Source organism: Gopherus flavomarginatus, chromosome 4 (genome assembly GCF_025201925.1).
Source record: "Gopherus flavomarginatus isolate rGopFla2 chromosome 4, rGopFla2.mat.asm, whole genome shotgun sequence".
Lineage (NCBI taxonomy): Eukaryota > Metazoa > Chordata > Testudines > Testudinidae > Gopherus > Gopherus flavomarginatus.
The window spans coordinates 42,172,983-42,317,161 of NC_066620.1; the positions used below are offsets into that span (position 1 = coordinate 42,172,983).

Genomic DNA, 144,179 nt, shown 5'->3' on the forward strand with positions numbered 1-144,179 from the left:
ACCCAGACTATATTCTGCAGTCACCATCACAAGTTTCTATAGGTAAACACAGTTGGCTCTTACCATTACCTTGCTTTGGGCAAAATATGTGTTCACATCCCAGAGTCCATTTTTCTATAAATGAGTCTTTTTAAAGCTACTGTGTTTTCCTCTTGTGTTTGTACTTCCTTCTCCTCTTTCAGTCCATTTTCCCCTCTGTCATTTTCTTGATATATCTTTTCAGTGGATTTCTTCTCAGACTCCTGTGTGGTGCTCTCTTCCACCATCACCAGGCTATTCCTATCTTTCCTTATTAATTCCTCCCATCTACCTACACCATCTGCAGCATCCCTTTACTCATCTCAGCCTTCACTCAGGCTCCTATCCCTCTATTAATGCTTTTAGCCCCAATGAAATGCACACTGCTTCCTCACCACTCTTATGTCCTTTTGCCCCAGTCACTCTCCTCCCACTGCCCATGTCCCCCATGGATAATGCTGTAGTCATGTTAGGGCACTACCAGCAAGAAGAGACTCCAGACGTTTGCCTGCATCTCCATACACTGTTCCTGTCCTCTGCACAGAGGCTTTTCCTCTTCCTTCCCCATTGATTACCCTCTCCTAGTCTAACAATGCTATAGAACGAAGTAATAGCGTGGAGAGCAACTTGGCCCTTTGACAGCACAATTTAGGGGGAGTTTCCACTAATGCCAACAGTTCCGGATCTGATCTGTGCACAGAATGCAGTCTGTAGGGCTGTTATTCTGACACCGTCCACCAGCACTGAAGTCACAAACTGCTATGAAATCATGTAATGATTTCATTTAGATTCCATCCATATCACTCACTTTAAGTGGCACCAAATGATACGTGTAACTTGAGAGATGAGCAGGCGGGGATGGCACGCACAGAAACCCATCTATCCCTCCAGTTATTAACTTGGCCTTCTATCTAACCACTGGAATGCATGCCTATTGTTTTCTACCGTGTGGAAAACACAAAATAAGTGTTTGGCACAATGGCAAGTGACTATTATTTTTAGGAAGTCTGGAACCACTGTCTCCTCCCCCTCCACTTCGTGTTTGTGTGTGATCATAGCTCCATCTGTTGGAAAACAACAGAAAGCATGGCCTGACTGGAAATATCAGAGGGGTAGCCGTGTTAGTCTGGATCTGTAAAAGCAGCAAAGAATCCTGTGGCACCTTATAGACTAACAGACTTTTCCAAAAAGTCTGTTAGTCTATAAGGTGCCACAGGATTCTTTGCTGCTGACTGGAAATAGTGCTTCATTGTATAAGCCATTACGCAGAGGCCTCTGCATAAAGTGTAAGATTCGTGATATTGGATACTACGGCTTCAGGACAGCCAAAGGGTCACAGACAGCAGTTTAATCTGAAATTTGTAGGGGATTTGTTAATTTTTTACAATACCCAATATTGCTAGACACGATTAAATTTAAAGACAATAAAAACCTGTTGAAATCTAAGCACTTCCCAAGGTGTTCGCAACCCAAACATTTCCAGCTTGTACAAAAAGGATGAGAAACAGGCAATTGACTAGAAATAAGATTACTAAGGGCCTGTTCTGCCGACACTTGAGAAGGAAAGGCAGGGAAGTTTCTTTACTCTTCTTCCATCCCACGCCCTCCACTTCAGTGGGACTCCTTAGGCAAGTCACTCATGGGTTAAACACACAAATAGCTAAAGGCAGTTAGTCCCATTTGAGTCTTCTAAAGAAAAAAAAAAGAAAAAAGTGGTGGGGGCAGGGACGAGGACAGGACTCTAGTGATGCTTAAGCCTTGTTCGGGCTCTGGTCAGGGTGAATTTCACTCACGTGCAAAAGCGTTTACTCGACTGGACAAAGGTTATCATTCCCAAGACAAGTGCAAGCCAGAGTGTAAGACACCCAGCAGAGATAGTTTAGGGTATCAGATTTTCAAACTTCATTTTAAAATATAAAAGAGTACTGATCATTTAACTGCCTTGCAAAATTTTAGCACTGAAATAATCAGAAGCATATTGGATTACATATTGCTAGTTTCATTTCAAACACTGAAAAAGCCTGATTCAAGACTCAAAATAGACTGATATAAAGAAGTTACATTGTTTCTCATCCGCTTTTAATATTTTCAGTGGAGGGAGGGAGGAAGGAATAGCCCTTCCAGCTTGTGGGGGATCCTCTCAGGGGAAAAACAAAACAAAACACACACACACACACACACAACCTTAGATACACAGGGAAATGCATTTTATCTATTCACAACTACAGGATTCCCCTTACTTATCCTCTCCTATTCCCTAACATCTGGGGAGTTGTCTTCTGTCCAGCCACATTTGCTCTCCCTAGCTAGGCAGGAGAGGTAGCCAACTATTGCAAGACTCCCCATAAGTATCAAGAGTTGATGTTTTTCCTTAAACACTGAAGTCCTGTGACTACACCCAAATCTCAGCTTTTGATTTAAAAACAAAAAAAATTCTAGCCCTCATGGTTATGGAGATGCGCCTTCAGGGTTGACCCTGTCCAGCTTAAGAAGCAGAAGTCAAATTAACAGGATCTATTATTTTTATATATAAAATTTTTAGAACCCAATTCATGACTGAGCACTTTGGCAAGTGCCCAGTATGGCCAGCCCTGCATTTTCTCTCCTTTCCCCACATTTCCCTCCATTTGCATTCTCTCTGCTATAACACTGCCCTGACCCCTTCTTCCTCAACCCTAAGTCTGCATCCTACCCCCCAATATTCTTCTAAATTTGTAGTTTCCCTGTCACATGCCCCCCACAGTCCAATTTTCAGCACCTCCATCTATTCCTTCCCCTGTCCAGGGGACCACTATCTTCCCCAAGAGCAGTATGGCTTCAGCCCCTGTGGTTTCAGTCTTATTGGCAGTAACAGGAGAGGCCATTTTAGATGACAAGATGTCACAAAACTCATTGTAGAGGTTGAGATCCCCTTAAGAACAGCCAAACAGGAAGAGTTTCAAAGCAATTGGAAGAGCCAGCAACTCCTGATGTCTTCAGAAAACTTCACTTTTAAATGTTGAAGATGACAAACTTGTCAGGCGCTCTCTCAACAGCTTTGGTATTTGCTGTATCAGTCTAGAATTACATAAAGAAGATCAGGTTTAATTACATGTTTCTTCATTATTGCAGGTCAAAGCTTGAAAGAGTGCCCCCAAAGGCTCAAAACCCAGAAGGCAAATAAATTGGAGTTTATATTTTAGTTTCTGGATTTTGGGGGCCTGACCTATGATTGGAGTACTTGGGGCGTGTTATTTAAACTGACCCAGTCCATCTCTCCTAAGCACTCAAAGCCTTACATCAGGTCACCTTTGACAACAGTGCCAGTCTTCACCACAGCAGAAGTTGGGGTTTGTTTGGAGGAGGGGAGGTTGGATTATTTAGCCACTCATTGAGAAAGGTTTCTGATTAAGGCATCTAAGAGTAAAGCCCTCCCCCCACTCTCCAAAGAATCCTGCGCTAGAAAGATGCCTCAGTACAACTGTGCTAATTGAATTACGTGGTTTACAAAGCAATGTTAATCACTGACTTGTATTTCAATTTAAAGCAAATATAATGTCCGTCTCCAAAACTCATGATACTTATGTAAAAGAATTGACTGGAGCAGTAGTTATCTAGTATGGGTAGTTGGCAAGATTCATATCCGAGAGACGTTATTGCATAGTGGTCCATGCCTTTATGAGTGATCAAATACATTTCACTAGTCCAACCTATCCAGAGCTACTTTTGACCACTACTCGAGAGTTAGAATTAATGCAACATATGTCTAGCTGCCTTACACCATTTCTTTAAGTGCTTGATACCTGTTCACTGAACGTCAGGGTGTTTCTTGAAACAGGAGCTGAATCTCAACACAGCTCAGTCTGCACCAGGGTTATGTTGGTATAACGGTCACTTGGGGTGTGGGTTTCACAACCCTAAGTGATGTCGTTATACCCATGTGCGTTTGTAACGTAGTCCTGGCCTTAGACACCTAACATTTCAGGAACTTAAGTGTGAACATTTTGGCCAGCCTGTTTTTAAATTAGTTATGTTTCTTCATGCAGCTCTATTGCGCAACAAGCTTAAAATTGCTTTTGAAAAAAACTCTCTTCCTCCCCCGCCCCCCCACCCCCTTATATGGAACTTTTCAGCAAATAATCCCAGAGTGCTTTGGAAGGGTGAGTTTAGACTGTGAGCTCTTTGTTGTGTCTGTACAGCACTTTGCACACATGGGGCCTTGGTCCATGACTAGGGTTCCTAGGCCCTACAGTAATACAAATATTACTGAAGTGATACCCAAAACTCTCAACTGAATGTTGGGCTGCCTGGATTTAAGAGTTTATCCCATTTTTTCTCATTTTACAGAGAAGAAAACAGAACCACGGGGACATTTTCCTCCAGGTCATAAAAATAGTACAATGCTATAGCCAGAAATAGAATCCATTCCAGGCTTGCACTCCTCATGTGCTAATCTGTCAAGCCCATTTCTGCTGCATTGTTTTCCTCTTTTTATTATTGCACTAAAATATTTCCCACACCTGTAACAGGACAGCAGTTTCCCACCTATGAACCCTTAAAGATACTGACGTTCCCAAAGTCTACAAAATAAGAGATTCATATTTACTGTAGAAAGAGTTGCAAATGTAAGTAATCAATGACAAGAACTAGAGGTAAGATTTTTCAAGCATGCTCAAGTGACTTAAGGAGCACAAATTCTGACTTTCAGTAAATCTTGTGCACTCAGGTCACTGTTACTAGTCCCAGCCTAACTCATTTGCAAAAGTCTTCTCTGATCTGCCTTTTTCAGAGTACTTTAATCACTACCAACAATAATCTTCCTCATAGAAATTAATTGACTTCATCTTACACTTTCATAGAAAATGGAGGTGACGATGCACTTATTTGTCATTTCCTCTTCCTTTGAGCTAGGGAAAGTTGAGAGCCTATTAATCCATTTAGAGAATATTGATTGATTGCTACTAATGTTTTGCATGTTACATTAAAATCACATAAGAATTCATGTTCAAGTCTTCTTAGGCCAAGCTGACAGTACATATGCAAGACTTAGCATCTGTTTTCTGGGGGAGGGTTATGGTAGGGATAACACTATCATTTAAATCAAGTCATACACACGTATACCTCAGAGCTGAGCTTTTACTTTATCAACACAAAATGACTGACACCTGTGTCAACAGAAATAGTAATTGGCATAGATATAAATAGAATACAAGTTTGTTTTGTTCCCAGTCTCTTGAAGCTAGCCAGACAAAGCAAGAAGCATATGCCACACCCTTAACAAGAATAGTGCAGCTGTCATAGTAGTGTGTGCTGCCGATATTCCTCCCATAAACTTCAACTACAGCATAGCCTGTCTGTATACAGAGGGGTGCTATATAGCCCCAAGACTCTCTCTGCACTGGTGATTTAGCAGCAGGTTAAGGATTTGCACCAGCGCAACTATACTAGTGCTATACAAACAAAGTGACAGTGCAAACAAAGCCTGGTTTGCATTAAAAGTCGATATCAGCACAGTTATAGCACACCAGGGTGTGAAAAAGCCACACTCTGGAGCACAGTAGCTATGCTGCCTTAACCCTTGGTGTAGGCACAGTTAGCTACCATCACTGAAGTAGGTGACATTCTTATAGCAACAGAAAGCCCTCTTCTGTCATTGTAAAATGCATCTATAGCATAAAGTTATGCTGGCATAACCACAGCACCAGAGCTGGGCCACTGCAGTCCCCATAAATTAGAGAGACCTTAAATGTGAGAGTCAGGTTAAGCCCAGCCCCACTGTTCCTCTTCTCCCACATACTTCACTCTTGACGCACACATTTTTCCATCACATGCTATTGAACAAGGCTCACCATCCCCTTTGCTACCTCACCACAAGCCCCAAAAAACTCCTTACCTTAATTAGTCTTCTGGGGGGTAGTGCAGTGTTTTACTGGCCCAAAATTCCTACACTCATTAAGAGGCATTAGTAGAGAGACCTGCACTGCTACCTAGTGAAAGAAGCACTCAGTGGAGACAAAACAAAACAAAACTCACAGTGCTCTACCATTATGCTGCTTCTCTGCTATTTACATTTTTTAAACCCAGCTAAACCATAGACTGCTTTTTTCACTACCTTGCACCTCCTCTAGTCATTTACACCTGTGCAAAGTGAGTATAAACCCACTACCACTCTGCACAGGTGCAAATGACTGCACAAGATGAAAAGCAATGGCCAGGCAGGGTTTTAAACAGCCCTGCTCACAACAGAATATAGTCAAAAATCTATTCAAATTATTAATTAAATCTGTAGTAATTTTATTCACTTTATTTTGTGAGTATACATTTATACATCAGTGTGGATTAATGACCTATTGCATCACCAGTAATTGCTATGATTTAGCATTATTTCCATTATAAATCCTCCTATCCTGCAAATCTGCATACATATGCTTAATTTCCTTACCATAAATAGTCCTACCACTATGTTGACACTTGCATAAGTGTTTGCAAGACTGGGGCCTTAGGTTTCATCCATAAAGTCAGCTCTGCCACAAGAATGACATGATGCAACAATGCTGAGTAGCCTTGTTCAGATGCAAAACAAATATAATTTCAGCATCTCAGAAACAGAATTAGCCTTTGTCTACACTGCAGCCTATGTCAGCAACAGTTATGTCAATATTCCACATAAGCATTTGTGCACGCAGCGCTATGTCGGTGGGAGAGCTTCAGACTAACACAGCTACCCCTCTAATATATACATTAAATCATATGAATGTCTTTAAAAATGGTTTCCCACAAAGATCATATATGCATCTGTTCCCAGGAAAATGTATGAATTACATCATTCCAAAAACTAGTTTGGATGAATCAATAAAGGCAGAAGCATACATGAAATATACACAGACACATACAAAAATCACCTGCACGTATGTATACACACATATAATACATAGAAAAGTGTGTGTATCTCTATAGCTACACACATAAAATTGTATATATATAATTGTATATAAATATATTCAGAGAGAAAAGCAGTTGTATCATGCCATCTGTTTATACTTGTTTATTATATAATGCAGTATACAGATTAATGCTATTATGCAGTGTTACACACACAGAAAATGGCTGCACAATTTAGCCGTGGCCTGACTCAGCTATAATTCCTAGTGCAAGCAGTAGTCGAAAGCTGCTTTAACACCAAACACGAAAAATCTGCCGTGCGTGTCCCAAAAGAACATGTGCTCCAGGTGAGGCTCGAACTCACAACCTCGGCATCGCTCTGCTCTGTACTGCTATATAAGTACCGCGCGCTAACCGATTGCGCCACTGGAGCCCTGACACCATGTCTTTCCGAACGCTTTATCAATGGTGCACCCGGGGGCGGGGAGCGGCGTGAGCCGTCACCCTCTGGCTCCGAAGCGCGAGCCGCCGCGCGGACACTAATGGGAGGAGAAGAGGCGGGCACGGTCCTGTGCTGGGGGCAACGCCTGGCGGCTCAGCCAAGCAATGGGCTCGGTGCAGCACCGCGTCGGTTACCCCCGGTGCTCCACTGCAAAGGGGCTGGTGCACTGGGGAGACGCTGCCAGGCTGGTGCAGCGCGGTGCTCGGCTAGGGGCGGTGCCCCGCTGCCCCCTTTAGCCGCGGGGAGCCGGCACCTGGCAGCTCTGCACCCCGCTGCAGCGCCCCCAGCTAAGCTCCCGTGTCGCGCGGGGCCTAGCGTGGTGCCGAGCAGCGAGCCCGCCGTGACATAGTTCCGGCTCCACCGTGGAACGAGCCGGGACCTAGAGCCCGCTAGTGGCCCCGCTCGCCGGGGCAGCTCGCTGTGCTCTGCAGCGCCCCGTTCCCTTCAGCTGTTTCCCCATCGGATGGTCGCTGCCGCCAGCCTGCAGCCCCTTCCGTTCCACTGATGGCTGCTCTTGCACACCAGGCTTTGGGGGACTTTCTTTTCCTGAGAGGAAAGCAGCTGAAATTTCCAACCTCTCTGTCCCAGCTAGGGTGACCAGACAGCAAATGTGAAAAATCAGGGTGGGTGTAATAGGAGCCTATATAAGAAAAAGACCCCAAATTGAGACTGTCCCTCTAAAATTGCAACATCTGGTCTCCCTACTCCCAGCAGCAGCCTGTTAGGGCAGGAGCTAAAAATATCCCAGGCCCAAAAAGCCAGAATCACTTTTTATACTTTGGGGGGGAGGTTCCCTCACCCCCTTCTTCACCTTAAACAACTTTGCAAACTTGTGTCCTGGTGCAAGTAGGCACTGTAAGTTAGGCATTACTTCTGAGGACTGTGTCCTGGACGTGTCCTTTCCATAGCCTTGCTGTTTGCTTGGATGGTTGGTTGTGGATTTTTTTTGCATGGGGAGGGGTATTTTAGGGGGGGCTGTTGGTTGTTTTTTTAACTTTATTTTCTCTTTGCACAGTCTTTTAATAGAAGGGACTAAGCACCTGTTACTGCTCCCATTAACTAGAATAGAGAAGAATTGGACTCTGAACAAATAATTTCTTTGCTACATATGCAAATAAAATATTTCATTGCTGGTTTATGGTTTATTGGCCCAACATTTGGGCAGCATTGAAGTGGACATTATTCTCCTTAATCCTGAATTTAGTTTTTCTTACCAAAACAAATGATGAAACATAGTAAATTAACCACACAGTCCAGAGCAACCTTATTTAAAAAAAACAAAACAAACCTCGAAACCAAAGATAGTAGTTCTCTCCATAATCACTTCCTGGTTCGCTCTGCCTATTACAGTCCTGAAAGCATGCATTACACTGAGAATTGGAAGAATCTTGTAGTATGAGGCACTCCTAGAGCAAGTTAACATTTTTAGTGAATTCAGTGCTAATGAGATTTGTGAGATATACAGGTACAGCAGCAGGACAAGTTTGTCCATATCTCACAGGTTCATCATCTACACCAAGCATTTGAGGAAATTCTCCCATTATTGCTCTGTCACTGGGATGAAGTAGCCTTTGGCATTTTTATCACTGTGTTGTGTCATCTAAACTTCCTCAGAGACTCTAATTTGTCTACACTAGCATATCCACCATTGTTAGAATTGCCAAAGCTACACTCCAGTAGGTGTAAGAATATATGTGTGTAGACAAAGTCTCAGAGGGCGAGAAAGCAACCCAGTCATCTCATTCATTGGATTCTCTGCAAAAATTGTCATTTATGAAGAAGTCACTGTTGCTGGGTGAACCTTCCAACTCCCCAAAGGCAGCTTTAATTTATGCTTCTCTTGTTTGTGGGGTGAGGAAAGGCAGACGATGAGAAGGATACGATTAACTAGTTCATAATGTCCATTTACACCCCATGCCATTTCATGTTCCTTTTCTGTCCCCCATAAACTTTTGTGTGACTAGAAATAATGAGATACTTCATCTTTTTGGAAAAAAAAAACATTTTCAAATAACTTCCAAGACAGACGCTCAGAAGTTACTGGAGTTGTATAAAATAAGAAAATATGTAAAAGCCTAATCCTGCCCACCTTCAAGTCAATGACAAACTTCACATTGTTGTTTGCAGTATTGCTGTTGCCATGTTAGCCCCAGGATATGAGAGAGACAAGATGGGTGAATATCTGTTATTGGACCCATTTGGTGAAAAAACCAGTCTTTTGAGCTACAAAGAGCTCTTCTTGACTACAGTTGGAGCTGGAGTAGGCTCTTAAATCACGCTTCCAGAATACATGCCAATAGTTTAAAGCCCATAGGGCTAAATTCTACCCACTGTTACACCTGTGCTACTCCAGTACCCTTAGTCTTTGAGAAAGTAGTTGATATATGAAAGGAACAACCAACAAAAACAAAAATACCCAAAGCAGAGTTTTTACCCCCCAAAAGGGCCAGAAACACTGTGAAGTCCATTAGGTACTTCACTGCTGCTAATGATTTTATGGGGAAGGCACTCAAATATGTGGCAATGATGGGTGGCAGAATAAAATTGTAAGCTAAATAACTATTTCCTTCTGAGCATCTCCTGTTGACTGAGACTAAGGACAGGTCTACACTAGGGATGTAAGAGTTTAACTGATAAGCTTGATGTTTGTCGGTTTCTGTTAACAGTTAAACTCCACTCAGGGTCCTGGCTGCCACCCCACACCCAGGGTCCCGACTGCTGCCCTGCGCCCAGAGTCCCATCTGCCACCCCGCTTGCTCCAAATCCCTCCCAGCTGCCAGCCCCCATGCCCAGGGCTCTGCTGCCTCCTGGCATCCCTGCACACCAGGCAACCTGGCTGTCACGCCATGCTGGAGCTCTGCTGCTGCCCAGTATCCCGGTTCCATGGCCGAAGTCCCTCCTGGTTGCCAGCCGCATGGCTGGGGTCTGTCCCGGCTGCCAGGGTCCATCCCAGTTGTTGGCCCCATGCCCAGGGTCCCGGCTGCCATCTGTTGCTGCCTGGCATCCTGGCGTGCCCAGAGTTCCTCCAGGATGTCTACTCTTTCACCCTTACCCCCTTCTCTCCCCTCCTCCCTCCTTCCACTCCCAGAGAAACAGTCAATACCAGCAAAAGCACAGTTTTTCCAGTATAACTGCATCTACAGCAGGGGCTTTGCCAGTACAGTTGTGCTGATCAGTGATTATACTATTCACAGTGTTGACACAGAGTTGTGTCCTGGACCAAATGTTTGTGAAGCATCTAGACTAGACCTTACACATATGGTACTACTACTTATCAAGTTAATTGGCAATCAATTAACTCAAACTAAAGCAGGCCCACAAACTCTAGTCCAGACATACCCATCAGGGAGTCCTGGCTTGGAGTTATGTTGGACACAGGAAAAATGGCACTTCTTGTCAGGATGGGTTAGGTACTGTGACGTTCCCAGTTCTTAGCAGGCAGGGCCTGCTCTAGGTTTTTTGCCGCCCCAAGCAACGCCAAAGCAAAAAAAAACAACCCAAGAGTGCCACCCCTGGAATTGTGCCACCCCTAGCATGTGCTTGGTTTGCTGGTGCCTAGAGCCTGTTAATAGGTGTGTAAAGCAGCATCTTAACTGTGCATTTCCTGGTTTTCCTAAGTTTGTGATTTGTTTTTTCTTGTAATGCTAACATTCATTTCAGGGATATGTGGAGAGACCTTAACTGAACATTTCCTGATTTCTAATGTTTGATTGGGGGTTGAAAAATCCCACCATTCCAGGAGCTGACAGAAAGCACTGTTGTGCAACAACAGCCTTAAGTCCTTCCCAATGAAGATTTTTGAAAGTGAATTTCCTCTGTTTTCTATAAACATTTGAATGAGTAAGGTTGTTGAGGCTTCTGATAACTCTCACAAAAAGATGGGTATATTCTCTTGTAGCTAGGGTGTCCTGGCTCGGTGAAAGAAAAGTGGACTAGTGTGATTAGAACAATGGCTACAGAAAGCATAGCCAAAATCATAGTGTGACAATGTATCCCATAATGCTTTATGGGAATATGACATAACTGGAATACGTTTTATGCTACATGTGCCATGTAACATATCTCTGTAAAGGTTATGGTCTACTGAATCTATTCATCTTGTTTGTACATATATCATTTTTGTACTTGAAGTTATGAACATTGGTTGTATACTTGCTTGATTTCTAAGTAAGCTTTGTAAGGCATTTGGTCAGCTTCTTTAGAAAGGAATTTGCAAAGTTAAGTGCCCAATCAAGAAGCATTTAAGGAACAATGGATCTTGGAATGCTCCAATCCACATAAGAAGTCTACTTGAGGACATTTAAGCTAACATGTGAACAATGGCTGCTACCTGTAGTTCTGAGTCATGCATGGAAGTATGGCTTGCCCATATGACTCTAAAACTCCATCTTGGAGCTAGACTTCGCATAGGAGAGAGGAGAGAGTCTCCACCCACAAGAGAAAGTCTATTTAAACCCGTGGGAGACTCCTCCCTTTTGTCTTCAGCTGGCTAAAGAGATATCCTTGGGGGTGGAGAGGCATCTGAAAGAAACTGGAACAAAAGATAATAACCACAGGGGGTTTGAGTGATTGCTGGACCCAGACTAGAAGGAGACTAGTCTGTAAAAGTAAGCTTACTGGTAAGGTTTTTATCTGTACTCGGTTGTATTACTGTATTAGACTTAGGTGTGTTTTGTTTCATTTTACTTGGTAATTCACTTAGTTCTGTCTGTTACTACTTGGAATCAATTAAATCCTACTTTCTGTATTTAATAAAAACCACTTTTTACTTATTAATTAACCCAGAGTATGTATTAATACCTGGGGGGCGGGAGGGAACAGCTGCACATATCTCTCGAACAGTGTCATAGAGGGTGAACAATTTATGAGTTTACCCTGTATAAACATTATACAGGATAAAATGGATTTATTTGGGTTTAGACCCCACTGCGAGTTGGGCAGCTGAGTGTTAAAAATAAGAACTCTTCTGTAAGCTGCTTTCAGTCAAGCCTACAGCTGGGTCTGGGTTTGCAGCAGGCTAGCGAGTCTGGCTCAAACCAGGCAGGGCAATGAAGTTCTAAGCTGCCAGGACAGGAAAGCAGGAGTAGAAGTAGTCTTGGCACATCAGTTGGCAGCTCCCAAGGGGGTTTCTGTGATCTAACCCTCACACAGATCTAGCCTATTTATTTTGAAAAGATATGTGGCTAATTGAAAGAGATTTGTCTCTCTCACATTAGAGACCTAGGTTCTGATTCCAGCTGTGCTGGAAGTGACCTTGTGCAACCTCTCAGTTTTCGTATCTGAAAGTGGAAGGAATGATAGTTGCCTGCCCTCAAGGAGAGAGATTAGATTTTGGCCAGTAATAAGGTTATAAAGTACACAAAAACCTTGTCACAAAAGATATTACTGTAAAAATGCTGGCCTATTTCCTAGCCCAGTGCACCTTCCCTGAGTTAAAGTGTAGTTTGAATGGAAGATCTGTCTCTTTCTCATCGTACAGCATGTCAGCAGTTTGCAGCAGAACAAATACAACTTTAGATAATGTTTTCATCCCTCAGCCAGAAGGCTGAGTTTTACTATTTCAAATGCTCAACCTTCTTTTTTTGGTCCCATGCATGACACCTCTCTAGGGGCATTCCAGCAACAGACATTTCATGAGAAAAATTAGTCAACTTTAAAAAAAAAAAAAAGTGAAAGTTTTACCAGTATAAATAAACTGGTAGTGTACCAGTATAACTCCTTGTGCAGACACTCTTATTTTGGGTGGCCTTTTTTTTGTTTGTTTTGTTTTGGTATAGACTAAACCACTTAAAGAGACATAAGCTAAACTGGAAAAATACACTCTTATACTGGAATAAGAGTGTCCACACATGGAGTTATTCTGGTGTAACTGTATTGGTTTAAAGTCACACCTTAGTTTAAATCAATATAGCTTTCCTGCGTAGACAAGCCCTAAGGAACACCTGGATCAAATTACCTCAGATTTGCACTTTACCCTTGAATATATCAATTTTCAAGCCAATCTGGCCACATATGTGTGTTTCAGTGAAGATGTAAAATTCAGCTTTAAGCAGATACCATGTTGCCACCCTTTAATTCATATACATATTATATAAAATATTAGGATGACTAAGCTATGACAAGTAACAAGTCCTTGTAAATTTTGTACTGTTATTTTTGTCATCAATGCAAAAATATTTTTTTAAAATTGGTAAAAAAACACATCTATATGTTTGTTTCTTTATAAAAAGTCAGTGGGAAATCCCCCAGGAACTGAGAGTGAAAACAGAACAGAAACTACACCAGATGTTCAGAGAATGACAAATAGATCTGAACTTACTAATGAGACCACAGCAATGCCGAATAATTCACAACCAGTTTATCACGTCTTGTTTGCCCAACAAGCTGATAACAGACTGCACTCCCCCATAAGAATTTCATGATAGTCCAGTCACAGCCCCACGTTCTGTCATCAAATTTACGCAGAATCATAAACAGAAGATGATAAATTCAGAAGTGAGTCTACAGGGAGGCTAAAATGCTAAGGACCCATGTACTGCTGCCACTGGTGGAGCTTGCATCAGCATTAGCAACTGTGGGAATTTTTTGTAAAAAGAACTCTAATGTACACATAACATAGTGAAGTCCACTAGGTCTGCCCATCTAGGGAAGGACATTCCTGCTTTAAGAGAGGATGTTTTGCAAGTACGACTGCTCCCACTTTTCACAGTTCTCCTTTAAGGGTTATATTTTCAAAGGCCTCAGCCCAGCCTCCATTCAGGGCCGGCTCTAGGTTTTTTGCCTCCCCAAGCAAAAAAATTTTTGGCTGCCCCCCGTCCTAGCCGTGGGCTCCTCCCAGCACCCACCTGCTGCCCCAGCACTGGGCTTCCCGCTCCCCAACACATCCCCTGCCGCCCCAGCACTGGGCTTCCCCCTCCCCCCACCTCCCTGCCGTTCCAGCCCTGGGCTCCCCCCTTCTCTCCCCCCAGTGCCCCACACACACACCTCCTGCCGCCCCAGCCCTGGGCTCTTCCCCCCTCCACACCTGCACCCTCCTTCCGCCACAGCCCTGGATCACTGGTAACTCGCTCTCAGGGTGCATCATTCAGCAGGAATTTTGGATGTGCACAGAACACAGACAGGATTGGTTCCCATATAGTTATAGAACTGCAGTGAAGTGGAACAATTTTCAGCTTGTGTGATTGGAGGATATCTGGATGCATATTATAAGTCTGTCCTCCATAAATGAGGAAAAGTTGAGGTGCCTTTATTATTCTTTTGTTCCACTTTCTTTCCATGGGGAATTTGCCAATGCAATATCACTGTCTTCCTTTTAAACAAACAAAAGGCAATGGCTGATGAAAATAGGAATTCCAGTCCTAAAAACCACTGGGAAGCATTTCTTGCTCAATTTTATCCTACTTTTTCTACAGCAAATTACAGTGGATCAGTATATTTGATTTGGGAGAAATGAAGCAACAGCTGCCCAAACTGATCTTGAGCACTCCTGAATTTTGAGGTGTTCAAATCTGGAAGACAGGTGCTGGGTGTGTGTGTGTGTGTGGGGGGGAAGCTGTGGGTTCCGCGGGGGAGCAGAGCAGCATGTATGCAGCAGTGTGTCTGGTGCTGCGCAGAGCTAGATACGCTGGTCTGAGTGGCACAGTAAGGGGGCTGGGGGGGGGGGGGTTGGAGAAGGGATAGGGGGTTCCAAGGGGCAGTCAAGGGACAGGGAGCGTTGGATAGGGCGGAGGTTCGGGGGGGGGCAGTCAGGGGACAGGCAGCGGTTGGATAGGCATGGGAGTCCTAGGGGTTTATCAGGGGACAGGTAGGGGGTGGGGTCCTAGGAGGGAAGTTGGGGGGGGTCTCAGGAGGGGGCAGTTGGGAACAAGGAGAAGGGAGGCTTAGATAGGGGGTGGGGTCCCAAGGGGCAATTAGGGTCGGGGTCGTGGGAAGGGGCAATCAGGGGACAAGGAGCAGGGGGGTTGGATGGGTGGGATTTCTGTGGCGAGCAGTCGGAGGGAGTGGATGGTGGCAGGGTGGGGCTTCCCTCCCCGTGGAGTGTCCTGTTTTTTGAATGTTAAAATATGGTTTCCCTACCATTCACAGTGCAACTCTCCACTCACAGCACGCTGCCGCCTGAGGTCCCCCTCCTTCCTTTCCAGTTGGTAGTGGCCAAGGAAATGCTGGGAAATGTAGTTCTTTCCCTGCTCCAGGGCTGGCTCTATAGGCAGGGAGCTAACCAAGGAACTACAGCTCCCAGAGACCCCTGCTGGTTCTCAGCTCTCATGCTGGATCTCTGCCACCCCTGCAAATGGTGTGCCCCAAGTTTGCTGGTGCCTAGAGCTGCCCTGCCTCCTTTTGTTCACATGGAATTGTACCTACACACAGTTCAGCACACTGATACACAAAAAAAAAAGCCCTTGTACTCAGTGTGAACTCTGTTTACATGCACAAATGGAATTTGTAGGCAGGATTCAATTGACTTCAATAGAGTTACTCCAGATTTACACTGATATACCCCAATCAGAATCTGCCTAGTCATATATATAAATTCTAGTAAATATACAAGTTAATGATAGTGCCCAAGACAAATACCTGTATTACTGACTTTGAATAATTCAGCAATAGATATCACCTTCTGAAAATTTGACCCTAAGAAAAAATTACCCCCATTTTGCTTAGTCATGCACCATCTGAGAGTTCAAAAATGTACATCCTCATTCCTGATGTTTTAGGTTTCAAAGGCGATACTGCAGTATGTAGCAATGCCTTCTGCTGGGAGGATTCAAAACTGATCTACAGTATCAGGGCCCTGTACTGTTAACAGTTAATGGGGATTCTCCTTCAGCTCTGTGCTTTGGTAGGTGGAGGTTCCTAACATTTTGAGTTGACATAGTAGCAACTGTGTAGTTCCCAGGGAGCTGTGGATTTCTTACAATACTAACCTGTTGACATCTAACCTAAATTCTCTACTTGCACTTGTGACAAATTATAAGAACTAAATGTCATGAACAAATCAGTGCATTATTCCACTCTTAAGTGCTTTGGGGGAAAAAAACCCTCTCTCTCTTGTGTGTGTATATATCTATATCTATATATATGGGAGACAGAGACAGAGTCAGGCCAGATGGCTACAGAAGAGTGATCTTATTGGGAACCAGGAAGTGGGCGGGTGCAAGCCCGCCCACTGCTAAATGACATCCTCCCATTCTAAGGAGAGTATTCACAGAACCTGGAAACCAAATGATTCTGGGAGACAACTAATGAGATAACAGGGATGGGAGAGAGATCAAAGGGTCAAAAGAAGGGAACCTGACAAGGACACTGAGCAGAGAACCCTGGACAGCGCCCACTGCTCCTCAAAGGCGTCAAGGGAGCCAGCAGATGCCTTCCAGAGGAACTGCGCCCAGATGCGTTAGCGGACGGAGGATTGGAAATAGACCCCACAGTCACAGGAGACCCCGTCGGCCAACCTCCTCTCCCCGGTTTTATAGATGGCCATTTTGGCCAGGGCTAGGAGGAGGTTGACCAGGAGGTCCTGTGACTTTGTGGGGCCGTGGATGGGGAGTGGATAGATAAGAAAGTGAGGGGAAAAGTGCAACCAAAAATGTAACAGGATACCGAAGAGGAGCCGGAATAGGGGCTACAACCTGGCACACTCCAAGTAAACATGCGCCAGGGTCTCCCATATGCCACAGAAGGGGCAGGTGTCCGGGACGGGGGTGAACTGCACCAAGTACATGCCCGTGCTCACGGCCCCATGAAGAAGCCACCAACTGATATCCCCGGCAGGCCTCGGGACCAGGGTGGAGTATAGGCTGGCCCACCAGGGTGCCTCACCCTCTAGAGGTGGCAGGAGGTCCCACTACTTTGTGTCGGGGCGGGACGTGAGGGTGAGGAAGTGAAGGGTGTGGAGCACAAGAATGTATAGATGTTTCCTTGACACGCTCTGGAAACAAACCAGCTGCAAGTCGTACAGCTGGCTCATGGTGAAGGGATGGGGGGGCTGGTTGAGTCCATGGGGCAGGGCCCGATGACAAGGTCCTGAGGGCCTGGGGTGGAGGGTGGGCAGGGCATGCCCTCTTGCAGGACCTGGTCAAGGTAGGCCCGAGCAGTGGGCAGCAAAGTGGCCCTCACTTCCTGAAGTACGTGCTGGGGAGTATGAGGCCTGGAGAGCCCCATGCGCTGAGCGTCAGGGGATCCAGCCAGTCTCCCCGGTCATAGTCCAGGAGGTCTCCAACTCTGGTGACTTCTGCCAGGACCAACCTCTGGCACACCGCAGGAGACTCCGCCACTGCACACAGAGCTAGGGATTGTGTAGCAGGGGCTCCACAAGGAGATCAGCCCCTACGGTGGCCGCCACAGACCTGGTCGCTAAGAACAGTTTCCAGGTCCGGAGGAAGTCTTGGTAGAAGACTGGCAGCCCGGAGAGGTCTCGTGGAATATCTCTCGGATGGAGATAAAGGAGCTGCCGGTCGTATCGGAGTCCTTGGAAGCAGCGCAGGAAGGCGTGCATCAGCACTTTCCACACCGGACTACCTGCACCATAAAGGAGCCTCTGCAGGGCCTGGAGGTGGAAAACATGGACCTGAGTGCATAGGCACTTCAGGCCCTGCCCTCCTTCCTCCACGGGCAGGTGGAGGACCCCTGCAGAGACCCAGTGCAGTCCTGGCCAAAAGAACTCCAGAATCGCCACCCAAAGGTTGGCCAGGAAGCCTGGGGCCGGGACCATGATATTGAGCCGGTACCAGAGCATGGACAGGACTAACTGATTGAGCACCAGTGTCCTCCCTCAGAGGCAGAGGCACCGGAGTAGTCCTGTCCATTTCCAGAGCCACTCCATCACCCTGCCCTCTAAACCGTACCAGTTCTCCGGCAGAGACGGATGCGTGGCAGAAAGGTAAATGCCAAGATAGAGCAGCCAAGATAGAGATGGCCTGAAGTGCAGGTGGGAGGGAGCTCACCTGCTACCCGTCCCTGACCACCAAGCCAGAGCTCTTGACCCAGTTGTCTCAGGCGGAGGAGGCTGCCAAGTAGACAGCTTGGCAAGCCTCCACCTGCACCAAGTCACTCAGGTCCTGGACCAGGAGGAACATGCCATTGGCGTACGCTGACAGGACCAGCCACAGCTCCAGCTCTCACAGCACCAACCCTGTCAGCCTCTGACAGAGGAGACAGAGGAAGGGCTCTATTGCCAGAGCAGATAGCTGGTCCGCGAGGGGGCACCCCTGCCGTACTCCCTGCCCGAACCTGACCGGTTCGGTCAGGGTCCAGTTGAGCCCGACCAGACACTCTGCAGAAGCATACAGCACCTGGAGAAAGCCCACAACCTGGGGTCCGAAGCCAAACGCTCGCAGAGATACCTGTGGTCCATCCTGTCGAATGCCTTCTCCTGATCCAGAGACAGGAGGGCAAATGACAGACCATCCTTACACCCAAGCTCCAGGAGGTCCCGAACCAGATACAAGTTATCAAATATGGGGCGGCCCAGGACACTGTAGGTCTGGGTGGACCACATCCACCAGCAGGGACCTTAGCCGCAGCAAGATGGCCTTTGCTATGAGTTTGTAGTCCATGCTGAGGAGCGAGACAGGATGCCAATTCCGTAAGTCATGGAGGTCCCCCTTCTTTGGCAATAAGGCGAGCCTCGCCTGCACAAAAGAGGGAGGACCCTGCTCTGCAAGGACTCGGCCCATACGGTGACTAGGTCTGGGCTGAGGACATCCCAGAACATGCGGTAGAAATCCATGGTCAGCCTGTCCATGCCCGGAGATTTATTGGTGGGCATGTGGCGGAGGGCTTCTGAGAACTCGGCCAGAGTGAGAGGCAGCTCTAGCCAGTCTCGGTCACCCATATTGACAATTGAGAGTCTGTCCCAGAGCACTTTGCAAGTGTTAGGATCGGTCAGATCCAGGGAGAAAAGGCCTATATAGAAGGCCCTGGCCCTCCCACACATCTCTGCTGGATCCGTGAGGGGGGCCGCGTCCTCTGCCAGGAGGCAGGTGATGTTCTTCTTGGCCCCCGTCTTTTCCTCCAGGGCATAGAAGTGGGAGCCGCGATCCATCTCCCAAAGGAGGCAGATGCAGGATCAAACAAAGGCACCCCACGCCCGGTGGTCCTTGAGGGCCTGCAGCTCCTCCCACTTCTCCCGGCACACTCCACAGAGGGATGGATCCTTGGGGCTGGTGGCCAGACACTTCTCCAGCTCTAAGACCTCCCGTTTCAACTGCTCTATCACCGCATCCCTCTGTCAGCTGGGGCCCCAGGTGTAGTCACAGCAGAAGAGCCGGGCGCGCACTTTCCCCATGTCTCACCACCACTGCACCAAGGGAAAGGCGTGTCTCTCCCTTCACCAGGCCAGCCGGAACTCCCGGAAGGACACCACAAAGCCTATATCCTCCAACAAACCGTTGTTGAAATGCCAATAGACCAGCCTTGGCCTCTCCTCACAGAAAAAGACTGTCACAGTGGCTAGATGGTGATCAGAAAACAGGGTCTGTCGGATGCTGGAGGAGTGGACCCATGAAAGGTGGAAGCGTGACAGATATATGCAGTCCAACCGATGGGCCTACACCTGGACAAAGGTGAACATCGAGACAACGTCCGAGTGGTGGTCATGCTAGACGTCCACCAGGGAATGATGGTCGGTGATCTCCTGGAGGACATCTGCGGTGGCTGGGCACTGCTTGGTCCCCCCAGCACCTGCGGAGCCCCATCCTACAGCCTCGGGTATTCAATGTTGCGAAGTGGATGGGTGCCATGAGGAGGGCTGGGGGGGAATCCTCACCAGCAGGGACGCTCACAGCCCCTATTGGGCCGCGCAGCAAACTCTGACCTACCCCATAAGTGAGCAAGGAGTCACAGAAGCCGCGGACCTGCTGGTAGGCTGTTGCAGCCTGCTTCTCAGTCCTCTTATCCTCCCCTATAAGGGTCCTCACAGCCCAGAGGATTTGATGGAAATCCCCCCCTCCAATCACTGGAGAGCAAGCTGCACCTTATTGCAGGAGCCACGGACATCTTCTAGAAACTCTCGCAACTCCTCTCACAGTGTATGGGGGGGGTCCGCTGGACTTTGGCTTGCCTCCAGTGGGGCCCCTGTCAAAGCCCCATGGCCTACCAAGATGGGCAGGCAGGGAGTGTGTCATGGTATAATTCCCCACTCTGAACCTTAGTGTCCAAAAGCTGGGGTACCAGCATGAATTCCTCTAAACTCAATTACCAGCTTAGAACCTGTAGTGCTGCCACCAACCAGGAATTCCAGTGCCTGGTACACTCTGGTCCCCCCAAAACCTTGCCCGGGAACCCCCAAGACCCAGACCCTCTGGATCTTAACACAAGAAAAGTAAACCCTTTCCCTCACCGTTGCCTCTCCCAGGCTTCCCCTCCTTGGGTTACCCTGGAAGATCACTGTGATTCAAACTCCTTGAATCTTAAACAGAGAGGAAAATGCACCTTCCCCCCTCCTTCTCTCTCCCCTCCCAGACTCTCCTTGAGAGAGAAAGTAATCCTAACACAGAGAAAAATTAACCTTTCTCTCCCCCTTCCCTCCTTTCTCCCCACCAATTCCCTGGTGGATCCAGACCCAGTCCCCTGGGGTCTCACCAGAATAAAAAAACAATCAGGTTCTTAAACAAGAAAAGCTTTTAATTAAAGAAAAAAAAAAACAGTAAAAATTATCTTTGTAAATTTAAAATGGAATAGGTACAGAGTCTTTCAGCTATAGACACTGGGAATACCCTCCCAGCCTAAGTATACAAGTACAAATTAAAATCTTTTCAGCAAAATACCAATTTGAACTCCTTTCAGCCAAATACACATTTGCAAATAAAGAAAACAACCATAAGCCTAACTCGCTTTATCTACCTAGTACTCGCTATTCTAAACTTATAAGAGCCTGTATTGGAGAGACTGGAGAGAAACCTGGTTGCACGTCTGATCCCTCTGAGCCTCCAGAGTGAACAACAACCAAAAACTAACAGCGCACACAAAAACTTCCCTCCCTCAAGATTTGAAAGTATCCTGTCCTCTGATTGGTCCTCTGGTCAGGTGACAGCCAGGCTCACTGTTCTTGTTAACCCTTTCCAGGCAAAAGAGATATGAAGCACTTTTGTTCTATTAACTCTTACTTATCTGTTTATCACAGGGTGGACCCCTAACATGGCACCCAATGGGTGGCACCACATGGCCCGCCTCAGACCCCAGGTCAATGAGGGGGCAGCAGAGGGAAGACAGTAGCCCCTAGTGGGTCAGGACAAGGGAACACAAAGGCTGCTCCCTGGGGGTCATCCTCCGGGAAGGGAAAGACGACAGAGACAGCCCCTGAGGTGGCAATAACATCACAGGAGCTGGAGGGGACAGGGACGAGGTTGGCTTCAGGGGCAGGGCCAAATTCAGAAGTAGGTGCAGGATTGGAGTCAGGAGCAGGGTCAGAGAAAGGGGCGCTAGTGGAACTGGAAACTCCAGTGGCCAGGCTACTGGGCAGTGGGACCCCACAGTTGGGCTCAGGAGTCTGTAGGGTGGGAGGGAGCCCTCCGTGATGCCAGGCTCATGCTCTAAGGTAGGGATGCCATGGCCATACCACCTAGGTCGGGTATCAGCGATGTGACCCCCCACTTGGGAAGGAGGTCGATTGCCCCGCAGCTACAAGGGAATCCTCTGGTGACTCGGGTTCCAGCTGCCTGGCATTGGCTGTCGCCTCAAGAGGCTCGGTGGCCGCTGGCGGGGTGCCATCTCCAGCCGAGTTAGTGGAAGAGTCCAGGGGCTCCTCGGACGTGGGAGCAGAAGCAGCGGTTTGGGGGACAGAGCACAGGAAAACGGGGGCTGGGGTGAGGTCGCCTAGATCGAGGCCTGCTGGCAGAGGGTCATCCTCCCCCTGGGTGACTGGGGTCGACCCAGGGCTTTGATCTCCTCATAGATGGAAGGGAGATCGCCTTCCCCCATCCAGAGGTTCTCCCCGCCAGCACCCAAAGCGCCGCTCGCCTTGGGGTTCACAGGGGCTTCAGATGGTAAGGGGGCAGGAGGGGCTCCATCAGGGGCCTCCAGGGGAAGAATCTCCAGTGGAGGGCCGGTGCTTCTCTCCGGTGCTGCCACGTCTTTCCCAGCTGGCACTGGTGGATGGAATACATCCATGGGCAAGGCAGAAGGCTTAGCATTGGTGCCCTTCTTCCTGGTCTTTCAGGGGCCTCCGCATCGGATGGAAGGAGCGGAGCTCGAGCCTTTCGCTTGCCCTGCTTCCCCTGCACTAGGGCCCAACCTTCCATGGTATCATCTGGGGGCTGGCTAGCAGGGGTCAGGTGGGGGGCAGGGGTGATGACTCAGGGAGGTAACATTGGGCAGCATGAGGGAGGAAAGAGTCCCCCTGGGGCGGGCCCTCTCCCATGCCCGGTGGTACCCCTGCTGCACCCACCTCCACAGGACCCGCCAGATTGCAAGCAACGGAGGCCGGGTCTCTCCTGCTCATCTGGGCACGCTGGGGGAGGTAGCCCTTGGGCCCGAGCATGAGCAGTGGTGGTTTGAGAAGGAGGAAGGGCAGCTCTGGGTGCTGGGTAGCCAGGGGTGCCGGCAATGACAAATCCAGCGCCCTGTCAAGGCTCGGGGTTCCCGGACACACCTCCATGCTGGGCCAAGGGGCAGGCCCTCCATACGTGCCCCATCGCCCAGCCGAGGTAGCACCAGGCATCCCCTGTTGAATAATGCACCCAGTCGCGGGCCCCCTGGTAGGGGACCAGGAAGGACCCCTCGAGCGCCTGTCCGTCACGCGCCACCTGCTGACAAAATGAGAGGATGTGACAGATGGCGGGGTCTTTGCAGCCCAGCGGGACAGGGCTAACAATGGAGATGGGTTTCCCTAGGGTAGAGAGGGCGGGCAGCAGGGCAGCATTGGGGAGGAAAGGAGGTTAGGACCACACAGACACTCAGGTCCTCTAGCGGCTCCAGGGGGAGGAACACCCCCCAACCACCAGGCCCTTCTCCATCACCTCCTGGGTGGCGGCCTCCGATGTGAGGAAGACGACGACCTTGCCGTATATTTTGGAGGCTGCTACGATGGCCGTGGGCCCCACCACCCTCTCCAACACCCACATGTAGGTTTCTATGTGGGGCGAGGCAGGCACCAGGAGGCAACGGACGCTGTGCTTCCTGGTCAAGGTGGCGAAGGGGCCCTGGATGCTATAGATCAGGGGTCGGCAACCTTTCAGAAGTGGTATGCCGAGTCTTCATTTATTCACTCTGATTCAAGGTTTTGCATGCCAGTAATACATTTTAATCATTTTAGAAGGTCTCTTTATATAAAGTCTATAATATATAACTAAACTATTGTTGTATGTAAAGTAAATAAGGTTTTTAAAAAGTTTAAGAAACTTCATTTAAAATTAAATTAAAATGCAGAACCCTCAGACCAGGAGCCAGGACCCAGGCAGTGTGAGTGCCACTGAAAATCAGTTTGTGTGCCACTGTAGTAGAGCCGTGCCAGGGCTCGACCCTCCTTGAGGGGGAAGGGGAGCCACACCGGCTCACCTCACTCCTTCTGCCTCAGGCCCATCCCTTGCTGCGGGGTTGAGCACGAGAGGACAGTATATAAGTACGCCCCGACCCTTGGGCGGAGCGGGGCAGCACACAGTCTATACTCAGGCCTTTCAGCAGGGGCTGAGCAACAAGAGAGCGGAGACGGCCTCCTCAGGCCAGGGGAGGGGGAGTCTGCCACCCTTGGAGGGGTGGCAGGGGAACGCAGGCCCTCCCACTCCACTGCGTTCCAGCCCGGGGCCCTAGCAGCGGTTAACGCTGCTGACGGTCAGTGGGGAATCCTGACCAAAACACATTGCCATTGGCTCAGGGGAGCCTGCAGCCTGACTGGGGTTGGCTGCCCCCGGGCCACTTCCAACCTCCCCCTCACTGGGTACCTGCCCTCTGCCAGCATTGTCCAGGGCATCCCAGACCATGGGTTCCTCAGGGTGTCCACCGTCAGGAGGTCCAGTCCACTCCTCGGGGTACTGGGCGTCGGGAGGTCCAGGCAGCTCCTCCAGGCCGAGCATCGGACCGCTCAGTTGGCTCCTCTGAGTGCTGGCCCCAGGGCAGTTCAGGCCAGTACCCCTCCAGGTACCGGGTAGGCCAGGCCCAGTGGGAGCTCAGGCCCTAGCGTCTGCTCTCTCTGGCCACCTCCCCCTAACTGAGCCCTGGGGCCGGACTTTTGTACTTCCTGTCCTGCCCCTTGACTTCCGGGGGGGCGGGGACAGGCGGCGGGGGCTTCGCCGGCCGCGCCCTTGGAGCGCGGGGGAGTGGGGCCCCCTCGCTACAGCCACCTTTGGCACCCGTGCCATAGGTTGCCTACCCCTGCTATAGATGGTAGCAGAGGTGGTGGTCGGAAGAGATGACATAGCAGCAGGCAGGGGGACTGCAGCCACCTGGACGTATGCCCTGGAGGCTGGGGGAGGGAGCAACCAGGGCCGGCTTTTGGCTGATTCCCCGGAACAGGGCCTCACGCCTAAGAGGGCCCCGCTCTGGGGGTCTTCAGCAGCATTTCGGTAGTGGGGGGGGTCCTTCAGTGCCACGGAAGGCCTGGAGCGGACCCCCCACTGCCAAAGTGCCGCTGAAGCCCCAGACTGCCACCAGGTATTCAAATCAGGCCCCGCAGGTCATGAAGCCGGCCAGGAGCAACATGGAGGGACACCATGGCTGGTGGCAGAGCCATGGCAGTGGGGGCAGCCCCTGCCATAGAGGGCCTGGTCTTTTAGGCAGGGCCCTTACCCTTCTTTTTGCTCTTCCCGTCAGCTGGGGGGGGCTCCCCCAGAGTTGGAGGGGGTGAGGGACATGGCAGCAATGGAGATCACCCGGTACCCACTGCTGTTGGCACCCCAGCAGGGGCGGTAGCAGGTGGTTCGGCAGCTGGGGTTGAGGTGGAAGCCTAAGCAGTCGATGGGGGGGGCACGTGGAGGAGGGGCAGTGGGGTCTGCCTGAGGGGTCCCACCTGCCTTGTCCCCTGCCATAATGAGAACAGGGAGAGGATAAACACCAGAGGGAAGAGGGGAAAGGGGGCAACCACTCCTCCCTGCTAGGCTGTAGGCAGGGGAGGAGGGTGCCAGATGGGGAGGGCTGAATGGGGAGGAGCTATCAGGACATGCTGTGTGGGGGGATCAGTCACCAACTCAGGATGGAATTCTGGCTCCTCTAGTTGCAGTAGGGGAATGGGGGAATAAAACAGCATGAAGGGGGTGTTGGTGTCACTAAGCATAACCCTACGTAACTCGGGAAGGTGGAAGGCCACAAGAGTATGGAGCCTTCCTGGTTAAAGAATGCTGCAGCCGGACAGAAGAGGGAGGGGAAACGGAGGATTGCTAGTCAGTGAGAAAAGTTCTCATGGATATAAAGGAACAGACTGCTTGTTTTAGGTGTGCTTGATCTGAGTCAATCTCCCTGCACCGCTTTGAGATCTCAAATAAACTTGGTTTGCTTCTCCACCCTGGTGTGTTTATTGGCGTGGCACACCAGGCGACGGAACCCCCGGCTGTTGCTTGGCCTCAGGCAGTTATCTGCCGGCAACAGTTCTTGGCGCCCAACGTGGGGCATTGAGGCTAAAATTAGCCTTGCCTGGATCCCTTCTGGTGGTCGACGGATTGCGGCGACGACCGACGCCCAGCGCGCACCGGTGACTTCACCGGGGGCCTCAGCGGAGACGCAGTTCGACTGACCCCAGAGGGCACAACGGTGCAACGCGCTCGAGTAGTGAAGAAGCAGTTGAGGGCGACGGTAAGGAACCGGTCCCTTGGATAAGGTAGAAAAAGTCCAGTGGTCTGGATTTTTGCCTGTTATGACCTGGGGACGCCCAGTGTCACCCTAGGATATGGGGCAGGGACAGAGTACAGGCAGGGCACGGTGTACACCCTTAAAATGCATTCTAGCGAATTGGAAAGTGCTTGGATCAAATCCACTAACTAAAAGCAAACTAAAAAGTTCTGTATAGTAGACTGGCCTCAATATCAACTAGAGGACCAGAAAGGTGGCCACCGGAAGGATCACTTAATTAGAACATAATCCTCCAATTACTCCTGTTTTGTCAGTAAATGGGTAGCTTCTAAAGCTGTTTGTATGAAGAGCTCTTGTAAAAATACCCCACTGTAGCTCCAGTTCTTCCCTCTGTCTGGCAAAGTGCAAGGATCCAAAAAGCAGGTTAGGGATAGTGCAGGGACAAAAAAGGGACCTGTCTAGAAAGGGGAGACCCTATGTCCTAGTGCACTCTCTCCCTGTTGTAGCTAAAAAGCAAGATCAGATGCAAAATGGTACCTGAGGCCAGTGTAAGTGACTGTTACCGGAAGACGCCCAGAGTACCCTGTGAAGCAAAAGCTCGTGACCAGAACTACTCTAATGCAAGCCCGGTAACTAGTGGATCTTTAGGAGGTCCGACCCATGGTGGGCTGACTTGGCCTGGCATCATCCAGTGAGGAAGCTGCCTGGGTCTAGGAGTGTGTGTACCCATCTTCCCTTCCCCTTTCCTTTCCGTGTGGGCTACTAACAGTCTAATCATCTCTCTGGATGCAATCAGAGTAAGCGGCGCCATCTCCCAGAGACTAGCTGACGCTCTTTGCTGAAGGGAGGTGTAGGAGGGTCGTGGCCATTCTTGTTAGCCTCTCCTGTGTGAGTACCCTGTAGGGAAAAATCCTTAGTTTATGAGCCGCTTGCGCAGAAAGGGCACCCTCCCTGTGTGTGTAAGTGGAAAATGGGGGGGGGGTAGTCTAAACATTCCCCCCATTTTCCACTAGGGTACCCCAGCATATTACATGTACGTACATTATGGTTCAACAACCTGCAGGTATTTAAAAAAATGAAATATTTACATGCATGAAAATCCATCTAAACAATGCCCACTAAAAGGTACTTCAATCTAAATAAAATCATACATCTAAGAGAAGCGTTTAATCACCAAAAAGCCCTGACACAGGGTAAGCAAATTTGTCTATTAAAAAAAAAAACGGGTTAATTTAAAAATCATCTTGGCCCAGGGATGGAAGGGGGGAATTGCTCTGCGTTCAAGGTCCAAAATCAAAGCAAACTATGCTAAGTACAAAAAAAAACTGCTTTCGGCCCCAGCTGGCTGTGAAAAAAAAAATATAAACAAAGGTGAACCAAAGGCAATACAAGTTACAGAACTAAAATTACATTTGCAAAGCTTAACTGTCCAGTAAAATCCAACAGTGTGCCTTTGTGACCCCGGAGCCGGTGTGGCTTGGTAACACTAAAAAAGCCGCAGGCAGCTAACCTGGACTGGAATCTCTGAAAAAGACGCTGCAGAAGATTCCAGGGTGCAAGAGAACAGTCCTCCAAAAAGCGAAAGCATGTTAAAAATTCTGGACAAGCTGTATACAGAATAATCTCCAGTCCACCTCTCCCCCCTTCTCTAAACATTATACACAGAAGTGGCCAGTCTGGACGTATGTGTGTGGGTATGAAAGGGACTTGGGGCATTAATGTTTTCCTGAGTGATGAGGGAGCGTTCCCAACACTCTCCGTTGTTGTTTTATTATTTTATTAATAAAGCTTTAAAATACAGTTATATGGTGTGTTTTCTTTATCTTCCCCCAATGATCCTGTAGTGTCAGCCTAATCACCTGACACAAGGAATAAATTGGTAACAAAAATTTGTCACAATTTGGTGAGCAATTAAGAAGGGGGGAGCCCTGCAGAATTTACACCATCTATTTGTTTTACCCTTGTTATTTTGTGTTTGCTTTGCTTGGTACTGTTGGTGTTATATGTTAAAAACTGCATAAGTAAAAGTAAGTCCTAATAGAATAAAAAAACGCTATGTGGTTCTGGTTCTGTTCTGTTTAACCGGTTACTGTTGTTTTCCTGCTCTGTTTATTTGGGCGTTAGGAGTGTGGGCGAAACTAAACCTCTCGTTCGTAATTCCTCGAAGTGAAAGCCATGCATGCAAGGAAGCTCTAAGGTCAAATTAAAATCCTTCTGTCCCATCCCCTGTAGCGGTCAGTGTATAAAAGTGAAAAAGTCTGGCTTAAACTGTAATTCCCTCTGCTCTCTGTGTAATTCTCTTTTCTGTTTAAGTGTCAAACAAATAAATAAGTCTCTGGGTAAACCCTCTAAAAATAGTCCTTTAAATTATATGTTAAGTAAATGGCCTTTGCCCAACGGGCCATGTGTTTTTGTCCAGGTGGCAAGCCTCATGAAAAAGGACTCGGGTAGTCTTGTAAGTAAAAATGTTTAAGGGAAGAAACCAGGAGGGGTGGGGGCTAAATAAAAAGCCCACCCTCCTAGCTAAACTGGTAGTGGAACAAGTTGGTGCCCATGGAAGGGACGGTTCAGCAAGAAAAGCAGAATCGGGCCCAGGCAGGCAGGCAACAGAGAGAGAGAGAGAAAAATTAAAAAGCAGGTTGAAAAACTTTAAGGGTGTAGTGGAAGGAAGAAGTCAGTAAGTGTAAGCATGGAAATTTCAAATACCCAGGACTTACTTAAAATGGTAATTTAAGTTGATAAAAGTGGCTGTTGGAAAACAAGCAAGTAATTTAAGGAAGAGTAAAAAGTTAACTCTGTAGTTGCTAAACAAAACAGCAGTTAAACTTTGTAAAAATGCTAAAAAGAAAAAGAAGTTTTTGGTGTCTGTAAAATGTTTGTAAATAAATTCAGGCAAAAAAGTTATTGAATTGCAATCATTTGGTTTGGCTATAAACAATTTAGTTAAATTAGCTAAAAAATGTATACAGTGTTATGTAATTCAAAACCTGGGCTGCCTATAAAACAAATACAAAAAACTATGGGGTAATTCCTCTGTTTTGCCTGAAGCCAACAAGAGTATTTGTATATTTCAAGCAATGATTGTCTGCCCAGAAGGGGTGGGTAAACCTCTCTTTTTTTTGTCTTTCAAATAATCAAAAAAAACTAATGCCAGCTAAACAGCATTCAACGTACCATGCATTTACTGGCACAATAGAAATCATGTTTTGTGTTCTATGTTCTGTCCTGTGGTGTTTGTCTTGTGGCCAAAATTTTTGTGTTTAATATTTTTATAAAATAGTCTAGTTTAAAATCAAACAAAAAGGTTAAATTAAAATGCCACTAATAAAATGTGTTAAGTTTCTTTTCTCACAGGTAAAAAAGCGCTACCCAAAAACCCTAGCAGCCCTGCCACTCTTTAAAACCAAAAGATGAAATTAATGTAAAGGTCCACCGACAAAAGTCTGCTCTTGCTCCACCCTGAAAAGGCCCTTAAGTCCCGGTAACTACCAACATCGCTGTAAAATGTCAAAAACTGACTGCATGAACCCAAAATTCTCACTGCAAAAAAACCCCTCCACATCGGGAAAATTCTCCTACTAATGATTAGCCTATTTCACCTTCTAGCTCCACCGTGCCTTCTAAACAGTAGGAAAAAAGTACAAAAATGCTGCACCACGACTGTTTTGCAAAAAAAAAAAAAAAAAAACACTCGCTCCACTAAAATTGCCAAAGTCCAAAAATTCCTAACTAAAAAAAACATTAAAAACTAACCCTGGTAAAAAAACAAAAAATTATACACTGGTAAAAGAACATTTGTGGAACCCATGTTTAAAAATGTGGTATTAATTAAATTTTGGGGTTTATTCTACAGGCTGCGCCCTGTGTTTTAAATAAATCCTTCAGCATATATATCTCTCTCTAATTAAATTTTAAATAACAAGTACCCAAAAAGTTTGTTCTGCTACTAAAAATTTTACCCGTATTAAAACCATTCCAGTAACTAATAATGTATGCTATTAAAAAAAATGCCTTTTAACAGTACCTAAAAATAGTTAAATAACAGGTGTATTATAGTACTACACCAAAAAAAATGGTATTAAATATAACTAAGGCTAAAAAGGCATTGCAGTAAAATCTAGTATGTTTAAAAATTCGCGATTTCCTAAATAACCAGCTAATGGCCATTCAAAGTAATCTTAAGTACCAAACTTGGCCCACTGCCCTTACAGACGCATCAGGAATACCATCTAATCTGTAATCATAAAGACATACTTGGACACTTCCTGGGTGGAAGTGTGGCTTCCCAGGGCTGGGTGTGCGCCCTTATAGGGAATAAATGCTGTACTTATGTCCCAAAAAGCGCACAGGATATTAGCAAGCACATCCTGTCAGCCAACAGGCTTTTAAACAGTAAAAGGCCCAGAAAAAAAACCCTACTCTTTCTGATTCCCTCTGGGGCTGGTTACTCTACCTGAAAGAACTAGAAAAAGGTATTGTTCACCTCCTGCTCACTGGTGTGGTGTTGTGTATCGTTACTCTTCTCTTGCTTGCTTGCTGTAAAGCACTCCAGCTCCCTAGAGCTTAATCACATGTTATCCTTTAAATGTAAAAACACTCAGCCAAAAGTTTGTTAAGTATTCTCAAAGGAGGGAGTTGTTGGTGTCACTAAGCATAACCCTACGTAACTCGGGAAGGTGGAAGGCCACAAGAGTATGGAGCCTTCCTGGTTAAAGAATGCTGCAGCCGGACAGAAGAGGGAGGGGAAACGGGGGATTGCTAGTCAGTAAGAAAAGTTCTCATGGATATAAAGGAACAGACAGCTTGTTTTAGGTGTGCTTGATCTGAGTCAATCTCCCTGCACCGCTTTGAGATCTCAAATAAACTTGGTTTGCTTCTCCACCCTGGTGTGTTTATTGGCGCGGCACACCAGGCAACGACCCCCCCCCCCCCCGCTGTTGCTTGGCCTCAGGCAGTTATCTGCCGGCAACAGGGGTGCAGTGAAACAGGGAGAAACTCAAACAGGGGAGGGGCACAAGCACACAGGAGGGGGCATGGGCACATGAGGGGAGGGGCGAATCAGGGCAAGGGGGAGGGGAACAACCAGGCTAGGAGTGGGGCAGAGGAACCCAGGGGCTAGCTTCAGGGCTGGGGCAGGGCAAACATACAAAAGCTGCAGACAGAAACGGGCAGGACAGACAAATTGAAGCTAGCGAGGGGAGCTGAGACAAAGGGGAGAAGCAAAAGGCAGTAAGGGGCAAATAGCAAGGAGCAAAGCTGGGGGCTTGCTAGGGGAGGGGGGTTAGTCCAAGGGGAGGTACATGCACCTGCACAAAGAGTCAATATAGGTTGACTGCTGCTTTTGGCCCAAAAGGTGGTGAAAGGGTGACACAAGCCAGGTGAGCAGCCAAGTCCCAGAGGCAGGAGCTGAGGCAGATGGTGAGTCAGGGCCGTCCGGGGGTGGGGGTGGGGGCAAGAGAGGCAATTTGCCCCAGGCCCCGGGCTCCGCAGGGGCCCCCACTAGAGTTTTTTGGGGCCCCTGGAGCAGGGTCCTTCACTCAATCCGGGGGGCCCGGAAAACTCTTGCAGGGCCAGGCCCTGGAGCTTCTTCTGCTCCCGGTCTTCGCCGGCGGGAGGTCCTTCCGCTTTGGGGCAGAAGGACCCCCGCCAGCAAATTACAGCCAAAGCGGGACCTGCCACCGAAGTGCAACCCAGTCTTCAGCGGTAATTCGGCGGCAGGGGGCCCTTCCATTCCGGGACCCGCCACTGAAGTGCCCCGAAGACCCATGGCGGGGGCCCTCCCGCCACTGAATTACCACCGAAGAGCGGGCTGCACTTCGGCGGCGGATCCCGCTTCGCTGGTAATTCGCCAGCGGGAGGCCCCCGCCGCAGGTCTTCGGGTCACTTCAGAGGTGGGTCCCGGAATGGAAGGGCCCCCAGCCACCGAACAGGGCCGGCTCTAGATATTTCGCCATGCGAGGGACGCCCTGCTGCTTGCCGGTCCCGCAGCTCCGGTGGAACTCCCGCAGGGGTGCCTGCGGATGCTCCACCGGAACCGTGGGACCAGCAGACCCTCTGCAGGCACACCTGCGGGAGGTTCACCGGAGCTGCCTGCTGCCGACGGCCCCAGGCCCCCGGAATCCTCTGGGCGGCCCTGTGGTGAGTAGCCAGTGAGGGTGCTGGAGGGGGCAGCAATGGTGGTGGGGAGTTGAGAGGAGGGACACAGATGGACCAGCGGGCAGGCTCCATACCACACCCCCTGTGTCCGCACAAACGCAGTCTAGACCCCCACCACAAGAGCACAGTTCAAAAGTTACTCAGTCCTTGAGGGCCCCTCCGCAGTGGTCTGTAGAGTTGCTACGTGCTCCTTCACTGGTAGATGGTCTTCTCCTCCCTGAGGCTCCAGAAGCTCCTAGGCAGCAAACACAGCAGCAGCTCTAGGCGGCAGTCTGGTAGCCGGCAGGAAGGACCCCTCTCCGGTGGTGGTGCCCACAGCAGCAGAACAGCTGGGGTTGGGGTCCCTCACTCCCCTCCTCTGGAAAGCAGGCCAGCAGCCCCCCCGAGGCTACAGCAGGAGCAGCAACAGAGGGTTGGAGTGGTGGTGTCCACCAGTCAGCAAGCAAGCAAGTAGCAGAGAAGGGATGTGTGTGTGTGGCTCAGCCAAGGGAACAGCTGAAGCAGTGACAGAGAGAGCCTAGCAGCAGCCACCCCTCCCTCTTTCCTCTCTCCAGGCCAGAGGGCAGCAGGAGAGTGATCAAGGGGAGAGACAGTAGCCAACCTTTTCCTGGGTAAGGTAACAGGGGTGGTTACAGAACTTGCTGGAACCAATTAAGGCAGGCTAATTAGGACACCAGGAGCCAATTAAGAAGCTCCTAGAATCAATTAGGACAGGCTGGCTAATCAAGGTACCTGGGTTTAAAAAGGACCTCACCTCAATCAGTGAGGTATATGTGCAAGGAACTGGGAGCAAGAGGTACTACTGGCTGAGAGTGAATAGTTGTACTGCTGAAGGGCTGAGGAGTACAAGCATTATCAGATACTAGGAGGAAGGTCTTGTGGTGAGGCTAAAGAAGGTGTTGGGAGAAGGCCATGGGGAAGTAGCTGAGGTAGTTGTAGCTGTCACATAGCTGTAATCTACAGGGCCCTGGGCTGGAACTTGGAGTAAAGGGTGGGCCTGGGTTTCCCTCCTAAACTCTCAACTCCTGATCCAACACAGGAGGAGTTGACCTGGACTGTGGGTCCCACCAGATGGGAAAGTCTCGGGTCTGTTTCCCTGACCCATTAGCAGGGGCAGCTCCAGGCCCCAGCACACCAAGTGCATGCTTGGGGCGGCATGCTGCGGGGGGTGCACTGCGGGTTGCCGGGAGGGTGACAGGTGGCTCCAGTGGACCTCTGGTCCCGCGGCTCTGGTGGTCCACCAAAGCCACTTGCTGCCCTCCCGGTGACCGGCAGAGCACCCTCCGCGGCATGCTGCCCTGCTTGGGGCAGTGAAATGTTTAGAGCTGCCCCTGCCCACTAGGTGGATTAGCAGAGACTGCAGGGATTATTCTTCCTTTTTCCCCATGCTAACCAGTGATGAGGTTAGCTGAGTGAACAGCAGAATTGAGCCATAAAAGTGGCCAAACTGAAGGCTGCTGTGTATCTCGGAGGTGAGCAAATCTGCCAATAAGTGCAGGCCTCACCAGGGCAGAGGAGGAACTTTGTTTCCATAGATATATATCTTTATGCAGCCCTCCTTCTGCCTTTCTTCTGTCTGACTGTATTCTAAACAATCAACTAGTTAGTATATTGTTTTCATGATAATGCTATTTACTGGCATTTAACCTGTACTTTCAACAATACAATGAATAAAAATTGAATGATTGTCTTCTTTCTAGCCCTGCTAAAACATACATATACACAATTTATATATTTAAATAGAGCTAAGCAAAGATCTAGATGTCTTTGAAATGTATGAGTTGATTATTGGCTAAGCTATTAGAATATTGTTTGCTCTACAAAATAACCTTTGGCTGATCGAACGAAGTAGTTCCCTTTGTCACCCAAGCCTGAAGAACTCTATCTTATCAACCAATCACCAGAGCTTTGTGGTGGGAGTAACATACCGAGAGTGCATGCTGCATACGTCTGTGCTAACTCATTAGCTTCCTCAAAAGTCTCATACCAGTGAACCATGGAGCTGCTTGTAAATGTAAGAAAATGGATAGAAGAAAACAAAGCTGCTTTTTTGCCCCCAGTGTGCAATAAGCTTATGTAAGTAAATGAAGATCTCGTTTTACCTTTCAAATTCTCAGGGATAAAAGGAAACTGCTGTAAATTTCATGCAAATGGCAAAAATTAATAAGTATGGATAAAATTGTTCTTCAAGTCTGGCCACAGACTCTTTTTGAAAGACAAAGCGTTTGAAAACTGTTCAGTGATTTAAAATAGATGGACTGCTGTGTTAAGCATGCTGCAATCTATGGCCCTGACCCAAAATTCATTGAATTCTACAGCAGTCTTTCTACTGACTTCAATGGGCTTTGGGTTAGGCTTTATGAGAGGGAAAAATCTCATGCGGTAATTTCATAATTCATGAGTGTGATCCTAACAAATTGCCACTACTTTCCCCCATACTTTGTGTTTCCAGACTTGGTGGTGAAAGCCATCCCAGCCATATGAGAGGGGCCACTCCAGCTCCAGAAGGGAGGGAAGACTCCATTATTACAATCAAAGAATAGCAGAAGGAGTAATCCATGAGAGAAGAGGGCAGGGAAGAAGAGGGATGATTACCATAGCTGGAGGCTTTGCAAGCTGCTCTGGCCTATTCAGTTTCCTATCTGTGTCTACGCTAGCACTTTTGTCAGTATAATTTGTCACTCAGGAGTGTGAAAAAACACCTCTCGGAGCGACATAAGTTTCACTGACAAAAGCACCAGTGTGGACGCTTGCAGTGTGGCTGTGCCAGGGTCCAGAATTTGGCACCTTCTTCCAATCACAGTAATTTCTTTTGTCAGTGGAATAAGGCATAATGTGTTTTCTTCAAAACCTACAGTACATGAATAAGAAAAAAAGGGCTTCCTTGAGAAGAGTTTCTATTTCCTAACCCTCTTCATGATATTTTTATATTATAATTCAGTTTTCACATTATATTATGTTCCTTTTATTTTCTGTGATATGTTTTAATCAAAAGGAAATTGTAAAAGAACAAAACTTCCAGGAACCACTTTTTTTTCCTAACCCCAAAGGATTCCCTGTAATTGAAAGTTGAATAGCCAGTTCTGACAGTTAAGGAATGTTAATGCTTTTCATGACTGTGTGTAAATGCTTGCTTTTCTGAATAACTATTCCAAATTTCTGTACAGATTTCACTAAGGATCGCTATGCACGTTCCCCCATCTATTAAAAGTACCATACTATGTTCTATTGTAGACAGAAAGAAAGACAAAATGCTAGGCCTGAGTAGATCTCATTGAATGAAAGAGCACAAAGTGTCTTCTGTTTGTGATTTCTTAGTTTAAATATTTCAGAATGAATTCTGCTATACTTTTGCAAGGTGTCTTCACTTCTAAGCTTAACGATAGCAGCTGGGCTGTGTTGAAGTATTTTGAATACACCTCTATCTTAATATAATACTGTCCTCAGGAGCCAAAAAAATCTTACTGTGTTGTAGGTGAAATCGTGTTATATTGAACTTGATTTGATCAACTGGAGCGCACAGCCAGCCCCACCCCCCGGAGAGCTGCTTTACCGTACTTTGCTGCGTGGTGGATGAAGCTTCCTCTTGTGGAGGCTCTGTCTAGCCCCCTGACCTGCCTCTTCTGGCCAAGGCCATGCCCCTGTTCGCTGCTCTCAGCCCCCCCACCCGTGGCCCTGGCTGGTATGGGGTGGGTGGGTCTGAGAACTTGGTTGGGGCCACCGGATTGCAGGGGGGTTGAGACCCAGCCAGGGTCAAGCTCTCAGTCCTGGCTACCTACCCCCATTCTGCCCCTACCCCACCTCTTCTCCCCTGAGGCGCTGTCCCCTGCTCACTCCTTCCCCACCTCCACTGCAGCCCTAAGACTAGAAAAGCTCTGTGCCCCCTCCTTGGCCCCAGGGGTATTACCTGAGTTCATGGTGGGGAGAGATTTTTCCCAGGGGCCCACAAATCCGCCACTGCCCCTCACCCTTTGGTGTAAGATTTGGAGAGGCTTAGCCTCCCCCAGCCTCAATTACGCACTGCCCATGCCCACCCAACGCTAACTTATAGCCCAGGGATTAGGTCCCTCTTCTAAAAAGTGCGAGTATTGGGTTCAACTCCCTGATCCAAATTAGGCAGTGAAGGAATTTGAACCTGCATCTTATACATCCTGTGCCAGGCTCTGACCATTTAAATATAAGGGTTGCTCCAGCTGTACTTTTGATTTGATCTGCTGGAGTGCACAGGAATGCAAATATGCCTACCTGATCAGGCTCTGCAGTTGAAATAGGCTAAATGCCACCAGGGCTTAACCAGCTCAGTGGCATCTGGACTTAGGTGGCTTTGCAGAAATGTAGGTGGAATTTAAGGACAAGACTAGCTCCTCCGTGCCCTTTAAATCAATGGTGCTTTGCAATGAAATGAAACACAGTGAAACCTCACTATAACACGATGTTTGGGGTCCAAAAAATTTCATCGTGATAAATGTGGGGTCACGGTATAGCGGGGTTTCAAGCCAGTCAGTTTAAATCAGTGGTCCCCAATGTGGTGTATTGATGTGCGCTGCCTAGTGCCCAGCAGGGGAGAGAAGCTGCGGCCCCACATCTGCCGGGGACAGAGAACTCCGAGGCTGCGGGCGCCTGTGCTCTCTGTCCCTGGCAGGTGCGGGGCCACGGCTTCTCTTGAAGCCAGAGAGAAGCTGCGGCCCTGCGCCTGCCGGGGACAGAGAGCATCGGTGCCCGCAGCCTCAGAGTTCTCTGTCCCCAGCAGGCACGGAGCCATGGCTTCTCTCTCCTGCTGGACACTAGGCAGGGGCACATCAATGTCCCAACGGGCGCCATGGCTTTGGGGACCACTCGTATTAGGCCTTAATGGGGAGCCAACTTATGATCGCATTATATGTGATTTCGCGTTATGGCGGGGCATGTTATTGCGAAGTTTGACTGTACCTTGATTTCTATAAAGATTAACAACCCTCAGAATTCAGTCATGATGCTCTCACATGCTAACAATATTCTTCCACCTTTTATTTTATAGCCCAGCCCATGCTTTGAATCTTAATATTTCACGAGTTGTCAGCTATACTACTTACAGCTCTGTCACCACTACAGTCCTTTGTGCCCTGCAACAAGCACAATGTCACTATAAGTTCACCAGTGCAAAAAAAATAAATACCTTGGAAATGAACATTAAATCTGCATGATGCAAGTGCTTATGATTTTGGATCCTTATTTTGTGATGCTGCCATAAGCTGAGTATTATAGAGTGTACAGCCTCCTGATGTGGAAATAGTTGATTTGAATATTGTAATTTTATCATTTAATTTGTGTAGCTTTTATTTAAACAAAGGTAGTTTATTGTTATTTAGCACTGTTGTATATTAGGGCCCTATGTTTCATATCACCAAAATGCTCCTTGCAGTAAACAAAACAAAGGTGGCAAAAACAAAACTACAAAACAAAACATACATGTTCAACATCTCAGAAACTCTCCCAGCATGACTCTGTTGAAGATGGCCAAGTGTATAGGCATTGTTACAACACATTAAGCACTGAGGCCCAGATTCAGTGTGAAGATATTGCTTCTCTATTTCTGTTAGCTCTGCATCCCCCTGCTCTCATCCCGGAGTTGAATTCCATGGTAGTGTTGCTCCATTGCTACTGGACTACCAAGGATTTCCCAGCATCCCCTTCAATAGGGGTCTCTGTTGTGTAAGATACTATCTGGGAAAGGTAATACCTCTGACTGCTGACCTGAGGGAAGGGTGAGATCCACACACAGGGGGTCCCTTCTGCACATGGAACTTGGAGGTACAGTCTGGCCTGACGTGAGCTGCCTGAAGGCTAATTTTGGCATTCGGAGTAGTAGAACTGAGAGGAAAAGTGCTCATCAGAATTCACAAGTATGGCAGAATTAGACAGAGAGCCTGATTCTCCTCTCGCTTCCTCCACTTTAAAATCAGGGGCAACTTTGGTGAACTCATTCCTGTGACACCATTGTAGGAGTGGTGTAAGTGAGAGAGGATTCAGGCCCAACATTCTTAACATCAATAGCTTTCAGTAACTTTACTAGCTGTGAAGCATTACATTTTACTTACAAACGTCTAGTCTTATCAGATGATATTCCAATGATAATAATACTTAGCTCTCAGAAAGCACTTTTCATCTTTAGATCTCCAAGTGTGTCACAAAACCCAGGTCTCTTGAGGGCCTATTCACTGGGCCCTATTGCCTAAACTATTTAATAAATTAGAAGTAGTTTACAGCCAATAACTAAATCCTCAGATGAAATATAGAAATGCAAAATATTCTTGCTGATCTCTTTAACTATTTTTTCCAGGCACTGTCAGAAGCTGAATGTGATGTTTGTTGGAGGACCAAACCAAAGGAAGGATTATCATATTGAAGAAGGAGAAGAGGTAACATATAGGACATTTGTTTTACTGCTTTTATAGATCTCTAATATTAAGAAATTTAACTACTGTATAAGTGACACCTGCAAATTGGTAACGTCCTGCTTAATTCTATTAAACTGATCAGATGTCGGCAGAGAAAATTGACAGAACAAGCAGTTCCATCAAAATACTTTATGAAATTGGGTCCATTTCATCAGAATTTCGTTTAGAAAAAGAATGGAAAAAAAGTTCTAACAATGTCAGAATGTCCCATTGCAATATTTTCAGAATGAAACTTTTTGGTCTTTCATGTTTTAAATTATGTTTTGTTTTGAATTTTGTGTTATATATTATAATATAATATAATATATTAACACTTTTAAAAATATCAAAATCAAAATGAAACATTTTGATCAACCTAAATGGAATTTGCCCCTCAATTTTCCTTTGTGGAGAATTTAAAATTTTTGGTTTGTATTCCGATTCAGAATGGGGAAAAAAAATCAACATCTGGAAATCTTTCATGAAATGGAATTTCCATCCTTCACACAACTCTGGTATCTATGTAATTGGGTTCTGCCTTCTACTGACAGAAAGCATCCTTTGCACCTTGAGTAGCCATTTGCCCATGTGTGGAGTGCAAAGAGACCAAATCAAATCAAAATGGCAACATCTTACACCCAAATTTACACGGTTGTAAGCCTGGGATTTTCAACTACACACAAATGAGCTAGATACAGAACTTCCATTACATTTCAATGGAATTTGACCACCTAGTTCCCGTAGTGTAATGAAACATTGAAAATGACAGCCTGAATGACTTCAAGGCAGTACAGAATTAGGTGTAGCATTTTTTTAAAGACTCTGGGAATTTATATACTTGCTATGGAAACAATTAATATAATCATATCTTAGGTGATTTTATATTGTAATAGTAATATAGCTTAATTGTACCTGAGGTGAAAAGCAGCTGTTATATATTTATAAACAAATACTGCTTGGGAAACTGAGTGCATTTTTGTCTATAAGAAATAAGATCCTAGTGAAAGAGATAATCGCAACTATAAGATGTCAGGTTACAAAACATTTGAAGGAACCTCCAATCACTATTCTGATGTAATACTACATTATTATTACGTATTATTGATAGGGTTGGGTGAAGCTAAAGGAGTTAAGGTTTGGCAAAGCACTGGAGCCATTGTGGTGGACATAAGCACTGGAACTAGGGTTGCTACCACACCCCCTGGCTTGAAGTGATTTCCATCATATACAGTGTTTACAGTTTGGTTCAATGACTGTTGGTACCCCTACTATACAAATTGTTCCAGCATCCCTGGTCATGGGGTTGCAAAATTAAAACTAATGATCGCAGACCACCCAAACAGGTGAAAACTAGGGGTGTGCAGTGAGAAGAGGTGGGATATTTCTGTACTGAAGCAGGTTATCTTGGGGTATTTGGGTAACCCATTCCATGATGTAATCTACTTCTCTTGTGGAGTGTCTTTGTTTAGTGATGTGTGTTCAGGTCTATATCCTGGACTTCCTCCTCAGAGCATATTCTGTGGTATCTGAGTGCTAGCTTTAGATAACAGATTTCTGGGTGTGTTTGGAGGGGTTACTGGATCTATGAAGGTAGGTGTGGTGATCCATTTGTTTCTTGTATATAGTTGTCTGTAGCATTCCGTTGTTGAAGTTGATCCTGGTGTCCAGGAAGTTGATGCTAGTGTGGGAGTGTTCCAAAAAGTTTAATGGACAGATGGTGGTTGTTGAAGCTGTGGTGGAAATTCATACCCCTTGTTGTCACCTACCACCCCACACTGGAACCCATACGAGGTATCATCCAACAACTATAACCTGTACTCAATGGGGACCCCATCCTGAAAGAAATCTTTCTTGAACCCCCTCTTCTGGCCTTCAAACAACCACCCAACCTCCCCAAGCTCACTGTGAGAAGCAAGCTCCCCATAGACCAGGACACACCAACTCAAAGCGGCACCAGACCATGCCAGAACAACAAATGCAAAACCTGCAGACATGTCTCCACTACTACAGTGATCAACACCACCCACAACACACCTTTCAAGATCCATGGGTCCTGTGATCAACACCACCCACAACACACCTTTCAAGATCCATGGGTCCTGCACATGCCTATCACAACATGTGGTGTAACTCATCTCGCGCACTAACACCCAAATAACAGCTATGTGGGTAAAAGCAGACAATCGCTATGCTCTTGAATGAACTCACACAGGAAATGATAAAAAACAAAACCACCACATCACCTGTGGGTGAACACTTTTCACGAAGTGATCACTCCATATCTGACCTATCAGTCCTCATCCTCAAAGGAAACCCGCACGAAAAATGACCCTGAGCTTAAATTAATAACTTTGCTAGACACTAAAAGTCATGGACAGAACAGAGACACTGGATTTTTGGCTTATTACAACAATCTATAACCCACTAATAACCCTCTCCCTCCCTTGCATTTCCCCCTATGACTAGAGGGGTGTTAATGGTCCACTTTACTTGAATGGTCCCTGGAAATATGTGTTATCTACTTATGCTAAACACTTTGTTCACCTTGTATTTAGCTGTGACACTCTGAGCCCTGGTTTACACCACAGAGTTAGGTTGATGTAAGCTGCCTTGCATCAACCTACCTCTTAAAGCATCTACACTAAAATGTTGCTCCCGACAATGTAATTCACTCTACACCAGGGGTCGGCAGCCTTTCAGAAGTGATGTGCTGAGTTTTCCTTTATTCACTCTAATTTAAGGTTTCATACATTTTAGCATTTTTAGGTCTCTTTCTATAAGTCTATAATATGTAACTAAACTATTGTTGTATGTAAAATAAATAAGGGTTTTAAAATGTTTAAAAAGCTTCATTTAAAATTAAATTAAAATGCAGAGCCCCCCCAGACCGGTGGCCAGGACCCGGGCACTGTGAGTGCTACTGAAAATCAGCTTGTGTGCTGACTTTGGCACATGTGCCATAGGTTGCCTACCCCTGCCCTGTGCCGACTTAATAACTCCACCTCTGTGAGAGGTGCAGTGCTTAGGTCGATGTATTTTGTTTGAAGCAGTGTCAATGTAGACACTGCATTGCTTACATCAACTGTTGCTGGCTTTCTGAAGTCATCCCACTGTACCCCGCACTGACAGTTCAATTGGTGCAAGTGCTCCTGGTGAGGATGTGTAATGCCAGCATAAGCAGCAGTGTGGACACGCAAAAGCAATTTAATTACTGAGTTGGCTGTATGTCAATGTAACTTCGGATGACATAATTTTGTAGTGTAGACATACCCTAAGTTTCCCTGCCCTGAAGAGCTCTGCGTAAGCTCGAAATCTTGTCTCTCACCAAGAGAAGGTGGTCCAATAAAAGATACTACCTCACCCACCTTGTCTCTTGTTTTCTGTTTTTGTTATGAAGCTGGAAAGAAAGAAAGAAACAAAACTGAACACTAGTTGTCACTCTAAGCCCATCTTTCCTGTCTTCATATCCATCTGTCTGTATTCTCAAGCTGCATATGATGGACTTGGCTTTTACAAATTGCTGAAATAGAAATGACAGGAGTTAATTAATTTCTGCCAGGAAATTCAAGAGGACAACAAATAAAGCTGAGAAAGGCAGTAAGAGGTTTAGCCTTTTCATGCATGAACTGCTCTCTGTTTCCAACCTTTCCAGTCTTAATGCTGAATCCCATCTGTTTGCACTGAATGCACTTTTCAAGTTCCGAGACTAGTTACCTGGAAAGATTCCTATGGTAATTAACATGAAGCTCCTTGAAAAACAGCAAATATTTTTTAATTCCCTAACTGTACACATTATGACAACACAGATAAAAAGCAATCAAATCTCTTTTACAGCAGCTGCCTATTAAATATGGTTTCAGACTACATCTACAAATCAGTACTATGGAATTCTGAATCTCTGCTACCTGCTTTATTCTATATCACTACTTGTGTCCATGCTTCCTGGGCCTAGGGCCCCAGGAGATAGTGAAGATGACAAGCTCTCTCCCTTGTCTCCCCAAGTGAAACAAGGTCTAGCCAAAAAATGCAGCGGTACTGCACAGAGCAGTAGGCTCTCTGCAAAGCCTCAGCCCCTCTCGGTTTTGGAACTGAAGTGCCACCTATTTCCTTTTGAAGAGCCAATCAAACCTTTGTCCCCATGAGGTGAGAGATTGTGCAGCTGGGCAAAACTGCAGTGGCAGAAGGCATCCATCACCGCCTCAACAGTGACTCAGTATCAAGAGTACTGCTCTTTATTGTACTCTAATGACTTTTTAATATCTGGTGATATCACCTACATTTGGACTGCGATGGATGAGGGTGGAGCAGAGTTAAGGAGAGGAGGTAAGTCTTGGATACTCCAGAAAGCTCAAGGGAACTAGGCCAAAACCAAACTGCCACTCTCACGCGGTTATTGATTACTTTTCAGAAATGCTTTGCACCTGCAGCTCTCAATAGAGACATTGGGTATTCAACACTTCTGCAGTATAAAGCCATATGGTCAAGATAAAAGGCCACTTCTGAATTCATGATAACCCTGGGAGGGGGGGAAGTAATAGGTAAGGATTAATAAGAAAGCAGGGAAGTTTTGCAATAACAGGAATGGGAGAGTGTCAGATAGTAAATAAGAAAGAGCTCAAATAAAAAACAGAGGGGTGGGGGAAGAAGATGTGTAACCCAAATTAAATAAGAGTATAAAAATTAGAAGACATTAAACAACCCAAGCCTACCCTTGTTTCTGTCTCTTCTCTTGCCTGTACATTCTAGACCAGGGGTAGGCAACCTATGGCACGGGTGCTGGAGGCGGCACACAAACCGATTTTCAGTGGCACTCACACTGCCCGGGTCCTGGCCACTGGTCTGGGGCGGCTCTGCATTTTAATTTAATTTTAAATGAAGCTTCCTAAACATTTTAAAACCCTTATTTACTTTATATACAACAATAGTTTAGTTATATATTATAGACTTGTAGAAAGAGACCTTCTTAAAATGTATTACTGGCACACGAAACCTTAAATTAGAGTGAATAAATGAAGACTCGGCACAGCACTTCTGAAAGGTTGCCGATCCCTGTTCTAGACCATATGTTCTTTAAAGCAGGGATCTGTCTGGGGCCCATAGCAGTTTGGGGGACACAATATAATTGATAAAAAATGAAAAGAAAAGCTAACACAGTAAACACAATAGCCTGATTTCCTTTGTCTCCTGCATGTTACTGAGACTGGACATCAGATTCTCTTTCAAAACAGACAAAGAGGCAGATGCTATGTTCCAAGGCTAGGCACAAAATAGATGCTCTGTCCACACACTCACTGCAACCACACCCACCTACTAGAACCAGACTGCTTACACTGCCAAAGGATTTTCTGTGGCTGTCTAGGAAGGGTTGTATTTGCCCCAAAGTAGGGAGAGATTCTACCAGCACATGGATGACAGTGTTTCAGCAAAGGACAATAGTCCTATATTTATTACTAGCTATTCCTATGACTGTTGAAATGGAAGGGTCATGGGCTGTAATCAGGGCCGGCTCTAGGTTTTTTGCCACCCCAAACAAAAAAAAATTTGGCTGCCCCCACCCCAGCCCTAGGCTCTTCCCCCCCCCCACCCGCACCCCCTGCCGCCCCAGCCCTGGGCTCTCCCCCCGCAACCCCCTGCCGCCCCAGCCCTGGGCTCTCCCCCCGCAACCCCCTGCCATCCCAGCCCTGGGCTCTCCCCTCCACACACCCTATGCTGCCCCAGCTCTTGGCTCTCCCCCTCCACCCGCATCCCCTGCCAACGCAGTCCTGGGCTCTCCTCTCCTCCCCCCCCACCTACCTGCACCTTCCTTCCGCCCCAGCCCTGGATCACTGGTAACTTCCTCCCAGGGCAGGTCATTCAGCAGGAATTTTGGATGTGCACAGAACACAGACAGGATTGGTTCCCATATGGTTACAGAGCTGCAGTAAAGTGGAACAATTTTCAGCTTGTGTGATTGGAGGATATCTGGATGCATATTATAAGACTGTCCTCCATAAATGAGGAAAAGTTGAGGTACCTTTATTATTCTTTTGTTCCACTCTTTGTTTCTATGGGGAATTTGCTAATTCAATATCGCTGTCTTCCTTTTAAACAAATAAAATTTTTTTAAAAAAGGCAATGGCTGTTGAAAATAGCAATTCCAGTCCTAAAAACCACTGGGAAGCATTTCTTGTTCAATTTTACCCTACTTTTTCTACAGCAAGTTACAGTGGATCAGTATATTTGATTTGGGGGAAATGAAGTAACAGCTGCCCAACTTGAGCTTGAGCACTCCTGAATTTTGAGGTGTTCAAATCTGGAAGGCAGGTGCTAGATTCCCTTTCTGAATATTAGCTAAATCTCGAAGGGAAAAGTCAATTTCTGCTTTCATGGCTCAGAAGTGGAAATCCTCCTAAGTGTCTGGTACTGTATCTAAAGGTGCTCAGGTCCAGAGCCTCCCCTCCCTTACTTTTCAATTAAAATTATAGTGGGATCCACATACCTCCCTTGCTGGGCCTCAGATAGAGAGGGGCACTGTCCATTTGGTCCACCCAATTCCTTCTTTGGGGGTTGCAAGGTGAGATCACACCAGTATCCCTAATCCAGTCTGGGGATGTCTTCTGAAGGGGATATCTGGGCCAAAGCCTTCTACTCCTTGGGCACACTTGTTCCCCATTCACAGTGCCATGCCACCCAGCTCTAGCAGTGAGCTCTCCATTCACAGCAAGCTGCAGCATGAGGTTTCAGCTACCATGCTCCCTCCCCCTCCCTTTCCTGTTGATTGTGGCCAAGGGAATGCTTGGAAATGTAGTTCTTTCCCTGCTCCAGGGATGGCTCTATAGGCAGGGAGCTAGCCAAGGAACTATAGCTCCCAGGTCCCCCTGTTGGTTCTCAGCTCCCAGGCTTGATCCCTGCCAGCTGCCGCCCCTGCAAATAGGCTGTCCCAAGCAGCTGCTTGCTTTGCTGGTGCCTAGAGCTGCCCCTGGCTGTAACTCAATGAGCCATTAAACAGATGACAGTTGTCTTGATAAAGTTCAGAAGCTATAATTAGCACAGTAATGAACTGGATAATTACTTCCACATGTGCACCTCAAAATATCAAATGATTTTAGGTGAATGAAAAGTTCATATTTTTTTCTTGAAAACCATTTCAAAGAATAAACCCAACTTGCTGTGAAAAGCATTGTTATAATATAGTTGCAGAAATATTTGAATTGGGTAAAATGGAAAAAAACCAAAGAAATCCACACCAACACCACAAACCACTATTTGCAAAACAACTCTTAACAACACAGCAATGAATTCAGAGATAAGGTTCCTCGGTATTCCATTAGAGCCCTGTACCATATAATTCAAAGGGCTTTTTCCCATTGACTTGAATGGGAGCAGGTTCACAAGCAATCAAACATTCAATACAGGAAAGATTCCATGATTACTCCTGGTCACAACAGGGTGAAATTCAGCCCTGTGCTGAAGGCCAGCACAAGCTCTATGCACCCACAAAATAGGGCTGAAGAGGCACACAAGCCTTGAGCTGGCCCTCTGCATAGGGTTGCCAGGAGTCTGGTTTCCAACCGGAATGCCCAGTCGAAAAGACCCTGGCGGCTCTGGTCAGTACTGCTGACTGGGACGTTAAAAGTCCAGTTGGCGGCGCAGCTGGGCTAAGGCAGGCTCTCTGCTTGCTCTGGCTCTGTGCAGCTCCCTGGAAGCGGCTAGTACGTCCGGCCCTTAAGCGCAGGAGCAATCAGGGAAGCTCTGCATGCTGCTCCTGCCCCCAGCACCAGCTCCGCAGCTCCCATTGGCTGGAAACTGCTGCCAATGGGAGCTGTGGGGGTGATGCCTGCAGGTGCTGGCAGCATGCACCATGCAGAGCCGCCTAGCTGCTTCTCCACCTAGGAGCCAGACATGCTGGCTGCTTCCAGGAGCAGTGCGGAGCCAGGACATGCAGGGAGCCTGCCTTAGCCCTGCTGCACCACTGACTAGGAGCCGCCTGAGGTGAGCACTGCCCGGCCGGAACCCACACCTTGAACCCCCTGCCCCAGGTTGGAACCCCCTCCAGCACCCTAACTCCCTCCCAGAGCCTGTACCCTGCACCTCCTCCCACACCACAGCCCCCTGCCCAAGGTCAGAACTCTCTTCCCACCCCAAACTCCCTCCCAGAGCCCACACCCCATACCCCAATCCCCTACCTCTGCCTTGAGTCCCCTTCCAGAGCCCTCACTACATAAACCCTACCCCAGCCCTGACCCCCCACATCAAACTATGTCCACAATATGATGAATCCAGAGATATTACTGAATATTTCATCACCTTTGAGAGACTGTGCACCCTCCATGCAATCCCTGAAGATCAAAAGATGACCACACTGACTGGCAGAGCTCTGGATATATTCAATAAGATGCCTATTGATGATGCTTCAAACTATGGTAAATTTAAGGAACTGGTTTTGAAACAGTTTCAGATTATACCTGAAACCTACAGGGTTAAATTCAGGAGTCTTAAGAGGGGATCTGGATTGAGTAATGTGGCTTATGTAAATGAAATGAGAAATTTGGTAGATAAGCGGGTGAGGGGGGAAAGGCATTACAAGCTTTGAAGGAATGTGTGATTTGGTTACTCAGGAACAATTCCTGAATATGTGCCATGATGATGTAAAACAGTATTTGTGGGACAAAAAGGTAAATACAGTGGGTGAATTAGCTGGGTTTGCAGACTCTTATGAGCAAGCACAAGCTGCAATTAAACATAAACCACTGGCAGAGGGGTACAGGATTGGGCGAAAACAAACTCACCTTTTTAACCCTGGAAAAAAGGAGGCTGGGCATTCACTTCCCCGTTCCCCTGTTACTTGTCCCAAATTTCCTGTACAAGCAGAGGAGCCAAAGAGGTATCATTGTAAGTCCACTGAGCACCTGAGGAAAAAGTGTTCCTTACCGAATGGAAACAGGCAGCAAGTAACATATGAAGCTGCTACTTCTCAGAGCCAGGCTGCAGCCTCTTTCCACACAGGATTTGTAAAGCTTGCTTCTGCACAACCAAGCAGTGAGCATATGCATGCCGTTAAACTGAATTCTACGTTACACATTGAGTTGAGAGATACAGGGGCTGAAATTTCCGTGGTCAGGAGGGACCTGATCCAGGAGAAGGATGTGTTGCCAAGGAAAATGGCAGAATTAGAACTGGTGGGAGGTTACAAAGTCCTTGCACCTTTAGCTAAAGTACACATGCAAACTAGTCATTTGCAGGCTGAGCTGACTGTTGCAACAGTGGCCCACAATTTTCCACCTTTTCTACTAGGGAATGATTTCTTTAATGTGGCAGAATCTGTCCCAGGGTTGGTTAGCAGTGAGAAGGAATCTTGTGCTAAAAGCCCCGGAAGGGAGGGTGAAGTCACATGGACTGCTGGGGGAATAGGAGGGTGTCTCCTAGGGTACATCTTCACTACCCGCCGTATCGGCAGGTAGCAATCGATTGCTCGGGAATCGATATATCGCGTCTCATCTAGACGCAATATATCGATCCCCGAATGCGCTTATATCGATTCCGTAACTCCACCAACCCGAACGGAGTTGCGGAATCGACAGGGGGAGCCGTGGACATCGATCCCGCGCTGTGAGGATGGTGAGTAATTCGATCTTAGATACTTCGACTTCAGCTACGTTATTCACATAGCTGAAGTTGCGTATCTAAGATCGATTTTCCCCCCATAGTGTAGACCAGCCCTTAGATTCTTAGGAGCAGCAAAGAATGCAGCTTTGGGGGCAGGGATGGTTGTAGCCAGTTCCTGTAGCCCCGGGGTTCAAGGCAAGTTCCAAAGGGAGGGACTGGACGAAGCCAGTTCCTGTCCTGTGATCATCTGTCCCGGGGAGGGGAATGTACCACCTTGTAGTGTGGGGGCCACTCCAGCTGCTGACTGCCAAGAAGTTGCAGGTCAGCAGGGGGCAAGGCCTGCCTGGGGGTGCACATAGACATGTGTTCTGAAGATGGAAGTTGGGGTCCTGGTCACCACTGCGGTGGGAACAGACCCCAAGGACTCGGTAGCTGGAAGCACGCCCAACCTGAGTGAAAAGGCGGGAATTTTGCTGGCCAGTAAAGGGTCTGCCATAGCTGGTAGTTGTGAGCCCACAGCTGGACCAGAGTCACCTTCCCTTTTGGGGGACACAGGAGTATCTGACCCAGAGGGGAGCACAGAGAGGGAAGCCCAGATGGAAGATGAGTGGAGGCAGAGTCCATCCACCCTTTGGAGGGAGGATCTTTCCCAGAGGAGGGTGAAGAATCTGTATTTAAAATGCCAGACCCCTCTCCTGTGGATCAGGGTTTAAGGGAAAACTGGGGGTCAGATCTAGTGGAAGGGGGTACCACCCCCCAGCTAACAGAAAGAGGGGTATCCAAGGGGATCTTACCAATCCAAAGCACCCCATTGAAAGATGATGTTCTTGCTATGCTTGTAAGAGATAAAATTGTCTCTTCGAGGCAGGAGGAAAAAAATCTCTGCATAGGTGAAGCTTCACAAGGGAGTGGGGTCCAGCCCAGAGAAATTCCAGAGGGAGGGGCCCAGTGCAGGCATGATTGTAGGACACTGTTGCCTTGCCAGAGCCTCAAACACATGTGTGAATTAAAAGCCTTCTCCAAAAAGGCTGAAGAATCTGCATCAGAGTGCCTACCAGGGGACACAAAGAAATGGGAAAAAGAGTAGACACTAAACAAGCTAAATTGTGTGAACAAAGCCTGTCCACTATAGGTTTGCTGTTAATCTTGTGTCTTTTTTCTTAATTCATATATGGGTTAAAACAAAGGAGTTAATGCTAGTGGTCAACGCTTTAAAGGTGTGGGACATACCTGATTTGTGGAAGAAATTGTTGTACATGCTAGGGATGGTGACAGGACAGTCCTGCAAGCATGTTACCCTGCAGCTTATATCTGTAAACAGGCTGGAAGCTTGGCACAACAGCAAAAGCATAACAGGCCCATGCTGCTGTGTAGAAGGGGAAACTGAGGCACACCATCTCATGGCATTGGTGGCTAAATGCCAAGACACCTGCACTTTAACAGATATTGCTGTTATTCCAGATCCAACTGACTAATAGGAGGGAATTCTATGCAGGGGGAGGGAGAGGCATCCACCTACAAGAGAAAGTGTATTTAAACACCTGGGAGACCCCTCCATTTTGTATTTAGCTGGCTCAAGAGAGAGCCTCATCACCCCCAAGGATACCTGAGAGAAACTGGAACAAAGGACAGTAACTACAGTGGGTATGAGTGATTGCTGGACATAGACTAGAAAGAAACTAGTCTGTAAAAGGAAGCTCACTGGAATACCTCTGAGGGTGAGGTTTTATCTGTATTCAGTTTTCTTACTGTATTATGCTTAGACTTGGATGTTTGATTTTATTTTATTTGGTAATTCACTTTGTTCTGTCTGTTATTACTTGGGACCACTTAAATCCTACTTCCTGTATTTAATAAAATCACTTTTTACTTATTTATTAACCCAGAGTATGTATTAATACCTGGGGGGAAGGGCAAACAGCTGTGCATATCTCTCTATCAGTGTTATTAAGGGTGAACAATTTGAGTTTAACTCTGTATAAGCTTTATACAGGGTAAAACAGATTTATTTGAGGTTTGGCCATCTGTGCGTTAAAGACAGGAACACTTCTGAAGTTGCTTTCAGTTAAGCCTACGTTTGTTCAGGGACATGGTTCAGACCTGGGTCTGGGTTTGCAGCAGGCTAGCAGGTCTGGCTCAAACCAAGCAGGGCACTAAAGTCCCAAGCTGCCAGCGCAGGAAAATAGGGGCAGAAGTAGTCTTGGCACATCAGTTGGCAGGTCCCAAAGTGGTTTCTGTGATCCAACCCATCACACCCCTCCAACACCCTTAACCCCTCATTTCCAGCCCAACTCCAGAGCCTGCAACCCCAGCTGGAGCCCTCACCTGCTCCCACACCCCAACCCCGTGCCCCAGCCAAGTTGAAGTGCGTGATGGTGGGCGAGAGTGAGCGATGGATGGTAGGGGGTGGAGTGATTGTGTCGGGGGGGCCCTCAAAGCAGGAATTTTACAATCAGGGCACTTTGAGATTTTTATTTTTAGTTGCAGCAACAAAGTCGGGAGTTAGCCATTAGGAAGAGAGGATGTAACTGTGCCTGAGTGATTTCCTGGGGCTGGACATTAGCAGACCTTGGCCCTTTCTGTCTTCCTGGTCTGTGTTTCCATGGTAATGTTCTGCAGCAGCACCCTGAGCAGCAGATATCAGCAAAATATGGCTACCAAAGAGAGCACTTCAGAAACTGCTTTTCAATTACCAACATGGCCAATGAACAGGACTTTGTGATAGTCACTGTCAGTCTTAAAATTCCCCAAAAAGAGATGGGTTATAGAGCAATCTTCCACTCGAGTCACTTTATGCTGTAGAATGAGCCATCAGCCTTGTCAGTGAAGCCTATCGTGGCATTTTACACACTCACTCACTGATACCAGACCAAAGAAAAATGACAAGGGAGTGAGGTGGGGGGGAGAGAGATAGGGGAGGTTAAATGGAATTACAGGGACAATAAAGGGATTCAGACCATGGTTAGGTAACCAATTCAGACATGGGTGGCGGGTGAAGCTTCCCCCCAGGGAGGCTAGCCCCCTGCCCTGCCCTGCCTCTTCCAATCAAGGCCACGCCCCCGCTCACTCTTCTTAGCCCCCCTGTGGCCTCAGCTGGGGTGGGGGGGGAGGTAAGAGTTTGACCGCTCCTCCCCATGGCTCTGGCTGGAGTCTGAGAGCTCGGTCAGGGCCATGGGCCAGGATTGAGATCTCAGCCCTGACTGGGACAGTGGCGGAGCTCTGGGCCCTTGCTGGAGTTCCAAGCCTGGAGCCCTTCCCCCTTCCACCCCTTCTGCTCGCCCATGGCCCCACCCCATCCCACCTCTTCCCCTGCAGTCTGCCCCCATGCTGCCCGTGGCCCCATTCTCATTCTGCCCTGTTCCCCATTCTGCCCCCACTCTGCCTCTTCTCCCCTGAGGCCCCCCTCTGCCCTCCTCTGTGACCCTGAGGTTGGAAAAGCTCCGCAGCAGGAAGCAAGATCTCCTCATGCCAGGGCCATGGCATGGGAAGATTTTTCAGGGGGTCCCAAATTGGCTGGGACCCCTGAGCATGGAACCCATGGCCCATGTGATAATCCACCACTGCCCCCTTCGCCCCCAACTGCACAAGGTTTGGGAGAGGTCTATCCTTCCCCAGCCTCCATTATGTGCTGCCTGTGAAGTCAGTGCTATAATTGATCCACACTTAGGAGTGGCAGAAAGTCTCTAAAAGTGTGTGTGGGGGGACCCACAGGCACCCAAACCGTGGCTTTGCCCCACATACACCACCCTTCCCCCAAGGCCCTGATCCCGTGCTGCCTCTTCTCCCGTGACACCACCCCCTCCCCCACTCCTTTCCACCTCCCTCACCTTGTTGCTCACTCTTACTGTATGTAAAAATGGGGCGGAAGCATGGCTTCTGCCCCGCCTCCAGTTCTGGCACCTCTGTCTATATTGATACCCCCTGACATGAAGTGAGCGGGGGGGAGGGGCTGTTTTTCAGTACACACATTATAAAAGCAGGTCTCCTCCTTTACCATTCCATTTTAGAAACATGTGAACTGGTTTGGAATCAGGTAAGAACAGGAAAAATCAAGTAAGACTATTTTCTGGAATAAGAACAAAGTTGTTTTTTGGTTTGGTTTTGTTCTGAATGTTCACACACATTCTGATTTTTGCCAGGATTGGGAATAGAAATACCAAAACACTGCAAAGAAAGTTAGTCTCATAATAGCCATGATTTTTAACTTGGCCTTAACCATGCCACAGGTATTATCCGTAAAATTAACAGCACCAGCAATTGGATCCACTTAGATACATTTGCTCCAGGACTCACAAACCAGATAGATAAGCCATATAGAATCAGTTACAGTGATGGGGAGGGACTGTTGGTTAAGTCAGTGGGTGGGCAGCACAGTGAAAGAAGTAAAGTTTCTTTATTTTTGCTCTGGTTTACATAGAATGAAGGAAATTGTGCCCCTAATCCAGGCCACACAGAGCCCTGCTAACAGAAGAACAGATTTGTAGTTTCATTGTCTCTAGAACAGACGTGACTCCAGTACATTGCAGAGTCCAGAGCTCCAGGCAGATAGTACCTTACCTTACAGTCATGAAGGGGTGGGGGGAGGGCTGTTGGAGGGCCACTGGAGGAGGGGGCTGGGTCTGTTAGAGCTGCAGCTACCCGAATGCAATGGCCAGTTCCTTCACATACACAGTGGGAAGAGGTGCAACGGGTGCAGTAGCAGTGACAGAAATTAAGTACATTAGTGTACAAGTGGGGTTTTGCTCCCATTTTAGAAAGCTCAAACAAGCATCTGTAAAAGATCAGTCATGAGTAGTCCTGAAAGAGTGGGCATGAATAGTTGAAGGTTATCTTGAGGGCATCTGAAAATATAGCATTTAATTTCACTGACTAGTTGAAAAAGATTTTAAATTTAAAAAGGAAGCGTGTTTCAGTTGAACTGAAATATGGCATAATGAGAAGTCAAATACAATAGTACTAGTGGAGAACAAGTAGAGTGTCACTCACTCCTAAACTGATATGCACGAGACACCAAATATGGCCACAATCATGCAAAGGGTTATCTCCAGACATACACGAAGTCCCATGATTTTCAAAGGAATTTAGATGCCTAAAGATGCAGCTGGGCATCAGTGGCATTTTCAAGAGCACTAAGCAGGTTAGGTGCCTAACTCCCATTGGGTTGGATGAAAATCTGATGCTGTAAAGTTACAGTCAAAGAGTAATTTTATTGGATCTTATGTCTATGTATACAATAGTTGAAGTGGCTATATTGAATCTACTGATACATAAACATGGTCTTACTGGTTCAGAGCAATAGTCCATCTAGCCCACTATCCTCTCTTCCAACAGTGGCCAGTACCAGATGTTTCAGCAGGAATGAACAGAACAGGGCAATTATCAAGTGATCCATCCCCTGTCATACAGTTCAACTTTTAATCTTTTAATCAGTTACTGATCCATGAGAGGACCTTTCCTCTTATCCCATGGCTGCTTATTTTGCTTAGGAGCTTTTGATGCAAGATCTTCCCAAAGGCTTTCTGAAAGTCCAAGTACAGTAATTCCTCACTTAACATCCTCCCACTTAATGTTGTTTCAAAGTTATGTCGCTGCTCCATTAGGGAACCTGCTCATTTAAAGTTGTGCAATGCTCCCTTATAATGTCGTTTGGCTGCCTGCTCTGTCTACTGCTTGTAAGATTCTGTGAAAAAGGGAGCATTGCACAATTTCCTCTTCTCCAACTCCTCTCCCACCCTCCCAGCGCTTCCCCCACCACCAAACTGTTTGGCGGCGCTTAGACTTTCTGGGAGGGAAGGAGAGGAGTGGGGAAGTGTCGCATCTCCCCCTCCCTCCCAGAAAGTCCTAAGCGCCGAGGGGGCAGAGAGGAGACATGGCGTGCTCCAGAGAGGAGGTGGAGTGGGGGGGAAGAGGTGGGCCTGGAGTGGAGTGGGGACGGGAAGAGGTGGGCCTGGAGCATCCCCTGGCAAAGTCAGAGCCTGTTCTTCTCTGGGGAAGCTGCCACTGCTGCTGCGCAAGCTGCTTCCCAACATCCTTGCCTGTAGCAGGCTATGCCTGTGTGAGGTAAGCCAGGGGCACTTCCCAACCACAGTACAGTACAGTACTATACAGTATAATGCCTTTTGTCTGCCCCCCCAAATTTCCTTGGAATGTAACCCCCCGCATTTACATTAAATCTTATGGGAAAGTTGGATTCGTTTTACATCATTTCACTTAAAGTTGCATTTTTCAATGTTAAGTGAGGAGTTACTGTACACTGTTTCAACTGGACACCCTCAAAGAATTCTAATAGCTTGACGAGGCAGGACTTCCCTTTACAAAAAACATGCTGATTCTTCCCCAACATATCATGTTTGTCTATGCATCTGATAATTCTGTACTTTACCATAGTTCAACCAATTTCCCAGTATTGAAGTTAGGATTACTAGCATGTAATTGCAAGGAATGCTTTTTTCAATGCCATCTCGTACAGAGGCTGACTTAAAATGAGACTTTACATACCATAGTTACTAGTTCTGCAATTTTGAATTTGAGTTCCTTCAGGACACCATCTGGTCCTGGTGACTTATTACTGTTTAATTGTATCAGTTTGTTCCAAAACCTCCTCTAGTGACACCTCAATCTGGGACAGTTCCCCAGATTTGTAACCTAAAAAGAATGGCTCAGGTGTGGGAATCTTCTCTCACATCCTTTGCAGTGAAGACTGATGCAAATAATTCATTTAACTTCTCTGCAATGGCCTGGTATTCCTTGAGTGTTCCTTTGGCACCTTGATTATCCAGTGGCCCCACTGATTGTTTGGCAGGTGTCCTACTTCTGATGTACTGAAAAAAACTGCTGTTTGTTATTGTGTCTTTTCCTAGTTGCTCTTCAATTCTCTTTTTGGGCCACCTCTTTATACTTTTCAATTGACTTGCCAGAGTTTATGCTGTTTTCTATTTTTCTCAGAAGGATTTGACTTCCAATTTTTAAAGAAAGTCCTTTTGCCTCTAACCACCTCTTTTACTCTGTTTAGCCATGGTAGCATTTTTTTTTGGTTCTCTTACTGTTTTTTTAATTTGGGGTGTACGGTTAGTTTGAGTCTCTATTATGGTGTATTTAAATAGTTTCCATGCAGCTTGCAGGCATTTCACTCTTGTGACTGTTTCTTTTAATTTCCATTTAACTATCATCCTAATTTTTGTAAAGTTGCCCTTTTTGAAATTAAATGCTACTGTGGTGGGTTTCTTTGGCATTTTTTCCCTTACAAGGCTGTTCAGTTTAATTACATTATAGTCACTATTACTGAGCGATTCAGCTATATTCACCTCTTAGATCCTGTGCTCCACATAGGACTAAATCAAGAACTGCCTCTCCCGTAGTGGGTTCTCTGACTAGCTGCTCCAGGAAGCAGTCATTAATAGTATCTAGAAATTTAATCTCTGAATCTCTGAGATGACATGTACCCAGTCAATATGGGGATAGTTGAAATCTCCTTATATTATTCGGTTTTCTGTTTTTCTAGACTCTCTATCCTCTCGGAACATTTCACAATCACCATCACCATCATGGTTAGGTGGTCGGCTATACTCTTATTCAAGCATGGAATTTCTATCCATACATATTCTAGGTACAGTTTGATTCATTTACAATGTTTATTACATTTGACTCTATGCCCTGTCCTTCACATATAATGCCACTCCCTCCACCAGCACAACCTACTCTGTCATTGCTATATATTTTGTACCCTAGTATAACCATGTCCTTTTCACTATCATGGTTTCACCAGATTTCTGTAATGCCTGATAGTCTCAGCTATATACCTCTGTGCCTCCCTTAGCTCCTCTAGTTCAGCCACTCTGTCCTCTGGAGACTGTACTCAGTCTCTGAGGGGCATGAGTTACTTGCATCAAATGCACACACATATCCCTCCCCTCCACAAGGTAGGTAATCATACATTCTGCATTCGGTGCATTAAACCGCATAACTCCCCACCCTGCTGATGGAATTCTGCCTGCAATATTTGTACTCTTTAAAGGTGGGGATTATTTGTTTGTTCTTTGCTTTGGGTGGGGGAGGGCTACTGATGTAAGTATGGAGTTTATTTGTTAAGTGTTTCTGGCTCTCATGCTCCTCCCTCTCTACACTCTCTCACAAAATTCCACTGATTGCTACTTCCTCTGGTTGCTTTTTAAACCTCTGTCCTCCCTGAGTTAGCCCCGCCCCCTTGTGAAGAGATCCTTAAGGGCTTAGGGATCAAAGGATTGCAGGCTAGAGCCTCTTTAGCAAACTCACATGCTTTAATGTCATTTTTTCTACACAGTTATTTTACCAGGTGGAAGGAGACATGTGCTTGAAGATCATTGAAAATGGAAACCACAGAGATATCCACATTAGAGAAGGGGAGGTAAACTGGGGTTTGTTCTTGTCATTTTTGCATGTGTTAAATGACTGTCATAACAAGTATTTCAAATCAAACTTCCACTGCAGTGCAAGATAAAATAATGATCAATTAATGAATAATAATATTTTGAATTCAATATAATAAATTCCTTTCTAAAAGGTACCAAACCACTACACAAACTATATATTGCACATAAAATTTCAATGAAAAGCAGCAACTGGAATATAAAATGGCAGCCAGACACAACACTGGAAATAGTGTGGAGGAGGAGGGAACACTTTGTCCAAGGACATTGGGGCAAATCCTTGTTCACTTATTTACAAAGTCTCAGGCTTTAACCACAGCACTAGCCTACTTTGGCAGGTAGCTGCTGGAAAACAAGTTTATTTCCAGACTGCAGTAGCAGACACACACACAGAGTTTGTTTTTTTTTCTCTCAGATCAAGTACCTCCTATTAGTCAGTTGGGTCTGGAGAGAACCACATGCCCTATCAGTCAATGATAAGCACTTGCCATGTTGGAGAAATAGTAATGGAGGACTAATTTAGGAATCCTGTTGTGCTAACAACAAGCTTTCTTTTAATGTCACTTACCACAGGTCAGAAATTATAGTAACTTCCTAGATCTCAGGTAGGGTGACCGGTTGGTTCTTCATGTTGATTGTCTAACAGCCATGAATGATACAGCTGGCAAGAGAGCAGCTCAATATCCGAGAAGGCAGTGCCCACTGCTGAATGAAAGCTTGTCATTAACAGGACACCAGCCTGAGAAGGCTAGCAACAGCATCTGGTTTGATGCTGGTATCAACGTGCGCTCAGTTGCCAAGAAACATCATATCAACAGGAATAGATGATAAGCGAGAGGGTGAACAAAGGCCTGCAAAAAAGAAAATGAACCTATATGACACTGTTATATTTATTGTTTCTAATATCTTTGTCTGGGCAGATGTTTCTCCTACCTGCCAGGATACCACATTCTCCTCAGAGATATGCAAATACTGTGGGACTCGTGATTGAGAGGAAAAGGCTAAACACAGAAACAGATGGACTTAGGTGAAATATGGTTTTCTACTTTGGACATATAGTTAATCTGTTAAACTTCAAAATATGAGAATCAGTTATTGTTTCACTACAGTATTGTGTTCTACTTCTTTCCTGGTAAATTACCAATGGAAATTGCATGTTTTTATTATATACACACAGTTTAGTAAATAGTGTTCTTCATTGAAATGTCTTATATAAATATGTTATATGTTTGCACTTACATACTAACTTTCATCTAAAAATCTCAGAATACTTTAAAACCATGAAACAAGCAAGGTTTACAAGATTACTGGCACACTGTATCATTACTTTCATTTAAAAACCAAAAGATAGAGAGGTAGAGGAGTGGCAAGTCAGAAACAGAACGTATGTCTACACCTCTAACTACTAGACAAAAATCTCTAAATCAACGGTAGCTCAGAACGGCTCTGTGTTTTTCAGTGTTGCTCACGCTCCCATAGAAATCAATAGAAGTGTTACTGTTGACGTCACTGGGAACAGGATCAAGCTTTGGTTTTTAGCCCTGGTGAATTTGTTAAGTGTTTAACATTGCAGGTCATAGCAGTGACTCTGGCCAATTTAGAGGGGATTGCTGTTACTGGCTGTATAAGACTGACAGGGGAGGCGAGTTGTATGGGGCCATGGTGCCCGCGCACAGGAACATTCAAAGCATGGGGGCACGGCTCCACCAAAGTTCAAGGCCAGGGCAGCCTCCCCCAGAGCATCTCCTGGCCCCATCTGCCACCCCTGGGCAATTTAAAAGGGCCCAGGGAAGCCTGCCACCATCACCGGCAGCGCAGCAGGGCTAAAGCAGTTTCCTGCCCACCCTCACTCACACGGCATGCCACTCCAAGACGTGACCAGCATGTCCCTGCGGCTCCTGGGGCAGGTGTCTCCATGCGCTGCCCCTGCCCTGAGCGCCGCCTCTGACATTGGAACCGCAGCAAATGGGAGCTGCAGGGATGGTGCCTGCAAGCAGCAATGCGTGGAGACCATCAGGCCCCCAACCTAGAAAGCTGCTGCCAGAAGGGTGTGCGGGTCGCTTTTGGGAGCCGCCCGAGATAAGCGCCATATCCCTCACCCCCTCCCGTACCCTAACCTCCTGCCCCAGCCCAGAGTCTGCACCCTGCACCCAAACTCCCTCCCACAACCTGACCCCTCATACCTCCTGCACCCCTACCTCAACCCAGAGTCTTCATCACACACCCAAACTCCCTCCCAGAGCCTGCACCTCTCACCCCTTCCTGCACCCTAATTCCCTTCCAGATCCCGCATCCCTCTGCGCCTAAACTCTCTCCGGGAGCCTGACTTCTCACCCCTCGTGCACCCCAACTCCCTGCCCCCAGCCCAGAGCCCTCACCAGGCACCTAAACTCTCCCCCCAGAGCCTGCACCCCTCACCCCCTCATGCACCCAAACTCCCTTCCAGAGCCCGCACCACCTGCACCTAAACTCCCTCCCAGAACCCGACTCCACACCCCTCCTGTACCCCAACTCCTGCCCCAGCCCAGAGCCCTCACCACCCAAACTCTCTCCCAGAACCCGACCCCTCACCCCCTCCCACATCCAAACTCCCTCCCAGAGCCCGCACCTCCCCGCACCTAGACTCCCTCCCAGAGCCTTAGGCCTGGTCTACACTACGCGTTTATACTGATTTTATCAGCGTTAAACCAATTTAATGCTGCACCCGTCCACACAACGAGGCCCTTTATATCAATATAAAGGGCTCTTTAAACCGGTTTCTGTACTCCTTCCCGATGAGAGGAGTAGCGCTGAAATCAGTATTACCATATCGGATTAGGGTTAGTGTGGCCGCAAATCGACGATATTGGCCTCCAGGCGGTATCCCACAGTGCACCACTGTGACTCTGGAAAGCAATCTGAACTCGGATGCACTGGCCAGGTAGACAGGAAAAGCCCCGTGAACTTTTGAATTGCATTTCCTGTTTACCCAGTGTGGAGCTCTGATCAGCATGGGTGGCAATGCAGTCCCAAAGCCAAAAAGAGCTCCAGCATGGATCGTACAGGAGATACTGGATCTGATCACTGTATGGGGAGAAAAATCTGTTCTATCAGGGCTCCGTTACAGAAGATGAAATGCCAAAGCATTTGAAAAAAATCTCCAGGCTATGATACAGAGTCCACAGCACAGTGCTGTGTGACAAGCGTAACGGAAAGCCAAAGAATCAAATGGACGCTCATGGAGGAAGGGAAGCGGGACTGAGTACTCCAGCTATCCCACAATCCCCGCAGTCTCCCAAAAGCATTTGCATTCTTGGCTGAGCTCCCAATGCCTGTAGGGTCAAACACATTGTCCGGGGTGGTTCAGGGTATATCTCATCAATTTACTCTCCCTCCCCCCCCCCCCCGTGAAAGAAAAGGGGAAAAAATCGTTTCTTGACTTTTTTTAACGTCACCGTATGTCTACTGCATGCTGCTGGTAGACACGGTTCTGGGGCAATGAACAGCAGCATCCTCTCTCCTCCCTTCCCCGGTGGCAGATGGTACAGTGCAGTAGGACTGGTAGCCGTCCTCATCCTCATCCTCATCCTCATCCTCATCCTCATCCTCATCCGCAGCCGCAGCCGCAGCCGCAGCCGCAGCCGCAGCCTGTGAGTGCTCCTGGCTGGCCTCAGGTGAGGTCGGCCGGGCGCGCCTGGGTAAAAATAGGAATGACTCCCAGTTATTCCTGACAGATGGTACAGAACGGCTGGTAACCGTCCTCATCATAGCAACTGGGGGCTGAACTCCATCAGGCCCCCCCCCACACTTTCATGTCTAAAGAAAAGATTCTGTACTGCCTGGACTATCATAGCAGCGGGATGCTGGGCTCCTCTCCCCGCCACCGTTTAATGTCCTGTCTGGACTATCACAGCAGCTGGAGGCTGCCTCCTCCTCATTTTATCTCACTAAAAAATCAGTGTTTCTTATTCCTGCATTCTTTATTACTTCATCACACAAATGGGAGGACCCTGCAATGGTAGCCCAGAAGGGTTGGAGAAGGAGGGAAGTAACGGGTGGGGTTGTTGCAGGGGCACCCCCTAGAATGGCATGCGGCTCATCATTTCTGTGGGATCTGACACGGAGCAGCTATGCTCTCTGGTTCTTTGATGCACTGTTCTCTAGTACACTTGCCCCATATTCTAGGCAGGACTGACTCTATTTTTCGATACAACATAGAAGAGGGAATGACCCGGGGGGTCATTCCCATTTTTGTCTTTGCGCCCCTGGCTGACTTCAGTGAAGGTCAGCCAGGAGCACCCATGACAGTAGCAGACGGTACAGAATGACTGATAACCATCGTCTCATCACCAATTTACAATGGCACAGCAGATGGTACAGAACAACTGGTAACCGTCTCTGCTACCTTGCAACGGCAAATGAATGCTGCTGTGTAGCGCTGCAGTACCACCTCTGTCAGCGGCATCCAGTACACATATGGTGACAATGACAAAAGGCAAAACGGGCTCCATGGTTGCCATGTTATGGCATCTGCCAGTGCAATCCAGGGAAAAAGGGCATGAAATGATTGCCTGCCGTTGCTTTCACGGAGGAAGGAATGAGTGACGACATTTACCCAGAATCACCTGTGACACTTTTTTTGCACCATCATGCATTGAGATCTCAACCCAGAATTCCAATGGGCGGGGTTACTGCGGAAACTATGGGATAGCTACGGGATAGCAACCCACAGTGCAACGCTCCAGAAATCGACGCTAGCCTCGGTACATGGACGCACACCACCGAATTATTGTGGTTTGTGTGGCCGCGTGCATTTGCCTTTATACAATCTGTTTTACAAAACTGGTTTATGTTAAATCGGAATAATCCTGTAGTGTAGACATACCTCCAGGCAGGGGTGTGGTGAGGGAGACTTGGATGCTTTCTGGGCACCACCAAAAGTTATACAAACCTGCCACCTCTGAAGACTGACCAAGCTGAGTTTTCAGCTATGCATGTGATTTACAGAAGGCTTAAACAATAGCAGTAATAGAGTTATTAGGTTTTTCATTAGCTACATTCAGGAAAACATGACATTGAAGAGCTGTGATTCTTCTATTGGGGCACATCACAGTAGTGAAAAGAACTCCCTATAGTAGATATGCTGAGCCAGAGGAATAAATTTGTTAAAATGGGAAGTCTAGAGAGAGAAAAAAGAACTGAGAATAGCACCTTTCAGAAAGTCAACTGAATGGATTCTGAGTTACAGGCACACCCAATATACTTGAAACACTGTTCAGCTACAGCACTGTATCTTCCTTTCAAAACAGCTCAGAGTCATATGCATTTATAAAAAATGTCACTTGGCTTATTTCCATAAACCAGATATATTGAACTGGAAACACAATAGACTAATACTTGAGGAAACCTTGTATATTTGTACTTTAAAACTGAAGTTCTTCACCAACATTACATAGAATGACCTTTCCTGGTTAAAACTTCTCCTTCCTAGATGTAATCTGTGACTGTTTAGGGTGGGGGCATATGGTTTCTAAGAAGCTCATGTAGAGTTGTTGATTCTGATATATTCTTGCTTTCATAACCTGTGAAGAAATAAAAAACCAACATCTTGTTTGCAATTGGCAAACTAAATTGTATTCAAGTACACTTTTCAGTAAATAGCTACTCTAACAAATAATGCAGATTGCATGTTTAGTGCCTGTATGGGTAATCAGCAAAATCTTGATTTATAAGAAAGTAGTCATTGTCACTGCCAACCAGTGACAGAAATCAAGAGTAGGAACTTACAGTCCAGCATTTGATGCGTCTAACATGGATCTCACTTTCACTATTCTGATATTCCCAGGCACCAGATCCCACTTTTGAGACTGCACTGGAATTAAATTTAATCATAACACTGAATTTTTCACAAGGTTTTTATATAAATTAAAAGTGTTCAGGCAAAGAAAAACAATCAAGCAAAGCTAGAAATTCAAAGTAGCCAACCCCCCAAGCTATTTCTAACTCCCTGTTAAGATTATTAGGCACAGCACTATCAATGAAGGGCTTGTCTACCCTGCCCCACAGCTCAGACTACAGGAGTGTGAATAGCAGTGTGCACCAAAGTGGTGCTCTGTAACTCCCCCATGCGGTTGCTGTGGGTGTGAACTGAAAGGTTCCTAGTTTGCATTAACTTAATTCTCTTCAAACAGGGGTCTTCAAATATGGGAACCAGAGAGCTTAGCTACACTTGCAAGTTACAGTGCATTAAAGGAGTCCCGGGTGCACTATCTCACTACCCGTCCACACTGGCAAGGCACGTGGAGTGCTCTGACTCCGGGGCTACAGTGCTGCTGTACTCCACCCCGGCGAGTGGAATAACATTTGCTGCACCCTGCTGGAGTGCCCCAGGGTCAGTGTGAATGAGGTGTTGCATTACTGCACTCTGATCAGTCTCTAGAAACGTCCCATAATCCCCTTAAGTCAAGTGGTCACTCTTGTAATTGTTTTGGATATGGCCTTTGAAAGCTCCGTTTGACAGCTGGCTGCTTATCTGCTCCAAGACAAAGCAACCATTACTGTGGAATGCTGAGAGAGAGAGAGAGCGAGAGGGGCAGGGTGATGGGGAGATCTGCTGCTGTCTGAACTTACAAGACAGCATGCTGATATGCTCTCTCTCCCCCCACATACACACAACACACTCCCTGTCACACTGCACCCCACCCCCCCATTTGAAAAGCATGCTGCAGCCACTTGCATGCTGGGATAGCTACCACAAGGCACTGCTCTCTGTGACCATTGCAAGAGCTGCTAATGGAGCCATGCTCCTGTCCTTGGAGCTGTCAGTGCGAACAGACTGCAGCACTTTCCTTACTGCGCTCTACGAAGGCTGGTTTAACTCACAGTGCTCTATATCTGCAAGTGTAGCCATGCCCTAACTCATTCCCACAAAAAACACCCGAGGAACCTAAACAGCCTGACTCCAGGGCAGTTTCCCATTCATGGATCACTAAGCAGAGATAGGCACTTAAATCCAGGCTACCAGGAGAAGCCTATCTCTGTGAGAGGGGCGGGGCTTAACACACACCCATCTCCTCAGTATCTCCCAGTGGCTAGCTTAAACAGCTGCCCACCTAGTATGTTGGCTTTTTGTGAATTGCTTTCTGAGGCCATGGCTACACTGGCGCTTTACAGAGCTGCAACTTTCGCGCTCAGGGGTGTGAAAAAAACACCCTCGAAAAAGCCTCAGTGTAAACAGTGCCGCAGCACTGGGAGCGCGGCTCCCAGAGCTGCAAGCTACACCCGTACAGGATGTGGAGTACATGCAGTGCTGGGAGAGCTCTCTCCCAGCGCTGGCGCTGTGACCACACTCGAAACTTCAAAGCGCTGCCGCGGCAGCGCTTTGAAGTGCAAGTGTAGCCATACCCTTAGGTGCCTTTCTCTCACCTTCACTGTATAGGGAAGCCAGACACCTAACTGCTTTGTGGAGCCCAGTGTTGTTCCTGTGATTTTTTTTTAGGTGCCTAGAAGTTAGCCACCACGACACTCAGTGCTGCAACACCTCAGTCCATTTGTGGATCCCACTCTTCGTGACTTATCCAAAGTTGCTCCGCAAGACTATTAGAGCTGAAAATAGGACCGAAGAGTCCTGACTCTCCATGCTAGCCACTAGAAAATACTGTCCCTCTAATGCACTGTACTTACTACTAAAATATAGTTCATTGCATTAACTCTAAAGATGCTATTTTTTTTTTAGAAAATAACCATTATGCAATGGAATGATTTATTAATGTTGTTACTTTGTCAGATATTATGTTGGAGAATCAACCAACGTCCTGTTTGAAAGGTGGTTTCATTGTGAGGATCTTGGCACCCAACTTATACCAATAATCCAAGAGTAAGTCTGTATTTACTTTTCTGTTTATACTGCATTTTGAATAGTAAAATTAGTCACCGTCCTACAAAGAGAAAGTGAGCATGCATAACTGCCACTGAAGTGGATGGGAGTTGTGTGTGTACTGCACCTTACAGAATTACACCCTGTGCAGAGCATGGACCAAGACAGAGTTTGGGGAGATGTTTAAGGTAACAGGAATTAAGTTTCACTGTAACACTGAATTGATGTTAGCGCTGTGCCTAATAACCTTCTGGGGATGTAGAACTAGCCTGGGGGTTTGGCTTCTTTGACTTTCTAGCTCTGCTTGTTTGACTGTTTTTGTTTGCCTGAACTTTTAAAATACAGAGATAAACCTTAAAAATACAAAAACATTAACAAAAACAAAAAACCCACCACAGTTCCTTCCTGAAACTAATTCTTTGGAATTGCAGGTAAGACTAAAAAGGCCTGCTCAGTTCCACTGGGATATTATTAATGGATAATCAGGGTTTTGCTAAACTTGCTCGAGCATGTGAAAAGCAAATGTCTCCAGGCAACATGTAAACTTGTCCATTGATGTAAGTGAGCTGCTGTCTTCTGGTAAAGGATGAACAACTAGCAGGGCAAGCTTTGTATTACAGGATGGCAAGGCAGTCGCCTAAAGCTGCAGAACATGAAGTCAGCAAAATGTTTAGTGACTATTGTGTGAATGACTTTGGGTTGTAAAGTGCCTTAGGGCCAAATCCTCTACTGGTGAAATTGGCATAGTACAATTGAAGTCAATGAAGTTATGTCTAGTTACACCAGCTGAGGATCTGACCCTATCTATTTTGCAGATTGCTTATGGTAGTACACAACTTCATAGGTTGTGTTGCTCCATAATCTCAGCCTACAAAATGTGAACATTCGGTTTTAGTAATGCTTAATGTTTATTATTACAGGTTTTTCAGCTCAACACAGTATCACACTGGAAAACCAAATCCAGGTAATGAATGACTGTCCCAATTATAAAATTAATTTACATCTGATTAATTAAGCAGCAATGATTTTAACTGAATAAAAGTTATTTTACTAAAAGGAAGTTCTGTTTTTCCTTTCTCGCTGCTTCTGTAAACGAAAGTTACTTTGGAAGGAAAAATAGGAATTCTCTTTCCCTGCACCAGAGACAAGAAAAATGCATATGTATGAGCAGCATAAGTACCTAGTCTGCTCATGAGAGGATATCAGAATGAACTATTTAGAGCATTATATAGTGCAAGAGCTAAGAAACTCTGTTCTGCTTCCACACTGTTCGAGCACCATGCAAGCCAGAGTGAGTTTTAGTAAGTCAAATCACCACATTGCACTGTTATTTCTCCTCCTTTACACAGGATTGTGTATTTTATCCACACTCTGAGAGTAGGCTTGCCAACTTTGTACTTGCACAAAATCGAACACCCTTGCCCTCCCCCCCGAGGCTCCGCCCCTTATCCAAGGCCACATCCCCACTCACTCCATCTCTCCTCCCTCTGTCGCTCGCTCTCCTGACCCTCACTCATTCACTTTCACTGGACTGGCTCAGGGGATTGAGGTGTGGAAGGGGGTGAGGGCTCCAGCTGGGGATGCAGGCTCAGGGCTGGAGCCAAAAATGAGAAGTTCAGGGTCTGGGAGGGAGTCCAGGCTGAGGCAGCGGGTTGGGATTCGAGAGTGTGTGAGGGATCCAGTTGGGTGTATGGGTTCTCAGGTGGGGCCAGGGATGAGGGGTTTGGAGTGCAGGAGCGGGGACATGCCACTGCTTCTGGGAGCCATGCAGAGCCATGGCAGGCAAGGAGCTGCCTTAATCCAGCTGACCATACTTTTAACGATCTGGTCAGCAAAGCTGACTGGAGCCACCAGGGTCCCTTTTCAACTGGGCATTCCGGCTGAAAAACAGACACCTGGCAACCCTGAGAGAAAGGGCACTTACTCTCTGGTTACTCAGGACCTGATCCAAATCCCATTGAATTGCACTGGCTTCACTAGGCCTTGGATCAAGCCCCAGTGCTGATTGCAATAGAGTGGGTACTTAACTCACTAATATGTTCTCAAGTCACCCTCAGGTTGGAGTGGAAATCACTTCTCTTTGAGGCACCCCCCAGCAGCCCAGAGAGAGGTAGCTATGCAGACCTAACTCCCAATGTATTCAGTGCTAGGTTGAGGGACGAATTCTTCCGTTGCCAAGCTACTGACTCCCAGGGAGGTGGATTAAATACAGTGACAGGAAAACTGCTACAGGTTTAGTGCTACTACTGTGCCGCTGTAGCGTTTAAACTATAGACATAGACTTAGAGAGTATGAAAACTTTGCATAAAGAATATCGTATCTGACCCTCTGATGGAATGCTAAACTGTATTCTACCATTCAGCCACTAGGTGGTGTCATGTGTAACATACCCTGTCTGAGCTAGTAATAGCTAGAATAAGCAGGGCATTGAAGGCTCTTATAATGAACACATCTCTGGTGTATCCTCCGGGAAGGAAGCTCTGTAGTCAGTCCATATGTGATACAAGGGCCTGCCTGTAACTTACTGTGTACAAAAGCTACATGACAGACCTAGCATCAGTATTGTGTTCTCATGTACTCCTGGCAAGGAGGTTTTTGACAGAGGAGGGTTCCGTGCTTTCATGGGAAGCAAATTTTGTCTTCCCAAAAGCTCATGATCTACTTACCTCATAGAATAAACAAACCAGTTTATTCTAACACACGTGTCTCCCAGTCCCCAATCCTGTGTGCTTTTGGGCAAATCACTTAATCTCTCTGTGTCTCATTTCCCAATCAGTAAAATGAGGATTGTTTTTCTCCCATTTTTCACCTGTTTGTCTATTTAGATGGTAATCTCTTCAAGGCAGAGAGTCTCTCTCAATTTATACTTGTACAGTGTCTATCACAACGGGGGCCTAATTTCAGTTGGGATCCCTAGGTGATATTGTAATAAAAATAATATCCTCAATCTCACAGACCATCCATCCTTGGTCAATTTAATGATTCCCAATAAACACAAGTAAGATATATTTGAGCAAATCCCTTCCCCATCAGAACTGGAATGTTGTAGCTCAGGAACTAGTGAATTATATTGAGCAGGAAAAAATGTAGAATACTAAATATTAACATTGGCAGTATTTTCACAGAAAGTAAGAACCACAGGCTAGACTGTCACATGCCGTAATAGTTCTTGGAGGTTTGCAAGAAATTGTTACATAAATCTAGCAAGGAAGATCTTTCTTCTGTTGCTGTTCAAAAGTCCTTCAAAGCTCAGGAGTCTAGGGAGAGTTTAATTAGAGCTAAAGGAGAAATTTTCAAGAAAAAAAATATTAAGCACTTAAGCGTATTACATTTGTTCTGAGCTCATTACATCTTTTTTCCCCCTGAATGATTTCCCACTTGGATTTAGCGACAGAATCTAGAATACAAATATTTTCACTGGTTTTTGGCTTTGCTCTTGCCCCAAGTAAAAGGCAATCAGAAAAGGTCTGTGCAGAATTTCAGCCTGGTAAACAACTCAGTGCTCCTGATCTGTGTATCTCAGAGACAGTAATAAACACAAGTTTCCAGAAAGAGCTTCTGTTGTGCAAAAAAAGCCACACAAACCATTAAACTCAGTGGAAGTTGTGTGTCAGACCCTGCACAAAGCCATACTGAAGGTTGGGTAAGCTAGTAACAAAAAGTACTAACTTCTTAAGTCATGTTCCGCTGATGGAGAATGTACCCTCCCAGAGCTATGATTTCCTCTGGGATCTATACTTTTCTCTCCTCGGTGCAATTCAAGGATCAGCATAAGATGCATGCAGTATGCAAATCCAATTTAAGCCCCAGGTACTTAAGTGGTGCACAAATCTTGTGCTGGTCCTGGGCAAAGGGGTGTATTTCAAGCAAGGAGAGCAGTCTGCTTCTTTAGTCAGCAGCAATAAGGCTTCAGCAAAAGCTCTCTCAGCGTCATCTCCACAGGAGTCCCAGCTGTTCCACAACCTCTGCAGAGAGACAGAGAAATAGAAAAGGTAAAAGCAGCAAGAGAAGAATCTTCAGAGGAAGTCTTGATAGCACCTCTCTCTTACAGGAAAGCTCTGAATGGAATCAATCACTCCGTAACTATTTTTGCCTTGAGCTAAGTTTTCTCTAGGTTATTTATGTATTTTGGCCAATTTCGGGCCTCAGTTACACTAAGGCAATCCTACTGAAATCAGGATTTACAAAGGTACATGCAAGGGTAAAAATAACCCTTTGGGATACATTTTAAAAGAATGCCTACATCTGTGCGTGCAGTAAGTGAGCAAAATTATGCATGCAAGAAACTGGGCAGGTCCCTGTCTAAATAGCCATTTTCAGGGACAATCACATGAACTGCAATCATGCACACATTTTTGCATACGGACCTCAGGCCTCCTTCTGTGAAACTACTTGGTACATTGCTTTACACTAACCTAAAGTTTTTGCATATGATGATAAAAGCTGGCTTGCCCACCCCTTATGTAAACAAGAACCCCTCCTCTTATTTCTATGTAACTGTAACCCACACCCCTCCTGGGTGTGGTGTTCTGTCCTCTCGTGAGACCACTTAGAGAGAGTTTAATGAGTCTGCCTTAGCTAATAGGCAGTTGACTTTTAGCTCAGGCATTAGAGACTCATGCACTAAGCTCCAGAGATCCCTGGTTCAATCCTGTCTGCTATTGACTGGGTTCTGTTAGCGTTACATAACTTTAGTGCCCTCATGGCCAAGATGGAGTCTGCTCTGCAGGCAGCTCTGTCAAAGAGAGGGCACGTGCAGGAATGCAGCAGGAAAAAATCCCTTCCACCCCAGGAGCACCTGTTTCAACCCCCCCAGAATGAACACACCCACCCACTGGAAAAGTACAATGGATATAAGAAAGGGAAATATTTATTTAAAGAGTGATGAAAGGAGAAAATCAACAAGGGGAAATATAGGGGGAGCGGTAAAACAGTGTTGCATCCAAACTAAGGCCCCACAGGCCCAGTGGTAGCACAGTGAGAATGGGCAGACACCAAGCAAGATGTCTGCACACAAGAGTTGAGGAGGCCTGAACAAAGTTCCAGTTCAGTGGTGAGTCTTGGGTGCTCCTGGTCATTCTCGGTGCCAGTGAACTTTCTCCCAACAAACCCCTCTGGTGCCCTCTTCTGCCGCTGTCTGCAAAGCTACACAGAGCGACCACCTCCCCACTTAACTAGCTTGCAGCCTCCCTCCTTATTCTCAATGCAGAGTCAAGCCCCAGTACTCACAGCCCCATGCAGCTCTGGGCAGCCGTGATACTGGGTCCAGCTGCGGCCTGTCCTTCTGAGGCAATTCATCCCTGGCACAGTGCCCTCCTGGCTCCTGTCTGGGGGTGTCCCTGATCGGCCGCCTTGGCCTTTCCAGGCTTCAAGCAGGTTCTCTGCTGCTTCACTTTATGAGAGTCTGTGGGCTGCTGCCCTTCTCTCTCTGGAGCTCCAGAGCCATCCTGGAGTTTCCCTTCTTTCTCTCACTGCTCCCCCTCCACCTATAGGAAAAAGATTTAAAGGGGCCATGTTTGTTCTCTAAACCCCAATTAAACATGTTTTTTTTTAAAAAACAACCCATGATTTGGGGTCAAGAAAAAGTTTCAAATACATTTGTTTTATTATTACAGTCATGATATGTGAAACTGTAAGTGCCAAAATGACCATGGGAGTTTGTTGACTTGGGATTTCCAGCTGAAAGCCAAAGTGCCAGAAATCTCATCAGAAAACCTGATCTTGTGATGGTGCTCTCCCAGTTTTGCAAACTCAGAAAGTTCAGATATGTTCGATGAGCTTCAGATCTGAGGTATCCGAGGTTTCAGATGATTATTTGAACCAAACCCAAATGAAGGGCAGGTCTACATGGTGCATTTGTCTGCACCAGAGGGGTGTAAATTCTAGTGCACACTAGCATGTCACACACTAACTGGCCCATGTAAATCCTGCTGACCTGCACTAAAATTCCCTAGTGCATGGTAATGTAGTCCAGTTTCAAACAATATCATTTTAACATGCACTTGGGAACTTTTAGTGTGCACCAACAGATTCCACATGGGCTATTTAGCGTGTGACATGTTAATGTACTAGACTTTACACTCCTCTGGTGTAGACCAATGTACTGTGTAGACAGGCACTTGGTGTTTGCTCATCACTAGTAATGGCCAGCAATGGTTGTGCCTGAAAAGCTTCAGAGATTTGGTTTACAAAAGCATCCAAAGGTTCAGAAGCTTATCCAGTGTTCCCTGAAATGATTCACACTTAAAATCGGGGCTCAAAAATTTGTGCCAACTGACTCTCTTCTAAGATATTTGGTACCTGTTTCCAGGTGGAATGGAAATTTTGTCAGAATGTCCTCAGAGAATTTAGGTGCTTCCATTTCCACAAAGGGGAGAAACCCCCTAAAGTTTAATGAACTTCACTACAGGGCTTTATGAGGACATCATCATGGATATAGAAGAATATCGTGCAAAGAGCCTGATTCTGCTGTCATATCACATACACAACTTCTATTGTTCCAGTGCATGGAACAACTGCAGTATTGGCTTCAAAGCCTGGTTAGTACAGCTCTTGGTAATCACTCGGCATAGCAAAAACAAAAAATATATTAACAAGTATGAAACGTTGTGTGCTTTACTCATCAAGTTGGGTGGGGGGGAAGATAGAATGTAGTCTAAGGCCTGGTTTACACACAAATTTGCACCAGTTTAACTAAAAGCATTATATAAATTATAGATGTGAGCTAAACCAATGTAAACCAGATTTAAAACCAACATGAGTGTCCACATTACAAAGCTGCATTGGTTTAACGTCATACCTTTTGCTAATCTGGTGCAATTTTTGTACTTAGACAAGCCCTAATACCTTGTAGGGAATCTTGCGCCAATAGAGCATGAAATCAAGCAAGTCAAGAAGAGTGCAATACTGTTCTCAGCAGACACAGCCCAGTTGTATGTTATGCAACAGACCGCCTGATTTACAGCTAGGACTATTTCCAGGACATCATCCTTAGCCCTCGTCCAGACTAACCCGCGGCATCGGCAGGTTAAAATCGATTGCTCGGGGATCGATATATCGCGTCTAGTCTGGACGCGGTGTATCGATCCCCGAGCGCGCTTACATCGATTCCGGAACTCCATCAATCCGAACGGAGTTCCGGAATCGACGCGGAGAGCCGCGGACATCGATGCCGCGCCGTCCAGACTGGTGAGTACCTCGATTTTAGAAATTCGACTTCAGCTACGTTATTCTCGTAGCTGAAGTTGCGTATCTAAAATCGATTTTAATTCCTAGTCTGGACGTGGCCTTAATTTAGCACACATACATTTAAGTGCAATTATCAGTTAATTGAAAATAAAATAAATAAAGAGAGTTAAATAAGATAAACTGTCCACTGGCCAGTTATCTACTGGTTCAATTAAATGAAAACTGTACAACTTTAAAAAAAAATCAAACTCCAAAGGGCAGAATTCTGCTGTGTTACATCAAATAAATCTAGAGTAACTGTTGAAGTTCATCAGATTTGCATTTGTGTAACTCAGAAGAATGTGTTAAAGATCATAGTTGAGCCAACTGAAATATATAAAAACAAGTTTTCCTATGGAAATTGTATTTTCCAGTGTTATGCTCATATATGCAAAAAAAACCCTATAAATTAATATTTTAAATTGCAGTTATAATTAAAAACCGCTTTTACCAATATCCTACATTTCTCTTTTCCACACTCTAAAATAAACCCACACAAACACTTAAAACATTTTTTTAAATGATCCTGATGTTGAAAACATTAATCCTGGCAATCTTTTGGCTCTGAAACAGTTTAAGATAACGATTGCTTGGCTATTACATTAACGGAGGAAGGAGAGGGAAGTTAAAAGGCCACTAACACATTGGGCCAGATTACTCAGTTCTCTTCTGTGACCAGTTAATCCTCTCTCATTGTCTAATATATGGGCTCAAGACGGTGACTGAAGTGTGCAGATGTTTAAAAAGTGGCCTTGCTGCTGGGAACACCCACGTCTCTGCATATTGTGCAAATCTCAGCCAAGCGGCACTCAAGTTGGGCTAGTTAAACTCACACCAATGATCACTTTTCAGGGGTGATCGTCTGGGGCCATGAAAACTTCAGAATTCCATGAGACATTATCTATTCAACCCCTGCCTGTAATTCAGACCTGGTTTCTTTTCGCATCTTCCCCTCTCATTCTGACAAAGATACTAGCCTCAGTACCTCTTCCACCCTTTTTGTCCATAGGTCCCCCCACACCTTCATCTACACTGCCCCTTCTTCTTGGAGCTCCCCCCCAAAACCTGTTTGCCAGGCCAGCTCCCCTAGCCACATTCAGTCCCTCCTAAAACTCATGAATGCTGCACAGTCAACAATAAGTAGAAGGAATGAACTGGACCCTCTAAATATGTACATGCTTTACCAAGTAATCATGTGATCTTGCTGTCCCCCTTGTCATTTCCTTCCCCTCCCCTGGTGTGTGTCTATCCCTTACTAGTAGTGGCGTGTGCAGCCAAGGCTATGCTTTTCTGGGCAGCGACTGTGTTGTAACTAGCACACTTCTGGGCACTTGGAAAAATAATGAAAGTCTAAATAAGAAATCCTCTAGGAAGAGTCAAAGTGTCTATAAATACTATAGATTTTTCTACTAAATTCTATAGGACTTTTCCAATAAGGGTGGCAGACAGAATAGCTGATCCTGTGCTAGTGCACTGTCCCTCCTAAAGGGACATGAAAGATGTCGCCATACCAAACCCCTTATCCTACTCCTCCATCTTGCTGCACCTATGTGAGCAGTCTGCACCATTCCCAGTAATAGCTCAGCATGCATGCTCAGCAGCTCTAGAAGAGACTGAGTTCAAAGCACAGTCTGCTGCTAAGCAAACAGACTCTTCTTCATGGAGGCTTGGCCTCATGCCATGTTTGCAGGTTTGTTGTTGTTCAGTTATTTTTCAGTTATTGGTAAGCAAAAAAAATCTATCTTTTAAACTTCAAGAATGTATTTTGCTTCCACTTTCCCATTGTTCAAAAATGGCTAAAAGGATTCATTTCACATTTTTAAAAATAAATAAATCTAAAGTTCAGTTCCAAAAAGAGCTGAGACTGAACAGAGTCTGAGTCTTAGAGAAAATTCTTTTCACAAAGATATGAGCATGAGAAGACAAGGTGTTTGAATGGAGTGCCAGATGTCAGTCCACCTGTAGCATTGTGGCTACAAGAGCTAACAGAAGCACAGTTTAAAAGACAGAATATAAATTACCTAAAAAGAAGGGGTGGGTGGGGTTAAGTCATAAAACTAAGAGTCATGTGACCCACTGGCTCATCCACAGACTGTATGTATGGCAGGGGCATTTAAGCATTCAATAGTAGGCTACCAATTTTAGGTGCCCAATTTTAAAAATCTAAGTGACAAACTGGGTGTCCAAAATTGTGGCACCCATAATTAATAATGTAAAAGTTGGTCTTAATATTTCTGAGCCTTTGAGATGAGTGGGAAACTGTCTGCTGACCTTAACTGGCTTTGGATCAAGTCTCATGTATAGGTTTCCCATCTATAAAGTAAGGATCATGCTTACCTAACCCCCTGGCATCTGGTAGGGTGAAATTCATTGCTGAATGTAGAGCACTTGGCAGGTGCTATCAAAATGCAAAGTATTTCTATCAAAACAAGCCCCTGTGTAGTTTTTTTTTTTAAATTTATTTACACATCAAGAAGTTCAGTAGAGTGCATTTTTTAATTAAGAGCTAAATGGTGGCTTTGTCACCGTTCCCAGACAAGGAGCAGCATGTTGTTGCACTGTCCTAGGAAGCAGATTGTGACTCACTGATTAACAGTCTGCCTCCCAGTTTTCCCCAGCTCCAGCCATGTGCTAGGCCTATACCTGCCACTGTATAATCCCCAAGCATGTTAGTGTAGCAGAGCTGACCAGTGCATGGGGGAGGGGGGAGAGACCAAGACCCCACACCCCATATGGGGGCAGGAATGTAGAAGCTCTATGGAGCCAGCTCCCCCACCCTGAAGATACCCACAATATATGCAGCCAACATATGGGAATAAATGGTCATATTCTCCTGCACAGACCCAAAGGATGGGCCATGATTGTCCTAAATTAAGGACATAGGATAGTAATATTTTTAATTGAGTTACACCGGGGATTTCCCTACACCCTTGAATTTCCCCAACCCCTCCCCCCCGCAGTTTTGTGAACTAGTTACATGCGGTGTTGCCAAATTAGTGATGGTTTGGACATTTGAATTGAAATTGAAACATTAATACATGCTTAAAAAGCATATAAAGTGTATGATAAAATACATGTATCTGAAAAAGTGTAATAGATTTGAAAAGTATGAATATAGACTAGCTTCCTTCTACAGCTGTTGTTTTTATGACAATGTCAGTGCATTCATTTCGGTGATGTTGGCCAACCTAATAATTTCAAATTATGATTTGTAAGCAAAGTCTAAATGAGCTCTCCCTGACAGCTAGTGATGAGCTGGGGATGGGAGGTGGGGGAAGGCTTCAAGACCAGATTATGTTTACATTCAAACCTAATCTACCTAGGTATCCAGCAAATGGAGCTTTCTTCCCCATGTGATAGATTTTGGCTGGGGTTGGGTTACAAATCACTTAAATGCAGCGGGTAGGGGTAATGAAATGTTATTCTTATTGTAGGAGTACGGGGTAGTAGAACTGTACTTACCCTGTGCTGATTGAGGGCATCAAGAGAGCGTGAGGACAGGTGTTTTGCTTGATGGTCTGCCTAAGTCACAAGTACTATTTGACTTGCTCCTCTCCACTGTTTAAAGACAGAGCTGATTAGGCTCCATAGATAGTCTTTTGTTCTGTTAAGTGATCACTGCAACAGAAATCACTGATAATCAGGTCTAAGTGCTTAGATCTGCTGTGGGACAGTGTTTCTGTGGAAGAAATGGCCCAGTCTGCACTAGCAGCGAGGTTCCCACACTGAGAACTCAGATGAAATCGCTGAGAGCTGGGTGGAACCTCAAGAGACCAACTCGCAAAGGTCACAGTGGCAGCAGTGGCACAGTGGCACAGGGCCATTGGCAACAGAGTGATGGAGTGAACGGTGGCACAACGAACAACAGTGGCCAGAGTGAACAGTGAGCAGCTGGAGGAACGAGCAAGATGCCTTCTTGCCCCTCACCTGTCAGGTGAACTCATGTGAAAGCACCTCTGAACTCTTAGTCTCCACTGATCAAGGACAACACCGGTGAGTGAAGATTCTCTGCACCTTGAAGTATTTAAACCGTGATTTGAGGACTTCAATGATTCAGACACAGGGTTGATACAGGAGTGGATGGATGAGATTCGGTGGCCTGCATTGTGCAGGAGGTCAAACTAGGTGATCATAATGGTCCCTTCTGACTTTAAAGTCTATTATTCAATGAGTGTTAATGAGGCTGTTAAGAATGCTGGAGAAACAACACAGTTCATGCGAACAAACATGGCAGTGGCATAATACTTTCTATATAAGCAAGAGATACCACACACTACAAACTGGAGGCCAATGTTAAGTGCATTGCCACTTGGTCATCCTGAAGTTGAACACTGGCTCCGAACAGACCAGCAAATGCTCACTATCTTTCTGCAAGAAACTCAACTGACTGTCTAGAAGCATGTAGTGCAATAGTGAAAGACTCAACAGTTGAAAAAGTGAAGAACTCTCTCACCACATTCAAAAAATTTGCATGCATGGCTGATAAATGCACTGATGCAAATGGGCATCAAGTATTAAGTCACAGTGTACATTATCTTGATGTTGTTGGTAGGCCAGTAGATGCATTTCTAGATGTTCAAGTTATAGAAGATACATCAGCTGCATCTGTGACAACTCACGTCTTAGAAGAGTTAAATGCTTGTCAGTTGGACCCCAGAGGGTTTTCCCAGATTGGACTAATTTGAACTTCAGTCCCAGGGTATTTTCTATATTTTCCTAGATATTCAGTCTTTTTGGACTCTTGCTGAAAAAAAGACTATAATGAAGACATTACATTTATAGCTTTTTTAATGTCTTTTGAAGAGTCTGCATCATGTACTAGTTCTAGTTGGAGTAGATGGCCTCTGCAGTGTGTATAGGAGAGATTAGGGTTACACTTTTCTCTGAGCAAAGCTTGTACTCGACCATGTCTTCCAGAGAAGTTTGCAGCTCCATCAAATGCATTCAGGAAGTTCATTAACAGAGTTGTGCAAAATTAGAACAAGAAACCAAGAAGGATGTAGATGTAGTACTTCGTAGAAGGCTTGAGCAGGCAACTTTAATTTGTCTGATGATTTTAAAACATGAGTTAAATCTAATAAAATGATCATGAAGCATTTCAGTTTTTACTATGGTGCCATACAGCCCACCTTCACCCTCACGGTCTCACCCCTCATCGGCCCCGAACCCTTCCGCTGCAAGTTTGACACCCCCCCAATTTCAGTTCCTGGGGAAAACACTGAGTTACACATTGATTTACGTAATTTGCCATATGAAAACTTTCACAAAACCTTTAATCCCAAATCTCTAAATTTCCTACAGATCTCAGGATTCTAAACCATGGTTCCCAGAGGAGTTCCTTAAACACAGTGCACTCGAACGACCACCAAACCCATGCCAAAAAAAAAATCCCAAGACACAAAGAGATCTCTTCTGTTCTGTAATACTGTCAGCTCAGACTCCAACAAGTGAGGCAGAGCACAAGCCATAATCTTAAAGAGTTATCCTAAAGCTTTGCCATGAGAACTGAGCCATTGCTGCTCTTTTGCACATATGTATTTAATGACATTGTCAGAGAAATCACAAAAATGCTGTGTCAAAATGCTCTTCCTTTTTTTGTTCAATCTTTGGTCACCAGAACCAAAGCTTAGATCAGTCACCTTATTAGAGGACATGAACTTACTGGTTAATTTCCTTCTTCTCTTTTCAAATGCACCCCAGACAGCAACATCTAGAACAGACTGTGCACCAAGAGAATCAATCTGCTGTCTTTTGCCTTACCCACACCCAGTGCTATTTAATAGTAGTAGTAATAATTTGCACCTCGCAAGCCCCTTCCTTACGGAGATCTAAAGGGCTTTCGAGAAATTATTTAAGTTTCCCATCACTCTTATGAGGTAGGTATTAACATCTGTGTTTTACAGAAGGTCGAAATCAAGTCACAAAGATACAAAAGGGCTTGCCCAAAGTCATATGCAATGTTGTTGTCACCATGATGGTCCTAGGATATTAGAGAGACAAGGCGGGTGAGATAATTTTGCAAGGTCATACAACAAGTCAGTAGCAGACTCAGAAATCGAATCCATGATTCTCAATTTCTAGGCCTGCATCTAGAACACTAGACATTTTCTATATGTATTACATGGCAATCCTGACCACGGTGATACAGACCCACCATGCCCTGAAGAGTTTACAGTGGGCCTCTAGTGAGATGCCCCGGGCTCCCAGCTGCGCCTGAGAGGGCTGAGCAACTGATGCCGCCAGAGTGGGCGGAGCCACCACCGCCAGTTCCCGCCCCCCAGATGTCCCGGGGCGGGACAGGAAGTATAAAAGCCCAGCCCCAGCACTCACTCGGAGGCCAGCCGCCGAACAGACCAGACGCGGGTGGCCGAGCTCCCACATGGCCTGAGCTTCCCCATGCTCAGTATCCTGACGGGCTGCCTGAGCTTCCCTGTGCCTGGTATCCTGAGGAGGACTGGCCGAACCTGCCCCGTTCCTGGTGTCCTGAGGAGGACTGGTTTGGCTCCGGGAGAGCCTGAACCGATGTCAGTGTGTTGCAGCCAGGATCCCCACTGACAGCAGCGTGCCTTTGCCGCTGTTAGGGCTCCGGGCAGGAACGCAGTGGAGTGGGAGGGCCTGCGTTCCCCCTGCCACCCTGCCAAGGTGGCAGACTCCCCTTCTCACTGGCCTGAGGAGGCCTTCTTTATAGACTTCCTCGTTGAACTGCTTAGTGCCCCGCCCTGACCTAGGGCCTGGGCTTTATAAACTATTTGTTTGCTCAGCCCCCTGCTGAAGGAGCTGAGCCCTGGACTGCCTAGTGCCCCGCCCTGACCCAGGGCCTGGGCTTTATAGACTATTTGCTTGCTCAGCCCTCTGCTGAAGGAGCTGAGCCCTGAACTACTTAGTGCCCTGCCCTGACCCAGGGCTGGGGCTTTATAGACTACTTGTTTGCTCAGCCCCTGCTGAAGAAGCTGAGCTCTGAACTGCTTGGCACCCCGCCCTGCCCCAGGGCCTGGGCTTAGAGACTGTTAGTTGGCCCTACCCCTGCTGAGGGGTCTGAACCCTGACCTATTTTGCCATCTGCAGTGAGGCGCCCTGGCTCCCAGCAGTTCCTGAGAGGGCCGAGCCCCAACGCCGGACGTTTACAGGGCCATAACAAGGAATTAGACCAGGTTTTGCTACTTGAGCAAAGGAAGAAAGCACATACAGTTCCCTTTCTCACTTATCCCCTTGTCTAGCTGACTACACCTCCCTTTTGGAGAGGACAAAACATGGGCCTGTGCCTAGATACTGTACTGGGTGTGTGTAAGTGTGTGTGTAAGAGAGATTTATATGAAATAAGAAAGACAAGGTGAAATAAGGCTAATATATTCCAAACTTGGGTGGCTAAAGTTAGACACCCGAGACTATATTCAGGCACTGGATGAAGTGGTTTGATTTCCAGAGGTACTGTGCGCTTACAACTCCCACTGACTTCACTGAGGCTCTGATTCAGGAAATCACTACACAAATGTTTAAGTCCATCCCAATTCAGGAAAGCAGTCAAACATGTGCTTAAATCCCATTGCACTGATTTAATGTTAAACATGTGCTCAAGTGTTGCCCTGAAAAGACAGGTTTGTTGGTTTTTTTAACTGAGGTTTTGAGAACTGAACACTCAAGCACCTTGGATCATCAGAACAGTTATTTTCGTTGTCACTCCACTTTAAAAACATTAGCCTAGATATTTAATTGACATTGTCAGTAAAATAATCTGCCTAGAATAGCGTTTGATTGCATCAATTACAATGCAGCTGTCTCGAGTTATGTACATTATTTAAAGATATTAGTGTTTATGGGAGATATGCTTGTGCATGGGGAGTTAGGTTTACATATCCGGGTAGAGAATCTTAGGATATAACTCATTGTTAGCAGGAACAATTAAACCTTAACATATGCCAAGTTATGGAATTATAGCTAAACAGATTCGTTAAGAAGAGGTGGAGGGAGATGAATGCAAATAGAACAAAAAAGTAATGAAGATGCAAACTGTAAAGTAAAAGGGTGTGATTTCCCCATCTCCACTCCAGCACCTTTTTGCTGGATAGAAAGGCCAGAGAAGCATGAAAACCTCTGTTCCAGCTACAGAAGAATTGCTCTGATGCAAGCACAGAGAAGACAGCCATAAAGCTGTCTCCTAACCTCCCTGCACAAGCCCTGGCACAGGGGGTATGGTTTTGCGGGGTGCACAGCACACAGATATGTGGAGTTTCTGGAGAGCATTATGGCCCAAAGCCTGCTCTCACTTAGACAGTAAGGTTACCAGGTGTCCGGTTTTCGACCTGAACACCCGGTCGAAAAGGGACCCTGACAGCTCCGGTCAGCACCACTAACCAGGCCGTTAAAAGTCCGGTCAGCAGCACAGCGGGGCTAAGGCTCCTTGCCTGCTGTGGCTCCATGCAGTTCCCAGATGCAGCGGCATGTCTCCTCTCTGACTCCTATGTGTAGGGGCAGCCAGAGGGCTCCGCACGCTGCCCCGCCCCAAGCGCTGGCTCTACAGCTGCGGGAGCGGCGCCTGCAGACGGGGCATCATGCAGAGCCGCCTGGCCACACCTCCACATAGGAGCCGGAGTGTGGACGTGCTGCTGCTTCCAGGAGCCACCTGGGGTAAGCACCGCCCGGAGCCTGCACCCGACTCTCTCCCGCAATCTAACCCCCTAACCCAGTCCTGATCCCCTCCGCCCTCCGAACTCCTCAGTCCCAGCCTGGAGCACCCTCCTACACACCAAGCCTCTCATCCCCAGCCCCATCCCAGAGTCTGCACCCCCACCCAGAGCCCTTGCCCCCCCACACACACACCTTAACCCCCTGCCTCAGCCTGGAGCCTCCTCCTGCACCCCAAATCCCTCATCCATGGCCCCACACCAGAGCCCTCACCCCCAGCTGGAGCCCTCACCCCCTCCCACACCCCAACCCCCTGCCCCAGCCCGGTGAAAATAAGTGAGTGAGTGAGGGTGGGGAGATCTAGTGACAGAGGGAAGGGGGATGGAGTGAGCAGGAGGCAGGGCCTTGGAGAAGGGGCAGGGCAGGGGGCAGGACTAGGGTGTTTGGTTTTGGGTGCATAAAAAATTGTCAACCCTATTAGACACGAGTGTGCAAAGGTAGCTTAAAACTATGTCTGCTAGGCTGCGCCTCCTAAAGCAACGGCACAGATTCTCACCTAAACAGTATTCTCTTTCTTAAGCTTTTTTAGCATGATGACATGGGAGTTTGTGCATGTAGCTGGTTTCACAGTTTATGAAGTTTTCCATAACATATTTTATCAAATTTTCTATACTTGACTGTTCCTTTCCTTAGTAACATCTCAGAGAGGGTTGCTGAAAATATACTTATTTTATTGCCTGTAATAGAATGAAACAGAAGTGATATTGTCATTTGTGGCCAATGTGGAAGTATTATACAGGGAGTGTGAAAGCAATATTACTCCAGCCATTTGAATTATAAGTAGGGTTTTCTCCAGTGTCTCTTAAAGCGGGAGCTAGTTTTGAGATGTAGTCTCAGATTTACTTGGCCATGCATAACACTTAGGTGCAAGAGTGAATTTGCAAGTCTTGCATCTAGGGCAAGTGGAGAGTATGAACCAAATTCAGCTCTGCTGCACACAAAGGCAGATCCTACTGAAGACTCTAGAACACACACCCATTGTGCCAGGGCTGAATTGGACTCTGAGTCAGCTGAATCAGAGCTTTTTGTAATAAAACTCATAACGAGGTGAGTTTTTGCCAGGTTACAGAATCCAAAAGGCCCAGGCTTAGCCTGAATTGTTAGTACTCCCAGTCTAGTAGTGGATGAAAACTATGCGAGACTTGGTGGTTTGGCATAATTTAAATCCCAAAATAGGGTAAAATTTACTGTTTTCATCCATATTTTTATTTAAAGTTTTAGGTTGAGGTCAAGGGGATCTGAGCTCTCTGAAACCAAAACAAGGTTCAGATGAACTAGAGAAAGGCTTGAAATAAAATCCCAGATCTAAATTTCAAACTCTGGATGTGACTCAGAGCCAAATCCATCCAAATCCACATTTTAGGCCTGCCTTCTTGTTGTTGTTGTTGAAGTATTGCAGTTTTTGGATGACTAACTTGCCGTACCTTAAAGTGACCTGCTGAGCATCTGTTTTCTGAAAATCAGGCTCCTTTCAGGTGTCTGAAGATGGGCAGCCAAAAATCACTAATCTTTGCAAATGGTGTATATTTTATAATGGACTGAACAAAAACCCAGACCCAGACCATCCTCCCTTGAAATTTGAGGTGTTAGAAATGTGGATGTAGTTCGATCGATGCTCTTCAATCTGTAGACTAGTATTGGGGGATAGCCGTGTTAGTCTGTATCCACAAAAACAACAAGGAGTCTGGTGGCACCTTAAAGACAAACAGATTTATTTGAGCATAAGCTTTCGTACATCTGAAGAAGTGGGTTTTTTTACCCATGAAAGCTTATGCCCAAATAAATCTGTTCTTCTTTAAGGTGCCACTGGACTCCTTGTAGTTTTTATCTGTAGACTAATCCCTCCCATCCAGTCAGAGTGATGTTGATTTTAAAGTAACATAAACGGCCTGCATTAGCAATGCTATTACTGAAGTGCTGTGATATTTATTTTTAAACACACTGTTGTTGCTGTACAAATAGCTAAAGAAGCTCAATAAAACCAGAAAAACAGCAACAACTTATTGATACAAATAATGACAAAGTTGAGGCATGTAAACCTGGTGAAAGTAAATCGGTGAGCATGCAGGCAGAGGGCAGCAGTGAAAGCTCCCAGAGTCAACGTGTCTCAGTCAACTACCCTAAAAATGTAAGTCAACGTATATTAAGTTGACTTACAGCCACCGCAGTAATTACTGCAGTGGTGCATGTCCACACTACCCTCCTTGGGTTGGTGGTACACGTTCTCACCAGAAGCACTAAAGGGGGCAGTATAGAGAGCCAAGAGCCCAGGCTCTCAGCTCCTTTGGCAGCTTACTGCCAGCAGCCCTGCTGCCCCACAGGTTCATGGACTCTCAGCAGGCTGCCCCCCACTCAGCTCCTTGTTCCCCTCCAGGAGTGGGGGGAAGCTGCCCAAGGCTTCTAACCTCCCCATTCCATGCCGGGGGAAAATCCTCCTGGGGCTTCTGGCCCCCGGGAAGTGGGGTCCAGCTGCCCCAGCTTCTTGCCCCCCCCCCACTCTATCAGCTCCTCACTGGTTGCTGGGCAGCCCTGTCAATTTCACAGCTCCCAGCCAGGAGTGGGACCCATTCTTGCCCTAGTTCCCAGCCAGGAGCGGGGTCCAGCTGCCCAGCTCTCCAGGGAAGCGGAAGACAGCTGGGCTCTAGCTGCCCAGCTTTCTTGTTGACAAGAGTGCTAACTGCGGATGCAAGTAACACAGTATCTACACAGACACTGCATTACCCTAACTACACCACCATAAGCCCTATGCCTTTTGTGGAGGTGAAATTATTATGTCAGTGTAGCAGGGCACTTGCATCGGCAGGACAAGTGTAGACACTAACATGATTAGATTGTCATAAACTGCCTTATGTAGACCTAACTGTGTAGTGTAGACCAGGCCACAGACTCAATGCCTGCCAGAGTGTTGAGACACTGTAGGCCAGTCATCCCTACTGAAGCCTTTTACAATTTGAAGCATGCACACCCTTTGCCCCATTCAGTGGAGAAAGAGAGGTTGCCCTACCCTGTCTCCTTTGAAGTGCAAGCTGGAAGGAAGGACAGACCGGAACTACTCTCATGCAAGGGTTTGAAGTTGTTGAAGTTTCTTGAAACCAATTCCTCCCCTCCCACTAAATCCTTTTTGCAAAGCCACATAGACCTAGTCCCAGTCTTCATTGTTTAACTGAAACTGACCTGCTCCAAAAAGTGTCATTTTCTTTTATAAATTCATTCAGCAAACCTGATGGTTTTTTCAGTTTAGCATATCGTCACACTTTATCAGCCAAAGCTGTAAAAAAGCACAGCGAGTTTATAACACTAATGGTTTCACACTGAATTTTCACAGTATGAATATTTACTAGTAATGAACTATAAAAATGGACCTAACTATTAAACTCTTTAAATGAAGCTCTTCAATATTAGGACATGTATGAAAATATTTAGAGTTGATGACTTAATGATATGGCGTTTGAGGGATAAATATACTAATGCTTTTGGCTGTCTAGTTTGAAAGTACCGTCTTCTTACATTTTGCCTGCGTGTTCCACTGCCCCCAATAAATTAATTTGTGTTTGCTAATTGTCTCATAGTGCCATTAGCATATCAAATGTTAAGGAAGTATCGAGAGACCCATTTGCTTAGAAATGAGTTAAAGCAAGAGAACCATCCATAAACATAATCAGTCCTATCAAAACAAAAAGCCATTGGGTGATGAGAGACACTCAGTTCCCTTGGTTGTTAGGTTGTAATGAAATGCCTGTTTACCTTGCCTGCAATGTGAGACTCTCTCAGTCTCTCCTGTTGAAGCTGTTCCACTGTGGATAAATAATTAAAAGTCATTGGAGCAGGGGGACTGGATGCTGGGTCTCCCACATCCTGGATGAGTGCTCTAGCCACTATGCTATAGAGTCACTCATGTTTGTGCACTCTCCCTCTGGCCCAAATGCCCCTAAGTATTTATCCATAATTCAACAGCTTCAACGGAGGCTTAGGGGGCCCGCCACCCATCAGAATGCCCCTGAAAGGTAGATCACTGTTCAACTCCTCATCAGATGTAGGGGGAACTTGAACCAAGTGTCTCCCATATCCCAGGTGAATACCCTAGCCATTGGCTACAAGTTACAAAGGAGGTCATCCTCCTCCTCTACCTCCCTCCCTTTCCTCCACTGTTTTGTCTGAACTCACCTGAGGGGCCAGATCCAGTAGGCAGCCTCAGAGCAGGCCTAACCAATCCCGTGAGTTCGGTAGCTGAACGCTCATCTTCCCCTGGTTTGTGACAGGTGACCGGATGCCTAGAGCGATGCCTAGAGAACATGCCCAGAGGCAGAAGCCCAGGCGCCTAAGGAACTATTTACTGCAAAAACATAGGTGCCAAATAAGTTTAAGTACTTACAGAGTTCAGCAGGAGTTTTGTGAATCACAGTGGAGCCTAGAACTGGGACTTGGATGCATAGACCCAGACGTAGGCACCTAAGTACTTTGTGAATCTAAGTTTCCCTGACTGAAAGTAACATTATCCTCCATCTCATATGGGATTTAACTGAAACCATTGGATAAGGGCTACAGTGTGCCTTTTGGCACAGCTGCAAGCAAGGGGGACAGTTGGGGCAACACCCCAGACTGAGCCTCTTTTGACCTGAGACAACCCCTCAGAACCACAATCCCTTCCCTGCATCACACCTGCCTTGGCAGAGGTTGGGGTAGTGATTTTGCTGCAGGCCTATACCAACCATAAGTTACGATACCCTGTTGGCCGCCACACTGAAGTCCATCAGTGAGACACTAGCATGAGTAAGGCTGGCAAAACGGGCCTCACAATCAGTGAGCAGCAGATCCTGGGTTATAATCGGCTCCTGGGCCCATACTCAGATTGACTCTTTCCATTTTTGGATCAGTTTCCCCTTCTTGCTTAGAAAAACAAACAAGGTAGGGGATTTCTCCTTGCAGGGTTCTTCACATGTCATTTGAACCCGCAAAGACCCCCAGTTTCCCTTGCTTAAAACTATCTCTATGCTCACCCTCAAACTCCCAAACTATTGCTGCTATTCCTCCAGGCCAAGAGCACTGTACTTCCTTTTAAGCCTCTCACTGGGAACCTTAACAACTGGAAACCAAGTGTGTCACTGCCAAGTAATGTCCCAAGAGGAGCTGAACTTGCTGATACACCTCACTGTTCTCCTCCCATATCAGGCTGGATTGAGAAACACTGGCCCCATGTTCAGGTCTCCCCCATGATAGGGAGCATTACGACTAAGCCACTTGTTGAGCTCCAGAAAGTTTTTCCCAGTTAAACAGTGCCATATGTTCTGTAACATTGGAAATAACTCAGCTATCTAAATAGTGCTCAATAAAGCAGACTATTACTGTGAACCAAACAAAGCATCTAAAAATCAATTAGAACACTAATTGCACTACGTACCATGGTGGAATGTCTTCAATTTCTCTCTGCTGTTATGTGTAGATATGAATTATAAAAATATTTTACATACAATCCCAGCCAAAAAAACTTATGTTAAGATGCAGCTGAAGTTGAGAGTTCATATCTATAATATAAGGATGAAGAACATTATATGCATGTGGTAATTATCCCAAAAATGAGCATTATGAACCTAGGAAATTAGTTAAACCTAAAAGAAATCCAAACATGTTCAGGTATGAAAATGGACAGTTAAGGCACCCAGACAATCTTTACTCTGCCCTGTAGTGACACTATGCAATAACCATTCAAACAGAATTAATTCTTATTAGTGTTTGCGATCCCACCTTACATTAACTGATTTATTGCCATGTTTTTTCCTCATTGTGTCACTCCATTTCTAGGGTTTTTTCTGCTTTGTTTTGTTTTACAAAAACAAAATTGTTCAGCAATAGAGCTGGATAAGACAGAATAAGATGCCTTTTGCTAAAATAAATGTTAAGTAACAAGAGGCTTAACCAAAAGATTCCTTCTTTTGATGTTAACATTTTATATAATGGAGAGAAGCATTACAAAAATAAATGGTTTGCTTATAAATGGAGCTTTGTTAACCTGTTTACTTTAGCATGCATTGATATAATAGAGATTTTAATTTATATGACAGAAGAAGATGTTTCTAGATCAAAAGCTGCTGAAAGGGGTTTGATACCTATAATCATCCATTAAACTGTGATAGCATGTTTAATACAGTACATTGCATTTCATGCACTGACCTTTCTCATAAAAACTGTTGTACAAGGATCATATACAAGATGGCCTTTTGGGAAAAAATTGTGGCAATTTACATTCAAGATACCATGGTGTGATAACACGTTCAGTGAGGTTTGTAATTTCTAGAGAAAAGGAAGGAGAACATCATATAATCAACAGAATGAAACTACATTTCTAATACTCACAACATTTATCTGTGCTGGGACTCAGGCTTTGTCTATGCTACCAAGTTTTGTCGACTACACTTATATTGACATTGAAAAGTTGACTTAATAAGAAATCAGAAAAGCTTGTTCACACTAGCCCTCTCTGGCAACAGATGATGTCCACATTGGGGACACCATCATTGACCGTGTGAGCAATGCATTGTAGGTACATATCCCCCAGTGAAGGGTGAGAACTTCTGTTTGTGGGAAGGTGGAGTGGGTCATGATGCATCTTGGGACCTAACTAAATGTCCCATGATGCATTGCTTTGTCCCCCAGCACTCCCTGGGCTTCCAGCTTCCTTTTGTGGCATTTTTGCAATGGCCCTTCTCTGCTGTGCACCCCAGCATCTTTGTGAGAAGGGATGGATCCTGCACTGCTCTACTATATGCTCTGTTAAGCGTCAAGAGACATTGTGCACAGCAGTGCAGTGAATTGTGAAATCACTGACAGAAGACGACTTACAGGCATCTGACCTATTTATTTTTATATGTATATATATGTGGAAGATATACCTATCTCATCGAACAAGAAGGGACCTTGAAAATCATTGGGACCAGTCCCATGCCTTCACTAGCAGGACCAGGAACTATCCCTGGCAGGTTGTTCCGCCCCAATCCCTAAATGGCCCCCTCAAAGATTGAACTCATGACCCTGGGTTTAGCAGGCCAATACTCAAATCACTGAGCTATCCCTCCCCCGTCATGCTGTATGAAATGGATAGCAGCAACTTTACATTGCTTTTGACATTCACAGAGCAACTGCATAGGGTAGACTGTCACTTTTGGGCTAGGGAAACAAGCTCTGAATGGTGGGATCGCATCATCACAATCTCACTGTTTTGTTGCCAAAAGGTAGTTTTAGGCGACAAAACTTGGTAGTGTAGACAAAACCTAAGATTCAGTTGTGTGTTGATTACCTTGATGCCTTTGGGAGTCAGTGACTTTTTTTCTGCATCTACTTGCGTGGAATTATTACTTGAAAAAGCACCCCAGAGGCATTTTCCACCCCTTCTCAGAACATTCTACCTAGCAGCTCCTGCTGTTCACACTGGCACTTGTCACCGGCAAAACTTTTGTCTTTCAGGTGGGAGAGTGGGGAAGTTAACACCTCTGAAAGACAAAAAGTGTTGTTCAATTGCCAGCATGTTGACATAGCCTTAGAGGCACGTCTGTAATGACACAGCCATGTTGCTAAAAGTCGTGCAGTGTAGCTGCTGTCTGCCAACAAAAAACTTCCACCCCCAATGATCGGGGTTAGCTTTGTCGGCAGGAGAGCACTGTGGTCGTTCAATTGTAGGGTGACCAGCTGTCCCGATTTTATAGGGATAGTGCCAATATTTGCAGCTTATTCTTATATAGGCTCCTATTACCCATGACCCACTGTCCTGATTTTTCACACTTGCTGTCTGGTCACCCTATTCAATTGTCAGTATAGGCATAGCCGTAGATAACTGCATTATCTCTGCAGTTTACTGAGGATTGATGGATTCATAGAGTTTAAGGGCAGAAGAAACAATTAGATCATCTAGTCTGACATCCTGCAATACATAGACCATTAAATTTCACCCAGTCATCCCTGTATGTAGCCCAGTAACTTATGTTTGGCTAAAGCATGTCTTCTAGAAAGGCAGCGAATCTTGACCTGAAGACATCAAGAGATGGAGAATCCACCAACTCCTTCGGTAGTTTGTACTAATGGTTATTCACCTTCTCTGTCAAGTTAGACATTAGGAACAAATTTTTAAATGTGTCCATCTTTAACTTCCAATCACAGGTTCTTGTTATGCCTTTCTCTGCTAGATTAAAAAGCCTTTTATTACCTGCTATTGTGTACCCATGAAAGTACCTCTAAATCATAATCAAGTCCAATCTTTTTTTGATAATAAATAGTTTGAGCTTTTAAAGTCTCGCTGTACAGCAGGTTTTTTTTTCCAGCCCTCCAATAACTTTGGACGATTGAAGTTAATTTCAAATAATAGCAACACAAGACAAACCTTGAACCTCATTAGCAAAACTGAAGCTGCATTCAGCCCTCTAGTTGTTTTAAAATAGACCAGTTATGAAGGAGAATTACTGGAAATTAATTCCAACTACAACTGCATGAACATCATGAGAAAGATTCTTTATTAAATTTAAGACTGTGATAACCGATTTGTTTCACTCTTTTCAACTCAACCTTCATAATGCCTCAGAACACACGGTGGAGAGGAAATGAAGAGAATTTCATTGCTGAATATGTGAAAAACAGGCCTTATTTACATAGAGGTCATACTGAAGTCATAGAGATGAGAATCAGCCTATCAGCATGATTTTACCAGTTTTAGGGACCAGTGTGGAAAGAGAATGAATAACCTGCTAGCAGAAAATATGCAACAAGCTTTGATCCTTTGTATATCTATAGCATAATTTCTGAATATAATTGTAATACCCTAACTATGTCATGTGTTCAGGCAAACCACTTTTGAAAAGAGATTGAAAGAAGGCTACAAGCCCTGATTTGGATAAAACTTATGTGCTTGGTCTTGTTATTAGTCTAAGCATATGGGAAGCATAATTCACCAGCCATATTATGGAAAGTGCTAATCTGTCAGGAAAGTGCTATTCTGTCAGTGCACAGAAACATGCATATTATCCATAACATCAAATACAAAATTAAGATTCTATAACAGCACACATTACTTGTCATTGGCATCCTCATTAGCCGACATCTGTGTTTACAACTGCTTAGGCATCGAGAATGATCAGCAGGGATCAAGTGGAAGAGACCTTCATTACTCTTTGCTTTGGTTACAGATGATCTCCTGAAAGACACCCCTTTCCCACTAAATGCCACTGGAGTCATGGATCCATTTTCCTTCCAAATCTGGCTGAATGATCATCGTGGAGAAATAAATCAGAAGAAATCCTTGACCATGTTTGGAGACAACTTTGAGACAGAGGTAGAAGCTTTTATTTTTGTCAAGAGACATGGAAAAATGTTCAAAACCACAAATGGCAGTCAGGTACCCAACTCCCATTGGACATCACTGGGAATTAGGCGACCATTTCCATATCTGTTTTGATAATTCCCCCCACCTTTTTCTTATGTAAAATTAATAAGTAGCAAAATGCTATAAAAATTGTTCATTATACCCCATTCATTTCAGATAATATTCTTGGCACTGAGGCCAACTTTGATTTGTTAATCATGTGATTTCTCTCTTTAATCATAAAATAGGAGAGGATAAGGGACTGGTTGATTCAGGGGATCAGCAATGGAAGAGCCTTTCACGTCTCCATCACTAGTTCAAATGCAGTCCCACTTGAGAGTAAAGTTGTTAGCATCTGGTGTCTGTTCAACATACACAGTCCTCTACAAAGTGTGTAGAAAGTAACATGTCTTCCCTGGATTACTTAGAATCACACTCAGAAATATGAGACAGTTCCAGTGACAGAAGGCATGGAAGCGCTGTCAGAGAGATCAGTGCAAACAGAAGGAATAATAAGGCTTTGGAGGAGGAAAAGGAGGACACGGAGGGCCTGATCTGCATCCCTTTGAAGTCAATGGGAAAAATTCTATTGACTTCAACAGGCTTTGGATCAGGCCCCATGTGGCAGGAAGAGAGGGTGTTTGTTCCAAGAGTAGGAGGTGGCAAGAATAAAGATGCAAAGCTGAGAGAGGGAGGAGGCAAAAGAAACAGATAATTAAGGATATGGAGGAGCATAAGGAGTGGCAGGTGTGATCACTTCTCCTTTTATCGGTAGGTATCTTTAAGAGATTAGCAAATGTAACGTGAATTCCAACAGTGTACGTAAAATAATCTCGCATTCTACAAACACTTCCCCTAAAAATAAAATGTTTTACATACTGTAGGAAGATTCACATATACTTCAGTCCCTGGGATAAAATCCATGACCTTTCCCCCATTTTATGTTTTAGGCTGTAGTTTATGGAGAAGGAGTAAGTGAAGGAAGCAAAAAGAATTCTGATATCTGGATATGGCAGCTGGTAAGTGACATGCTTACGGACTAAGTGTGGGTTTGTATTTAGATCTGGAACAGCTCACTCTGTGAGAAAACTTCCTAGCCATGGGCAAGAAAAAAAATATTTTTGATTCCTTCTCTAAGACGACTCTCTAGCCCAGGAACCACCTGTGAGTTAATTTTAAACCAACAGTCACTCATCAGTGCTTGAAAAGTAACCCTTCTTCCTCCCCATCCCATGGTGGAATGGCCGGGGGTCATTAGCATCCCTCACCACATCCTGGATAGGGGTTAGATTCCTTCCAGCATCCTTCCCCTAGATCCATGGAGGACATACCATGGGCTGCAGGAATCTCTCTTCTACTGTCCCTCCCTGGCCCTACAGAGCACTTGACCTAGTTTTACACATGGACTTTTGTCCTTCCCATGGAGGAATCAGGTAGGGCTCTGAAGTTGATTTGCGTGGTTGTCTACTTAAAAGTGAAATAGTAGAGCCTCTCAGGCTCAGCAGTCCTTAATTTAGAGCAGGGATCATTAGACAGAAACTAACCTAAAGGATCCCAAAAACAAAGTAGAGAAGATTTGCAGCCCAGCAGAAAAGAGAACAGAAGAAAAAGTTCCCATTTATATAAGTCAGGCAGGCTGCCAGATAGTCCCACTAGTTCCTGTTCTGTTTAAATTTGCAGGGACTGACCATGAAATGCTAATTTTAAACAAAAAAAAAACCCCTCCAAAGGGACTTGTGTGTTCTGCTGGTAGAAGATACAGCAGACAAGACCTTGTTAATGCTGGCAAGAGTCTGGCATCTCAAAGTATCACTGTCTGACAGGATAGTGATGAGTCCATTTCAGTATACATGGGTTCCTATCAGTAATTTCTGTCAGCTCTCCATTGACTTGTGAACTGCTTTTCAAATCTCAAAAAAGAAGCTTGAAAAATACTCCAGGGGTCTAGCCCTGTGATTTTCAGGGAGGCATATCGATCAGCTGGCTGTTAGGTTAGCTGCAATGAATCAGCTATGGGGAACTGGAGGAACTATGAAATGTGAAGCTTTGTTTTTAACGTTGCTAACTCTCAGGCAGGGAAGATCTGCTAAAGTTTAAACAAAGGCCACACAGGATGGAGCAGTTTTCAAGCGTTATTTCTGTGGAAATGTTAGATTTTCCTTTTTTCTTTCTGCCAGGGACAGCACATGAAGAATTAAAAGCCAACTACTTGTTCTTGTCTTTCAGGAAGGCACATCTGTTGTTACTATGGATGGTAAAACACTGAGTCTAGCTGCTGATGACAGCCTGCTCATCCCTGCCCCGTCTAGGTGAGTGCAGAACAATGGTTCTATGCATGGTTTTGGCAACAGAAGCCCCAATTCCATACTGGTATGCACAGGAGACCTGTGAACATGCCTATTTGAGCAAGGTAGCTGCACAAAACTTCTAGCAAATAGACTCATTCACTACCTGCTAGGGTGTGTGTCAACTGTCACATCAGAATATAGCCCCAATGAATATAGTATCAGCATAGGCAATATTACTCAAACAAAGGGATGTTGAGGAGGAAATGTCATGGCGCTGACAGATCAGTCTAGATCCCCTCTTGAGGAGTCAGGGAGAGAAAATAGCTCTCACTAAAAGCATTGGAACAACCAGAAAAGGCCGTGTGTACAGGTAAGGTGGTGGGGCGCCAGAGCCCATATCCCTCAGAAGGGGACTTCCTGAGCACGATACCAGATCTAACTGGTGTATATGAGCACCTCCTATCTAGATGCCAGTTCAGGAGCACAGCTTTCTCCCATGTGCATTATCCTGGTGAGGAAAGGGGATCATGGCGTGGCCATCCCTAAGTAGGCTGCTGATAGAGAAGCCATTTGCAAAGGAGAGTTGGTGAGAAGTTTTCCAGTGGAAAATGGAACATATTTTAGTTGGAAGAATGTCATTTTCCTGCCAACTCTTGTGAAAAGTGACACAAGCACCCAGCAGAGAAAGCACTCCACTTCGAAAAATAAAGGATAATGCATGCACATTGGTAGGTGCAGCTGGGTATAGGAAGATGATAGTGATGACTTTTTCTTTCCTATGGAGGAACACTAGCCCAAGAAAAATATTTCTGATGCTGGATCTACTATATTAATATCCCATAACACTAAAAACCTTGTCTGAAGACTTGAAACCATCTAATTGTGCACAGAACTATAAAGTCAGGCCACTTATCTAGTGAGCTTAGTAATCTTTTTAATACATTTTAAATAGGATTTAATACAGAGTCACTGTGATAGATGTAACTTCTTATAGTGTTTTGGGTGGAAGTGGCCGCCATGTTAATAGAATTATAGATTTTTGGCTCAATTAACGACATTGAACGTGATTTTTGTGTGTATATACTCTGCTGTTATCTAAGTATTTCACTAAATACTCTGCCAGAGGGCCCCATACCCCCTTTACTTTGTTTTATAACAAGTGCTACACAGCATATTGCTACCCTTTGACATATGCCATCTATTTGATTAAATATTTTCCCAGTAGTGTATGAGCTCGTTCTATTGTCTTTATATTGTAACCTAAAAAATATTTTAGTGTCATGCAGATTTTTTTTTAAATAGTAACTATAATTTCTTACATTTATAGAAATATGAGGTAGCAAAATGTTGTTAGAGCCTCTATTTCATCTCTTTACAAACTCAGGATTGTTCTGGCTTTGAAATCATTTTGCTTCGACCCTATAAAACATGCTGTTTTCCATGACTACTGTTGGCCTCATTTTGTTTGTTAATAAAGCAGAGCAAAATCTAAAGTGGCCGCTTTTAATTTTGTCCTGACAATACAGTGCTGTCTCCAAACTATTCTCTATAAACATGTGATTCTTACACTCACTCACTCCTCCCTCTACTGTTCCCTCCTATGGTTTTTGAACCCACTTGTCTTACATTAGCCCCTGATCCTGCAATCTGATCAATGAGAGTGGGTCCATTTAGAATCCAATTGAAGTCAGTGGGATTAAGCCTGGCTGAAAAGGTCCACCCAGGCAGATCATATTGTATTAGGACCTTTAATTGTAGTCTCTTTGGGGCAGAGGTTCTCTGACTATGCATATGGACTGCATTTAGCACACCGGGCCATGATCTTGACTGTGGCCTCTGATCAATACTGTAATATTTTAAATACATTCAATATGTAAGTATACAAGTAAGAGAGATGGCCCTAAACCACAATACAAGATGCAAACATTCCTGAACTTTTAGGTGTTTGAAATCCTGGTTCAGATCTGGACTTTTTTAACTAAATTCAGTGCTCAGTGGAGTTACTCTGCTGCTACCCTTATGTAACAAAGCAGAATGTAGTCTTTTACCTACTTGAATATTTCATCTGGCTTAATTTGTGTCTTGCTTCCTAAACTCACTTTTGACCTCTCTTCTATCAGTGTCTGTGAAGAGTAACTCCTCTGAAGTCAATGGAATTACACCAGCATGAGAACAGCATAAGTGTGATCAGAACTAGGCCCCATTATTCTCCCCTGCATTACAAATATGTTAATATTTACATTATTTGATATCTCTCTCTGTATTTTTGAAGGTATCACTGGAAGAGAGAGGAAGGATGCATTGCTCTTTACATTACTCAAGACCCAATACGCAAAAGACCCTATGCCTAATTTCTGGGAACGTAAAGTAAACATTGATGGTCAAAAACTTTATCCCACATAGATAATTTTAAAGATGTTGCTGACAGGGCTGCTCAGAAACTGAATTACATGTCTAATAAAAAGGTTACAATGAAATTTTGGTTTCAAGCAATAGATCCAATTAAATGTAAAGCATGTATACTATATGCTGCATGATAAACTGACAACTATGAGCTATTTGCTTAAAACTCAGAAGACTCATTATTCCAAAAGAAATGTGAAACTGATTTAAGTAAAGCAGCCAAAATGTACACTTGATTTTGAAAGCTGAAGCTAGACAAATTCATCCTGGAAATAAGATGTACCTTTTTAACAGTGAGAGTAATGAACCATTGGAACACGTACCCAGGGTTGTGATGGATTCCCCATCACTGGCAATTTTTAAATCCAGGGTAGATGTTTTTTCTATAAGATTGGTGCTAGGAATTTGAGGGAAGTTCTATGGCCTGTGTTATACAAGAGCTGAGACTAGGTGATCACAGTGGTCCCTTCTGGCCCTGGAACCTATGAATCCCAATTACAGCAAATTAAGGACTTTTCCAAGTAGGAGTTTCTTCTAGTAGCTCAAGGACTTCATATGAGTAACGGTTCCCCACAGTGAGTCATGAGTGTGGCCCAGTGACTACATTAAAGGATTTAGCACTAGACCATACCTTTAAGTTACAATCATTTTGTGAGCTCACTGGTGCATGTGGGAGATATGCAGCTGTCACATACACAGTCCTGTACAGACCACTGCAGTGGGGTGGAAATGGGGCCGTCACCCAGTCCCCACTCGCCATTTTGCAGCATAAGAAGGGGCTGGTCCTAGGGGCTCCCCTAACACCCTTTCAGAGACTGCAGTTGTAGCTGACCCTTGATGTTCATGTTTTCAAGTAAATTAAAAGAGATCATAAAGATAACAGTACAGCTTGACCAGAGCCTATGCAAATCTGGTGGGGAACATACCATGCATATCAAGTAATACAATACTGTATGTTGTACGAAGTATGTATATCAACTGATATTGTGGCAATAGAACTCTAAAGCACACAGCTAGGCCTGGTTTTAGTTCTCCAAATGCCAAAATCTCATTTTAAGGTGACCAGCTATTCTTTCGGAAACCTGAAAGCGATACCCCCTGCTACTTCCCACTTGATTTTAACTTTGGAAATATCGGGCATGACAAGTGGTTTTCACTGGTTTCCTCTGGGGTCTCAAAGATTTTACATGAGCCTGCATATTGGATCCTTTTACAACTGAAACATTGAAAAACAAGTTAGTGAGAAAGGTGGTGTTATCAAATCTTAACATTTGTATGTTTGTGAAAGTCTAAAATTACTGTAGCTTGAATTTTTGCAATTATACTAATAATGTAAATTAAAAACAGACTGTTCCTGCCTATAGAGTTTCAGTATTTCTGCCTACCACCTACAGTGCTTATTAAACTGAGCGGTTATATCTCTTTTATGCTATTATTCATTCCTTTGGGGAGAAGATGTCAGATGGAATGACTAACCTTAACTTCTGGGAAAGGCTCACTCTAGAAGCTTTTCCATTAGAGTGCAGCAGAACCTAACTAATTCCCACTCACAGCTGGGAGATCCATTGTGAATAACTGAATTTAACTAATTAGGGTCCAGTCCTGCTGTGCTTGCACATGTGAGTAACTTTACCACATGAATAGTTCCATTAAATTCATTGGAATTACTCATGTGACTAAAGTTATTCACATGGTTAAGCGCCTGCAGGACTATCTCCTCAGTGAGTAAGGGACAACTTCTGCTCTCACTGAGGTCAATGGGAGTTTTGGCACTGTCTTCAGACAGGTTTTACCCATAAGGTGTTGAGCATTGTAGTCAGCAGGAGCAGAGGGTGCTCAGCACCTGGCAGGATCAGGACTTGAGTGATCAAACAAGTAAAGCAAGATAATAAAATATGCTTGGGCCTGCTCAAGCCTGGGAGAAAGATTAAGCCCTGTATATACCTTTTTAGATATTGTAATGTTTTCAATAATTTTCATTATAGTGTTTAAAAGTATATAAGGAAGTTATTGCTGTCTTTTATATCAACAATGGAGCCAGATCCTCCACTGATGCAAATTAGTATAACTTTATTGAAGTCTGTGGAGTTATGCCATTTATACCAGTTGTCCAGTTAAGTCTTAATATATAAGTAAATGTGTTAAAATGTGGAAACAATTAGAAAGGATGCTGACTAGCAAGATTCTACTATACATCAGCATATGACCGTAACAGCCTGGTCCCACTAAGCAACCACTGTGATAAAAAGGAGTAATCTCAGGTACAATAAGGAAGTCATGAGTACTCACCAACGTTTTCCAGTCTATTGGAACAGGCACAGTGAGAAAATCTTCAGTGGGAGAAGCATACGATTGGCCCCAGTGAAATTAAAGTGCAGTACAATTTGAACCAATAAAAAAGAAATCATTCTCTATGCAACATGCAGAATTCACTGATAAATAGTGGAGCCTGATTTTAAAAAGCACTGGCTAATTTTATCATTAAGAACATGTTTACTTGAGCTATGACTGGGTTAAGAGTAACCAAACCTCATGTTTCAGTGCATAAACTGGTCACTTGTAAAGGATCAGGAAAGAAGTCTTCCTCCTTGAGCAACAATTCAAGCATTGGTGAATGTTACTGCTTCCTCTGAAGCAGGGGTAGTCAATAGGTGGACGGTGGGCCAAATTTGGACCACCAGATGCCTTTGAATGGGCCCCAAAACCTTTTTATTTACTACTTATTTTTTCATTTTCTTCTTCTCTGAAGTGTGGACCTTGACTATACCTTGACCAAGAAATTTGGACCTTGACAAAAAAAAATAATTGACTCTCCCTGGGTTCTGAAGTGCCAGGTTGCAGGCCCTACCTGAAGTAGGATATCAGACCAGTCGGCCCAGTGTTCAGAAAATCTGCACTGTGGCAGAACCTTTGTCCTCTTCCACACTAAGAGTGGTAGGTTTGCTCACACATGGTTAATAGGTCTTACTCTTAGGCTATGTCTACACTAGAGAGCTTACAGCAGCACAGCTGTACCAATGCAGCTGCACTGCTGTAAGAGCTCTCATGTAGCTGCTCTATGCCAGCAGGAGAGAGCTCTCCCGTCGACATAATTAAACCACCCCCAACGAGTGGCAGCAAATATATTGGCGGAAGAAGCTCTCTCACCGACATAGCACTGTCCACACTGGTGCTTATGTTGGTGTAAATTATGTCGCTTGGGAGTGTGTGTGTTTTTTTTCACACGCTTGAGCGACATAAGTTACAGGCGTAAGTGGTAGAGAAGACATGGCCTAAATGTTGTATAGTGGAAGAAGTAGCCTCCCATTTTATAGAGTTAAAAATGCTCGTTGTACAGTGCTTTCAGCTCCCCACCCACACTCGCTTTATGGAACAGATGCATAGAAATCAACTTTCCCATTCACATTCGCATAAAGAGAGAAACTGAGTTATCTATGCATTTTAAGAAGGTTCCTACAAAACATTGAAGTGTTCATAAGAGCTTATACTTCCTACATGGATTTTTTTCTGGGGTTTTTGTGGCTACCAACCTAGACTGCATTTGAAGGAACAAATTCAAATTAGTTCCAGTTGTTAAGATTGTCAATCATGGTTTATTTCTAATTGATGACACAAATAGTGGTGGAACTATTCCTTAGCAGCACAACTTTCAAAATAAGAGCTGGTCAGACTCGAAGTAAAACAGAGCTGATGCATAAGCTGACTTGACTTAAAAGCAGTAACTAAAGAGTGAGTTAAATTTCACACTATATCTCAGAAACAAAGACAGGGCTGCAAAGACAGAGTGCAACCAAGCTAGCTAGTGGAAGTACAAACAGCTACTCCATCAAAGACATTCAGCAAGTCTAAAGGCACAATCCAAAACACACACAGAAGTCAATAGCAAGGCTTCCACTGATTTCGTTGAGTTTTTGATGGAGGCCTGACTCAAAGTTAGAAAAGGATTCAACATGGAACATCAGGGTTGGAAGGGACCTCAGGAAGTCATCTAATCCAGCCCCCTACTCAAAGCAGACCAATACCCAGACAGATTTTTACCCCATCCCTAAATGGCCCCCTCAATGTTTGAACTGATGACCCTGGGTTTAGCAGGCCAATGCTCAAACCACTGAGCTATCCCTCCCCCCGTATTGTACTTGAGTCTGCTACAGGGGTGGCTCTAGACATTTCACCACCCCAAGCATGGCGGCATGCCACAGGGGGGGCTCTGCCGGTCGCGCGGCTCCGGTGAACCTCCCGCAGGCATGCCTGCGGAGGGTCCGCGGGTCCCGCAGCTCCACCGAAGCCGCGGGACCCGCGGACCCTCCGCAGGCACGCCTGTGGGAGGTCCACTGGAGCCACAGGACCAGCGGACCCTCAGCAGGCATACCGCCGAAGGCGACCAGCAGAGCGCTCCCCGCAGCATGCCACCCCAAGCACGTGCTTGGCTTGCTGGGGCCTGGAGCCACCCCTGGCCTGCCAGGTGCTAAACAGCCTCAACTTCCATTGTAATCCTTGTGAGGACATGTAGCACTTCACAGGAACTCTCAGCACCTTTGCAGAATCAAGCACTGAAATAACAAATTTCAGAGCAGCAGCCTTGTTAGTCTGTGCCAACTCTAAGAGGCTAATTAATTAAGAGAAAAAAAACTTTTGTAGTGATAATCAAGATAACCCATTAGAGTTGGTAGCACAACTCCCAACTTTTCATGTTCTCTTTATGTGTATATCTCTATCTATCTTTCATCTGATAAAGTGGGCTATAGCCCATGAAAGCTTATGCTCAAATAAATGTGTTAGCCTCTAAGGTGCCACAAGTACTCCTGTTCTTTCTGTGAAAGCAATGTTGTACTTTGGTTACGGCAAAAGGCTGAGAGTCAGGACTCAGGAGAGCTTGGCTCTGTTCCTATTCTGTGACCAATTGAGGGGCATAACCTTGATTTTGTAAGTGCAGGTACTCAACCCATACTGGAGTGGCCCCTGGTGCATTTCTGAATAAAATTCTGTCCACCTTGCAGTGTGACCCCAAATGTACAGTGCACGGGAGGTCAAAAGTGTGGGAGCACCATTCCCCCATGTTCCTGCTTACAGAAAGATGCTATATTAATGTAAAGTATTACCACCATCATTCAGAAACAGCTAGTACCTGGTTTGGAGTTGCGATGAAAAATTTGAGGCTATTCTCAGTATATCTCAGTAAAATGGAATGATTGGAATGGTATAGTTCTCATCCAGAGCAATAATGCATTCATTCAGATGCTGGATTTAAAAATAGTTTATTTAAAAGACAGAAAGCCTATCATGTAAAATATAAAGCTTGCAACAGATAAAGCCTGTGTGTTTCACTTCCAGTAGATGTGAGCTCTTATACAATACTTGTATTTTAGGTTTTATAGTTTGGAGCCAGATCTGAAGTAGCCAATAATGCCAGACTTAATTTAAAAATTGGCAGATATTAATATAAAGCTTGAAGATTTAATTTATAATTTCAAGAGGTTAAGAGGGGTGAAAGAAAACACACACACAAAAAACAACTGAAGCCGTTTACTGTTAATAGACCTGGCACGATTTATACTAAGAATTCCAAAGACAGCAGTGCACTGAAAAATTGAACTGGTGATATAGCAAATAGGTTTTGATAAAGAAATGCAGACACAATAAAGGCTCCAAATTCCTTCACAGATGGCATTTGACTCCAGTTAAGAGCCATTATATTTTTGCTACTAGGGAGGTGCTCTATTGGAGGCGCTGAGGGGAAAAGGGGAACATACTTGCACACGTGATAGTTGTGTCCAGGAATTAGATGGTTTTGGGGAGAAAATATTAAAGAGATTCATCTGATAACAAAATGTCAGCTTCCTAGAGATGCCAAACCTGCTTACTTAATGCTCCAGTCAAGGATTAGCATTTGAAACAGAACGACAAAATTAATTCCTTTCTTAGTGTTAGCAGCTAGCTAGTGGAAGTACAAAATGTATTACACATTGGTGAAAAAAATTGGACCCCCTCCTCCTATGGAACTGTGACAGAATAAAATACGAACTGTTCTTGTAAGGGAACAGCTTCCATGCCAAGAACATATACAAGAGAAATGCCAAAAAAGAGCACAGGTATTTAGAAATTTGGTCACCTTCTCCAGAGTACTCAGAGGAGGATAGCTCACTAGCCAGCAAGCCAGAATTTTTATCCATATTCTTTGACTATTAACTTGATTCAGAACAAATAATGTAAGATGTAACTGTGACGGGTTGGATCACAGAAACTGCCAACTGATGTGCCAACACTACTTCTGCCCGTGCTTTCCCTGCCAGCTCAGGGCCCCAGCACCCTGTCTTGCTGAGCAGACACTCCCGTCTGCTCCAACAAAGACCCAGGGTCTGAACCACGTGCCCCAAAGTTGCAGACTTAACTGAAAGCAGCTTACAGAAGTGTTCTCATCTTTAACACTCAGATGCCCAACTCCCAATGGGGTCTAAAACCCAAATAAATCTGTTTTACCCTGTTTAAAGCTTATACAGGGTAAACTCATGAATTGTTCACCCTCTATAACACTAAAAGAGAGATATGCACAGCTGTTTGCCCTCCCCTCCACCGGTATTAACACTTACTCTGAGTTAATTAATAAGTAAAAAGTTATTTTATTAAACACAGAAAATAGGATTTAAGTGGTTCCAAATAGTAAAAGATAGAACAAAGTGAATTATCAAGTAAAATAAAATAGAGCATGCAAGTCTATGTCTAAGAAACTGGATACAAATAACACCTCACCAGTTTCAGTAAACTTCCTTTTACAGACTAGTCTCCTGCTAGTCTGGGTCCAGCAATCACTCACACCCCTCTGTTACTGTCCTTTGTTCCAGTTTCTTTCAAGTATCCTGGGGGTGGAGAGGCTGTCTTTAGCCAGCTGAAGACAAAATGGAGGGGTCTCCCACAGGTTTAAATAGACTCTCTCTCTCATGGGTGGAGACCCTCTCCTCTCTCTTATGCAAAGTCCAGCTCCAAGATGGAGTTTTGGAGTCACACAGGCAAGCCACACATCCAGACATGACTCAGAACTACAGGTGGCAGCCATTGTTCACATGCTACCTTGAATGTCCTCAAGTAGACGTCTTATGTGGATTGGAGCATTCCAAGATCCATTGTTCCTTAAGTGCTTCTTGATTGGAATTTGCAAAGTTAAGCACCCATTCTAAAGAAGCTGACCAACTGCCTTACAAAGCTTACTTAGAAATCAAGCAAGTTTACAGCCAATATCCATAACTTCAAGTACAAACATGATATATATGTACAAATAGGATGAATAGATTCAGTAGACCATAATCTTTACAAAAGATACGTTACATGGCACATGTAGCATAAAATATATTCCAGTTATGTCATATTCCTGTAAAGCATTAGAGGATACATCTTCACAGCAATTTTGCCATAATAAAGTTAAAAACACAAAAGGAACAATAGAATGGATACATTTAATCATATGCAGAGGTTCCATCAATTATAATAGTGCCATCGGTATCTGTGTCTTGGTACACAATATACAATGGAGGTAATCAAAACACAATCCTGCTTTGGTAAGTTTATTATGGGACTGTAGAACCACTGGTTGTCTACCTCTTGGTCTGGCAGTAAGTTTCCCACAGGATGACTACACTTGTTGGGAACCTTTTCTGTACTGAAGAAGAAAGTCCAAGCAGGAAAAACCCAGCGGACAATTATTGGGTGATGAACACTATTTTAACATCAGCGTGAATGTCTGAACTGAGTTTTCAGACTTCAATCGCCTTCCCACAGGTCATTCTTACCCTTCACCCTGGGAAGGAATTGGTGAGTGTTAAATGAAATTGAATGTATCTAAAATAAAATCTCCATAAACAAGGCTTGGATTCCATTCAAACCCTTAGGTGTTGGCTTATTCCCAAAGCTATGAAGGTGAACTACATAATTCAAAACAAATAGCTTCCAAGTGTAAATACACCTGTTTGATTAAACAATCCGTGTGCTCATTTCAGTGCTGCTGGCTGTACTGACCTTGTCTTTCAACAATGCATCTGTGAACTAGAAAGGAGGAGAGCTTGCTAGCAGTTGGGCAGGGAGCTGTAGGAAAGAGAAAATGAGCAGAGATTTCAGTTATCACTTGCAGCCATGAACCAGCATGGACCTATAACAGAAAACTGAAGGTGTAACATGGGGAGATACAAGTTATGCTAGAGGTGATGATGAATTAAAACACCATGCTAGCCACAAAGGGCCTGATCCAAAATCCACTGCCATTGACGTCATTGTTTTGCATCAGGCCAATAAGAGGAAACAACAAGAGAACTGATCCTTTTCCCTCTTTTGCAGAGAATCAAAGCCATCATCATAGAAAGAGAGAAATGTAGGGCTGGAAAAAACACAAGAGTTCATTTTTTCCACAGTCCTGCGCAGAGACAGAACCAAATAAACCTCAACAATCCCTGACATGGATGATTGGCAATTTTCAAGACAGGGTTAGTCAATGATAGGGGTTCCACAACTTCCCTTGGAAACCTATTCCATAACTTAATTATCCTTATCTTGAATCTCCCTTGCTGCAAATTAAGCTGATTACTTCTTATCCTTCCTTCAGTGGCTATGGAGAACAATTGATCACTTTCCTCTTTATAACAGCCCTTGATGTATTTGGTTACTGTTATCTAGTCCCCCTCCCCAGTCATCTTTTCTCAAGGTTAAACATGCCCAGGTTTTTTAAACCTTTCCTCACAGGTCAGGTTTTCTAAACCTTTTGTTGTTCTCCTCTCTCCAGTTTTTCCACAGCCTTCTTCAACTGTGACACCCAGAACTAGACACAGTACTGAGGCCTCACTAATGCAGAGTAGAGTGGGACAATTACCTCCCATGCTTTACATACAATACCCTTATTGATAAACCCCAGAATTATATTTGCCCTTTAGATAACTGCATTACATTGCTGACTCATTCAATTTATGATCCACAATATCCCCCAGATCCTTTTCAGCAGAACTACCACCTAGTCAGTTATTCCTATTTTGTATTAGTGCATTTGATTTTTGATGCCTAAGTTCAGTACTTTACACTTGTCTTTAGTGAAATTCCTCTTGTTGATTTCAGACCAGTCCCCAGTTTGTCAGGGTAGTTTTGAATTCTAGTCCTGTCCTTCAAAGTGCTAGCAAACCTTCTAACTTGGTGTGATCCACTCATTTCATAAGCATACTCTCCACCCCACTATCCACATCATGCTTGAAAACATTGACCAGCACAAGACCCAGGACAAAACACTGGCACCCAGTAGATATATCCTCTCAGTTTGTCAGTGAACCATTGATCACCCTCCAAGTATGTTCTTTCAACTGTTTATGCAACCACCTTATAGTAATTTCATCTAGACCACATTTCCCTAGTTTGCTTATGAGACTGTCTCTTTCAGGTATTTTCAGGTCATCTATTCAGTGACCAGAAACAAACACATGATTTGGTGAAAAATTTGAAATGACAAAATAAAAACAAGCCCAGACATTTTGCAGAAAACCCATGAAGATTCCTATTGTTCATTTTTTACTATTCAGCAAACATTTTCAAATACTAAATACATTTGGTAAAATTTGTATTGATTTTCAAAGGAGACAACCAAAAATTGACCAAAATTCAATATGCTGTTTGCTGAACACTACTGGCCCAGCTTTACTGTTAAATCAAGACTATAAAATTACAGATCTGGACTTCACATTACTTTATTCCATCAATTTGAGATCAAAGGACTGGGGAGGCGTGAGATAGGGGGGGATAAGTATTGTTTGCTAGTGACAGATGATTTATAAACCACAGTAATAAACTCTACTAATAATAAACCCTACTGTTTTAACACTAAATGTCACTGAAAATGCTTAGCAAGGTGCATTCACCCCTGAAGAGCGTACAAGTCTCCATAGGGGTCTGTCTCAGATGGACTCACTGAGCAGAGCTCATGGTATGAAGCAGGGGTTCCGCAGATCCACAGATTCAGTCTAAGGAGGTGGCGAAGCCATGTGGCTTACCTTGGAGGAGAGTGAGACCCCTTGAGGGTCTGGCACACTGAGAAGTTTCCTTCTAGAGACTGCTCCAAAGATAGGGCCATAGCTCTGATCTTCTGGACCTGTAACAATCCTTTACCTCTTTCCTGTTTGGGTGCCACAGTATGTGCCATACTCTGTGTTACAGAGTATATATGGCATTCTGAGCATCTTCACCTAATAATTAGTTTCTCTAAGTACCAGTAAGTTTTATGCCAGACCACGTGTTAAGCTTTTTCCTCAAATCACATTTGCTGCATTATAATTTAATAAGAGATAGAAAGAACTGATAGCAAAGGCCACATTATTTATGGCAGACATAGGATATATTTTGAAGTGCTTTGATGGAGCAGTTACCTATGTGTTCTCTGGGGGGTGGGTGCATTCCATCCACATATACTGCCAGACAAGCAGAAAAGCAGAGAACATTGCTGAGCAGCATGGCAAGGTGACTGCAGCGTGCTCCACCTAAAGGACCTCTGAACCTCAGAAATATGCCATGTAGGGGCAGGAGGTGGTTTAACCTATAAGAAATTTACAGTGAAAGATTAACTTACTTACCTTGTCTCTCCCATATCCTGGGAGCAAAAAAGCTATAACAAGGCAAACAAAAAATGTATTCCACAGCAGCACTGATTCTCCCTGCAAGCTTCCACTCCTTCAGAGGGAAGCAAGATGCAGGCTCAGAAAGCCTGACAGGGGAGCCTATGCACACACAGTTTTAAAAGTGAATATAGTGCTGGTGAAAGATGCCAGATTGACAGCCTTGGAGAGGGAAGTCCTTTTTTTATCCACAGAACAGGCAGTGTGGACTTCTAAGGATGCATCTACACAGGATAAAAAACCTGCGGCTAGCCCAGGTCAACTGATTTGGGCTCGAGGGGCTTGGGCTGTGGGACTAAAAATTGCTGTGCTGCTCAGGGTCAGACTGGAGCCTGAGATCTGGGACACTGCAAGCGGGGAGAGTCCCAGAGCTTGGGCTCTAGCGCAAGCCTGAACAGCACAGCAATTGTTAGCCTGAGCCCCACAAGCCCGAGTCAACTGGCCCGAGCCAGACATAGGTTTTTTATCCCTGTGTAGACATACCCTAAGTGGCAGTGAAAGCTTCTTACCTACCAATGGGTCTCCACCTGACCATGAGGGATCCACCATTAGTACTGTCCCCATGCTCATTTGATCACTGATCTCTTGGCTGAGGCTGTCAAGAAGTGTGCCAGGTTTCTATTATGTGGACAACTGTCTGCTGGGAACTAGACTGAGAAATAAATTATATTTCACATGGGCCTGGGAACAGCCATCTTCAGCTCTCCTTGCTCGCTAAAACTGGTATTTTTCACAGGCATCAAGATTCACACAGTTAAAACACACACAAATGGAATAAAATATTCTGAGAAACTGGGCTTCTTGGTTTATTTTCTACAAGTATTTGCACATCACTGTATTGTTTCATTAAACTATTTATTTTCCATATACAAATTTTTAATCATTTTGCATATAAATGATTTTCTTTTGTATCTATATTGGACCAAATTATGTTCAGTCATAATGGTGTTACCCTAGATTTACACTACAATAACTGAGAGCAGAATTTGGCTCGAACCTTTTCCTCCTACCCCCTCACCCCACCCCAACACACAGCTAAAGAACAAAATACTGGTTGAAAAAGCTCAGCACATGGAGACAAATTAGATTAAACAAATGCAGGGTATATCAAATTAAATGTGCTGTTTCTAATGTCCTGTGAGTTGTAGCTTTACTCTAATTGTAAACCCAATACAAGACAAAATTAAAGCAGCCTAAGTATTACTCTATTATGAAATCTCTGGTTCAGGGCTGGTGCAACCATTTAGGAGACCTAGGCGGTCACCTAGGGCACTGGGATTTCGGGGGGTCCATTTTCTTCGACAGGAACTGCGGCGGCTAGATCTTCAGCCGCCCTGGTCACCGCTGGCATTTAGGCAGAGGGAGCTGGGGCAGGGGAGCGCTAGGAGGGCTACCTACAGCAAGTAAGGCGGGGGGCGGCATGCAGGGGAACTCCCCGCCCCAACTCACCCCTGCCCCGCCTCCTCCCCGAGCACGCCATGGCTGCTTCACTTCTCCCGCCTCCCAGGCTTGCAGCTCCTAAGCTGATTGGCTCCGCAAGCCTGGGAGGCAGGAGAAGTGAAGCAGCGACAGCGTGCTTGGGGTGCTCGTGCGTGGAGCAGGGGTGAGCGGGGGGGGTGCCTCAGGGCAGAGGGGAGGAGCTACTGCGGGGGGGGCTCAGGGCAGGGGCACGGAGGGGGCACAAGATGAAAGTTTCACCTAGGACGCGAAACATCCTTGCACCGGCCCTGCTCTGGTTACAGCTACATTTGTCTTTGCAGCACTACTATAAGCTATTAACCTTGCTCAATGGAAAAGTGACAGCTTCCAGGATGGTAAGACCTTAAGGAGACTGACTGGCTGGACACAGAATCATAGAAGATAAGGGTTGGAAGAGACCTCAAGAGGTCATCTAGTCCAACCCCCTGCTCAAAGCAGGACCAACACCAACTAAATCATCCCAGCCAGGGCTTTGTCAAGCCAGGCCCTAAAAAACTTCTAAGGATGGAGATTCCACCACCTCCATAGGTAACCAATTCCAGTGCTTCATCACCCTCCTAGTAAAATAGTGTTTCCTAATATCCAACCTCGACCTCCCACATTGCTCCTTGTTCTGTCATCTGCCACCACTGAGAACACCCTAGCTCCATCGTCTAGAGCACGAGTTAGGACAGCAATGAAAATACAATTAAGAAACTAATTCTTGTTCTTTTGGAATCTGTTTGAGTGCTTTGTAATTAAAACTTGAATGATGAAGTCCAAAGGAATTACTTTGGTTAACTCTCTTTAATTCCCCTGTCTGAAATAAGTACTTACGATAATTTGATGCCTTTCCACCTTTAAAGTTTATTTTGCACCACTGAAGTCAATAAGAGTTTTCCCACTGACTTCAGTAGGTGATAGATCAGGTTTGTTAGAGAAGAGGCAATATAAAAGGAAGGAATTTGATACCAATAATGTGACCCATATTCATTTTTATAGAAGTCCAGCAAACAGAAATGTAAAAGTACAACTCATGAAAATAATATTTCAGGAAATTAGGAGTTAAAACTAGCTTCCTTAATTCACTTATGGAGTTGACTTCAAATAAACATAGTCCCTAGGATCTCATTTTCATTTATCCTACATCAAAGTCCTTAGAAAAAGATGTTGGGAAAGGGGCAAGTAGCTCTTCCACATACATATCTCATTTCTTACCTGCTCCCACTTGGGTGTCTGACCTTGTGTTTGGGAAAAGAATAGAAATTATCCTGTTTGAAGTTATCTGCCATGAGGTCTTAGACAAGCAGGTTCATGCTGTGTGGATTTCTATGGCAACTACTGAAAGTCACATAAGTGTGCACTTCTTAAATATAAAGTCCATGGAGATGATTGGGTACAGCACTAACACCACAAACACCACTCTGGCGTGGCTGAGCGGAGAACCAGGCCCTGTTCTATTACAGGAATGTATCATGCTTACCAAGAGACAACATTATATAGCAAAAATAACTGCCTACATTCTGTAGTCATAGTCCATGAGCCACGCTCATGAAAGAGACAGAGAGCCAAATGCTGTGGAGCATTTCTTTTAAGGCTGTGTCTACACTAGAGACAGATGCAGCGGCATAGCTGCAAGATCTCTCATGGTGCAGCTCTATGCTGATGGGAAAGAGCTCTCCCACTGACATAATTAAACCACGTCTGCTGAGCAGCCCTAGCTATGTCAGGTAGAGAAGCTCTCTCACCGACACAGCGCTTTGCATACTACCATGTATGCCAGAGAAACTTATGTTGCTCGAGGGGGGGGGTGATTTTTCACACCCCTGAGCGACATAAGTGGAAGTGTAGATATGGCTTAAGTCCATTGCAATTTGGGTGCAGGGGAGCCACAAAGGTGCATGTAAGTTCAAAAAGTTGTTTGTCCAAAGTATCTGGCAAATAAATACTTACCAATATATTAGCAGGACCTGGAGCAGTTCACAAATAATTTGCCAACTAAAAGGGGGCTAAATTAGGTATAAACATTGGGCTAGAAGCCAGCATGCCTCATCCTCCGCCCCAATGGATGTAGAGCCAGTGTAGCCAGCCCCTACATCATCTCTCACCGCAGCCTCCATTGCAGTGGAGATTTGAGGCGAGGGGACACAGAAAGTAGGAATGCTCCAGCAATCCTTGTGTTGTCCAGTGGTCACTAAGGTCTTATCTGTGTGGTGACATAATTCACACTATGGGTGGCGGTGGGGGGTATTTCTAAAGCACACTAATGTGTTGCATATTAATCTTTCCCTGTTGACCCTGCTGGCATTCACTAAAGCAGCAGTTCTCAACCACGGGCCCAAGGCCCTCTGGAGGGCCGCAAGCAGGTCTCAGGGGGTCTACCAAGTAGGGCTGGCATTAGACTTACTGAGGCCCAGGGCAGAAAGTTGAAGTCCCGCTGCCCCAAGCCTCGCCCTCCAGGGCTGAAGCTGAAGCCTGACCAATTTAGCTCTGTGGGGCCCCCTGTGGTGTGAGGCCCTGTGCAGTTGTCCTGCTTGCCACTCCCTAATGCAGACCCTGGCTTTTATATGCGGAAAAACAGTTGTTGTGGCACAGGTGGGCTATGGAGTTTTTATAGCATGTTGGGGGGGCCTCAGAAAGAAAAAGGATGAGAACCCCTGCACTAAAGGCTCCCTAGTGCACTTTAAGTACATTAAAGCATAGTTGGGAAGCTTTAGTGCACACCAGGGTCTACACAGACCAAATAATGCACAACATGTTAGCAGGGGCAGCTTCAGGCACCATTGCACCAAGTGTGTGCCTGGGGCAGCAAGCCAGGGGGAGGGAGAGGCTGCTGGTCGCTGCGGGGGCGGCAGTCAGGGAGCCTTTGGCGACATGCCTGCAGGAGGTCTGCCTGTCCCACAGATTCGGTGGCAGTTTGGCAGGTATACCAAAGCCACGGGACCGGCGGACCTCCCGCAGGCATGCTACCGAAAGCCGCCTGACTGCTGTGCTTGGGGCAGCAAAATACATAGAGAAGCCTCTGCATGTTAGTGAGCTTTAGAAATCACTCCTGGAGTATTCATTGACATACTGCATAGACAAGCCCTCAGTGCTTGCAACAGATCTGCTTCATTCTGGTTCCAACTGGGCTGTGCAAAACAAGAATTTCACTACACCTTGCCCTGGCTCTGTCTGGAAAGTTTAGCCCTCAAAGGCACAGTCCTACATACCACAATCCCCACCTGGCAGATGGCCCCTTGAGGAACATAGCCAGACAGCACAGATTCAGCCTAGGGCTACTGTAATTTACAATGGGCCAGGACTGACAGAACAGGCTCCCAGATCAGGTAGATGCAAAGTCTTTATTCATCAACAAAAAGTCACAGTTAAACAACTCTGTCTTACATTGCACTCTACAGGGATCATTATAGACACCAAAAAAAAGCTGTTTACCTTTACACAGACAGCTGAGAGTGGGAATTTTATAGCGATAAGTAAAGCTCTATAGAGTAACTTGGTTTTAATATTCCCTTTAATTCTCACATCTATTTCAGGCCTCCCTTAAAACTGCATAGTATTAATTTATTCAGGAAAGCATACTAGTCTCCTGCCAGAAGTTCTCTCCATTAAGTTGACATTACTGTCATTTTGTGGAAGGCCTGAACAGATGTCCTTCTTCTGCTTAGGATTATTATTCAAACAAAGTTGCTTTGAAAAGGGAAAGGCAGATCTTTACAGTTAAAGTAAAAAGCTCCTGGAAACAAGTATTCTCTGTGTAGTTCACAATATATCCCCTCACCTTTTTATTTGCTCAAACAATGGCAAAGCACCATGCACAAATAACACCAAGGATATGGAACTAGTCACAAAAATTTAAGGGGCCAACTTGGATGAAGTGGGTAAGATCTTCAGCTGACACTACCACACCTGGGGTAAATCAGCATAAGGATTGAGTTCAATGGCACTATATCAAGTTACATCAGCTGAGGATCTGACCCTATGTGTTTTTAGTGAGGGGAACTCTCTATTTTTCCTCTGCTGCACTGGAAGAGGGGGCAAGATGTAGGGGCTTGTTCAGGGGATGTCAGCCTTCTCCATGCAGCCACTGGAGCTCTCTGGGCATTATCATGGAAGGCAAAGGGAAGACTGGGCTGATCTAGGGAGGAGCAAAGTCAGAGCTTGTGCAGCCACATCTGTGTCTACTTGTTGGCCATTGTTCACCATGAGCAGAGAAAGCAGGATCATTAGCTGGAGAACAACTCCACTGGCAGGGTGTATTCCTTCCCCTTGACTCCTACAGGGAACACCTCTGCCTGTCAGGCTGTGCACTGCAGGCAGGATTTGTCCATGGGACATATTCCAGTACTCTTCACACAGTTCCCATTGTCTTCAATGAAGGTATTGCCTGTATAAGGACTACAGGACCACGTCCCTAAACATCTTATAGAAGAATAGCCATTTTCTGCATTCCATACCATACAGAGCATGCAGGTTAGGTATATATCAGCATATCTGCATGCCCATAGGGCTCTTGCATCAGGATTCTCTGTGTTCTTGGAGAAAAATAAAGTTAGGCCTTTCCTTGTGCTCAGGCTTTGGGGCTCAAGTGTTAAGAAAAGAGCTTTCCTGGAAAAGCATCCTGCTTCATATGAATTATAAACAAAACCAACAGCTCTGTAGTGCAAAGCCCCATTGTGCTGGTCTCTGTACAAACATCATAAGAGACAGGCCCCACCCTGAAGCTTACAGCCTAAATAGACAAGACAGAAAAAGGGAAGCACAACAAAAGTCATGTCAGTTGTGCATTTTTGAAGATCCTATCTGTGTTTGTTTTTCCTTTCAGGAAGGGTGTGGCTTGTCTGTGAGGGGGAGGGTTAGTGTGGGATGCGTAATCCTTATTCTGAACATTTATCCTATTCTAAATATCAGTGACTACTTGCCCTCCTGAGTTAAAAAGAGTCATCTTGTATTACAAATCTGATTCTCTGTTTTGGATACTGTGAAATTGACTATCTGCCTGGGGAAAATGTTTTCAGTACACCAGAAATGAGCAACGAAGACATTCCTGCCACATTCATTGCTCTCCCATCAAGATCTTGTCAACTGATATCCAGTGTCTGATTAGTGATATTCTGAGATGGAACAGTGCCATGGGGTTCATATAAATCCTTCCATCTATATCAGAAGTGTTTCTGATGTCTTTCCCCCCACCCAGCACTTATCTTTATTTTAAACACAGTTTTCACAACTGTCACTGTGGTTGTTTGATCCATACATTGAGTATACTTGATATTGTAATTGTATTTACCTTAAAACATCCCTAAGGATCAGTCCTTGTTCAGGCTCAGTAGTTTATTCCAAACCTTCTCTATTAACCTTGTAACCTCATGCACTTTTAATGCTATCACCACTTGGAACCTGGCATTTATTGATCACTTATGACTCCCAACTGATTTCTGTATAAGGAATGTATAATGAGATTTTACCCAGGCTAGTTTCAAGTGATCCATTACAAGATGATTCCACATTCATCATTGTTGGGGAAATATTCTTGTTATCCGAGGTAATTTTATTTTTTGCCCATATTTGTGATCTCTCAGGATCCATTTCTATAATTTCTTTGTCCTCCCTGGTATTTGCAATGTGTCTCGATATGATGTAGTCTGCCAATTGAATGGGTGGGTTATTCTTTATATTATAAATAAAGTTGTTAAGACATTTAACAATTGTCTCTTTCTTTCAAGGATTTAAAAACCTTTGTAAAGAGGAGGGTAATTAATATTTGTTACTATAACACAAGACTCACCCCTGCAGTGCCTCCTGCTGGTTTCCTGAGAATTTGCTCTTTTGCCAGCTCGAGAGCACCCTCTGCCAGCCAGCATCCCACTTGCCGCTGACCCCTGTGTCCCTCCCAGACCCCAGTGCCCTTTACCCAAGGGTTCTTCCCACTGCAGCAACCCCCAATCTGGGTTTCCCCACTCAGGGGACCCCCCTATCCCCATCCTGCCTCAGTGGCTACTGCCAGTCACCAGCTAGCCCCTGTTCACTGGGGCAGACTGCAGTCTGTAAAGGCCACTCATCATTGCAAGAGGGGTTTGGACCTGCTGCCTTGGTCAATACCTGGGCTGCCTATCTGTAGTCCCAGTACCCTTCTGGGCCTTTAACAAGGCCTGCAGCCTGGGGGGTTTCCAGGCTGGAGCACCCCAGCTCCTCTGGCCTTCCCCCAGCCCTGCTCCACTCTAAGTACCCTATGAGCTCCTAAGCAGCCAGGCCCTTCCCTCTCTAGAGGCAGAGAGAGACTCTCTGTGACTGGCCTGCTGCCCTCTTATAAGGACCAGCTGGGCCCTGATTGGGGCGCAGGCCCAGCTGAGGCTGCTTCCCCAATCAGGCTGTTTTTAACCCCTCTGGGCAGGAGCAGGGTAACCACCTCACTACACTTATATATGGTAACTGTGTTAAATGAGTTGCCCAAGGTTACAGTGACTCACTGGCATAGTCACAAGCAGAACCCAGATAACCAGACTACCAGTCCCCTGCTCTAATCATTAGGCCACTCTTCCTGTCTAATGAAGTCAGTCTTACACTGATCTCTGAAGCTCACTACATTCCTCGCCCCCCCCCCCCCATCCCCATGTATCAATACATGACATTTTTCTTATATGATCTTTCTGGCAGTTTCCATCCATATGATCACTCAGACCCAAGCCTTTTTTTGAATTCATGTTTCCAGTAAGATTGTGAAGGGCACTATATCAACAAATGTTTCACTGAAGTCCAGGGGGTTGTTTCTGCTCTTAGCTACACAACCTCAGTTGGGAGTAACTCCATTGATGTCATGGAGTTGCTCTGGATTTTCACCCATATAAATGAGAGCAGTATGAAAAATGATGAAAGGTGAGATTTTCCTCTGAAAAGCTGAGCTGAGACTTACCAATTATCACGAGACTGCATCTGCAATAACATCATGAGCCTGTAATAAAATTGTGAGAGGATCCTTTTCTTGATCGTTATCTTGTACTGTGACATTGTCGAAGGAAAAATTGGGTACGCTAATATTTGACCCTGCCCCCACTAATTGATAATTTTCCATAGGAACTTAACAAACCACCTGCCATACCATATCCCCATTTTACCAGGTCCTTATCATTCCTGTCTTCATCTTCTCTGGAGAGGACTAGCCCTCCCAATTGTGGTACCTGTACAAGCATCAAGAGGCAGTATGCATTGGTAGACTGTATGTACAAGGTAAATCTGAACACTTACTGCAGCAGCTATTCCCCTAAATTATATCCTCCAAAACTATATCACTGCATCTCTGGAGTCTTTAAATCATAATGTCAGGACTTTAGTAACTCAGCCAGAGGTTCTGGGTCTGTTACAGGAGTAGGTGGGTGAAATTCTGTGCCTTGCAATGTGGAAGAAGTCTGATTAGATTATCGTGATGGTCCCTTCTGGCCTTAGAGTCTATAATCTGACCTCAAAGTACTAAAAGACTCCTTGTAGCACCCAGACAATATCCTAAGCCTGAATACACAGAAGGTATTAGGATCTTAACTTCTATACAGTGTCTTAACTTCCATTAGTTTCAGTGGAAGTTAGGATCCTAAATAGAAGTTAGGAGCCTAACCTCTTTTGAGCATTCAGTCTCTACTGCTCAACTTGTCACCTCTCATTGCCTCTTCAGAGAAGTTCATTAGAATTGTTAAGCAAGGCCTTCCCAATGTAAAAAATCTTCAATGACCATTGTCAACTTGCCTGTGTCTGTCCATCTCATCTCTTGTTTTAATCCTTAAACATTTCCCACAAGCTATAGCGTTCTGGTTTCTGGAAGATCTCAGTTTTTTTCAGTGAATGTCACACACATTAGCAAGCTTGCCTTTACCCAGAAATAGAAAAGACCTTTTGATTTTCAATGTTTTGAAAAACAAAAACATGTCATGGTGCTATAACAGGCTGCAAGCGTTGGACTGAATCATACCAGCCTCTTAGTAAATGTTGATCCTGCTGGAAGGGAGTTTTCTGGGTTCTGCCAGCCATGAGGCAGGTGGTTCTTTGTTCCCTCCATATATAAAGGAGGTGGCTCTTTAGAGATGGGGGTCTACACTGTGCGCTGAAGTAGGAACCCTAGGAGCAGCCAATTCTGAAGGGAAGGTTTGATCTGAATCTTGTTGTTATCTCACTGTCAATTCATTTGACAAAGCCAAACTTTAGGTCTGACTTTGCACTGCACAGCATGTATATTTTCTTTGAATACATAGGGGGAGGCACCTCTCACAAATACCCGTGTAAAGCTCTGTTAGATGAGGCATCTATAAAGCCAAAAGCATACTCACGGTTGATAACCCACATGGTAGTTGTGTTTTCCTTAGAGTCTCAGCTTCTTGAATCCTGTGATTACATGAGAATCTCATGTAAAAAGAGTTTTTCTTTCATGAAAAAAGAGTTTTTAGTCCTCAGGAATTCAGAGACAATTTTGGAAATGAACTGTAAAGGCTTAAAAACCAGAAGACAAAAGTTAAAAATATTAAATTTAGGGTTCTTTTCAACATTTTGTGATCTTTAGGCCAATCTCATGATGCTAGGGCCTGACTCCTTACTTTTAAATGTTTGGGGCTGGCTAGCTGCATCTTTATTTAATGTCTATATACTTAAAAAAAAATTCCAAATGGAGGAATATCAGGAATCCATAGAGAAATCACTTTTTGTGTTTTGTGGGGTGAGGAGGAGGAGCTCAGCCTACTCATCTTCTGATACTGACACCCAGTGAGGGTGTAACAGACAAGGAGACAGCTATAGAGATGTTTAGCAAAGACAAAAACTCCCAAATGAATATGAGCTAAAAGTAGCTAACGGATAATTCATGTTAATGCTGAATTATAATGAATAAATCAGACATCAGTAAAGTAATTCCAAATATAGCACTGAAGTTCCAGAGGCCATATATCAAAATTTCATTCCTCAAAGGGCAATTTGATCTTCTTTCAGAAGAGAGTCTAAAAAACACAAACTGTTAACCCTAGCTAGGACTTTTCAGAATCTTGCTGTTCTGCTCCTTTCAACACTGCATGGATTTGGAAGTGTTCCTAATAGTGATGTTCTGAGAATGATACTGACTGATTGTAATACTTCTGAGATTAGATTGCAATCCCACCAACCCCACACATTTGGAGTAATCCCCACTGAAGTCAATGGAGCTAGTGTGGATTTATATAATTGTAAATGGTGGTCAGAACCTGATTTAGGAAGTACAGGACCCAGTCTTACAAATCCTTACGTACAGTACCAAAGTACCACGTGTGCTGTCCCACTGAAATGCAGCCAGAGCTCTAACCAGCAATGCCTGTTCCCTAAAGGTGGCAACAGGCAGCACCATCATTTTCCATTTTCCAAGCCTCTCTCAGACCACACCTACCTGCAACCCAGCTAATGTGGGATGGGAAACCCATTCTAGCAGGCCCCTGGGCCCCTACAGAGTATTTTAATAGGAAAAGCAGGAGGATTTCCCAGGTCACAGTAAATCAGACCCTAGCAGAAGGCATTCTGTGGAAATGCTGCTAACTATGATGCCTTGGGCTAGTACAAGGAAAAAAAAGGCAAACATTTATTTAAAAAATGTCATTATTAAGCTTTAACCATCAGCAGTTAGCTTGGGTGACGGAACTATATACTTCTTAGGTGAAGTTTATCCCTACATAGAGGGCCTATGCATGATTTAAGTCCTCCAAATTATGCTTAAGCAGCTGTCAAGGGCTGCGTAAGACTTCTGCAGGCCATTTGTAGGTGATTTCCCCTCTCATGCAGAAAAAAATCACAACTCTACAATATTTCTTATTACCACCAGCTCTGCTATTGGTAAAAGCACAGAACCATGGGACTGCACGCTCCAAACCAATGAGTTCCATATAAACCAGAGATGTCCCATGGACCAGCATTCAAATGTGTGAGGAAGCATTTAGCAAAAATCTTCCCCACATGTCCAAAATGTCTAGTGGACATGAAACATCTAATTTAAAATGTTTCATCTTGTCCTGAGCTTCAGGAACAGGGTTTCTATTGTTATTCTTTCACACTCTAAAATTAATGTTTTGTGATTTTCTTTCTTAAGAAGTCCAGATTCATACCAAAAAGAAAATAAACAAACAAAAAAACAACCAAAAAAAAAACAAACAAGCTGAAGGTGAAATCCTGGACCAATTGAAGTCAAAGGTGAAACCTTAATTGACTACAGTAGGGCCAGGATTTCACCCCAAATCTCCATGTAGCTCCTAGACATTTCTATTCATAGTTTTCCCAGGGCACCTTAGCACCATGATCAATGCTTTACACTTCCACTGTTTTTTATAGACGTTCAGAAAGCCTAGTACCCCTATGACAGGGTTCCCTCACAAATCGCAGCGCCTCCTCCTGGGTGTCCTGGGGATCAGCTCTGCCAGGTGCTTTGCCCTCCTTAGCGGTCTCTCTACCCATCTTCTCCTCTGTCTGCAGCCTCTCTCTCCTTCTTTGAGTGACTTCCAGCTTGTGGCTTGGCTCTCCATCCAGGTCACTAAGTTCCTCCCTTTCCAGGGAAATCACAGTCCTTCCAGACTAGCTGTCTGGCTGATGTCTCCAATGTCCTGTACCACTACTCAGAGGCTGGTAGGGGAACCCAGGATTGCCCTCTACACTAAGTTCAAGCCCAGGGATCCTATAACATGCAGCCAAAGCCTGTGCTATCTTAGTCCTTGCTGCTGTTTCCCTGGGATTCTTCCCACAACACTGGCTCTCATCTTCACTGGGTACACCAGCATCCCAACTCCCTCCTCTTAGGGAGTAACTGCAGCCTGCCTTTCCTTCAGTCCCCTCCCCGCTCTTGGCTACTTGCGGCTTCTCGGCTTTTTACAGGCCCCTCCTGTTCCTGCCCAGCTGCTCTGCCTCCTTGTGGTCCATATCTCTCCCCATGCTGGCTGCTTAATTGTTCATTAGGCTCACCTGGCCTAATTTGCCTCTCAGGTGCCAATGTGGGGAATACACCACATCACAACCCCATGGGACTGGGCCCAAAATTTTTGTATGGCTGTGATGTATCAGAGAAGTAACTATGAATAGCATGATGTGTTCACTTTGGTCAGTTTAGAGAAAGGACATTAATGAGTTATAAGGCATTTACCAGATGTTTCCACATTTAGAATTTTAAAAGTTAAATCCTAGAACAGGGTTTCTCAAACAGGAGTCACTGCTTGTGTAGGGAAAGCCCCTGGCGGGCCAGGCTGGTGTGTTTACCTGCCCTGTCAGCAGGTCTGGCCGATCACGGCTCCAACTGGCGGCAGATCGCTGTTTGAGAAACCCTGTCCTAGAATCTCCACAACAATGGTGATAATGAAACATCTATTACAGCAGGGATTCTCAAACTGGGGGTCGGGACACCTCAAGGTTATTAGATGGGCAGTCTTGAGCTGTCAGCCTCCACCCCAAACCCCACTTTGCCTTCATCATTTATAATGATGTTAAATATATAAAAATGTGTTTTTAATTTATAAGGAGGGGTCGCACCCAGAGGCTTGCTATATGAAAGGGGTCACCAGTACAAAAGTTTGAGAACCATTGTTTTACAGGGACTATACAAGCAGCCTTCTCTACTGGAAAATTTGGCAAGTCAAGCAATTTAAGTGGCTGAACCTTTGCAAATGCCTTCTAAAGAAAATAATATAATATTAATTAATTGTCAGTACTTCCACTGCACTCTCTCTCTCAGAAGATCTTAAAGCACTTTGCTAACCATGAAGTAAGCCTTATATAATTCTCCATCACTGTAATTCTTCAATCTTGGTAAATTATCATCTCTATTCTACAGATGGGAAATTGAGATATTAAAGGGATGCCTATACTGCAAAAATAGGTATGTTCTTAGCTCCGGGTAGCTAACTTGGGTTGAAATAGCACTGAACACCAGCTACTTGTTTTTTAACTCAAGTTAGCAGCTTGAATTCAAACTTAGGCTCCGTATAGGTTTTATCGCAAGCTGCCAACCCAAGTTGCTGAATTAAGAACACACCCTTTTTTGCAGTGTAAATATACCCTAAGCTTTTAAGCAACTTACATAGGGTCCTGCAGGAAGTCTGTGGCCAGCTAAGGAATAGAAGACAGATCCCCAGTCCTAGGGCTTATTCATAACACCATCTTTCTTCACAAACACTTGAAGTCAAAGATCAGCATGGGCTTGGATGGAGTACTTCTGCAAGTCACATGGTCCCTCTTGGAACAGTTTCACTGGGAGGATGGGAAGGGCAGTTTGTTTGGGTCATCTGGAGGATTATTTACATTTTTTCTCATCTTGATGTGACTGCAGCCCTTAACTCAGCACATAGACCTTTCTGTTTCCATTTCTTGATAAAACAAGAGATACCAAAAAGTGCTTAGCACTCTCAGGCCAGCTCTCATATCTAATACGTGAAAGTTAATATGAAGCCTCTTCACTGGAGTAGCTCGTGATGCTGAAAAGGAGGCAGCAGCAAAAGATGAACAGGTAGAAGAGGCAGAGGAAATAGAGGCTCGAGTAAGGAAGGGGAAGAAAATGACAATGCTGAGGAGAAAGAACATTATACTGGCTGAGGGAAAGTCCTTACAGGAAACCAGATGATAAGTGTGGCGATCTGGAGATGGTTTGGAATGTGTTGGTGTTGGAAACAATAAGCTGTAGAAAGTAGGATACAAAGCAGCTCAACTCCATATTACTCAAACTCATTTTAAATAAGGAGACAAAAGCCTGGCATTGTAGGAGAAGTACCCAGGGTCCATGATGAAAGAAACCCATTACCAGAAGGGTGCCACTATAATCACTAGTATAATTGTGCAGTTCAAAATATTACTGGGAAGAGAATGATAACACCAGATGAGGGCACAACCAAGCCAGCTGGAGCTCCACAACACCTGACCAACACCATACCCACAGAGTACAGCTGGAATCCTAAGGGGGAAGAGGCAGCTGCCCAACCTTAGCCACTGCCTTTTGTCGCGTGGAGATACTGAAACGGCTCTGTACATGCTGTGAAGCCACAGAGTTTGCTGCTTTATCACTGCTTCTTGTTGTTCACTTAAAGCTACAAAGAACAGACTTTTCCCAATTCTGCAGTGGTTGGGAAGGGACAGCAGCTTCCTCCACAGAGAAGCCACAGAGCAATTTGAAGGGGCCATGTGTAGTATGTACACAAATGCACTGACAAGAAAAGCAGCTTTCGAGTCATTAGACAAAATTACACGTCAGTCTATATGCTTTGCCCAGCCATTATCTAATGTACTCTAATCCGCTCTTGAATTAGTGTCATTGAGTCAATTAATTAAATTAATAGAAATAGCTACAGAGAAAAGTGTATCCCACTGGTGAACTGAAGACCATTTTCCTCTCACAAAGGTTTGATTCATGCAAAACCCATGGTCTGTAAATGCATCAAAATGGCACCACAATACAGCTGAAATACAGCCTGTAATTTACAATAATATGAACCTCTTTCTAAATGTAAAGCCTATGCAGGGTTCTGCAGCAGCAAGTGCAAAAGAGAACATGCTACTAAACAGAGGCATAGGACCTTACCCTTAGCCCAGTGAATTAAATGGCAAACTCATTAACCTCAGTGGCGCTGGATCTGACCTGTAAAAAGAGTCCAGTTGCTACAGTTGGATTTATCACTTTCCTGGTTTGTATGATAGATATTTATTTAATTTTTCATTTGGAATCACTCCTGCTCTTCTTAGAGGCTGTTCTTTGTAAAGTCAGTGGGGTTACACAGGCTCAAAACAGAGTCTGGCCCATCATCTTATGAGGGTATGTCTACACTGGCAGAGTTACACTGCCGGCATTTACAATGCCGCTCAGAGAGCACTGAAAGGAAACCGCTGTCGTGTGTTCACACCATCACCTGCCTGTTGAAGTCTATGGATTTTGCTGTGTTACTTTGTGACTAGTTGCTCCTTAATCTAAATCTTAATCTCCCCTTGTAAGTATTCTCACACTTCTTATCAAACTGTCTGTACTGGGCTATCTTGATTATCACTTCAAAATTTTTTTTCTCTTAATTAATTGGTCTCTCAGAGTTGGTAAAACAACTCCTACCTTATCATGCTCTCTGTATGTGTGTGTGTATATATATCCTCAATATATGTTCCATTCTATGCATCCGAAGAAGTGGGCTGCAGCCCACGAAAGCTTATGCTGAAATAAATTTGTTAGTCTCTAAGGTGCCACAAGTACTCCTGTTCTTTTTGCGGATACAGACTAACAAGGTTGCTACTCTGAAATCTGTCCATAATTGATGTTATCTTTTGACGTTAACATTCCAAAACACCTCAGAGAGGGTCATCCTCTCCTGGTTTCAATTTAATCACTGTCTTGTCTTTAGGGGTGCCAGCCTTCACCTCAGGGTCCTCAATTTTCCCTTCCTTAATTATGTATGCATGTTGATGGTTCTCTGGTGTTGTTAAATCTCTTCACTCCTTGTTCCTTGACCATCTGGCTTTAACAATGGTCTTCAAACTTTATCTTTTCCTGATGCATTCATTCCTCATCCACACAGCCTTTTACAGAGACCTTCAAAGGTATAGCAGCAGTTTTTATGTTGAGCAAGAAAGGCATTGTAAATTAAATTTTACTAAATCTTGTAATCAAAACAGTTCACATTGTGGCCCAGGCCTTCAACATTCCTCTAACATAGACACAATACAAGATCCTGTCTCTTACTTACTAAACCTTAAAACAACTATTTAACTAGAGTTCCTAATTTATAATACATATAGGAAACCATAGTAGACATTATAACTTATCCTAAAACAAAAGGGTGACCATCATCAGTCATAAGGATTGTTCTGATCTGGCCCTGCCTTAACGTAAGTACAGACACTGGCAGTCTGTCAGAGGCATTTCTGTCCTAGAGGGTCATTCTTTTCTGCTATTCAAAAAGGGTGGCTGGCAGGATGATCAAATCGTACATTAATTCTGATAGTACAAATATAAAATCCTGCTCCTACAAGTGGAACTCTGCTTTTGGGCTCAGGAAACAAGCACTGAGTGGTGGGATCACATTGTCATGCAGATTTGAGATGATGAGCAGTGGCTGCAGATCTTTCGGATCAGGAAAGCTACATTCATGGGACTGTGTGATGAGCTCGCCCCAACCCTGCGGCGCAAGGACATGAGAATGAGAGCTGCCCAGCCACTGGAGAAGTGTGTGGCGCTTGCACTGTGGAGGCTGGCTACTCCAGACTGCTATCAATAGGTTGCTAACCAGTTAGGAGTGGGAAAGTCGACTGTTGGACTCATGCTGACAGACGTGTGTAGGGCCATTAATCGCATCCTACTCCGAAAGACCGTGACTCTGGGCAACATGCATGAAATTGTGGATGGTTTGCACAAATGGGCTTCCCTAACTGCAGAAGGGCAATAGATGGCATACATATTCCAATTCTGGCACCAGACCACCTAGTCACAAGTACATTAATTGGAAAGGATATTTCTCAGTGGTTCTCCAGGTGCTTGTGGATCACCGAGGGTGTTTCACGGACATTAACGCAGGCTGGTCCAGAAAGGTGCATGACGCACAGTCTTTTGGAACACTGGCTTGCAACCAGGGACTTTCTTCCCAGACACAAGATCACCATAGGGGAAATCAAAATGCCTGCCTCCTCCTTAATGCTGTGGCTTATGAAGCCATACATGGGGTACCTTGACAGCAGCAAGGAGTGATTCAACAACAGGCTGAGCAAGTGAAGAATGATTGTTGAATGTGCCTTCATCTGTTTGAAAGTCCATGGGTGCTGCCTATATGGGAGGCTGGACCTGGCCGATCACAATATTCCTATGCTTATAGCTGCGTGCTGCACACTCCATAATATTTGTGAAGGGAAAGCTTCTCTCAGGGCTGGACAACTGAGGGTCAGCACCTGGAGGCTGAATTTGAACAGCCAGAGACCAGCGCTATTAGAGGGACACAGCATGGGACCATAAGGATCAGGGATGCCTTGAGGGAGCAATTTGAAGCTGAAAGCCACTAACATTTGTTGCTATGCTTGGGAGCGCAGTGCTTGTAACGCTAGGAGGTGATTGTGATTGGTGCAGACGATGCATTATGAAGGTTTAAGATAATGCCTGTTGCTTTGCAGGGCTCTCTTTGCTTTCAGTTAAAGGAACAAAGATTGCTTTCAAACCAACACAATTCTTTTATTAAAAAACAACAACTGGAAAAGAGAGACAAACAAAAAAAACCCACATCAGCATTGAGGGGCAAGGGAGGGTCACAGGAAGAGGTGGGATCCTGGGACGGTTAAAGATTTGTGTATGTCCAGGTATCATATCCAACCTTCTCCTTTGGAGTACAATGCAGGGGGTACTGTATTTCAGCAGGGCTAAACTGCAGAGGAAAAGGTGTTGAGTGCAGTGGGTACTGGGAGTCTGCAGGGCTGGACTGTAAGTGGGGGGGAGTGGAATGCAGCGAGTACAGACTGGAGCCAGGAGGTTGATAAGAGTGTGTTGGCGGTGTCTGCAGGGCACCTGGGAAAGAGTTTTGCAACAGCGGTTGCAAGGGAGGGCGGACACAGAGCTGCTTGGTTTGCAGTGCTAATATCGTCTGGAGCATGTCTGCTTGGCTCTTTATAACGTTTAAGAGACGATCTGTGGCTTAGTCCTGGCATGCCCTGTTCTCCTTTCGGTCCCTCTCCTTGCTGTCCAGCCACTCCTTCAATTCTTGTTTTTTGGCCATGGAGTGTATCACGACATCACACAGAAAGTCCTCCTTAGTTTTTCGTGGCCGCTTTCTAATTCTGTGCAGCCTTTCAGCCAGTGATAAAGAGGGAGGCTGGGCACCCAGGGTCATCTCTGTGAAGCCAAAACACAACATTTTACAGAAGCAGTATTGTTTGCAACACATAGAACACTGATTCAGTGATTTCAAACACAGCCACTATTCACACACCTGTCACTAACTGGCTGACCCCTGGCAAGCACACATGAGCCACAAGACCCCCAAAGCGGTGAGTAGCCGCAAAGGCAGGGGAAATCAGTGTTCCTGGACCCTACTGTGCACTGGGCATGTGGCTCTTGGGGAGAGCCAGCACTGTAGGGGTGTCTTATAATCATTCCTGTCTCCACATTTTCCACAGGCTGTTCATTATGGAAGATATCTCGCTGCTGAGGGTGAACAGGAAATCGAGGGAGGGTTTTCTCCAAGACTGCAGCTTCCTCCCTGGCCCTTATGCAGCTCACCTGTGTGCAGCAATGGTCCTCCCACCCCCCACCTCATGATGGCAGAGTTGCGCAGGAAAGTTATTGTTAATGGGGCAAGAAACAAAGCAGCTCTGCTGAGGAACCTGCGGCAGCGGATTGCCCAGTATCTCCACAAGAGTTTCCTGGAGATCTCTCAGGTAGATTCTCCATGAAATGAGGGAGTCAATGAACAGCCTGTTCCGCTGCTCAGACTAGGCATGTGGTGGTACGTGCATCATACAGACACAAGCCTGCTTTCTGCAACCCTCCTGCCCCCAACAACTCGCTTCAGCAATTCCCAAAATCAAAGTCACTTACCAGGGGCCTCCTTTCCTGTTTGCACTTCCCCAACATCTGACAGCTGTGACTGGCTAGCCTCCTTCAGGGTAAACAAGAGGTCCTGGCTGCATGCATCTCTGACCTCAGAGTCATCCTCTACCTCTGTGTCCCCTCCCCCTCCACATCCTCATCCAAGATTTCCTCCTCCTGACTCAGTCCACTCTCGACTGGCATGAGCGCCAATGAAGTATCTACAGTGGCCTTCGCAGTGGAGGTGGGGTCGCCACCAAGTATCGCATCCAGCTCTTTGTAGAACCAGTACCTCGTGGGCGCAGCACTGGAGCAGCGGTTTGCCTCCCACACTTTGTGGTAGGTATTCTGCAGCTCCTTCACTTTGACCATGCACTGCAATGTGTCCCGGTCGTGGCCCCTTTCTGTCATGCATTGTGAAATCTGTCCATAGGTATCACAGTTCCTATGGCTGGAGTGCAGCTGGGACTGCACAGCCTCCTCTGCCCAAATGCTGATCATAGAATCATAGAATATCAGGGTTGGAAGAGACCTCAGGAGGTCATCTAGTCCAACCCCCTGTTCAAAGCAGAACCAATCCCTGGACCTGATGAGGTCCAGCAGCTCAGCATTGCTCCAAGTGGAGGATTGCCTGGTGCGTGGCAGGCATGGCCACATGGAAAGATGCACTGAGATCACTGCGAGCGTCACCAAGCAAACAGGAAGGGGAATTTCAAAATTCCCAAGGAATTTAAGGGGTGAGGCTCACGGTTGGTCACCTGAGGGCAGGGCAGTAGAGTTCAAACTGATGATCAGAGAGGCAAGAACAGGCATTGTAGGACACCTCTTGGAGGCCAGTTGCAGTGCTGTAATCACCACGGTGTCTACACTGGCATTGTAGAGCTGTAGCCCCTGTGAACAAAGCTGCATGCCTTTTGTTGAGATGGGTTGGTTTTTTTTACAGCGGTGCAACTGCATAGTTTCTGCACACTACACCTCAGCAGTTGCTGCTTTACTGTGCAGAAACTTGCCAGTGTAGACAAAGCCTGAGTCTATAAAAGTGATAGGAAAATTACAATTCAAAAGTTCAGTAACTCCTCGCTTAACATTGTAGTTATGTTCCTGAAAAATGCTACTTTAAGCTAAACAATGTTAAGTGAATACAATTTCCCCATAAGAATTAATGTAAATGCGGGGGTTAGGTTTCAAGGAAAAAAATTTGCCAGACAAAAGACTACAGATACACATACAAGTTTTAAACAAACAATTTAATACTGTTCACAGCTATGATGATTGTGAAGCTTGGTTGATGTGGTAAAGTTAGAGGGTGGAAGAGGGTGGGATATTTCCCAGGGAATGTCTTACTGCTAAATGATGAACTAGCAGTCGGCTGAGCCCTCAAGGGTTAACACATTGTTGTTAATGTAGCCTCACCCGACAAGGCAGCACCAATGGAGGGAGAAGACACAGCATGGCAGAGAGAGACAGAGACACACACCATGTGTCTGTGTGAGTGAGAGAGATCACATCATGTGTGTGAGAGACACACACCATGTGTGTGTGAGAGAGAGAGAGATGCACATTGCCCCTATAAGTACACTGACCCCACTCTAAGTACACTGCCTTTTTAAGTAGATCAGCAAGTTGAGACAGCAGCCGCTGCCAGCAAGCTCCCTCCATCCTGAGCCCTGTTGTGTCCCCCACCCCGCTCTGTGGAGATTAGGTAAAGGAGTGGTGGGCAGGAGCAGGGGACACCCTGACATTAGCACCCCTCTTCCTCCCCCTGCTCCGCTGCACAGCAAGCAGGAGGCTCCCAGGAGCAGCTTCAAGGCAGAGGGCGGGAGCAGCACATGGCAGTGGGAGGAGGGACACCTGAACCGCCCGACAATTGATAGCCTGCTGAGAGACTTCCACACAGGGGACTTAAGGAACCTGATGGTGGCTGCCGATCCACCCTGATTCCAAGCCCCCCACCAGCTAGCTCCAATGGGCTGCTCTTCCTGCAAGCAGTGGACAAAGTGGGCGGCTGCCAAACGATGTTATAAGGGAGCATTGCACAACTTTAAACGAGCATGTTCTCTAACTGATCAGCAACGTAGCAATGAAACAACGTTAACCAGGATGACGTTAAGTGAGGAGTTACTGTATCTTGAACCTGATAATTGCTGATGAGAAGTACTGTAGCTCCTAATATGTACCTGATGCACTCATAGGCTGCACTGTCATCATTTAGTTATTGTTCCTGACACATATTCTAGAAGAGCTCAGAGTATTTGAGATGAAAGTAATAAAAACACCTGTTAGCACATTTAAAAGAATAAATACAACATCAAAAGAATTAGAAGTGGTGAAACATTAATATAAATAACAATCTTCTGAGTGCCTTCTCGGCTGGAGGGACAGGAAACTAACTAGTACCAGATGTGCCCTTGTGACACATGGCCAGAAAGCATTAAACATCCACAAAATAAATAACCCTCAAAAGACATGTGAGGAGATAATGTGTTTTTTTTGGTGTATTTATATATGTTTGAGTAGGGTCGACAATGTTATCAACAGTCCATGTCTATCCTGTAGTCTGATAATTCAGAGGTCAAAAGAACATCCTCACATTTAAATGTATTGTAAACATGGGATATTTCAGTATTCATCTCTTTGAAATGTACTGCCAACGGTGGAGGAACAAGCAAATGGCCTATGTTAATTTGTATAGCTAAGTACCAGTGATGGACCTCCTTCAAAGTCATCCAAATTACCTTTTGTTTCCTGAAAAACTTCAACTTGTCAAAAGACATGACATTGTATAAAAGATCCTTGGGTCCCATTTAGGTGCTATGAATCTGCACCTAAATAAATTGAATTCTTGTCTGTATGTACATTGATCTTTTACCCATACTCTCTCTCTTGTTTTTTAATAAATTTTAATTTAGTTAAGAATTGACTGTAGCATGTGTTTGGGTGAGATCTGAAACATTCATTAACCTGGGAGGTAATGTGTCTGATCCTTTGGGATTGGTAGAACCTTTTCTTTTATATGATGAAATAAGATTTACAGAAATTTTCATCATATTTGACTTGGGTACCTGGATGGAGGCCTGAGGCTGGATCACTTCAAGGCAACTGTGTTGTTTGGACTTCTGAGTAACCAGTAAGGTAATAAAGAAACTGTTTTATGCTGACTTGGTAAATCTAAGTATTGGAATATCCACCAGATTTATGGGGATTGTCTGCCCTATTCTTTGCAGTTCACCCTAATCGAGTGACCACAGCTCGCTCCCCATTAGGAGCCCGGTCACAACCCTCGAGTGGGTTATCTAAACTGGACAGATTCTAATGTATTAAATAGAGTCACAACTAAGAGTGACTCAGCCAGGGGGGGATGGGAGGAAGGTTGGAGCAAGCTAACCTGCATCTCAGTGTGTAAGTGTGCTGGAGAATGGAGGTCAGTATTAGGCACAAAATCTATGGAACACCATTAGTGTGTTTGTGTGCATGGTCATTCTTTAGCATCTTTTCCTCACCAGTGGCTTATATAGTGAAATCAATGTAAACAAAAGTAGCTGTAACAGAGCTAAGCATTCCCTACCCACTGAAAGTCGGTCTCCTTTGAAAATCCCACCCATTGCTGCTAATAAAATACCAGGTCATAACACGTCAATAATCCATCATAAAAGTTCTATCAGTCCTACTGGTGAGATGTTACTGGATGGCCATGTCAAGACTGTAAGATCTCTGGGCCAGGGGCCATCTTTTGTACAGTGCTTAGCACAATGGGTTCCCGATCCCCAACCGGGGCTGCTTAGTGCTGTCACAATACAAATAAATAATAATATAACTGGGCAATGAGATTTCAGAGACCGCAGCTACTTGGAAAGTGTGAAGAAAAGTGATGAAAGCAATCACTTTCCATGCTTACTGAAGTCAAACAGAACTGAGAAATCTTAGGCCATGGCTACACTGGCGCTTTACAGCGCTGCAACTTTCGCGCTCAGAGGTGTGAAAAAAACACCCCCCTGAGCGCTGCAAGATACGGCGCTGTAAAGCCTCAGTGTAAACAGTGCTGCAGCGCTGGGAGTGCAGCTCCCAGCGCTGCAAGCTACACCCGTAGAGGATGTGGAGTATGTACAGAGCTGGAAGAGCTCTCTCCCAGCACTGGCGCCGAGACCACACTCAAAACTTCAAAGCGCTGCAGCGGCAGCGCATTGAAGTGCAAGTGTAGTCATACCCTAAGTCAGTGAGATGGCCCTGCAATTAAGCAATAGTGCAAATACAAGACATCCTGCAGAAGGTGTGCTGTATTGTCTTAGAAGGCAATTTAAACTCCCTAGGGAGGGAAGAGCAAGTGACAGATCAGAATGCCCACCTAATTAAGAAAGGTTAGCTGATTGCAGTTGAGAGAGCTCCACATTTTGCAAAATTGGTTTCTCATTTGCAAAGAGCTTCAAAATGTGGCACCTTTGAAACATTTCTCCTACTTGTAAGCAAGGTTTTCTAAACAGACCTTTGTAGATTTATCTAGGAAGTAAGATAGCACTGGCAGTATCCCATAAACAATGCCCTTAATTAAATACTAAACAAAACAGACTGAAGAACTCCATAAATATTGATATGCCACGTGAGGGGTTGACCGAAATTAACAGGGTGAAATGATCTTTGACGTTTAACAAATAAGTTTTGCACTCATACTGTAACTAGCTTTCACGCCGGTACAAGAGTAGGGTTTGGAATATTACAGACCGAGAAAGCTGACTCACAGTTGTTGGTACAAGCAGACATTTGCAACTGCTAACCTTATTCTTGATCTTAGTTTGTATTATAGTCTTAAAACTATCAGAGGCCCATAACATCAAAATATTGTATACAGTACCATTCCTGAAAGGTGCTGTGGCCTCTAATCCCTACCCTATCCCCTTCACTGGCTGATCAGTACATAAAAAACATTGTTGGATTGTTCTTAATTTCAAGCCATACAGCAAATTTACCATATGTCTGCAAATTTTTGAGCACTTAGCTCTTTATAGAAGGAGTGTACTCTCTACAGATTGGAAAAAACTCTGAAGAATACAGAATATAATGACTTTAAAAAAAAAAAAGCCAAACTGTTTCATAAAGTTAAACCTAGAAGCCCCCTGTGTTGTGAATGGCATGGAGGTCTGAAACTGTACACAAATGATCAGAATGATTGGCCATTTCTCTTTTTTTCTTTCTTGAGAAAAATTATCTTAGTTCATGAATTTTCTAATTTAATTTTCCAAGTAGTTGGGGGGAGGTGGGGAATTGTTAAAAGAAATGGTTCTACAAATGATTCAAGTCAAATCTTTAGGTCAGATTTTAGTATGTTTTTCCACATTTAATAGTGTCTTATTCTATGAGCAGGCCTGGTAATATTCAAATTAAGGGTCTCAGAATTTGCCCCCTAAAGTCATTTGTTCAAATTCAGTTTCTTTAATAATATGCTTTGAGTTGTTTCCTCTTTCTTAAATTGAACTTAATGATTTAAACGTTTTCTAGTTGGGGGCTGGATGCCTCAGGAGATTGATAATTGCGATACAGAACCTTTTACCTCAAGGTTTCTAGCTCAAATCCAGACTGTAGCCAAGACCCCACAAACATTTAGGCACATGAGTAATTTTACTGATGGGAGTAGTCTAACTGAGTTAGGAACACTTCTCAGATGTGTATGGGTATGCTTACTATACAGAGACTATACTGGCATAGCTATGTCACCGTAGCTGTCTACACTGACAGACAGGGTTTTTCCATTGGTGTAAGAACACTACATCCCTAAATGATAGTTAGATCAATAGATTTCAGAGTAGCAGCCGTGTTAGTCTGTATCTGCAAAATGAACAGAAGTACTTGTGGCACCTTAGAGACTAACAAATTTATATGAGCATAAGATTTCGTGGGCTACAGCCCACTTCATCTGATGCATGCAGTGGAAAATACAGTAGGAAGATATATATACACACAGAGAGAACATGAAACAATGGGTGTCACCACACACACTCTAACGAGAGTGATCAGTTAAGGTGCGCTATTACCAGCAGGAGAGAAAAAAACTTTTTATAATGGTAATCAAAATGGTCCATTTGCAGCAGTTGACAATAAGTTGTGAGGAACAGTAGAGGCGGGGAAATAAACATGGGGAAATAGTTTTACTTTATGTAATGGCCCATCCACTGCCAATCTTTATTCAAGCCTAATTTAATGGTGTCCATTTGGCAAATTAATTCCAATTCAGCAGTCTCTCGCTGGAGTCTGTTTTTGAAGATTTTTTGTTGTAATATTGCGACTTTTAGGTCTGTAATCGAGTGACCAGGGAGACTGAAGTGTTCTCCAACTGGTTTTTGAATGTTATAATTCTTGACGTCTGATTTGTGTTCATTTATTCTTTTACATAGAGACTGTCTGGTTTGGCCAATATACATGGCAGAGGGACATTGCTGGCACATGATGGCATATATCACATTGGTAGATGTGCAGGTGAACAAGCACCTGATGGTGTGGCTGATGTGATTAGCTCCTATGATGGTGTCCCCTGAAAAGATATGTGGACAGAGTTGGTAACGGGCATTGTTGCAGGGATAGGTTCCTGGGTTAGTGTTTTTGTTGTGTGGTCTGTGGTTGCTGGTGAGTATTTGCTTCAGGTTGTGGGGGGCTGTCTGTAAGCAAGGACTGGCCTGTCTCCCAAGATCTGTGAGAGTGTTGGATCATCTTTCAGGATAGGTTGTAGATCCTTGATGATGCACTGAAAAAGTTTTAGTTGGGGGCTGAAGGTGACGGCTAGTGGAGTTCTGTTATTTTCTTTGTTGGGTCTGTCTTGTAGTAGGTGACTTCTGAGTATGCTTCTGGCTCTGTCAATCTGTTTCTTCACTTCAGTAGGTGGGCATTGTAGTTGTAAGAACGCTTGATAGAGATCTTGTAGGTGTTTACCTCTGTCTGAGGGGTTGACTTTGCTGCGTCTACACTGGGGATTAGGTCACCATAGCTGCTCTAGTCAGGGGTGTGGATTCTTCATACCCCTGAGCAACTCAACTAAGTTAACCTAAATTTTCAGTGTAGACCAGGCTTAAATGTTTGCAGGATGGGGGCCTTAGACCAAAAGCTGTTACCAACTGTTAAATATTTGACATCCGTTGTTAAATATGTAGATGGTGTGAGTTTCCAATCCAAAGATGTTTCACATAATAAATACATCACACCCATGGCACCCTTGTTGGCAGACTCAGATGAGAGGCCAAGGACTTTTGGGTTTGACCCTGAAAGATGCCAAGCACTGTTGGGAAGTGCTGAGCACTCTCAGCTCCCATGGAGGCCCATGGGAGTTGAGGGCTCCCAGCATCTCACAAGAATGCTCAGCATCTTGCAAGGCTGTGGCATAAATGGGCATGGAGACTGAACATCCTTCTTAGGCCTAACTGTGGTCCTTTTGAATAAGGATTCACTATAGGCACATTGGTTAGAGTGTATAGGAAATTTTCACTGCCTTTGCCTGTGCTGGGAAGTCTCCAAGGCTGTTGAGTTTGGCAGCTTCCCGAGTACTGAATTCACACACACACTTTTAGAAATAAAGGCTCCATACGGTACAAAATATGTGCAGCATGGGAAATGGCAGTGCAAGCCTGTTTGTACCTTCCAGTCCACGTGAATCAGCTCATCGACATGTCACATTTTATGCCCATCAGATCCTTGGTCTCTGGTCAAACTTTTCAACAAGGGTGCTAAATCCAGTTAGCAGCAAGAGTGTGATGGCAATTTCTGTGAGCGTGGAACTGCCATCAGATGGTCACTGACTTTCAGCCAATAATTTTCACTATAACAGTTGGACTTTTGGTTTCTTTCTGAGCAGATGAAGTTATTATTCAATATTTATGTTACAGTAGTGCCAGAAGCTCTAAGCAGGATTGGGATCCATTTTACTGGGTGCTGTGCAGACACATACAATCCCTGTCCCCAACAGCTTACAGTCTACGGCCAACATTCCCATGGCTGTGCTTACACTGAGTAGCACCTTACTCCACCAGCAGTCTATGGAGTAAGGTAGGTACTGCTTGTTATGGATAAGGGAAAGCCTTGGCTACACTAGAGAATTGCAGTGCTGGTAGTGGCTTTACAGCACTGCAACTTACTCCCCGTCCACACTGGCAAGGCACATACAGCACTGTATCTCCCTGGGTACAACACTGGCTGTGCTCCAATGGACGAGAGGAATTAAAGAAAACAGTGCTGGTGACAATGATTAATCTTACTACGCCGTAACTGACCTCCAGAATTTTCCCATAATGCTTTTAACTAAAGAACTCTCTTTGTTTTGTTATGATGCCTCTCTTTGTTTTGTTGGGAACTGGGGGGTCCCAGAGCTGCTTATCAAAAAAACAAACACAGCTACTGTTTGCTCAAGCAGAGGCAGGCAGGGAATGTCCACAGCTAGTGTTTGCTTGAGGAGAGAAACGGGGGGGGGGGGGAGGAGGGGGAGGCAAGGAGTCCCTAGGAGCAGCTGCTTATCTGGTCTGAAGGCTATTTGCATTTAAGAGTGAATGAGAGAGGGGTGGGGGAGGGGGTCAGAATTTGCAAGGCAGCTGCTGACAGTGTTGGCTCCAAAAATCCACTCACTCTCTCTCCTCCACGCTCCCTGTCACACTCCACCCCACCCCCGCTCTTTTGAAAAGCACGTTGAAGCCACTTGAACGCTGGGATAGCTGCCCATAATGCACCATTCCCAACAGCGCTGCAAATGCTGCAAATGTGGCCACACTGCAGCGCTTTCCCTACACAGCTGTACGAAGACAGCTGTAACTCCCAGCGCTGTACAGCTACAAGTGTAGCCAAACCCTTAGAAAGACAAGTGACAAGCAAAGTGTCGGTGGAGAAGGAATCAATCACATATATAGTTTTTATATCCATCTTTTATTTGCATTTTCTCTCTGCTAATTACAAATATACGATGTGCCAACCATCTCCATCTGCCCGTCAAACCATCATTAATTGTTTTTTCACCACTCAACTAGATTGTGGAGGAATTGTTTTTAAAAGGTTTAATCTTGTTTTTTTGGGGGGGAGATGAAATGCTATTGAAAGAAATCTACAAGTGTGGAGCTGTTGATTTCCTATTCCAATTGATTAAAGTGTGGCCTCATTTTTTATTCTGCCATCTTGCTTTTAATAAACCTGTGCCCTGTGGTGTTACTGACTTTTACAAATCAGTTTCTCAGCCATACATCAATCTTTAAACAGTGCATTCAAGTTTTATTCTTCCTGAACAGGTAATAATGATTTTTCACTTATTCTTCTGACTATTTTGGTCAAACTAAATTACAGCTCTCTTCCCTAACATGAGCTCTGGCTGATTCTAAATACAATACAAATGGCTGGTTACCTTGTCACATTAAGAATTTATATATATTTTTATAGGTTTTAAAATGAACTGTATAATTCAATTAAGGAAAGCTCATTTAAACCATGTTAAATCAGTTTTATCAGGTTTTCTCCATAGCTTTTATGAACTTCAGCTCTAATATATAAATATCACCTTTAAAACAGAATAATGCACATTCATTTGCTTTCATCTGCCATTACATAAAATACAACAAACCTTTTAACACAGAGAAGTGACTTGGCCCATCATCTGAAAGACTCACTTTGAAAACTATTAACCAGCTTATGAATAAAAATTAAACAAAACAAACTCCATTGAATTAATTCAAATTGAAATAAGAACTATATTTATATATTTATATATTACAATACTTCATAAGAAGACAGTGTGCTGGTACTTAGGGTGCTGCCACACCCTTGGCTTGAATTAGTAATAACAAACACAAAATACACGGTTTCCATCATCCATCGCACTATGAAAATGGTCCCAACACCTCTGTAAGAAAAATGGTTTGTAGTTCACACACTGAGACTTGAGAATTCTGGATAAAGTTCTTCTTGGCTCTGCCACAGACATCCAGTGTGATCTTGGCAAGTCACAAACTCTTTACCACAGTTCTCCAGATGTCTCATAGGGATAATGGTAGTTCCTTTCTCCCACCCTTTGTGTGTTTTTTCCATTTAGATTGTAAGGGTTTTAGGGCAGGGACTGTCTCTTACTAAATGTATGTACAGTCCCTAGCACAATTAGGCCCCAGTTTTCATTTGGGCTTTTAGGTGTTACTGTAATACAAGTTAATAATCTAATATCCAAAAGATCTTTGTGGCCACAGTTTATATTAAGGTTCCATTTCTAAATACTTTTATAGAGAGTAAATAAATGATTAATACATGTTTTTAAATAAATGAGTAATACATTGTTTAAGTCCAACAGGTCAATAGGCTGCTTGTAACCATCTATAAAACCTTCTACTGATGTGCATATAACCATCTACCACATTCACACCCCTCATGTCTGTACCATGCTTATAACATCTAACCATCAAGGTTTTATAGATGGTTATAAGCAGCCTTGAGATTCATAAAATCTCACTTCTCTCCTGGGCTTTTGCCAACTTCCCACCCTTTGTATAGGACAGTGGCCACAGGAGTACTCCCCTGGGCCTGCCTCTTGCTCCAGAGACTCCTCCACTACCAAGGCATCCTGGTTCCTGATCTGTCTCCCGTTTCCCAGGGGCGGCAGTGAGCCCCATGTCTATTCTCCCTGTTTCTTTCCTGACCAACCCTCAGAGCTGGCTCACCCAAGTTCCCTCTTCTCTAGAGCCCGCCTGCTCTTAAGCCCAACTGGGAGTCAGCTGACAAGTCACAGGTACACTGATCTCTTCCCTTTAAAGGTCCAGTGCCACCCTGTGACAACCCCCTTGTGCTTTATTCACCAAGCAGAGAGATTTTTGAACTGCCTGTATCCGACCATCTCCCTGCAATTTAAAAAATGGGCCAATGAGATCATCAGCTGCAAACCCTCCTTCCTCCAAATCTTGTTTCCAAAGAAGTATTTGCAGAAAAGATTAAGGCAGCTTTCCTTCTGGCAGGGTGCAATCCTTGAATTTTGAACACGACTGTCTGCTTGACATTTATACTATATAATTAGGAGCAGTTGTCATGTTGTTATGCTTATTCTTCCATATGGCACAATAATCCACCATCAGAGACTTATAGTTCATGACACCCCCACTTCAGCTTGTGCATGTACAGCTGGGTGGCCATACGGTGGTTCATACTCACTAAAATACATTTTCCCATTCTGGTTTGTGTAGGTTAGATAGTGACTGATTTATGCTTCTGGTTGGGTAGTAAGGGTCACAAGGAATAATGCACAAGAGGGGATGCAGATACAAGTTATCAGCACATCTCGCTGCATAGTGCAGCATGAGGACTCCGCCTATGTTCTAACAGAATGAAAGCAGTGTTCCATGCTGCAGGGTGGCATTGCCCTGAGCCACAGCTCCCTTAAGGATAAATGGACACAAAGGCAATATACAAAAATCTGTAGGAGAACACTTCAATCTCCCTGGACACACAATAGCAGATTTAAAGGTAGCCATCCTGCAGCAAGAAAACTTCAGGACCAGACTTCAAAGAGAAACTGCTGAGCTTCAGGTCATCTGCAAATTTGACACCATCAGCTCAGGATTAAACAAAGACTGTGAATGGCTAGCCAACTGCAAAAGCAGTTTCTCCTCCCTTGGTGTTCACACCTCAACTGCTAGAAGAGGGCCTCATTCTCCCTGATTGATCTAACCTCGTTATCTCTAGACTGATTCTTGCTTGCATATTTATACCTGCCTCTGGAAATTTCCATTACATGCATCCGACGAAGTGGGTATTCACCCACGAAAGCTCATGCTCCAATCCGTCTGTTAGTCTATAAGGTACCGCAAGACTCTTTGCTGCTTTTACAGATCCAGACTAACACGGCTACCCCTCTGATACTCAGCTCTCTTAATGGTTTCAGTTCAAGAGATGACAGAATTGAGCCCAAAGTGGCATCTTTGGATATAAAATTCAGAGGGCCATATACTGCCCTTGAGCAGTGGCAGGATTCCCTGTGACATCAGGGAGAGTACAATATGTACTAGCATATTGATAGCAGTATCCTTAAGGATTGTAACGCCTTCTGAGGAATTTTTAAGATGATTTTCTATCACTTGCATGGTCTAAGATTTCATCTAGGTCAAGGGTTCTCAAACTGGGGGTTCTTACATGGAGGGTCGTGAGCTGTCAGCTTCCACCCCAAACCCCGCTTTGCTTCTAGCATTTATAATGGTGTTAAATATCTAAAAAAGCATGGTACTTGATGGAGAGGGGTCACACTCAGAGGCTTGCTATGTGAAAGGGATCACCAGTACAAAAGTTTGAGAATCACTGATCTAGGTATTTATGCCACAGTAGATTAGATTGATCAGCGATTGATCGGCTGCATGTGAACAGGGTTGCAATCATGAATGAACATGCATGATAGTTGTGATAGTAGTATTCAGAGATTATGAGATGTTTCTGTTCATGTTCTCTGTGTACATGGTTCTGTTCATCTTCCTACTGTATTTTCCACTGCATGCATCCGATGAAATGGGTTTTAGCCCACAAAAGCTTATGCTCAAATACATTTGTTAGTCTCTAAGGTGCCACAAGTACCTCTGTTCTTTTTGCTGATACAGACTAACACGGCTACCCTCTGAAACCTGTCACTCATGTTTAAAAGCAGCAAAGAATCCTGTGGCACCTTATAGACTAACAGACGTTTTGGAGCATGAGCTTTCATGGGTGAATACCCACTTCCTCAGATGCATGTAGTGGAAATTTCCAGGGGCAGGTATATATATGCTAGCAAGCAAGCTAGAGATAACGAGGTCAGTTCAATCAGGGAGGATGAGGCCCTGTTCTAGCAGTTGAGGTGTGAAAACCAAGAGAGGAGAAACTGGTTCTGTAGTTGGCAAGCCATTCACAGTCTTTGTTCAATCCTGAGCTGATGGTGTCAAATTTGCAGATGAACTGAAGCTCAGCAGTTTCTCTTTGAGAGAGAATAAAATAACCACAGTCAATGAGACAGGAACACATGTGAGATTAAAGCTTGTTCAATATGAACCAAGAGCCAAGGACTGTAATTAAGTACCAAATAAATAAACAGTTAAAATAATAAAATCAATTCTGTCCAAAGCTATTGTCAAACAGAAGGAGGGATAATACCAAGCTCATAATCAATAAATGACTTAATGAGTCAGGCAATGGTATTTTCATACAATCACAAGCCTTAAAACCTCACTGAATGCTGAAGAAGCCAGTGCAGGCAAAACCTTGGTATGCAGAAAATGTGTTTCTAGTGAGTATGTGCCTGCATAGACTACATTGAATTGAACAATGCTTCAGCAACAATTAATTCTACCTGAAGGACAAACAAAAAGTTACTCTCCTGGTATAGTTAACACAGTACAAGCCCCCTAGTACAGGTACAGTCATAACCACGCTTATACCAGTATAGCTTATTCCCATATGAGAAGGGGAATAAAGTATACTAGTATAAGGCACTTTTATATTGATAGGTCAGCACAACCCCTCATATGGATACTATCAGTTTTTAAAAAAAGAAAATCACACCCCTATCTGACTAGCACAAAAACTGTATGCAAGCCAAGCCTTCAGCATTTGATCTTTGCAAAGCCTTAGTGATGGTATTTAAAGGGTTTGTCTACTGAAATCAATAGGAGCAAGTACATCTGAGTGCAAAATTTGGCCGTAAAAATAAGAGACTCGGGAAAACTCCCCATATTTTCTAATGCCATCCCTTGCCGAATCTAAGTGATATCTGAAGACATTATTACATCAAATAAACTTTTATAGGGTGCCACGCTCCTGATGATGGATAACTTTTACAGGTGCATACTTTAGTACATTGATCAGTCATCAGGAGCGGCACCAGGGTTTTTGGCGCCGTAGACGGGGGTCCTTCCGCACTCCCAGTCGTTGGCGGCAATTCTGCGGTGGGGGGGGTCCTTCCGTGCTCCCGGTCTCTGGGGCACTTCGGTGGCGGGTCCCAGAGCGAGTGAAGGACCCGCCGCAGAATTGCCGACTACGACCCAGAGCACGGAAGCACCCCCCCACCGCTCCCAAATCCTGGCGCTCTAGGCTATTGCCTAGGTCGCTTAAATGGAAGCGCTGGCCCTGTCAGTCATGCATGTGAACACCTCAGTTTATACTGCCTGAGTAGTATATGCAACAATTCCTGACTGAAAACTATATACTTTGGTGTATACAACTCTCCCTGTTCATACTAGGCAATTTGATCTCTATCACTACAGTAGGTAATTTGGGTTCTGCCTGTATCTAGGAAGATAATATAGCTCACATAAGTGCATAAACATGGGGGAACTGAACAAGGGGATGACAGGCAGACTGACAAAGCAAATTCGGAGCCAGGCTGTGGCTTCAGAATGTACTAACATATTAGGCAAGGGGAAGCAGGCCAGTACGTCGGGGGAGTGTAACTGAATATATTCCATAGGCAGAGAACACAGGTTTGCTTTTGAGAGTGCTAGAGGAACAAACATGGGAGGAGCAGTGTCTACAGTCTATAAAAGTGTTCAACATGTACTCCCCAGACTGGTAATTGAAGCAAAAAGGGCCCATAGGAAACCTCCTTAAGGGCGCCCCTCGCTAATGTGGGTGCTAATTCACCACACTTTTAATCCTGGGAAATTCCAGCTGCCCCTCACATAGGTGCACAAGGGGGATAACCCACTGTCCACTAATGCTAGAAAAGCCAGGTGTTACCCTTATGGCAGCATTCCTTAACCAAGATCTGTTTTGGAAACAGGAGGAATTATAGGTGAAAGGAATTAGAGGAGATAGAAAACAAAACTTAGCAAGTAAGGAAACACCTTGCAGGACTGCAGTTAGAGGAGCACACTACCACTCCTCCCACCAGAACCTTCCAAAGAGGAAATCATAGGGGAACTAAGTACTAGAAAAAACAGGAGGTCATAGAATCCCTTTAAGAGCAAGGAAATAAGGAAGGAACTAATCTGGGACAAACAATAATTACTTCCTTGGGCTAGACCAGGGGTCGGCAACCTTTCAGAAGTGGTGTGCCAAGTCTTCATTTATTCACTCTAGTTTAAAGTTTCGTGTGCTAGCAATACATTTTAACGTTTGTAGAAGGTCTCTTTCTATAAGTTTATAATATATAACTTAACTATTGTTGTATGTAAAGTAATGTTTTTAAAATGTTTAGGAAGTCTAATTTAAAATTAAATTAAAAAGCAGAGCCCCCTGGACCAGGCAGTGTGAGTGCCACTGAAAATCAGCTCGCATGCCGCCTTCCTGGGCAAGATGGTTTTTCCAAGGTAGTCATGATGCTTCAAGACAATACTGACTAGCCTTGGAGCAAAGAGCCAAACACCAACAGCGCTAGTTTTTTACAAACATGCAACAGATCCAGATAGTCATAAAAACACAATAAAATCCTAAACACTGGCTACATGCAGCCGACTATGAGATCAATCATCACCTCTCCAGGGAAAACCCGTGCAAGGGAAAAAATTACTTACGGAACCTCCTTGAGGAAAGAGAGTAACCACAGCTACCCGTTGGGCAGGAGGCACATCTACTCAACCTCATAGAACCTGTGGATTGCTGGGGACCACTGGTTCCAACCCCATGGGTCCAGAGGCACACAGAGTAGAAAGCCACACTGTACTTCCCCATTATCCTGTTGAACTTTGCAGCCATTGGCTCCCTTGCTGTCATAGGGCAGACATAAAGCCCTCTGCTTAACATCATCAGTGCAGTACAAGCACTGCACTTTTCCTGCAGAAACTCCCGTGCAGGGGATGTTCTGAGACCTAGGTGGTTCTCACCCTGACATTCTCTATTGCCGCAAGCACTGTGTGGACTATGGCAGCAGGGAGATGCATGTTAGAGGCATTCTCTGGGATGTCCTAGCCCACAGCACAGACCCAAACCATCCTTGGCAAGCCCGAAATAGAACTGGCATAAGCTGCTACCTTTCATTCCCTGCTACTGGCCCAATGACAAATTCATCAGATGAACAGTTTCCCAAGGTAAAGGATGTTAAAAGAAAAGCCATGGATCTCCATTCTGTGAGCTCAAGAGCCTTTCTGCCCCATTTTTAGTCTCCTTTGCTCCCCACTATAATGTGCACAGCCCTAAAATGTTATAGAAACTAAAAAACTACAGATCCCAGACTGGAACAAACCCGCACAAGAACCAAGGACTGTCACAGATCTCACCACCTTTTGCAAAGGGGGAGGGATAGCTCAGTGGTTTGAGCATTGGCCCGCTAAACCCAGGGTTGTGAGCTCTATCCTTGAGGGGGCCATTTAGGGAACTGGGGATTGGTCCTACTTTGAACAGCAGGTTGGACTAGATGATTTCCTGAGGTCCCTTCCAACCCTGTTATTCTATGATTCCTATTGTGCTCTCTCTTCACAAAGCAGCACCCAGATATGAAACATACCAAACCATTACACTACACTGCAAACACAATTTTCTTCTGGGATGAGGACAAAAGAAAGAACCAGATGTAACAAATATTAACAATGCTGCTTAATGCACCTATGGAAGTTGCTCATGTGAGTTGATTTTCAGTGGCACTCACACTGCCTGGGTCCTGGCCACCAGTCTGGGGGACTCTGCATTTTAATTTAATTTTAAATGAAGCTTCTTAAACCTTATTTACTTTACATACAACAATAGTTAAGTTATATATTATAGACTTACAGAAAGAGACCTTCTAAAAACATTAAAATGTATTACTGGCACGTGAAACCTTAAATTAGAGTGAATAAATGAAGAGTAGGCACACCACTTCTAAAAGGTTGCCGACCCCTGCATTACAGTGATGACAGCAGTACAAGTGCCTAAAGAGAACACAACTGAGCAGTTGTACAGGTATCAAATGGCCCGTATTTCTGAACGTCCTTCCAGCAAGTATATGTTCCTTGTCAGTTTCAAGAGAATAGTTGCCCCAAAGTGTTCCTGGCTTTATCCTTCCAACTGGTGCACACAAAGCAGTGTGCGCAGTTCAGTAGGTGGCTCTTTCTGCTCTGAGATTGTACCAAATCAATGCCCCTCTATAGGGCTGGGAGGCACAGTGCTGCACGTCAAAACAAAGCCCTGACCATTTGGGAGCTATAAGAATAAAGGTGTTGAACCCTCATGACCTGGCTAGTTTCCAGGCTTCCATTCTGCCTCTCTCAATTTCACCTTATTTTGAATCAGGTACAATTTTCTTCCACACATCCTGCCATAAATGCTCAGTAACATCTACCCGTTACTATTTCTCACTATGGTTTCTTCCTTTATTTGCTGGCTCTTGTGACTCAAGCAGCAAAGTCTAAACTTACTATTCCCCTCATAAGGTTAAATAAGCACAAGAGTCAAAGTCAGAAACTTCCAGGTCATAGGATTCACTGTCCTACTTTAAAGGCACTTCTTGAGACTGGCCCTTTTTCTATTCTGAGATTAGACAGGCCTCTTTTTCAGGTTACCCTTTTCAGGCTAACAAGGCCAGGTGTCCTGAGCAGATGAATCACTAGTGCAATGACTGTATTCCATCAGACCCAGACAAGCTGGAGAGGATAGAACCCCCCAGCTGGAAGGCTGTGAAAATACCAGCAACTTTCCTAAGGCCTGTGTTGTTTAGCCCATTAGAGAAGTTGGATATGGTGCCACGAGCAACATAAGTTTCACCACATCAGCACTTGAGTGCACAGCACTGTGTCAACGAGAGAATCTCTCCAGCTGACAGAGCTTTGGCCACTCGTTGAAGTGGTTTATTATGTCAACGGGAGAGCTCTCTCCTGTCTGCTTAGAGCAGATACATGAGCAATCTTACAGCAGTGCAGTTGCAGCGGTACAGCTGTGCCACTGTAGGTTCACTAGTGTAGACATGTCCCTAGTGAACTATTTTCAGATACTTCGGTGCTAGAAAGAATGATTTTGTTTCCTTTATATCTCATAAATGTGCAGTAAATATGATGAACTTCTCTGATGACACAAAACTTAGAGAGAATAAAACCTTATTGTGCTCTCCTGGGTCATCGTGACCCTCTCACACAGCCAGACATAACATTTCAGTTCAGAAGGCAATTTGCCATACAGTATCTGCCATTAGGATTCATGGGCAAAGATTTAATCATCTTGATCATTGCCATCCACCCCCTTCTGTCATGTCCAATGTCAGTTCATTTAGGGGCAACATCTTTACTTTCAATACTGGAAAAGAGGGATGTAAATATGACAGAATTAGCTATTTTTTAAGTTTTCTGCTTTTTGGCACTACCGCCAAATTTACTTTAGCATAACTTGTAGGATGGCAGTTTGTGAAAAGGAAGCCAGAAATAATGAGAATCTAGCATTGCAGCAGGCCTGCAAAATGTCCTGAGTGCCACAGCCAAAGGGCCAGGAGAATGTCTTTTCGAAGATGTACTTTGGGTCTATTTCCAAGGTTAGCTTAGTGGTTAGCTTTTTATTATATTAATGATTATTAATTATTATTATTCTCTGTTTAAAACAAAAAAAGTTTAGATGCCTTGATAGTTAAGATATGTAATATCTTGAGCCCAGTTCTGGATTTTGCTAGTACTTCCATTAGATCTAATATCTGTCATTTCAACTGCTTGCCAATCACACACTTCAGTCCAGTTCCAGCTGTGTGCACTTCATTAGTGTAATTTTTTCCCAGGGTAGCTGGAAATGAAAAACCCATCACACCCTTGCAATCTCATTTTTTTATAAGTGAGATTTTAGAAATTCAGCGTGCGTCAAGTTCATCCATGCTTGTAGCTCGGTTGACTATGTGAATTTACACCAAGAAAGAAGGTGGCCCAGTGTATTTTAAACATAATAATATAAGATTTCAAAAAAAGTCAGGCTTCCTTCCTGTTAAACTTCTGGTTTAGCTTGATACGCTCTAGGTGATGCAAACTTCCCTAAAAGCAATTAACTTTTGCAAGTCTTTTGAAACTTCTGGGATGCAAAAGGGCAAAAAGCACAAATACTCTAGTAATTTTTAGGTATGAGCTGTTCTGAGCATTTGTTTAGTTTAATTGTTCTGCAGCTCCTATGCCAAATGCTACTACTAGTACCTTACACTTACATGGCATTTTCATTTGGATGGGTCTCACAGTGCTTCACAAATTAAATACACGCAACTACACTGAAATGCAGACACTTCTGGGGTAAGGGTAAACCCCAACTCTCATGCAATGTTTTAACGCACTGCAGAACAAAGGGAAGAGATAGACATTGGGCTAGAGGCATTGGAGCCAAATCCTATCCCCAAAGTGTCATGGATTCTTTTAAAAAAACAAAACAAAACAAAAACACCTCTCAAATTTTCAGATTTAATTGAAAGACCTTCACAAAATAAGATACCTACTTCGCAATTCACCTGTTAGAGAAAGAGGAAGAATTAAATGGACCCTAACATGAGTTAAAAGTGTTGCTTCAGAAAGTAGGAACTAGATATTTGTCTCCACAATGGACTCAGCTTTTCAAAGTAAAGGCTGGTCATATGATTAATGTGCTGGACCTCAGGAAACATGAGGTCATTCCCACCTATGCCACCTACTCTCTCAAAACTGGGTGACTGGGCAACAAAATGGCAGATGAAATTTAATGTTGATAAATGCAAAGTAATGCACATTGGAAAACATAATCCCAACTAGACATATAAAATGATGGGATCTAAATTAGCTGTTACCACTCAGGAAAAAGATCTTGGAGTCATTGTAGATAGTTCTCTGAAAACATTCACTCAATGTTCAGCAGCAGTCAAAAAAGCAAACAGAATGCTGGGAATCATTAAGAAAGGGATAGATAATAGGACAGAAAATATCATGTTGCCTCTATATAAATCCATGGTACACCCACATCTTGAATAATGTGTGTAGATGTGGTCATCCCATCTCAAAAAAGATATACTGGAATTGGAAAAGGTTCAGAAAAGGGCAACAAAAATTATTAGGGGTATGGAACGGCTGCCATATGAGGAGAGATTAATAATCTTAGGATATAGATATTCAAACTTGTCTGTAAAGGCCTATACTTTAAGAATTTAGGTATATGTTTATCATTTAGCTAGTTATAGAGATCTAAAAGAAAGAATCAAAATCACTGTCTGCCTGTGTAACGGCCTTCTCTCACTGTGACAGTCTGAGGCCCTGTTCTTAAGCCAA

General features: G+C 44.9%; 1 protein-coding gene and 1 non-coding gene across 2 annotated transcripts; one reads left to right on the forward strand and one right to left on the reverse strand.

The window, feature by feature from the left end:
- Positions 1-7,218: 7,218 nt before the first annotated feature.
- Positions 7,219-7,312, reverse strand: TRNAI-UAU (transfer RNA isoleucine (anticodon UAU)). Its single transcript has 2 exons — positions 7,275-7,312; positions 7,219-7,254 (listed from the first exon to the last, which is right to left on the reverse strand). It is a non-coding gene; the product is annotated as a tRNA-Ile (tRNA).
- Positions 7,313-34,233: 26,921 nt separating this feature from the next.
- HAAO (3-hydroxyanthranilate 3,4-dioxygenase) lies at positions 34,234-95,868 on the forward strand. The gene is made up of 10 exons (XM_050951943.1): positions 34,234-34,330; positions 38,574-38,652; positions 56,555-56,638; positions 57,581-57,687; positions 64,426-64,515; positions 65,436-65,479; positions 89,592-89,737; positions 90,718-90,786; positions 91,994-92,076; positions 94,328-95,868. The coding sequence occupies exons 1-10, from the start codon at positions 34,251-34,253 to the stop codon at positions 94,404-94,406; spliced, it is 861 nt and encodes a 286-aa protein (XP_050807900.1). The 5' UTR covers positions 34,234-34,250; the 3' UTR covers positions 94,407-95,868.
- The last annotated feature ends 48,311 nt before the right edge of the window (positions 95,869-144,179 follow it).

Excerpts from the sequence above, each read along its gene's own strand:
- HAAO (XM_050951943.1), top strand. The coding sequence starts at position 34,251 with ATGGAGCTGCTTGTAAATGTAAGAAAATGGATAGAAGAAAACAAAGCT. Across the intron at positions 38,653-56,554 it reads ATATTGAAGAAGGAGAAGAG|TTATTTTACCAGGTGGAAGG; the intron begins GTAACATATAGG and ends TTTTCTACACAG. Across the intron at positions 65,480-89,591 it reads CACTGGAAAACCAAATCCAG|ATGATCTCCTGAAAGACACC; the intron begins GTAATGAATGAC and ends CTTTGGTTACAG.